At 42.5% G+C, this 144,179-nt stretch overlaps 5 protein-coding genes across 15 annotated transcripts; 3 read left to right on the forward strand and 2 right to left on the reverse strand.

The window, feature by feature from the left end:
* Nucleotides 1–3,682: 3,682 nt before the first annotated feature.
* Nucleotides 3,683–22,585, reverse strand: LOC115175865 (CDC42 small effector protein 1). 3 transcript variants are annotated; one of them, XM_029735445.1, is made up of 6 exons: nucleotides 22,386–22,585; nucleotides 12,938–13,061; nucleotides 10,210–10,511; nucleotides 5,831–5,935; nucleotides 4,219–4,290; nucleotides 3,683–3,840 (listed from the first exon to the last, which is right to left on the reverse strand). In XM_029735445.1, exons 3-5 carry the CDS (start codon nucleotides 10,381–10,383, stop codon nucleotides 4,222–4,224), a joined length of 348 nt encoding a protein of 115 aa, XP_029591305.1. In that variant the 5' UTR covers nucleotides 10,384–10,511; nucleotides 12,938–13,061; nucleotides 22,386–22,585; the 3' UTR covers nucleotides 3,683–3,840; nucleotides 4,219–4,221. The 3 variants fall into 3 exon arrangements, with proteins under 3 accessions (XP_029591305.1, XP_029591304.1, XP_029591303.1); XM_029735444.1 differs by having other exon boundaries at nucleotides 12,938–13,066; XM_029735443.1 differs by lacking the exon at nucleotides 12,938–13,061.
* Nucleotides 22,586–23,219: 634 nt separating this feature from the next.
* Nucleotides 23,220–29,129, forward strand: LOC115175866 (protein AF1q). The gene is made up of 2 exons (XM_029735446.1): nucleotides 23,220–23,374; nucleotides 28,528–29,129. The coding sequence occupies exon 2, from the start codon at nucleotides 28,534–28,536 to the stop codon at nucleotides 28,807–28,809; it is 276 nt and encodes a 91-aa protein (XP_029591306.1). The 5' UTR covers nucleotides 23,220–23,374; nucleotides 28,528–28,533; the 3' UTR covers nucleotides 28,810–29,129.
* Nucleotides 29,130–39,542: 10,413 nt separating this feature from the next.
* On the forward strand, nucleotides 39,543–52,365 carry LOC115175867 (GA-binding protein subunit beta-1). 7 transcript variants are annotated; one of them, XM_029735451.1, is made up of 8 exons: nucleotides 39,543–39,704; nucleotides 45,835–45,942; nucleotides 46,156–46,323; nucleotides 46,592–46,786; nucleotides 47,110–47,329; nucleotides 47,887–48,057; nucleotides 50,323–50,438; nucleotides 50,757–52,365. In XM_029735451.1, exons 2-8 carry the CDS (start codon nucleotides 45,835–45,837, stop codon nucleotides 51,054–51,056), a joined length of 1,278 nt encoding a protein of 425 aa, XP_029591311.1. In that variant the 5' UTR covers nucleotides 39,543–39,704; the 3' UTR covers nucleotides 51,057–52,365. The 7 variants fall into 7 exon arrangements, with proteins under 7 accessions (XP_029591311.1, XP_029591307.1, XP_029591314.1 ...); XM_029735447.1 differs by having other exon boundaries at nucleotides 39,544–39,704; nucleotides 47,884–48,057; XM_029735454.1 differs by having other exon boundaries at nucleotides 39,544–39,704; nucleotides 47,110–47,263.
* A 46,851-nt stretch (nucleotides 52,366–99,216) lies between these two features.
* On the forward strand, nucleotides 99,217–111,540 carry LOC115175870 (ras-associated and pleckstrin homology domains-containing protein 1-like). 3 transcript variants are annotated; one of them, XM_029735456.1, is made up of 12 exons: nucleotides 100,798–100,919; nucleotides 101,044–101,130; nucleotides 101,223–101,321; nucleotides 102,270–102,368; nucleotides 102,479–102,540; nucleotides 102,674–102,700; nucleotides 102,816–103,046; nucleotides 103,271–103,318; nucleotides 103,743–103,807; nucleotides 107,260–107,567; nucleotides 107,674–107,763; nucleotides 111,321–111,540. In XM_029735456.1, the coding sequence occupies exons 4-10, from the start codon at nucleotides 102,329–102,331 to the stop codon at nucleotides 107,264–107,266; spliced, it is 480 nt and encodes a 159-aa protein (XP_029591316.1). In that variant the 5' UTR covers nucleotides 100,798–100,919; nucleotides 101,044–101,130; nucleotides 101,223–101,321; nucleotides 102,270–102,328; the 3' UTR covers nucleotides 107,267–107,567; nucleotides 107,674–107,763; nucleotides 111,321–111,540. The 3 variants fall into 3 exon arrangements, 2 of the variants coding, with proteins under 2 accessions (XP_029591316.1, XP_029591317.1); XM_029735457.1 differs by lacking the exons at nucleotides 100,798–100,919; nucleotides 101,044–101,130; nucleotides 101,223–101,321 and adding an exon at nucleotides 101,933–101,981; XR_003872116.1 differs by lacking the exons at nucleotides 100,798–100,919; nucleotides 102,270–102,368; nucleotides 102,479–102,540; ... (5 more) ...; nucleotides 107,674–107,763; nucleotides 111,321–111,540 and adding exons at nucleotides 99,217–99,254; nucleotides 99,460–99,533; nucleotides 99,896–99,994; ... (1 more) ...; nucleotides 100,357–100,436; nucleotides 100,550–100,637 and having other exon boundaries at nucleotides 101,059–101,130; nucleotides 101,223–101,409.
* Nucleotides 108,045–115,990, reverse strand: LOC115175869 (tumor necrosis factor alpha-induced protein 8-like protein 2). Its single transcript, XM_029735455.1, has 3 exons — nucleotides 115,811–115,990; nucleotides 110,317–110,641; nucleotides 108,045–110,008 (listed from the first exon to the last, which is right to left on the reverse strand). Exons 2-3 carry the CDS (start codon nucleotides 110,632–110,634, stop codon nucleotides 109,766–109,768), a joined length of 561 nt encoding a protein of 186 aa, XP_029591315.1. The 5' UTR covers nucleotides 110,635–110,641; nucleotides 115,811–115,990; the 3' UTR covers nucleotides 108,045–109,765.
* Nucleotides 115,991–144,179: the final 28,189 nt, after the last annotated feature.

The following is a 144,179-nucleotide window of genomic DNA, read 5'->3' on the forward strand; positions in this document are numbered from 1 at the left end:
AGTCAAACGAATGTACATACATTTTGGATCCTTTAATCCCTAGTTTAATGCATTATAATTTTGTGATAACTTCATCCATCAATACAGCATGTTCCATTACTTGGGCTCTGAAGCAGGACCTGCAGTACAGTAAGTGCCGCAGTGGCTCAGTAGTCTGATGACTACCATCAGTCATTGTGTAAGATTCATTACAGAAGTCATTATCTGGAGGCCCGATATAAAAAACAGCCCCATGTTACATATTAACCAACAGCTCCAACTTCTCAAGCTGAAAAACATTGAAAAAGGCGCTGTTATCTTGTTCCAGGCCCGATCCTATCTGCCGGCGGCCCTTAGTATAATCAAGAAGCACAATGGGCCATAGATTTCCTTCATTCAGGCGATGGGCTTTTGCTGAGCTCTGCCAAGGACAGGCTCTGAGAGAGAGTGTGTGTGTACAGTGGTATGCATGCAGCCAAGGCCTGAGACTGTTGCCTATACCCAATGTTTTATATAGGAACAGAGTCCATTGTGAAAGAGGGAGTGTTGTTGAAGGTTTAAATATCCTCTAGAAACCCCTTGAAGAGTGACTGGCGAGAGAAGCTGAATAGCTCATGGTGATGACAGGAGAGAAATCACTGGGCAAAAAAAAAAAAAGAAAAAAGTATTGTAGGGTAAATAGAATTTTCAATTTCTTGGGTGCAAAAGAGGTTCCAATATATTGGGCCCATAGTAAAAGGGGTAATGCTGAGCAAAGGAACACATAGTGACGTATATTCGGTCTACATTTAGTCTCAGATGGTTCAGTTGGAAGTTTAGAATGCTCTCAACATTCAAAAACCTTTAACGATGATTTTTAAATCTATTTTGTCCGTCTTTATTGGACAAACTGGAAATAGTAAGTGATACTTTATGATTCCCAAACGAATTTACTTTCAAGTGAAATATAGTTCTAGTCTGTTGTGATAAATTACAAATAGCTAACTATGGCCAGCCAGTAGTTTGTTTATGCAGTCATCCTTGCCGTGTCAAGTTTACACTAGTCATTGCAAAGACAATAGCTTCAGACTTTTCCCACATGTTGTTTACACCAAAGTACTACACCTACCACATCTTCAGTTCTTCCATGCCCCCCCCCCCCCCAGTGAAGTAGGTAATGAATGTGTTATCCTGGGCTCTGCCCCATGGTTAGACTCTGGGCTGCTCACAGACTAAAAGCATTATTATAGGTTGTTGAGATTACTGTGGTCTCAGAAACAGCTGCTTGTAATAAAAACAAGATGGAGGATGAGATGTGCAGAGGCTGGATGAAACCTCTAGTAACAGTATCTTCCTGCAACTTTGCACAGTGAGATTCGCTCAGACTGAAACAGGGGAACTTCAATTTGAGTCTAGTTCCTCACAGCAAATGTAACAGAAGTTGTTATCAACAGTGATTTCTTTAGAAATGTTTGCTGTCAATCTGGGTCTGAAGACTAATTCAAACTTGAAAATGTTTGATTTCCCTAAACTCAGAAAAATATTGAAACTGTTCAACTGGGTATAATTTGTCTGTGCAGGATTCCTTAAGTGACAGACACAAAATAACTTTGTCATATACACTTGAGGACGTGCACCTTCAAAACTAAATGGCTCTTTCAAGTAAACAAACACCAGAAACACTTACATAAAATATTGTCCATTTTCAGGAGGGAAAAAAAAGGCCAGAAGCAGAGAAAACACTCAAAAGGTTTGCGAAACACTTACTCTCCTTTCACACATCTGTACACCAACGTCCTCATCGGAGGACTGTGTAACACATGACCAATTAAAAACAGAGCAAAGAGGGAGACCCAGGAAAACACTGCAACATTAACAGAGAGACTGAAAAGTGTGTTCATTGCATCCTGGAATTTCTACTGTCTGAGATTAGAAATCTTAAGCATATGAAGCAAAACGTAAACGAGGAACTTAAGAATCTGGCTCCAAAGCTGATAAAAAAAAAGGGCAGTTGAAAAACATTAAAAACAAATAATTACAATCATTTCTTTGCAAACTCACTCATACTGCAAGCGTTTGAACTGTAGTAGGCTAGCATCTGAATAGAATATGACAACAGTTGGTCCATTTAGCAGTCATGAGGCAAGGCAACTTGTGACCTGTTATTTTTCGATTTATCATATAACAAAAATCAGCCATCACTTTCTCTCTGCAGTATTATAGGCTCTGCCATTTCCTCTAACCTGAATTGTAGATTGTCATTGAAACAGAAAGCCCATAAGGTCCCCTTTCAGAATAGCTAATGAGCATGTCTCAGCTTAGAATGACAGGGGCCAATTCTAAGACTAACACTGTGCAACAGGAGACCCAAAGCCAAGTTGCCATGGTTTTTGATCAATTTGAGCTGTTGTTGAAATAACCCTGCTGAACTGACAGTCCAACTGGCTGAGAGTTTTTAGATAAAGCCAATTGAGATCGAGATTATTTACTGCATTTTACATTCAGCTTGCAAATGCTTAGAAGTGGACTACTCAACAAGACTACTACCCCCCCCCCCCCAAATAAAAAGTAGAATTTGGGATGGGTCAATTCTAAAAGCATTCAGTGTGGAATTATGCACACCACACACATTTTCTTTAAAACACCAAGAGAGTGAGTCTATGGGACACTACAGAAGGTAATGAAAAACAAATAAATGTTTTGTCACATACCGGATAGGTGCAGTGAAATGTGTTGTTTTTACAGGGTCAGCCATAGTAGTACAGCATCCCTGGAACAAATTCGAGTTAAGTGCCTTGCTCAAGGGCATATCGCTAGATTTTTTCCCCCCTTGTTGGCTCGGGTATTCAAACCAGCAACCTTTCGGTTAGTGCCACAACTCCTTAACAGCTAGGCTACCTGCCAGTGCTATCCAGTGTTCAGATTGGCTGGTGTTAAATCATGCATGGTAGTAAAAAAAGCACCTAATATATAAAGGCATAACTTTGGCAATAACACTTAAGGTAGAAGTATGTACACGAGGGGGTGTTTATGAGAAACTTGCCGTGTTTGTAAGAAAGACAGTGACTAATGGTGGAATGTGTGAGATGATGTCTAAGAACTGTCAATGTGAAACATGCAAAGTGCCAAAACATTAGCACTGTAGGCCTACAAGTGACCACTCCCACCCCTGGATGTCTACAGTAGACAAGTAGTGGGTGGAGCCAAGGTAGATGCCACATCCTGCTTGTCAATTGAGAAACTTCACTTCAAAAACCCAAAATAACAATTTGGCCACTGCACTTTAGCAATACATATGAAAAATGCGTGCTTGTCAGGAAACAGATGGGCTCAATTTCCACCATGCACTACTTATAAGGCATCATAATCGTTAAAGGCACAACACTTTTAAAGGGCAAACGCACCACTTCCGAGTCAAGAATAAAGAAGACCTGTTTGTTTGTGTTATTACAGGAGCAGTATCACACTTGTGAGACGGTCTTGTTAGAGAAATATGGAATGGTCGGACAATCCCTTGCTTGAGACCGAGACAAAAATGTGAAAATCCGTATCCGCCAGTAGCTGATACCTCCTATGTTTTATCAAAGCAACCTAAAAGCCCACAAATAATCCCATCCAGTCCCCATTGCTGAGTGAGAATCCAGGGTACTTTCCCTCTTCATGGCAGGAGTCATGTTCCATTTCAAACTGGTGATGAGGGCTGAAAGGGATTCTGGGAAATAAATTCATTGTTTTAGATTTTTTTTATTCTGCCATTTTGCAGTGGTCATTGTGGGCCTAAGTGCAATACGCAGAGTTGGTCCATGCAGGTTGGCTTGAGGCTGGGTCCGAGGAAGGGGGAAATGAGGAGCACACATGGAGTCTCTGGATTGGTCCACATGTCTGAAACCACAACAAAACCTCATGTCATTGGACAGCAGCAGTTTCTGAATAAAAAAAGTTTAACCTTGCTTAATAATATCAGATACAATTTATTTTTACAAATTTTAAATCCACAGAGTATGTAGTTAAGTGTTTAAAAAACGTTTTCCTAGAACTTAGGCTAAGTTCATTGTCAACTTTTGGGGAAGTACAAAAGATAGTGAATGGATGGCTTTCACATTGCTTAACAAACAATTCCCCCATCTAAAATAAACTAAACTTTCAGCTGGACTTTCCAAACTTTCCCCAGAATTTCTTCATTTATTTAACCCTTAAGTATAATCCAGAGTGAGTGTGTGCGCACAAGTGTGTGTACTGGAGTATATAGATGGTACTTACTGGCTATAAGAGGCTGCTTCTGCCATTGGTGCTGGGTCCTTTGGACCTCATCTGTTCTTGGACTGACCCTGACTGCAGAGGGGACAAACAGTCACACAAACATCACTCCCTGGTAGAATTATGTAAAATACAGTGGAGTATCAGCCAGCAAGAAATCGGGGATACTGACAATCTGACCTGCTTTCTGGTATTATCTGACATGTAGTCAGTCGTGTCACAAAAGTGCTATTAAAGCGTTGGTTGACAGCACCTGCATGATACTGTGACAACACTGTGGTCGTTAAGTAAGTGCCCTTCCCTCACAACGGTGTGATATGTTGATATTTCATATCCCGAATGGGAACACACTGTAGCCCCACAATTCCTAGCGGAAGTAAATAGTTGATGGATAAACTAGAGGTGTCCATGTGTAAATACAAACTAACTTTGCAACATTAGACCTTAAAACAAACCTGCAGTGGGAACACTGACGGCACAGAAGGTGAGGCCGTGTCAAGATTACACAGATGTTTCGTAATGGCGTTATGTAATCATTCTGCACAATAAGATATAGGCAGCAGGGGAAAAAAGGTACACCCAAACGCACTTTAGCCCAGCTTAAACAAAAAGGCAGCAGTGTTTGTCTACCACGCCTGTTTGCATTGCTCCAGTGCATTGACTCCAATTAAAATGGGCCTTGTATTATTATCAGGGTTTTGTCATTGTTTGCAATGGAGCCGCCGGCTTAGTGCAAACACAAAACACATACATGTCTCTCATTCGGCATTAAAAGCTCATTAATGCGTTTAAAGGTCGTCAATGTTAAGCAAACAAGACTTGGTCACTGGTGAGTTGATTTGATTTTCAGCGGGATGTCAGGAGTTCCATTTCATCCAGGCACAGGAAGTAGCTCGTTTTGGGTTCCTGTGCTAGACGATTGGGGGAATCATTTACCAGTGTCGTGGGACACAGAGGGGGCCTTTCATTTAGCAGCCAAGGCCTTCCAGCTGTGTCCCCTGTCACTGTCCCTTCTCTGTGTGCCCTCTGGAATCCCTCCCAGGGAGGGAGGAGGGACTGAGCAATAGAACCTAGGGAACATCATGGCATGAAGTGGTAGGAACACTTCCGCCTCTTGCACAGGCTGAGCCTTGTTCAAAAGTGGGCTGCAGGTGGCTGGCTGGCTGGCGATGGGCCAGTTAACTGAATGTCTATTAGCCAACGAAAGGAGGTGGGACTAGTGTAGCAGTTAATGTATCAAAGCTTCGTTAGTGTTTTTGTATTAATTTTTGTCCAAAGAAAACCTCTGGACGATACCAGTTACGTGGATTATACCATGTTGCAATGATATGTTATACGCAATATCCTCCATTTCACTCAATGATACAATTTTGCTGCAGACAAGACTTGATCCAAGTGTTGAAATAACAGTTCAGGTGCAAATTAAACTAATTTGACATGCAATTTAAGTGTAAAGCAAAGAACAAATAACAGAAGTATTCACTATGAGCAGCCCAACGGCAATTGTTAAGAGCTTGATCTGTCATGATTACTGACTGACGCATCATTCTTCTAAACAATGATTACGAAATGTGGAAATATGTTTTCATTAAAGTAGCCGAAACCTTATACATACCGGCGGCAAACCTTCTGCCATCTCCCCAGAGCCAATGTGTGTGAGGTGCATAAAGTTCGTGGGCTCTCCGATCATGCTGCGGTCAATCTTCCTCCTCCTCTTCTTCTGAAACAAATGCAAAATGCAGGAGGTCAGTGGCCAGTGACCTATAGTAATTCAAATATGGCTAGACAACTGCATTGGACAGTGGCTGTGCAACCAAAATGTGATTTTCATTCAGAAGATGCTCTGAAATTACAACATAAACATGCACTTAACCGAACAACGATCTACCATTTTTCTGTCTCCAAATAAGAAGCTTGTACTATTAGAGACACAGGAGAGGAACGCTTATTTGGTTATATATGTATACCATGAGGTGGTGGTTTTTGCTCATGGGATGAAATACTATAGAACAAACAGAAGTTTATGCTGGATAGTAAACCATGTCGAAAAAGCCTCTGAGAAAAAACATCCAGAAGTAATCATCTAGTGGGAAAATTAAAAAGCCATTTTTTTTTAAATTACAAAAATAATGTGGCTTATGTATAACAAGAATAAATTAAATAAATCTTCTTGCGATGCGTAAGCCATAAAAAAATAAAAGCTTTTTAAAATGTTCCACTATATTATTAGTTTATCGTCTCCTGATGCAGACTGGCAGATGCCATATCCATTGACCAGCAACCTTTGGCTATTTTAAGTGTTACATAAGCAACTTTGACCGATGTTTACATCAAAAGAAACAAAAACATGCTGCTGACCAAAGGTTAAACCCGGTCATACAGTATTCTATGAGCTAGCGATGTAACTAAAACAAGGTAGACCACTGTGTGCGTGGGTGACTTTTCTTCTTGACGTCATCTTGAATTCTGAGGATCTGTTGGCGCATGCATACATACCCAATGAATCAGGCATTTTACCCACCCATTCTTGTTGCTACATCGTCATTGCAGAGGAAAACCAGGTCATTCCCACAGACTCATAAAGACAGCCTTATGACCATTTTAGCAAGCATATTTTGCTACCAAATTGCGTCAGCAGAAATGTAAGATGCCAGGAATTGTAATCAATGAACATATGTGATCAAATCTAAGGCCGCATAAGGTAAATCTTTACACTTTTGACATTCTTTGTTAATAAATCAAGTAGGAACATCTGTGTATATCGACTTCTGAGTATCAATACGGCAACATTAAAAGGCATACCCAACCTAAGCAAATACCCAGCTGGTTGGCATCCACTCTGAAGTTGCAGCCATGCAGGCCATGAGTCATACCAAACTCAGAAATAATCCCTGGACTATAATGTCGCTTAATTGGGAGGAATGCCATCCCGTGGCTGACTGATGGAAGGTCTAGCTAATTGGTCAGCTGTGTGTGCTGCAAAAGAGAAAGTCGCTTAGCAACTTATTTTAGGGGACGCCTTCAGTATATGTTGTGTATAGCAACCATTTGGTGTCAGTAGCCCTTTGGCATAGGCTATGCCTAGAAAAGTGGGTAGCAATTACATGACTTAAATATAAGAAGTTAGGCATACCCCCAACATCTCATGAGAACATCAGTAAAAATAGTCTTCTTCCAAAATTAACACGCCACACAAGCCCCTACCCTTTCGAGACAGTTACATTTAAATCCTTGCCTGTGTTTATTGAAAGCGATGTCTCTGTATTGTCCTCCCCCCACAATAGAACAAACACAGGCCCTAAAAATAAAGAGGAAGGAGAGAGGGAAAATGCCCTCCCATGGGACAGAGGCCCAGACCGCATCCTCTCTCCTGAGCCGCCGGGTTTCATTGTTGGTGAGTGGGAACGGACGGACACAACCCGCCATTACGCAACTCTCTCTGCAAAACCTGGGCCAGGAAAGAGTGAGGGTCAGGAAGGGTACCGCCCTGAGGAGGTCAAGGGTCAGCGGTCGCTTCTGGAGAGCAAAAGGGAAGTTCTTCCACTTTCCGGTGACACACTGATATTTTGTGTCATCAATAGGACCTCTATTCACCCCTATAATGCTCGCTAGGATTCCATAAAATGTTTTGCTTTGAAACAACATCAAGCTACTATAAGTCCAGGCATTATACTTCCCTGGACAGATCAATACAATTGTTAAGGTCTCCACATCAGACAAGAATGTAAGATAGTAAGGACATGCTTATCTATAGAGTGCGTCCCCATATGATGCCTACATTACTGATGGACACAGAACTATGCATGGTCAATAGATACAGTGCATTCGGAAAGTATTCAGACCCCTTGACTTTTTCCACATTTTGTTACGTTACAGCCTTATACTAAAATGGATTAAATAAAAAAAACAAATCCTCATCAACCTACACACAATTCCCCATAATGACGAAGCGAAAACAGGTTTTTGAAATGTTGGCAAAAACAAAAAAAACAGAAATACCTTATTTACATAAGTATTCAGACCCTTTGCTATGAGACTCGAAATTGAGCTCAGGTGCATCCGGTTTCAATTGATCATCCTTGAGATGTTTCTACAACTTGATTGGAGTCCACCTGTTGTAAATGTAATTGATTGGACAGGATTTGGAAAGGCACACACTTGTGAGGTCCTACAGTTGACAGTGCATGTCAGAGCAAAGACCAAGCCATGAGGTCAAAGGAATTGTCTGTAGAACTCCGAGACAGGATTGTGTCGAGGCACAGATCTGGGAAAGGGTACCAAAACATGTCTGCAGCATTGAAGGTCCCCAAGAATATAGCAGCCTCCATCATTCTTAAATGGAAGAAGTTTGGAACCACCAAGAATCCTCTTAGAGCTGGCCGCCCGGCCAAACTGAGCAATCGGGGGAGAAGGGCCTTGATCAGATGGTCACTGACAGAGCTCCAGAGTTCCTCTGTGGAGAACCTTCTAGAAGGACAACCATCTCTGCAGCACTCTAACAATCAGGCCTTTATGGTAAAGTGGCCAGACAGAAGCCACTCCTCAGTAAAAGGCACAAGAGCTTGCTTGGAGTTTGCAAAAACGCACCTAAAGGACTCTCAGACCATGAGAAACAAGATTCCCTGGTCTGATGAAACCAAGACTGAACTTCTTGGCCTGAATGCAGAGCATCACATCTGGAGGAAACCTGGCACCATCTCTACGGTGAAGCATGGTGGTGGCAGAATCATGATGTGTGGATGTTTTCAAGCGGAGGGACTGGGAGACTAGTCAAGATCAAGGGAAAGAGGGTTCCTTGATGAAGAGCGCTCTGGACCGAAGGTTCACCTTCCAACAGGACAACAACCCTAAGCACACAGCCAAGACATCGCAGGAGTGGCTTCGGTCCAAGTCTATGATTGTCCTTGAGTGGCCCAGCCAGAGCCCGGACTTGAACATCTCAGGAGAGACCTGAAAATAGCTGTGCAGCGACGCTCCACATCCAACCTGAAAGAGCTTGAGAGAAACTCCCCAAACACAGGTGAAAGGGAGAGAAACTCACCAAACACAGGTGTTCGAGAAAACTCGAGACTGCAGTCGCTGCCAAAGTTGCTTCAACAAAGTACTGAGTAAAGGGTCTGAATATTTAAAATGTAAACTTAATCTTTTTTTTTAATATACATTTGCTTTTTCATTATTGGGTATTGTGTGTAGATTGAGGGGGGGGAAACTATTTAATCCATTTTAGAATAAGGCTGTAACATAAGAAAATGTGGAAAAAGTCAAGGGGTCTGAATACTTTCCAAATGCACAGGCAACATCTCTTTGTTGAACATGTGCTATGGGTCAGATGGTCAGTGAATTTTAAATGGCTGTAATTCACCCTAAGTATAGTGAGTGTGCAATAAATCAAAGATGGCACTCTTTCAAGATATCGGTCATGATGTGGATGCCACTGAACTGCAAGCTATAAAACGTCACCCGTTTAAAGACATCAGCCGGTAAGTGATTGCAGATGGAGTCTGAAAAACACCATAAATACATCAGCCTTTGCCAACAGATTTATTGGACTTGGATGCATTTAAAAAAGGGTCCCCCATAACATCTTGGCGTGAAATCTAATGGGTAAAGAGGTCTTTCGGGCAGTGGTTCACTTTAGGCTGTTCTAAGCATGCATTTAGGACTCCAAAAATATTTGTTTTCAAGTTATAGTGTGGTCAGAGTAAGCTTGCTTGGCTGCCTGGGATGCCCAAACCTTGCCTTCGGTTACTATACTTGCAAGACTTGCCAGGGACCTCCACAACCTCTGAAACATATTGTGGCATGAGAGGGTTGAATAGAAGCAGTTAGGGTCTAATATAGAGCATGCTTGTGGAGTATAGTCCATAGTCTATTACTAGTCTCTATTCTAGTCTAATACAACTATTAGATGGGGAATTTTGTGAAACCTGACATAGAGAACGTTTTATATAAAACTCTACATGAGTGAATAAGACGCAGCTGGCCCAGACTCACCGGTGGGGGTTTGGCCACCACGCAGCAGCCCATCTTGTGCCAGAACTCGCTCATTCCTGGGCTCCGCCGGTTCAGCGCCCTGCTCTCTGTCGCCGCCTTGCAGGCTGGTGAAGACAGGTAGCCCCTGTGACGCTCAATCTTGGGATAGTCCTGGTGCATCCAGATCCCTTGCATCAGATAGCCAAAGTTGGTCAATCCCCAAACCCAGCACCTGCAAATATCAGGTCCTGATTCTCTCAAGCCTCCCGGTGTCTTAATCCTTCTTCGGGTATCCAGTCAGATTAAAGTGCTTAGGGTTTAATCTGTTGAGACAGGAGTTTATTAAAATAATAGCCAATGTAATGTGAATATAGTCCTACTAGTTAATTTTATTTGGATGCAACATATCACTGAAAACCTACTAAGGTAGCGCCGTACCGGCATACTTTTTACTTGATTCTGCCCAAACCAGCGTCTTGTCTTGAACAGTGTTTTGCTTGCACCATTTTAAAATAATGCAATTCTTTGTGAGTAAGTCTTCTTCCTATTCAAAGGGATGAATTGTGCTGATGACGCATTGAGTCACATAGACCTGGACGACGGGGCAAAGATTCAAGTGTGTGGTCTGACCACAGAACACAGTGGGGGGGGGGGTTCCAGGTTCCAACCGAAGGCAACACAAACAGGTATAACATGTCTAACATATTGCGTCACAAACAAGTGACAAGCACATTAGACATGGGAAAGACATTCCAAGGGAGGAAAACATCTGCAAACAGTAAGGACCAATTGCCCTTGTAAGGACCTAAGCATCCTCCATTTGCCTCTAGGTTGTTCCTGTCTCGTCCCATGAAAAAGCCAAAACAACACACCGGAGGTCCATCTCTGAAGCCATTTAAATTCCCTCTGCAGTGTGAAAGAAAGTTCTGCCAAGACCATTACACTTCATAAAGTTGGTTTATACTACTTAGTGTCGTCGTTTATTGCTATGTTTAAGATTGTCACTGACGATCCGTTAAGCCAAATTAGAGCTGCAGCTTTTTTTTTTGAGAGTAGTGGTAACTTGGTTACCGCCTGCTCTGACGATTCTGCTTCTACAGGTTGTTTTCCACCACTGGGTTTGGACTTCAGTTTCCTTTGGGCCCGCTGCCGATCGTTTGATTACATTTTTCATAATGACATGGCTCTCTTCCAGCTCTGTTTTATCATGCCCAGAGGCTGTGTGAGACAGGGAGGAAACTGTTAAGGAATGTGTGTGGTGGAGTCTCTCGCTCTCGCTCTCTCACACACACACACACACACACACACACGCACGCCTATACTCTCTCAAACCCGACACAAAAATACTGTAGAAATAACCCCCTTCAGACATTAAAATTAGCACATTGTTCTGGAAAACATTTGGGTGGGGCAAAGTAAGATTAAAACTAAAGCACCACACACAGTCTGGGTTGCTTGATAGCACAAGCACATTGCTGGCATATGGGCACCACCGTGGTTTTAACAGGTAAGCTACTAGCCTGACACCACTTCGAGTCAACTGGCCGCTCACTGTATAGTTCACTTACTAAAAAGTCTATTTGGTTAACAGTCATCAGGGCAGGGCAGTCAGAAAGCTAGCATCCTGGTGTACAGTAAAAGCATCGGGGTTGTAGAAGATGGGTGTCAGTGGATGTGGAGAAGTTCAACCCCCATGGGATGAGGTGGAAGTCTGCACACACACTTATGATGATATAAGGTGCGTGGATGGATGGCAAGGCAGGCAGTGCCAAAAACACTGGCCCATCATTATATCACCAAGGCCCTTCAGGCTGGTACAAGTCAAACAGGACACAGGCGTCTGTAGAGTAGACACTAGTTGAGCCATCCTTGCTCTGTGGGGTTCAGACAGGCAAAGTCTGGGTCGAACCTCTCTGCGTCGACCTCTTACCGTTTTCCCCCGGTGTGAGAACACCGTACTCGGAAGGAGGGCTAGAACTGTGAACTGTCTGTAGGACAGAGCTGGGGCTCAGAATATCTCCTGTGGCACACTATTTAAAGGAGAGTAACCTCATGACCAAGCTTCCCATGATTCACAGCACGACAAGAACAGAGGAAGGGGGGTGGGGGGGACAAACTCAGTGCAGTTGAAATACTTGTCCCGTGAGGTAAGGATTAACGGAAACTCCCGCTTTGGGCTCATCTGGTCTCTGACGGCATGCTCATCATCTTGTATAAATAAAAATCGGCTCTCCAGAGATCTGGGGCCCATCTCGTTCTAATTTGAGGTTTCCCCCGAAGAGCAATGAGGAGCAGCCTAACCTCTTCAGAAGCAGTCCAGTTCTGTTGAATTACAGTACTGTACTACTGGAGACTCATCTGTTAAAGTGCTGGAGAGACCTTGATAAGATGGTGCCAATTGTAGATGTCTTCTAAGTCTGGAGCCGTTTATTTGTTCAACTACCACTGCCAACCATGTGGGAACTGGGAAGAATCCTTCTGGGTCCCCAGAAGGGATTATTTCCCCCCACCCAACTTCTTGCCTTCTTATCATTACAAATGGCCAAGGTGGTTTTTCAGACCATACAAAATGTATAAATGGTTGACAGTTTAAAATAGTTCTTAACCCTGCCAGGATCCCTTGAGACAATGCCTCTTTGTACCAAAACCATCCAGCGGCCGACCTTCTACGAACGCACGTGTGTCTTTGTATTGACAGAGTGAGAACTCAAAGTACAGTGAAAACTGAGGTTGTCTGAGAGTGTATTACCTTAGTGGATTTCAAAGTCAACTCTGTACAAAACACACGATGGAATCCTCCTGCCCTCACTCACTGGACTCCGTGTCAGTCTACATTAACATGATCCTCAGCGCAGCCGAGGCTTCCCTGTTATCTGTGCTGAACAGGCAGAAAAGACAAAACAAGAAGGATGACAAAAGAAGCACTGTGAGACTAACCTCATTAAATGACACTAAGCGTGACATGACAAACACCACAATATAGCTACAGTAGCATGTGATGCATCATGAATCCCATTTTCAAAGTTCTCACCTAACCTAGTTTCTCTCGTGAAGGGGGAAATTGATTAAATTATTGCCTTCAAGAAAATGCGTTTTCAGACAAGTCAACAACCTGACCTTTCTAAGGCAGTTAGCATAACCGCTATTCTCAGTATGGGTGTGTTCATTTCATTTCTCCATGGGTAGACTGACAGTGATGCTACTTCCTGCAAACAACACTGACGTGGCTAAAAATTCCTCAGACCTGCCAACATAATCCCCCTGTGAGATATATGTGGCTAAACACATTTCATTACAGCCCCCCTCTCCCAAATAGTCAGAATGAACAGCAGATTTATATAAACACATCAACGGCTACCCTCAGTCTGTATTCAAAAGAGATCCTGCTATAACTTGCTGGGATTTAGTTAATTGAGAAACAATACAACAGACAAGAGATACTGATGAAAAAGGATGTTGAACCCTGACTAAAGACCAGCTCACAACACACACCAAGGCTAGTAGAGTAACCTAACGATGCGATAACCAATGAATAGATCCAACTCTAATAGCGCTACATGTGAGCTGGCAAAGGTACTGTAGGGTTTCATACACTGGTTGTGACCCTCGAACCGCAACTCGTTCAACGATATCTAAAGCCTTGTTCAAACTGCAAGCCTTAATGCTCAAATCAGTTTTGGAATACTGACTGTCCAAACAGTTAAATAAAAACAGCAAGTTACAAGTGACCAAATCGGATGGGTGTGTTCAAACAGCAGTCGTTAGCTGACATGGCTATGCTAGTTATACTGAACAAAAATATTAAAAAAGGCAACATGCAACAATTTCCACGATTTTACTGAGTTACAGTTCATATGAGTAAATCAGTCAATTGAAACAGATTCATTAGGTCCTAATCTATGAATGTCACATGACTGGGCAGAGGCACAGCCATGGGTGGGCCTGGGAGAGCATAGGGCCACCCACTTGGGAGGCAGGCCCAGCCAATCAGAATGAGTTTGTCCCCACAAAAGGGCTTTATTACAGACTGAAATTTAGGAGTATTTCTTCAGCTGTCCAGGTGGCTGGTCTCAGACGATCCCGCAGGTGAAGAAGCCGGATGTGGAGGTCCTGGGCTGGCGTGGTTACATATGGTCTGCGGTGGTGAGGGCAGATGGACATACTGCCAAATTCTTGAAAATGACATTGAGGCAGCTTATGGTAGAGATTAACATTACATTCTCCAGTAACAGCTCTGGTGGACATTCCTGCAGTCAGCATGCCAATTGCACCTTCCCTCAAGACATCTGTGGCATTGTGTTGTGTGACAAAACCGCACATTTTAGAGTGTCGTTTTAATGTCCCCAGCACAAAGTGCACCTGTGTAATGATCATGCCGTTTAATCAATCAGTTACTTGATATGCCACACATGTCAGGTGGATGGATTATCTTGGCAAATGAGAAATGCTCACTAACAGGGATGTAAACAAATTTGTGCACAACTTTTAAGATAAATAATTGCTGGGATCTTTTCTTCCAGCTCATAAAACATGGGACCAACACTTTACATGTTGCGTTTATATGTGTTCAGTGTAGTAACAACAGGTGTTGTTACTACACAGAAAAAAAGATGAAGATGGGCAAAATAACACCGACACTGGACAGAGCAACTAGAAGGCCAGCATCCCGGAGTCGCCTCTTCACTGTTGACGTTGAGACTGGTGGTTTGCGGGTACTATTTAATGAAGCTGCCAGTTGAGGACTCAAGAGGCGTCTGTTTCTCAAACTAGATACTAATTTACTTGTCCTCTTGCTCAGTTGTGCACCGGGGCCTACCACTCTTTCTATTCTGGTTGGAGACAGTTTGCGCTGCTCTGTGAAGGGAGTAGTACACAGCGTTGTACAAGGTCTTCAGTTTATCGCATGGAATAGCCTTCATTTCTCAGAACCAGAATAGACAAACGAGTTTCAGAAGAAAGTTTTGTTTCTGGCCATTTTGAGCCTGTAATTGAACCCCCAAATGCTGATGCTCCAGATACTCAACTAGTCTAAAGAAGGCCACTTTTATTACTTCTTTAATCATCACAGCAGTTTTCAGCTGTGCTAACAATTGCAAAAGGGTTTTCTAATGATTAATTAGCCTTTTAAAATGATAAACTTGGATTAGCTAACCCAACATGCTATTGGAACACAAGAGTGACGGTTGCTGATAATGGGCCTCTGTACGCCTATGTAGATATTCCATGACAATTCTGCCGTTTCTAGCTAAAATAATCATTTACAACATTAACAGTCTACACTGTATTTCTGATAAATTTGATGTTATTTTAAAAATGGACAAAAGTGCTTTTCTTTCAAAAACAAGGACATTTCTAAGTGACCCCAAACTTTTGAACGGTAGTGTATGTAGCAACTCCAGATTGCCCCTTTAATGGTCACAAACAGACGACATGCTCAATAGCTACACCCCTATAAAATAAACGTTTGCAAATGAAATAGTCCTGCCAGCTACCTACCTACCAACTGGGTCAAATCTTGGATGTCGGTCAGTGGCTCACTGTCAAGAGAAGTGGAAAAGGAGGGGAGTGGTCTTTGACGGAGGAATTACAATGAGGCCTTTTCATGGGGTCTGGTTAAAACTTTCCAACTGGTTAACGGCACCTTTAAAAATTGTCCGACGTCAGTTTTCAAGCAACGGCTTAAGAACAACATGGCTCTTTCACGGAATCCAGTGCACTGCCATCCACGATTAGACGGATGGTTCAGGTGTTTATATTTGCTTTGGAACGCTGAGGTCTTTGGCACGGTTGCTTTAAAAGAAAAATATATATATTTTTTTCTAATCGAAATGCATCTGTGTAGTGATGCCTGCCTGGCACTAAATTAAAAGCAGGTAGGCCTAAATTGATATAGTAGGTGATGATAGGTCTATTCAAAATCAAGTTAGATGTTTTCAGGTCTGAAAGAGGTCTAGTGTTGATGTGTCCATTGTCCACATCACCTGTTGTGTAGTGTGCAAATATGTTTCAATTTCAAATGAATGGGGAGAGAACCATTAGTCCATACCAGGAGTTCACATAGTGTTCTGTCCACCCAGAATGAGTTACCAGTAGGCCTACTGAAATAGGTCTCCAAAGTAAGACACTCCCCTCATGAAAGGTTAAGTATGGTCAATGTACATATAATTAGAAACAAAAACAAAAAATTAAGTAAGAAGTAGGTATTGGTCTGTAGCCAAAAATGTAAGTCACATGAGCACTACATTGCCTACTTCACCCATGCTCTACCAAGGTTTTCCAGCAAACAGCTTTTACTTACAACAGTAGATATGCTGATATATTGTAATTCAAACAATGTGTAGGCAAGTTGCTTAGGATTTAAACCTTCTCAAAACAGCCTACTTCATACTCTTAGAGGAGGTGCTCCCACAATAATGTGATTTGTACTGCATACAAGATAAAGTATTGGATTCTTCCTCTACTTTTTCAAGTTTTTATTTATTTATTTGATTATATGAAAGCAAGCTTTGCTTCTATACTTACAAGACCATCTGGCTTGATTGAGTGAGTGAGCTGTTTTGTCTTGTAGTAATGTATGTGGTACGTGCCTGTTATTTGCCATTTAAATGGTCATTTATTTAAGCAATACATGTCACTGAGAAAAATATAGATTTCATAATCCCATCCATTTACGGTCAAAACGTGTGCAACATAACAAGAGGTGGTGTGTTGGACATAGAGAGGCGAATAGAACTGAGTGACTATCTGCATTCCTGATTTCTGTAACCATTAGCTAATCTGTGTAATATTGATTTAGGCTCAAAACCACTTGTTTTGCAAACCTAGTCCTGTTTTATCAATTGCTGTGCTGATCAATGGACAGTTCATTCCCTCTGTCAAATAAATATGCATCTTAATGTTGTTTGTATTTGTACTTATTTTTGAAGTAAAGATGGTGACACTTCAATAAAAACACATTTAGGACTACAATAGGCATATATCTAAAAATACATACTGCCTAATGATAGACATACATTATTTTAATATCAGGACACTAAAGTAAATTATCCTGCTGAATAGTATTAATTCGGGCTGTTTGATGAGGTTTGAATCCTAAGAAACATGCCTACACATTGTTTGAAGTACAATAGACCAACATAGTTACTGTATTAGGTTGTGGAAAATATTGGAGATCAAGAAAAAGGAGCAAGCGCTGCGTGTATATTATGTGTGCCAAACAGGTGCTGTTTAGATTACAATATTTTTTGTTACCATTTGGAACAATGTAAACACTAAATAAATTATAAGCGCACCAGAGAGTCTTATTAAAATGTTTTTTGGGGGGGAAAGCCTTTACTACAGCAAAGACTAAAAACAGTTGCATGCATTCGTGAATGCAATTGCCGACATGGAACAGTTTATATATTGTTTACGATAATTATTCAAGGGTCTGTTATTTTATTTTAAAACTAAAATGCTTGATTGCATATCAAATCACAAATGATTCGTATGCTGTATGATATGAACGAATATGAATGATGGATTGATACTGTAGCCTATATATAAGTATTGAAATATAGGCCTAAGTAAGTTACGGTATTAAGACTAAACAGGATGCGCTCTTAAGCCTACAGCTCAATGGTAGTTTTACAAGGCTGCTATACTAAGCCTACTAATGATAATGACATTACTTATTATAATGATGACCATAATAATAACAACAATACAAAAGAGATGAAGAAAAAGGAGGGTTATAATTATAAATATAATTATTTTGACAATTTGGAACAGTGTAAACACTAAATTAATTTGAAGTAATACCAGAGGCTGTTCTAACTAGAGAAATAAAAGTCTAAAGTATATTACAGCAGAGCAAATATCAAAAACAGATTTGTGAAATTGTTTATCCCACAATAATTGAACACTCAAACAGGCAACAGAAGCTGGATCTGTCTTATTTCTGTAGAGATAAATAGATAGATAGCCAGGAACATTTAACAGTTAGGCTGTTGATTATAGACCTAAATAAGCTGGGGTTTCCTCTTGCTCGCTTTTCTTAAACAATTAAGGCAACGGCTGTTTTCTCATCTCCTGCCTCCACCGCATTGTTCTCAAAATCAATATGCTAAGTAACTTCGCTATTATGCACATAGCAACATGGTCTAGGAAAAGGCGCCAATTAAACAGCGCAGTGATGTTTCATAACCGGACAGCGACCGCTATCCAACTTGGGAGAGAGCACCTTTGTTATAAAATTATATTTTTTATTAGTGTTGCGCCATTGTGTGTAATATAACCATATACAATTTCAGTAGCACGTCTTGGAGTGATGGACTGTGCCCTCCCCACAGCCTCCACAATGGATTAGTACACTCAAACAGGCGCGAATCAGACCGATGTCTTGTACACCATGAAATGTAGATATATCTTTTCTTTTTTAGTACTGCTCAGATATGACATGATGGTAGGGAGATTTGAATTTAACATTGAGCTTCAAATCAATTATAATAAAACAGAAAAATGCTAAATGTTCTCTCTTCACCCCCACTACTTATGTCGCTAATGTGACAGTGTACATTAGGGTGTCCTTCTAAAGAAGGAGCAACTTCGAACTTTAAGCATTCCTATCTGCAACAAGGACAAAGTAGAATGTACCGGAAAGAATGCAGTTAATGTCACAGTGGGATCCTCGACCTCCATGACTCAATACAGCTAGTTTGACATTTCCTGCCATCTTTGTTGAAATTATCAACCCAGTGTGTGACAGGTCATAGGTTACAGCACAGAGTTCCACACTAGCAGGGCTAAAGTACACTCCCCATATGCCAGGCTCAGCTGTGCATGTTGGCTGTTCGGATCACCTCAGACATGAACTGAAAACCCTAACAAACCAAAGACAGAATTCTCATGGCCTTGCATAAAGTTTATATACTCTTTATACTTTACTGCTACCTTATGTTACACATACTTATAGTTTCCTAGTATAGCAAAAACCGGCAGTAGAGACAACCTCCAAATCCAGTTGTTGGAATTTGGGGTGATGTAAAGTGAGGTAAACTAGAGATCTGAGAAATAGTAAACAAAACTGGATTATGCGTGGACTGATTAAGAGATTTTTACGATCATCCAGTCTAGCAATCCTCGCTATATGAGCCACGTTACAATTCCCACCAAGTGGATTAACCCTATTGGCGCGATGCGCAGGGTGTTTGTCTTTCACGGCAGCGACCCTGGTACGCTTTCCTGCCGTTCGCTACAATATTATCAAGCTGAAGAACTCAACATTGAGGCTGGAGCAGAGAGTACTGAAGGGGAGCCAAATCCAGCACTGACCAACGGGCTTTCCCATAATGGAGAAGCAATAGTCTGAGGGAGCATGAGACCATTTCCAGTCTCATCCCAAAACTATGCCCTCCTGAAAATAGACCACAATGGCTTACTTTACCCCATGCATTCAACCGACTTTGAGCCACTGTCGCCAGCCTGACTTCCTTAAGGCTTAGACCTCTAATTTGGGACTGCCCAAAAATGTTTTGTCTAGTCATGCACAGGCTATGCAATTTGTCAAGCACTCTTCTTTTCAAGGAATGAATACTCAGTGTCTAGTTTAAAATATTAATGTAAGTGAACAATACACAACAGAACATTGAATGTAAGCTGAGAGAGGGCTTGAATTACTCTAGCCCTTGATCATTACTCCGTTCCATTCCATTACACATAAGAGTCATTGGATGAAGGCGTCTTCTGTATGGGGGAGTTTAGTTAAGAGCCCTGACACTCGGTCTGAACATTACCACGCATCGTTTGTGGTACGGTTTTGGAAGCATAAAAAGGACCTTATCTTTCATATCAGCGACAAATAATAATAAACTACACTATTGGTCAAAAGTTTTAGAACACCTACTCCATCAAGGGTTCTTCTTTATTTTCACTATTTTCTACATTGTACAATAATAGTGAAGACATCAAAACTATTAAATAACATACGGAGTCATGTAGTAAGCAAAAAAGTGTTAAAATCAAAATGTATTTTAGATTTGAGATTCTTCAAATAGTCACCATTTGCCTTGATGACAGCTTTGCACACTCTTGGCATTCTCTCAACCAGCTTCACCTGGAATGCTTTTCCAACAGTCTTGAAGGAGTTCCAACATATGCTAAGCACTTGTTGGCAGCTTTTCCTTCACTCTGTGGTCCAACTCATTCCAAACCATCTTAATTTGTTTGAGGTTGCGGGATTGTGGAGGCCAGGTCATCTGATGCAGCACTCCATCGCTCTCCTTCTTGGTTAAATATCCCTTACACAGCCTGGGGGTGTGTTTTGGGTCATTGTCTTGTTGAAAAACAAATGATAGTCCCACTAAGCGCAAACCAGATGGGATGGCGTATCGACGCAGAATGCTGTGGTAGCCATGTTGGTTAAGTGTGCCTTGAATTCTAAATAACTCAGACAGTGTCACCAGCAAAGCACCCCCACATCATAACACCTCCTCCCCATACTTTACGGTGGAAAAAACATATGCAGAGATCATCTGTTCACCCACACCACATCTCACAAAGACACAGCGGTTAGAACCAAAAGTCTCCAATTTGGACTCCAGACCAAAGGACAAATTTCCACCAGTCTAATGTCCATTGCTCATGTTTCTTGGCCCAAGCAAGTCTCTTCTTCTTTAGTAGTGGTTTCTTTGCAGCAATTCGACCATGAAGGCCTGAATTACACCGTCTCCCTGGGGCAGCAGGGTAGCCTAGTGGTTAGAGCGTTGGACTAGTAACCGAAAGGTTCAAATCCCCAAGCTGACAAGGTACAAATCTGTCGTTCTGCCCCTGAACAAAGCAGTGACAGTTCCTAGGCTGTCATTGAAAATAAGAATTTGTTCTTAACTGACTTGCCTAGTTAAATAAAAGTAAAATAATAAAAACAGTTGATGTTGAGATGTGTCTGTTACTTGAACTCTGTCAAGCCTTTATTTGGCCTGCAATTTCTGAGGCTGGTAACTCTAATGAAGTTATCCTCTGCAGCAGAGGTAACTCAGGGTGGTCCTCATGAGAGCCAGTTTCATCATAGCGCTTGATGTTTTTTGCGACTGCATTTGAAGAAACAGATTGACTGACCTTCATGGACTCATTTCTCTATGCTTATTTCAGCTGTTCTTGCCATAATATGGACTTGGTCTTTTACCAAATAGGGCTATCTTCTGTATACCAACCCTACCTTGTCACAACACAACTAACTGATTGGCTCTAATACATTAAGAAGGAAGGACATTCCACAAATTAACTTATATGTCTCCACACCTGTTCATTGAAATACATGACTACCTCATGAAGCTGGTTGAGAGAATGCCAAGAGTGTGCAAAGCTGTCATCAAGGCAAAGGGTGGCTATTTGAAGAATCTCTACAATGTAGAAAATAGTAAAAAAATAAAATAAAAACCCTTGAATGAGTAGGTGTTCTAAAACTTTTGACTGGAGTGTATATATTTTGGGGGGTTAGTGTTCCCACACAGCTAAATCTCCATGTTACAGCGCGTTTTAAAGAAGACCACCTATGCTAATTAGCTATCTAGCATGCTCCTAACACCTGTGTGCGTAATGGAAGAAGGCAGCCAGAAACGTGTTGTCACTGAATAATACTGTCAGTTGCAACTGTGATAAAGGTCGTTTAAAACAGGGTACAGGAAGTGTATATTTTGAATGTGTTAAATTATTTTGAAGTGATATAAAAAGTAAAGGCTTTATGTTTCTAGAACCGTATCACAATTGAGAATCGATTCACGTTTAGAGATGGAGTATTTGGCTGTTTTGCCTACCAGAGCCAGTCTGCCTCTGAAAATAACATTATGTCCTTTGACCTTATCGAGTAACGGTAGGATCTTGGGTTAGGCGATTAAACTCCACGGTGGAGGAAGTTTCTTATGAACTTTACCAACACTTCCTTCCCCATGGAAAGCATAATTTAACCTTCAGATAGTAACGACTTGAGTTTGATAGAATCAGGTATTTTAAAACAATGAATCAATGTCGAAAATGTCAAAGTGCAGGCAGATCTAGATTCTAGGCAACATTAACAAAATTGTCTCTGGGTTTGGCCAACTACAACCTTAATCAGTTAGAGTAACAATGCCCACGTACTCACTTTCATTGACAGAATTAGTTAGGCTAGCATACATGAAGAGGAAACTCTCAATAGCGGCATACGTTTGGAGCTATCTTACCTCCGTTCTTAAATGTGCCCAAACAAATTGGATAGCCAGTAGCAAAAGTATCCGTTTGATGCCTTTTCAAATACCAACGTATAGCACCGACCGCACGTTTGCTGTTTCTCTCCGTTTTTGAGGTGTGGTTCCAAGTTGTTCAATCAGGAAATTCAGATGTTTTAAAATACTTGTTCAAAAGCTTATTTTTGCCGGTAAAGTCAAACAGCACCCCTTATGGACATAAACGCACTTTGCGTTTTGAAATTAGATGAATTACTTCGTATCATCATAAGGTCAACACTGCAACCTACAGGGCAACTGCAGGTTAGGCCTATTCTTACTATTCAATCCATTCCCATTTTCAATAAACATCCGCCGTATGTATTGGACTGAACATGGACCCAAGATGTGCCTATTTATGCTTTTCATAATATCAGATGATGATATAGCCCAACATTTATCAGTAAATTGTCCAACTTTATTAGCCTATCATTATATTACATCACATTATTATTATTACATTATCGGTATAGCCTTGATCATTATTGGTCGACTTTCGCAAAAATGACTGTATTTTGCCATAATTAAATAGCAACCCACATTGTTTTTTTATGTACAAGAATTGCAAAAATGTTTTCTGCACAATAATTAGTTAATAAACAGTAGGCCTATTTGATTTTAAGTTAATAAAACAGTAGGACTATTTGATTTGAAGTTAATAAAACAGTAGGCCTATTTGATTTGAAGTTAATAAAACAGTAGGCCTATTTGATTTGAAGTTAATAAAACAGTAAGCCTATTTGATTTTACGTCACAAAAACCCACTGCACGCGCAGTATGTCGTCACAGAGTGTGGGCGTGGCTGGTTCTGAAAAAGCGAGATTGTGCGCGAATATTTTACAGCATCGCCACAGCACTCACACGAGCGTACGGGTTTTATTATACCCCAGTGGAGCGTACCCAGCGACAAACAAAGAGGAGCCTTGTCAGCCAAGATTTCTCAAGACGTAAGATAATATTTTATTTTCATTGCCTTGTTGAAATGTAAATTGATTTGTTTTTTAATTGCATTTTCATAATTTTGCCTGCTTGTCGGTGACCTACATTAGTGATATGGTGTTGCATTTAGTGCACCTGTGCTGGATAGTGGATACAAAATTACATGTACACTAAACTAACAATACTGAATGTTTAATCAGTAGGCATAAGAAAGAAACTAAATACAATAGCCTATAACCTAATTTTGCCCATTAGGCTGGCAAGGCCGGATAGCCTGTTAAATAAAAATCATAAATGCACACAATTAAAAACGGGTAAACTCCGAATTGAGTGTCAATGGTAGATAGATTAGATAGATAGATAACGCTCTACCGTGTTTTATTTTATGCTTGGCACATTATCTAAGATATTTTTAGGACTGCATGACCCAGTTTCTGGAATAGTCTCCATCATTCGCACAGATGACATGCCGTCAAAAACGGAGGTGTCATGTGTGAATCTATATTTACATGATTAAAGAATAACTAATGTCAAAATCGCATGTAATTTCTCAAGCCCCATAGGCGTCAACCACTCCATTGAGGCATTTATGTCTACTTCATATGGTGAATTTTATCTGTAGCGTACTACTGTATCTCTTGATATGATATACATGGGTGTCGTATTGAGGACGGGTGACGCTCTTAGTCAGTATTTGACCGTTCTACATCAAATTATGACCTAATGGATAAGAACGATTTGTTTAATAGGATAAAAAAAATGTATAGAGTATCTTGATACAGGGACCTTTATCCACCAATAGACTATCATCCTTAACCGATTTAAAATAGCATAACCTACTGACAGGGTGGGGTCATTTCTGCCCTAAATGTTGATTTCATGCTACAGTACTTGCATTTTAACAATTGATTTCATGCTACAGTAATGGCATTTTCACAACAGGATCTTGTCTCAGTTGTCCATTTTCACTATGTGCATTTTACATTAAATTGCTGTATCATTTTGAGTGTTTAAATGTGTGTTTAACCACAGAAGTGTGTAGCCTTGTTATTGTATAACAACGTTAGACTTTGTGTTATCATTTGGTTTAGGAAATTCACATTTGCACCATTCACATTTTCTTTCAGATCTGTTTTGCAGTTGTAAACAGGTAGCCCATTACTGGAAATATAATATTGAGGGTGCCCCAAAGCCTAAAAATAAGATGTTTCAAAATAGCATAAATGTGCCCTTGTTTGCACTCTTACTCTTGGGGAACCTATATTTATGTGGTCACAATTAACTTAGTAATGTTCAAAGAGTATTATGCTTACAGTACCAGTCAAAAGTTTGGACACACCTACTCATTCCAGGGTTTTTCTTTATTTTTACTATTTTCTACATTGTAGATAATAGTGAAGACATCAAAACTATGAAATAACATATATGGAATCATTTTAGTAACAAATCAAAATATATTTCAGATTCTTCAAAGTAGCCACCCTTTGTCTTGATGACAGCTTTGCAAACTCTTGGCATTCTCTCAACCAGCTTCACGAGGAAGTCACCTGGAATGCATTTCAATTAACAGGTGTGCCTTGTTAAAAGTTACTTTGTGGAATTTCTTTCCTTAATGCTTTTGTGCCATTCAGTTGTGTTGTGACAAGGTAGGGGTGGTATCTAAATCTGGACCCCTACAAATCAGCTGGGCTTGACAATCTGGACCCTTTCTTTCTAAAATTATCTGCCGAAATTATTGCAACCCCTATTACTAGCCTGTTCAACCTCTCTTTCGTGTCGTCTGAGATTCCCATAGATTGGAAAGCAGCTGCTGTCATCCCCCTCTTCAAAGGAGGTGACACTCTTGACCCAAGTTGCTACAGACCTATATCCATCCTACCCTGCCTTTCTAAGGTCTTCGAAAGCCAAGTCAACAAACAGATTACCGACTATTTTGAATCCCACCGCACCCTCTCCGCTATGCAATCTGGTTTCAGAGCTGGTCATGGGTGCACCTCAGCCACGCTCAAGGTCCTAAACGACATCGTAACCGCCATCGATAAGAAACATTACTGTGCTGCCGTATTCATTGACCTGGCCAAAGCTTTTGACTCTGTTAATCACCACATCCTCATCGGCAGACTTAGTAGCCTTGGTTTCTCAAACGATTGCGTCGCCTGGTTCACCAACTACTTCTCTGACAGAGTTCAGTGTGTCAAATCGGAGGGCCTACTGTCTGGACCTCTGGCAGTCTCTATGGGGGTACCACAGGGTTCAATTCTTGGGCCAACTCTTTTCTCTGTATACATAAATGATGTCGCTCTTGCTGCTGGTGAATCTCTGATCCACCTCTACGCAGACGACACCATTCTGTATACTTCTGGCCCTTCTTTGGACACTGTGTTAACAACCCTCCAGACGAGCTTCAATGCCATTCAACTCTCCTTCCGTGGTCTCCAACTGCTCCTAAACACAAGTAAAACTAAATGCATGCTCTTCAACCGATCGCTGCCTGCACCTGCCCGCCCATCCAGCATAACTTCTCTGGACGGTTCTAACTTAGAATTTGTGGACAACTACAAATACCTAGGTGTCTGGTTAGACTGTAAACTCTCCTTCCAGACTCACATCAATCATCTCCAATCCAAAGTGAAATCTAGAATTGGCTTCCTATTTCGCAACAAAGCATCCTTCACTCATGCTGCCAAACATACCCTCGTAAAACTGACCATCCTACCAATCCTCGACTTCGGCGATGTCATTTACAAAATAGCCTCCAATACCCTACTCAACAAGCTGGATGCAGTCTATCACAGTGCCATCCGTTTTGTCACCAAAGCCCCATATACAACCCACCACTGCGACCTGTATGCTCTCGTTGGCTGGCCTTCACTTCATCATCGTCGCCAAACACATTGGCTCCAGGTCATCTACAAGACCCTGCTAGGTAAAGTCCCCCCTTATCTCCGCTCACTGGTCACCATAGCAGCACCCACCTGTAGCACGCGCTCCAGCAGGTATATCTCTCTGGTCACCCCTAAAGCCAACTCCTCCTTTGGTCGTCTCTCCTTCCAGTTCTCAGCTGCCAATGATTGGAACGAACTACAAAAATCTCTAAAACTGGAAACACTTATCTCCCTCACTAGCTTTAAGCACCAGCTGTCAGAGCAGCTCACAGATCTCTGCACCTGTACATAGCCCATCTTTAATTGAGCCCAAACTACTACCTTTTCCCCTACTGTATTTATTTATTTTATTTATTTTGCTCCTTTGCACCATATTATCCATATTATTTATATTTTAACTTTTAACTTTCTTCAAACTACAAATCTACCATTCCAGTGTTTTTTCTTGCCATACTTTATTTACTTTGCCACCATGGCATTTTTTTTGCCTTTACCTCTATTATCTCACATCATTTGCTCACATTGTATATAGTCTTATTTTTTTCTACTGCATCATTGATTGTATGTTGTTTTACTCCATGTGTAACTCTGTGTTTTTTGTATGTTGTCGAACTGCTTTGCTTTATCTTGGCCAGGTCGCAATTGTAAATGAGAACTTGTTCTCAACTTGCCTACCTGGTTAAATAAAGGTGAAATAAAATAAAATAAATAAAAGTATACAGAAGATAGCCCTATTTGGTAAAAGACCAAGTCCATATTATGGCAAGAACAGCTGAAATAAGCAAAGAGAAACGACAGTCCATCATTACGTAAAGACATGAACGTCAGTCAATCTGGAAAATTTCAAGAACTTTGAACGTTTCTTCTAGTGCAGTCGCAAAAACCATCAAGCACTGACAAAACTGGTTCTCATGAGGACCACCACAGGAATGGAAGACCCACTCTGCTGCAGAGGATAAGTTCATTAGAGTTACCAGCCTCAGAAATTGCAGGCCAAATAAATGCTTGACAGAGTTCAAGTAACAGACACTTCTCAACATCAACTGTTCAGAGATTGCATGAATCAGGCCTTCATGGTCGAATTGCTGCAAAGAAACCACTACTAAATGACACCAATAAGAAGAAGAGACTTGCTTGGGCCAAGAAAAATTAGCAATGGACATTAGACCGGTGGAAATTCGTCCTTTGGTCTGACTAGTCGAAATGTGAGATTTTTGGTTCCAACCGCCGTGTCTTTTGTGAGACGCAGAGTAGGTGACCAGATGATATCTGCATGTGTGGTTCCCACCGTGAAGCATGGATGAGGAGGTGTGATGGTGAAGGGGTGCTTTGCTGGTGACACTGTCTGTGATTTTATTTACAATTCAATGCACACCAGCATGGCTACCACAGCATTCTGCAGCAATACGCCATCCCATTTGGTTTGCGTTTGAGTTGGAATGCAGAGCGAAGGAAAAGCAGCCAACAAGTGCTCAGCATATGTAGGCTCTCCTTCAAGACTGTTGTAAAAGCATTCCAGGTGAAGCTGGTTGAGAGAATACCAAGAGTTTGCAAAGCTGTCATCAAGGCAAAGGGTGGTTACTTTGAAGGATCTCAAAATATATTTTGATTTGGTTAACACTTTTCTTTGGTTACTACATGATTCCATGTGTTATTTCATAGTTGTGATGTCTTCACTATTATTCTACAATGTAGAAAAAATAAAGAAAACCCCTTGCATGAATAGGTGTGTCCAAACTTTTCACTGATACTGTATATCACAAACATTTCAAGATTAGATCAGATTACGAGGAATGCCAAATCAGGTCATGTTCACAAATGTGCGACTCAACATTATTGCAATCTAGGCCTACAACTTTAACGTTAGTGTTCTGTGTTTTAAAACCTATCACCAGAAAGCTTATGTAACCTAGTTTGCTAACAGGTTTAAATGAGCAACAAGGATTGACCTAAATCTGTATCTCAAGAAAAAACGGCTTGATCCTGTGCCCATTTGTTCTTATGTAATGGCATAGACTTCTCTTAACCTGAACTCTGCTATGGGAGAAAGTCAGTCTAGACAAAACGTTCTCCTAACCATGGCATCTACTGTATAGGGGTCCTTTTGGAATAAAGAAAAAATATGAGTTAGCCATTTGAAATTATAGAGACATAGTACTTGAATGAAATACTGTATATGTGGGGACTAAGATTAGAGCAGTATGTATGTCTAATCTATTTTAAACTATGTTCCCAAATCACATTTTAATTTGCCCTCATTCCTCTTTTACATTCAGGTAAAAATGCTGGTGAAATCAAACAGTGAGTATGACTCCTTCCTCTACTGGAGACAGCCCATCTCAGCCCCGGACCTGTCCGAGCTGGAAGACCTGGGTGTGACCAACAGCAAGCCAACCAAGAAGAGCAAGAAGGCCACCAAGAAACAGAATGCTGCCTTAGCCAAGACAAGGAAGCAGCAAGAGGCACAGGAGGCTGAATTGTCAGAGTATACCACCTTCAACTACTGGAGAGAGCCTATCCCCAGCATCGACCTCCTCGACTTCAACCTGCTTCTGTGAGAACCATCCCCATCTCAGCCTCCTAGTCATAAGACCCTCCCTCTCCTCACACTGACCCATCTGGATAACCATGGATTTTGTTACGTTTCTGGTCCCAAGAAGAAGTACTGAATCTGTATTAGTCTGCACTGTGCATTTTTGTTTAGGATCCGACCCCTTTTTGAACGTTTTTGCCTAAAATGACATAGCCAAATCTAACTGCCTGACCTGAAGCAAGGCAATGCATATTCTTGATGCCATTTGAAAGGGAAACACTTTAAAGTTTGTGGAAATGTGAAATTAATGTAGGAGAATATAACACATTAGATCTGGTAAAAGATGGTACAAGAAAAGCTTTTTTTCCCCTTCTTTGTATTATCTTTGAAATGCAAGAGAAAGGCCATAATGCATTATTCCAGCCCAGGCACAATTTAGATTTTGTCCACTAGATGGCAGCAGTGTATGTGCAAAGTTTTAGACTGATCCAATGAACAATTACATATCTGTTCAAAATGTTGTACCAAGACTGCCAAAATGTGCCTAATTGGTGCCTAATCAAGTTTATAATTGTGCACTCTCCTCAAACAATAGCATGGTATTCTTTCACTGTAATAGCTACTGTAAATTGGACAGTGCAGTTAGATTAACATGAATTTAAGCTTTCTTCCCATATCAGATATGTCTATGTCCTGGTATTTTGTATTTTTTTGTTACTTACAACCTCATGCTAATCACATTAGCCTACTTAGCTCAACCACCCCGTGGGGGGAGGGGACACCGATCCCGTAGAGGATAACCTCCAAATAATACTGAAAGGATGAGGGGTAAATGTTTTAACTTACAGGTGACTGGCACTGTGAATTACATTCTAGTGAGTTCTGCTTAGGTTTTCTCCACATGCGGGCTACATGACTCGATCACTAATTTCAACAAACATAACTAAGTAGAAATGGCAATAAGGTGAGCCTTTTAAATGATTATAAATAGTTCAATTGCACACTGACTGCAAGGCTCCTGTCTCACAGTAAGGACTTACACATTCATAATTTGAGAGATAACTTGAGTATGCTACATCACATTTTTTAACAAATGCAAAGTGCTGTCTCATTTTTAGCCTCACCTAAAACAGGCTTGAAGGGTAGTGCCAACCCGAGCCTTGGAGAGTGTCCGCATGTTGTATTTATAAGTAGTTATTTATAAGTAGTAGAAAGTAAAGCACCTCCACACAGAACAGATATGTTAGAAGATCTTAGGGAGCCAAAAGCATGACTGTCTCTTGCGCTTTGTATTGATTGCCTTTTTGATATGTTTCAGACACTGAACTGACTGGCTCAAACCCACCCAATGAATTAATTTAGTATGCTGCTTTTAGTCTGCCCTAAGTAGGCCTCAACAGAGTGCAATGACCGAGGATAAATGTTAGAGATTCCAATGCAGAGCTGATCAACTGTTTTATTTACTTTCTGCATAGACCACTGTACCGTCTGAATGTCAAGGAAATAATGGATTGAAATGTTCAATGAAAGAAGGGAAAGGAATGTTTTTAATTGTGTCAGACTGATGTTGCACATGGTCTTGAAAGTACGGTAGTACACATTCTAATTTTGGATACTTTTAATCATAAAGCTAACTTGTGCAATGAGCAGTAAATTCCCAAATGTGACTCATTGTACTTGGTCTGACTTTTCTGAAATAAATGGAGATTAAGATATGCACAGGATATCAATCTACTTTGTTTACTGTGAGAAATCATCTCAAAGTAAAGGGCTAGAACACGCAGCATTTTTTGAGGAGATACAGTGCCTTCGGAAAGTATTCAGACCCCTAGACTTTTTCCACATTTTGTTACATTACAGCCTTATTCTAAAATTGATTAAATAAAAAATCCTCTACACACACTACCCCATAATGACAAAGTGAAAAAAGGCTTATTTACATAAGTATTCAGACACTTTGCGATGAGACTCTCAATTGAGATCAGGTGCATCCTGTTTCCATTGATCATGCTTCAGATGTTTCTACAACTTGATTGGAGCCCAACTGTGGTAAATTCAATTGATTGGACATGATTTGGAAAGGCACACACCTGTCTATGTGAGGTCCCACACTTGACACTGCATGTCAGAGGAAAAACCAAGCCATGAGGTCGAAGGAATTGTCTGTAGAGCTCCGAGACAGGATTGTGCCGAGGCAAAGAGCTGGGGAAGGGTACTAAAAAATGTCTGCCGCATTGAAGGTCCCCAAGACCACAGTGGCCTCCATTCTTAAATGGAAGAAGTATGGAATAACCAAAACTCTTCCTAGAGCTGGCCTCCTGGCCAAACTGAGCAATCGGGGGAAACGGGCCTTGGTCAGGGAGGTGACCAAGAACCTGATAGTGACTGTGATAGACTTCGTCTGTGGAGATGGGAGAACCTTCCAGAAGGACAACTATCTCTGCAGCACTCCACCAATCAGGCCTTTATGGTAGAATGGCCAGACATGCCACTCCTCAGTAAAAGGCACATGACAGCCCTCTTGGAGTTTGCCAAAAGGCATCTAAAGACTCTCAGACCATGAGAAACAAGATTCTTTGGTCTGATGAAACCAAGGTTGAACTCTTCAGCCTGAATTCCAATTGTCACCTTTGGAGGAAACCTGGCACCATCCCTAGTGTGAAGCATGGGGTCAGCATCATGCTGTGGGGATGTTTTTCTGTGGCAGGGACTGGGAGACTAGTCAGGATCGAGGGAAAGATGAATGAAGCAAAGTACAGAGATCCTTGATGAAAATATGCTCCAGAACGCTCAGGACCTCAGAATGGGGAGAAGGTTCACTTTCCAACAGGACAACGACCCTAAGCACACAGCTAAAACAATGCAGGAGTGGCTTCGGGACAAGTCTGTGAATGTCCTTGAGTGGCCCGGACTTGAACCTGATCGAACATCTCTGGAGAGACCTGAAAATATCTGTACAGCGACGCTCCCCATCCAACCTGACAGAGGTTGAGAGGATATGCAGAGAAGAATAGGATAAACTCCACAAATTCAGGTGTGCCAAGCTTGTATCGTCATACCCAAGAAGATTTGAGGCTGTAATCTCTGCCAAAGGTGCTTCAACAAAGTACTTATGTAAATGTGATATTTCCATTTTTTTTTAAATACATTTGCAAAAATGTCTAAAAACGTGTTTCTCATTATGGAGTATTGTGTGTAGATTGAGGGGAAAAACTATTTAATCCATTTTACAATAAGGCTGTAACATAACAAAATGTGGATAAAGTCAAGGGGTCTGAATACTTTCCGAATGCACTGTACGTACATAAGCATTAAACAATATTTACACCTTTTGAAATAAATTGAGAAGTTAAGGTTTCATTTCACATTACACTTACAAAAACATGTCATAGGTGAGGTTGTCTCATCAAACCGGCTTCAGTGTAAAAATGACCATGCACGTTATATGCCTAAAATTGACAGTTTGTGAACAGAAGGTCTTGTTAAATAGGTCAATCTTTTAGAGGCTTCTTGAACACTTCCAACTGCCAGAGTAGGCTATGGACTCCTGTTTTGTCCTTCAGACACCCAATAAAATATATGGTTTACTGGATAACTATTAGCTTTATCAGGATTCTCATTGGAATAATACGAAACCACTTCCTTTGGGGCATTTGGTATACAACAACGCTACAGGTTTCGTACAATAGTAGACTATGTGAATTAAAAGCTCTGCCTATGACAGTACATGGGACCATTACACTTTCATTAAAATACCTACAGTTGAAGTTGGAAGTTTACATACACCTTAGCCAAATATATTTAAACTCAGTTTTTCACAATTCCTGATATTTAATCTTAGTAAAAATTCCTTGTCTTAGGTCAGTTAGGATCACCACTTTATTTTAAGAATGTCAGGATAATAGTAGAGAGAATGATTTATTTCAGATTTTATTTCTTTCATCACATTCCCAGTGTGTCAGATGTTTACATACACTCAATTAGTATTTGGTAGCATTGCCTTTAAATTGTTTAACTTGGGTGAAATGTTTCGGGTAGCCTTCCACAATAAGTTGGGTGAATTTTGGCCCATTCCTCCTGACAGAGCTGGTGTAACTGAGTCAGGTTTGTAGGCCTCCTTGCTCGCACACACTTTTTCAGTTCTGCCCACAAATGTTCTATAGGATTGAGGTCAGGGCTTGGTGATGGCCACTCCAATACCTTGACTTTGTTGTCCTTAAGCCATTTTGCCACAACTTTGGAAATATGCTTGGGGTCATTGTCCATTTGGGAGACCCATTTGCGACCAAGCTTTAACTTCTTGACTGATGTCTTGAGATGTTGCTTCAATATATCCACATAATTTTCCATCCTCATGCCATCTATTTTGTGAAGTGTACTAGTCCCTCCTGCAAAAAAGCACCCCAACCTGATGCTGCCACCCACGTGCTTCACCGTTGGGATGGTGTTCTTCGGCTTGCAAGCCTCCCCCTTTTTCCTCCAATCATAACGACGGTCATTATGGCCAGTTCTATTTTTGTTTCATCAGACTAGAGGACATTTCTCCAAAATGTACGATCTTTGTCCCCATGTGCAGTTGCAAACCGTAGTCTGGCTTTTTTTATGGCGGTTTTGGAGCAGTGGCTTCTTCCTTGCTGAGCGGCCTTTCAGGTTATGTCGATATAGGACAAATTTTACTGTGGATATAGATTACCTTTGTACCTGTTTCCTAAAGCATCTTCGCAAGGTCCTTTGCTGTTGTTCTATAATTGATTTGTACTTTTCGCATCAAAGTACGTTCATCTCTAGGAGACAGAACGCGTCTCCTTCCTGAGCGGTATGACGGCTGCGTGGTCCCATGGTGTTTATACTTGAGTACTATTGTTTGTACAGATGAAATTGCTCCCAAGGATGAACCAGACTTGTGGAGGTCTACAAAAAATGTTTTGAGGTCTTGGCGGATTTCTTTTGGTTTTCCTATGATGTCAAGCAAAGAGGCACTGAGTTTGAAGGTAGGCCTTGAAATACATCCACAGGTACACCTCCAATTGACTCAAATTATGTAAATTAGCCTGTCAGAAGCTTCTAAAGCCATGACATACTTTTCTGGAATTTTCCAAGCTGTTTAACGGCACAGTCAACTTAGTGTATGTAAACTTCTGACCCACTGGAATTGTGATAGTGAATTATAAGTGAAATAATCTATCTGTAAACAATCGTTGGAAAAATTACTGGTGTCATGCACAAAGTAGATGTCCTAACCGACTTGCCAAAACTATAGTTTGTTAACAAGAAATTTGTGGAGTGGTTGAAAAATGAGTTTTAATGACTCCAACCTAAGTGGATGTAAACTTCTGACTTCAACTGTAGGTGCACGCACATTAGTATTCATTGTAGCCTGTTCACTTACACTGACAGATATCGGTAAAATGTTGAAACCGTTTTTATTAATTGATTTTACATAGTTCAAATCCACAGTAGTTACTGTATAACCGTAGATATAGTAATACCAGCATTTAGTTAATTGCAATGGTTTACTGCCTTTGTACAATAAGTGAATACAGTGTTTTTACTGTAGCAATTATTGCGAATGGCAACATTCCTTGTAGGTCTCGAACCCGAGTCTCCTAGCGCATAGGCAGGCAAGACCTGCTAACCACTGCTCCAATAAAGGTTAACCCTTTTGGTAGATCTTGACAGGCCTACCTAGGCAAGTGTCGGTACACCAGTTTCTAAACCTAGAGGCGCAACATCGCAAGACTTCCGGGAACGCTTGTCAAACAGACCAGGCCGAGGTTTGAGAAGTCAATGATATACATTTTTTTTTGTAAAACATGATTCATTAGTTGTTCATTTTCTCGAAATCTAAAGGCACTACCTAGATTCAAGCCAATGTCTTAAGTAGTTGAACATGTTATTACTCAAACCTCATGAAAGTGACAAACTGACACGTTTAAATATATTTTCTTAAACGTTTGAGTTGACAGCCTGCACATTCTCAGTTCGGCGCAAGACGACCATTGTGCCGTATTCAAAACGACTGGGAACTCAGAAAAATACGAGGTCAAATCATGACATCAGTGATCTTCAGGTCGTAAAGTCAGAGCTCTGTAAAGAGGTCAGAGTTCCCGAGTTGGAATTCCACGTTGGATGACAATTCAAATCGATTTTTACGTCGGAGCTCATTTTTTCCCCGAGTTGCCAGTTGTTTTGAATGCACTGAAGTCGAAAGTCAGATTTCAGAGTTTCCCAGTTCCGAGTTCCCAGTTGTTTTGAACGCGGCATTAGACCCAACGTTGTGTTTCAAGCCATGAGCTTAGCTAGCCAACGTCGCTGTGACGTCATGCCTACAAGTGTTGCCTTGTTCAGGGAGCTCGGAAATGTCCGACTTCCGAGCTTTCAAAACATCTGGAGAAAAAAATGAGCTCCGACTGGGAAAAATGGATTTGAACAGTCATACAACTCAGAACTCTTTCTAGAGCGCCGACATTCCGGCCTGAAGATCACTGACGTCATGATTTGACCTACTACTTTTCCAAGTTCCTAGTTGTTCTGAACGCGACGTGTGTCTTTGGCTGAACACAGTGTGCTACATCATAAATTATCTGGAGAAAAAAATGTATAGTATAGTGAAGTGTGGAGACACTCCCGAACAGAAAGAAGTGTAACCAAAGACAGTACAGATTGAAGACTAAAACTGCTTCTCTAGAACTACTTAAGACATTTGCTCGAATCTAGGTTGTGCCTTTTGATTTCGAGAAAATGAACAACTAAAAAGGAAGACATTTTCACTTCTCTTGATGACTTCATTAACCCCAAACCCGGCCTGGTCTGTTTCGCAAGAGGTCTCGCAATGTTGCGCCTCTGACTTTAGAAATGCTGTGGTTCAGCCAAGGGGCAGAGCCCCACCTGTTTTGGGCACATTTTTAGCAAAAAAAAATGTTTTGGGGGGGGGTGGGGGTTGCCTGTTTTAGATGTTATTTTGGATGTCACATATCAGTTGGCAAACAATGTAAAAATATATATATCTTTGACTCAATAAAGCCTCCATACAAACATGGTCTCTTTTTTGCTTTCTTGAGTAAGGCAGCTCCAAAATGCAGGTGTTTCAACCTAGCTTAGTGTTTTCTGTGGTGGTGGGGCAGCCAGCGGGAAATATGGAGTGGTTGGTAATGTTCTCCATTTGCATTGTGATTAACTAAGCGTTCTGTCACTCATGTGGACTATGTCACTGCCAAATCTAAGGTTAGAGCTAACAAAAAAATCACTCCCCTTGGGTGCTGCCATAGAGTTACATTAGAAGTGCCCATCCAAGAAGGCTCAAGGTCATTGGCCACAGATAACTTGACGTCAAATCCCGTTATATCTACAGTAGCTTTGATTGGACGGATGTCAACATCATACTTTCAAAATCTTAGATAGCAGTCCTCCTCATGAATCAAGTCAACAATCTACTGGCAAATCCTTTTTAATCTTTGTCATATGAAGAGAAATAATGAAGAGAAATTAGAGATAAAACGTATCGGTGCTCATCTGCCATTGGACATAAACATTACGCAACAACTTGGAAATTACAAATTCAACAATGAGTGGTTTGTAAGGAATTAGTGGATATCTGCTAGCATGGCAAAGCAATCACTAGCCTGCTATTCAGTGGAGTGGGAGTGTGGTCCCAATTCTCGGTTTAAGGGTCTCTTTTGCAAGCTTAAAATTATAAACATTCAACATTGGCCATGCTGTCAATCAAGCATGATTTCTGCACTGCTCAAAACAACTGTTAACTCAGAACTGGGAAATCTGACATCAGTGAGTTCAAGACAACTGGGAACTCAGGAAAAAACTAGCTCCGACTGGGTAAATACATTTTTAACGGTCATCCAACTCGGAATTGTAAGTGGGGAACTCTGGCCTTTTTAGAGCTACGACCTGAAGATCACTGACGTCATCATGATTCGACCTTGTTTTTTTCTCATAGTTCCCAGTTGTCTTGAATGCACTGTACATCCAGAGAATGCCAGACTTTGATAAAAGTTTGATGACAAAATATGCCCACAAGACTGTTGCGCCACCTTTCTGTCAAGCGAGCACAACAAGGTGAGTCCAAAAATGTCTTGTATGCTGCTGCATAAATGATGTAATATGCCAGGGAGATATGTATACTGTAGCTAAGAAAGCAATTATATGTGTATGTTGTGTAGTAAGCTGTTAGTAGCCCATGTACCTCCCCCCCAATAATTTGGTCTACTTTCCCCTCTTAATTTCGCCTACTGTTCTGACTTGGTGGTGCACATGTAGCCTATAATGGGGGGCGGCAGGTAGCCTAGTGGTTAGAGCATTGGACTAGTAACCGAAAGCCTACAAGATCGAATCCCCAAGCTGACAAGGTAAAAATCTGTCATTCTGCCCCTGAAGAAGGCACTGTTCCTAGGCTGTCATTGAAAATAAAAATTTGTTCTTAACTGACTTGCCTAGTTAAATAAAATAACCTGTTTTAGAGAAATTGAATATTGTAAGGGCTTTCATTGTCTGCTTATATGCCCCCTTTATTTATCCTACGGTTCTGACTTGGTGTACAGGAAGAACACTCAAAATTATGGATTGCCTCTTATCCGCTTGTCGTCCCCTTATTCCATAGTTAGTACATCTCAATTGTCAGTAGAAACCACATTTGTTTAAACAAGTCTGCCATATCAGCTATGTTTTTTTTAAAGGCAGTAAATGAGGCTGAATTAACTGTTTTGCTGCAAATAAGGCTCCACTGATAGCCAGGGATAGAAGCGGTAAGGTGTTGGGACTGCTGTTGCATCCCCAATTATTATTTTTTTGCCCCACCAATATTTACATTATAAAATCGCCACTGGATATATACAGTACCAGTCAAAGGTTTGGATAAATCTACTCATTTCAGGGTTTTTCTTTATTTGTACTGTTTTCTACTTTGTAGAATAATAGTAAAGACATAAAAACTATGAAATAACACATATGGAATCATGTAGTAACCAAAAAAGTGTTAAACAAATCAACATATATTTTTTATTTGAGATTCTTCAAAGTAGCCACCCTTTGCCTTGATGACAGCTTTGCACACTCTTGGCATTCTCTCAACCAGCTTCATGAGGTAGTCACCTGGAATGCATTTCAATTAACAGGTGTGCCTTCTAAAAAAGTAATTTGTGGAATTTCTTTCCTTAATGCGTTTGAGCCAATCAGTTGAGTTATGCAAGGTATGGGACTATAAATAAGATAGCCCTATTTGGTAAAAGACCAAGTCCATATTATGGCAAGAACAGCTCAATTAAGCAAAGAGAAACGACAGTCCATCATTACTATAAGACATGAAGGTCAGTCAATCCGGAAAATTTCATGACCTTTGAAAGTTTCTTTAAGTGCAGTCGCTAAAACCATCAAGAGCTATGATGAAACTGGCTCTCATGAGGACCGCCACAGGAAAGAAAGACCCAGAGTTACCTCTGCTGCAGAGGATGAGTTAATTTGAGCTAACTACACCTCAGATTGCAGCCCAAATAAATGCTTCATAGAGTTCAAGTAACAGACAAATCTCAACGTCAACTGTTCAAAGGAGAACTCCTTGTGGGAACTACTTCAAGACTGTTTGAAAAGCATTCCTCATGAAGCTGGTTGAGAGAATGCCAAGAGTGTGCAAAGCTGTCATCAAGGCAAAGGGTGCCTACTTTGAAGAATCTAAAATAACAAAATTATTTTGATTTGTTTAACACTTTTTTGGTTACTTCATGATCCCATGTGTTATTTCATAGTTTTGATGTCCTCACCATTATTCTAAAAAATAGTAAAATAAATAAAAACCCTTGAATGAGTAGGTGTCCAAACTTGTGTGTGTGTGTGTGTATATATATATATATATATATATATATATGTGTGTGTGTGTGTGTGTGTGTATATATATATATATATAAATATAAAACACAACATGTAATGTGTTGGTCCCATGTTTCATGAGCTGAAATAAAATATCCCAGAAATGTTCCATAGGCACAAAAAGCTTATTTCTCTCGAATTTTGTACATACATTTGTTTACATCACTGTTAGTGAGCGTTTCTCCTTTGCCGAGATAATCCATCTACCTGACGTGTGGCATATCAAGAAGCTGATTCAAACACCTCAGATGTTTCAAGTTGAGGGAGCATGCAATTGGCATGCTGACTGCAGAAATGTTCACCAGAGCTGTTGCCAGATAATTTAATGTTAATTTCTCTACCATAAGCCACCTCCAACCTCGTTTTTGAGAATTTGGCGGTACGACCAACAGGCCTCACAACCGCAGACCATATGTAACAACGCCAGCCCAGGACCTCCACATCCGATTTCTTCACTTGCAGGATTGTCTGAGACCAGCCACCCAGACATCTGATGAAACTGATGAGTATTTCTGTCTGTAATAAAGCCTGTTTTGTGGGGAAAAAACTCATTCTGATTATCTGTGCCTGGCTCCCCAGTGGGTGGGCCTGGACCCGTCATGTGAAATCCATAGAGGATGGTATAATTAAACTATTTTAATTGATTGATTTCCTTACATGAACTGTAAATCAGTAAAATCGTTAATTATTGCGTTTATATTTTTGGTTCATTACATATTATAGCTTGGACAAGGGGTGCAGGTCTCATCATGTGCTCTGATATAAGTTCAGTTTCGCCTTTTTACCGTAAAGAGTTAAAGCGGGCATTGAAGGAGGAAAGGCTGATCTCGCATCTGAGCTTGCTACTTTTTCCAAGTCATGCGCCCGCCCACAAGAGGGTTCAAAAGGCTTAGTTTCCACCTCCGGTGTCGAGTAGCCGCCATCTTTGTATCCGTTCAAATACAAAAATAATATTTATTTTCATTCACTAAGGTGAGGAGAAAATAATTTGGTATAGGAACTTATGTCCGCAGCCTAAGAGCATTCATTTGAAGCCTTATCGAGGTAAGAACTACACAACGTTAGCTTGCTTCCATTCGGGATTCCGCCTGCAGCTAGCTAGCTAACGTTTGCTGTTATTAAAGTTAGCCAGACATTAGCTAACTATGTGGAGCACATCTTAAATCTGGTTGGCAACGAGACAGAGTACCTCAGCAACGTGGTAGTTTCGAAGTTGGCACATTGTGCGAAAATCCATCCATCACGCGCACAAAGTTTGTAGAACTTTCCCATTTCTTAAAAGTGCATGTTCATAGTTTTTAAAGTGCCATTAACGTTGCTAACTAACGTTACTGTAGTTAATGTAGATGTAGTTATTACTTGCTAACTTTAGCTAGCTAGCTACATGGTTGGTTTTAGCTACATGGTTAGTTAGATAACAAACCTGGCGCCATCAGGCTCAGATGGTAGAAATACTCGTACATAAAGGTGATTGCGTCTCACGTCTTTGACAAACAAGCAATTATGAATACATCGAACGTTCAAATTTGAAATTGCGCGAAACCATTTGAAGCATACGAGAAAGAATGCCGTTAACCGGATGTGGAAGTAGTTTTTTTCTCTTCGTGTAAAATAGGAATTTCTCTACTGACTTCCCCCGGAAAAACAACAACTTAATATCAGTGTTTCCTGTCATGTATTTAAATGTCTTTGTTGGTGGTTGTTAAATAATGTGGGTGAAAGATTTAACGTATAATGTGACACATGGCCGCCTCTTGTTCGTTTTCACCACCGAGGCGCATAAGATGGCTACTCGTCTTCTCCATCAACGATGGCATCATCATCACGCTTTTGCAATGAAGAGAGCCTTATGTTAGTGGGCTCTCATGATTGTAGCAATAATTTGTCACCGATAACCAATCAGCAAACTACTATGTAACGACAACAACAACAAAAAATGCACATCTGCTATTCACATTTTACGAACATATTACTTTGTGCTGGGTCATCGTTGGCCCATGCATGCGACAGATCATAACGTTTTTCAAATGTAGCGTTAGCCTATTACCCGTTGGACGTTACGGATAACTACCTTCACTTATGTCAGCAATGACTGATAAAGGGTTTTGAGTGATGTTATATGTAGCATAACTGACTTCATACTTTACAACATTCATTGTGTTATGCTCAAATGGAACGTCTGATAAGCATGTATCGGGAATGGCTAGACCCATTCGCCTGTATTGCACGAGTCTATGCAGGAGTAATGTAAACAAACCTGTGTTGTCTCTGGAGTCGTTTCACACGTGCACTCCACAGAACGAAAGGGCGTCTTTCACTATTGATTTCTTACATTAAACGCCAAATTGTAACCAACAGTGCAAAAAAGGTATTAGGTGAACAATAGGTAAGTAAAGAAATAAAATAAAAAAACAGTAGCGAGGCTATATACAGGCACCGGTTAGTCGGGCTGATTGAGGTAGGATGTAGATATGGTTAAAGTGATTATGCATATATGATAAACGGAGAGTAGCCGTAGCGTTAAAAGAGGGGGTGGCGGGACACTGCAGATAGCACGGTTAGCCAATGTGCAGGGGCACTGGTTGGTCGGGCCAATTGAGGTAGTATGTACATGAATGTATAGTTAAAGTGACTATGCATATATGATAGACAGAGTAGCAGCAGTGTAAAAGAGGGGGGGACACACAATGCAAATACCCCGGGTAGCCATTTGATTACCTTTTCAGGAGTCTTATGGCTTGGGGGTAAAAACTGTTGAGAAGCCTTTTTGCCCTAGACTTGGCACTCCGGTACTGCTTGCCATGTGGTAGTAAAGAGAACAGTCTATGACTGGGGTGGTTGGGGTCTTTGACAATTTTTAGGGCCTTCCTCTGACACCGCCTGGTGTAGAGGTCCTGGATGGCAGGCAGCTTAGCCCCAGTGATTTACTGGGCCGTACGCACTACCCTCTGTAGTGCCTTGCGGTCGGAGGCCGAGCAATTGCCGTACCAGGCAATGATGCAACCAGTCAGGATGCTCTCGATGTTGCAGCTGTAGAACCTTTTGAGGATATGAGGACCCATACCAAATCTTTCTAGTTTCCTGAGGTGGAATTGGCTTTGTCGTGCCCTCTTCAGGTCTGTCTTGGTGTGTTTGGACCATTCTAGTTTGTTGGTAATGTGAACACCAAGGAACTTGAAGCTCTCAACCTGCTCCACAACAGCCCCGTCGATGAGAATGGGGGCGTGCTCGGTCCTAATTTTCCTGTAGTCCACAATCATCTTCTTAGTCTTGGTTACGTTGAGGGATAGGTTCTTATTCTGGCACCACCCGGCCAGGTCTCTGACCTCCTCCCTATAAGCTGTCTCGTCGTTGATCAGGCCTACCACTGTTGTGTCGTCTGAAAACTTAATGATGGTGTTGGAGTCGTGCCTGGCCATACAGTCGTGGGTGAACAGGGAGTACAGGAGGGGACTGAGCATGCACCCCTGAGGGGCTCCAGTGTTGAGGATCAGCGTGGCAGATGTGTTGCTACCTACCCTCACCACCTGGGGGCGGCCTGTCAGGAAGTCCAAGATCCAGTTGCAGAGGGGGGTGTTTAGTCCCAGGATCCTTAGCTTAGTGATGAGCTTTGAGGGTACTATGGTGTTGAATGCTGAGCTGTAGTCAATGAATAGCATTCTCACGTAGGTGTTCCTTTTGTCCAGGTGGGAAAGGGCAGTGTGGAGTGCAATAGAGATTGCATCATCTGTGGATCTGTTTGGGCTGTATGTAAATTGGAGTGGGTCTAGGGTTTCTGGGATAATGGTGTTGTGAGCCATTATCAACCTTTCAAAGCACTTCATGGACGTGAGTGCTACGGGTCTGTAGTCATTTAGGTAGGTTGCCTTCGTGTTCTTGGGCACAGGGACTGGTGGTCTGCTTGAAACATGTTGGTATTACACACTCAATCAGGGACATGTTGAAAATGTCAGTGAAGACACCTTCCAGTTGGTCAGCACACGCCCGGAGCACCTTTCCTGGTAATCCATCTGGCCCCGCAGCCTTGTGAATGTTGACCTGTTTAAAGGTCTTACTCACGTCGGCTACGGAGAGCATGATCACACAGTCGTCCAGAAGATCTGATGCGCTCATGCATGCCTCAGTGTTGCTTGCCTCGAAGCGAGCATAGGAGTGATTTAGCTCGTCTGGTAGGCTCGTGTCACTGGGCAGCTCGTGGCTGTGCTTCCCTTTGTAGTCTGTAATAGTTTGCAAGCCCCGCCACATAAGACGAGTGTCGGGAGCCGGTGTAATACGACTCAATCTTAGCCCTGTATTGACGCTTTGCCTGTTTGATGGTTCGTCCGAGGGCATAGCAGGTTTTCTTATAAGCTTCCGGGTTAGAGTCCCGCACCTTGAAAGCGGCAGCTCTACCCTTTAGCTCAGTGCGACTGTTGCCTGTAATCCATTCAGGGCTCAAACCGCCCAATTGATAAATTAACGCTACATGACCTAAAGTATGTGGACACCTGCTCGTTGAACATCTCATTCCAAAATCATGGGCATTAATATGGACTTGGTCCACCCTTTGCTGCTATACCAGCCTCCACTCTTCTGGGAAGACTTTCCACTAGATGTTGGAACATTGCTGCAGGAACTTGCTTCCATTCAGCCACAAGCATTAGTGAGGTCAGACACTGATGTTGGGTGATTAGGCCTGGCTCGCATTGTTCCAATTCATCCCAAAGGTGTTCGATGGGGTTGAGGTCAGGGCTCTGTGCAGGCCAGTCGAGTTCTTCCACACCGACCTCGACGAACCATTTCTGTATGGACCTCCCTTTGTGCACTGGGGCATTGTCATGCTGAAACAGGAAGGGGCCTTCCCCAAACTGTTACCACAAAGTTGGATGCACAGAATCATCTAGAATGCCATTGTATGCTATAGCATTAAGAGGGGCCTAGCCCGAACCATGAAAAACACCCCAGACCATTATTCCTCCTCCACCAAACTTTACAGTTGGCACTATGCATTGGGGCAGGTAGCGTTCTCCTGGCATCCGCCAAACCCAAATTTGTACTTCGGACTGCCAGATGGTGAAGCGTGATTAATCAATACAGAGAACACGTTCAGAGTCCAATGGCGGCGAGCTTTACACCACTCCAGGCGATACTTGGCATTGTGCATGGTGATCTTAGGCTTGTGCTCGGCCACGGAACCCCATTTCATGAAGCTCCAGACGAACAGTTCTTGTGCTGATGTTGCTTCCAGAGGTAGTTTGGAACTTGGTTTTGAGTGTTGTAACTGAGGACAGACTATTTCTACGCACTACAGCACTCTGTAAGCTTGTGTGGCCTACCACTTTGCAGCTGAGCTGTTGTTGCTCCTAGACGTTTCCACTTCACAATAACAGCACTTACAGTTAACCAGGGTAGCTCTAGCAGGGCAGGAATTTTACAAACTGACTTGTTGGAAAGATGGCATCCTATGACGGTGCCACATTGAAAGTCACTGAGCTCTTCAGTAAGGCCATTCTACTGCCAATGTTGTCTATGGAAATTGCATGGCGGTGTGCTTGAATTTATACACCTGTCAGTAGGGCTGGGCGATATGGCCAAAATCTCATATCCCCATATAGGTCATTTCATATCCCGATTATGATACATATCACGATTATAGCACATTTTCTGTAAATTCAATGAATAGTTTATATAAAATGACATGTAAAGGCCTATTTCTTATTACATTTTGAATTATACTCAACAAAAAGGTAATTACTCATATTTGATTATTTCTCCTTTTATTTAGAACCTTTGTACACATTTTTTATTAAGCATGTAACAAAATATAAAATGTATGTATCAAATCGAAAAAGGTAAATAGAAAACACTTCAACTATAGTTGCAAGCAATCAATATAGGCCTAAAATAAATGTCTTTTTTGGGGCTTGCCTGTTTTGCATGTTATTTTGGCATTAAAACAAGTCACATATCAGTTTGGGTCAGGTATTAGTACCAACTCATGAAACCCCCATTTCTCGACCGTGTAAATTGGGACCATGTCTTTGCAGATGTAAGTTGTAACGGAAGCTGTTTTGTCCTTCCATCTTCGTGATTCTTTGCCATGTGGTGTGCCGCGAGCAAAAGCCTCTTGCAACGTCTGAGTCGGGGGTTTGTTTTGAACACTCCACTACTTTTTGGGGTCTCATCCGTGGACTCTGTCCGTACTGTTTCACATGATTCTTGCGTAGGTGGTAAAAGAGGTTAGTGGTGTTTGAGCCTGTTGTCGGGACCGGCCTACGCCATATTTAGCAGAGGACGGTTTTCTGGTCCGTGTCAGACTTTTCATACCCAAACCATGTCCATGCGACCAAAGTAGCCCCTCTTAGGCACGGTCTCTGTGCTATGTGTCACGTTCACTCTCCTCCATGTTTGTTTGTGTTGCAAATTTCTACGCAAAGCGTCATCCAATTGCTAAAAAATATTGCCGAAAAGAGTGATTTGCAACACAATGAACTAGAAAACGTCCTTAATTTATCGTTACACTAAATATCGTCCAGCCCTACCTGTCAGCAACGGGTATGGCTGAAATGTCAGTATCCACTAATTTGAAGGGGTGTCCACATACTTTTGTGTGTTATAGGTAGGGGTAAAGTGACTAAGCAGCAGGATAAACAGTAACAGCAGTATGTGAGGAGTCAAAGTTGTAAGTGCCATTACTACTAGAATACTTCCATGATGACTGCTGTTGTTAAACCAAATGTGTCTAACGTAACTAATAACTTAACTTTATGTATGTAAGAGCTGAAGTATGATTTTAAAACACATCTAGCTATGTTCATTTGTAAATATCTGCTAGGACAGAGTCCTCTCATTTGATTAAGCTAGAGAACCCTAACCCATTATTTAGTTTAAAAAACAGGCATAAAAGTACATACTTTATCAAGTAGGGCCCTGTGTTTTGGTTAATCATGTCACATGACCTGGATTTAAACTTTATTTTAAGCCTTTTCCAGAAATGAGAATTGGACCAAAATTGAAATCATTTGTCTGAGGATGGTGCTGGACCATCTGACATAAAAAGAAAACGGGACAGTTTGATGAAAAAGCATCAAATAAAGGTTAAAATCCAGATCAGGGAAAATATACTACAACAGTTGCATACTTGTACAATCACATAGGGACAAATACTGCAACCTTTGTAATTGTGTTGTCTCAGATGTCGCTGGTGGATTTGGGGAAGCGGCTACTTGAGGCTGCACGGAAAGGCCAGGACGATGAAGTCAGGACACTCATGGCCAACGGGGCTCCCTTCACCACAGACTGGGTAATGAATCCTCTCTTAACTTCTCTATCTGGGCAACTTTTATTATCTGCTTCAGTTTAACTTCTTTTACCCACCCCTGGTTTTGGCTGGTTTGTGTAATCTAAATGCAAAACAAGATATGCAAGTTCATAAGTTAAAAAAAAAGTGCCAGTCCAATTCACCTATATGGTCTTTTGACTCTTTGTCCCTCTTACTCTTTGGCACTCTGAGCAGCTAGGCACATCTCCGTTGCACCTGGCCGCCCAACACGGACACTATTCCACCGCCGAGGTGCTGCTCAGAGCAGGTGTCAGCAGGGATGCCCGAACCAAAGTGGACAGGACCCCTCTGCATATGGCCGCTTCAGAGGGCCACACCGTCATTGTGGATCTATTAGTCAGGGTACACACGTCTCTAAGGTTTTAGCTGTTTGTTCTGTGTTTAGGCCTGATATCTAGGTTGGGTCTGACCTGGCACCCTATTCCTAATATAGTGCACTGCTTTTGACCAGATACCAATTTCAGATGCAGACCTAGTCTTTCTCTGACCAAAATGTCTTACATCTAAGTGCACTAGAAAACGTGGATACATGTGTGAAGAAAGCAGAAAAACGTCCAAATCTGCCAGGTGCCTTACCTTCACCTTATTTCTCCTGGGTCACTCTCTACAGAGTGGAGCAGACATTAATGCCAAAGACATGCTGAAGATGACTGCTCTCCACTGGGCCGCCCAGAACGGCCACCAAAGGGTAGCAGAGACGCTCGTCAAACATGGCGCAGATGTTCACGCTCTCAGTAAATTCGATAAGACTCCATTCGACATCGCAGGAGACATCCAGAATGCAGACCTTATGCTCCTACTACAGGTGAGAGACCTCAAGTTGCATGTGGAGTCTAATTGAAAGGTCTCCATGCAATATTATTATGGACTCTAAAAATAAAAAATGTACCTAAAGGACTTTCTCCCCAAAAAACATTATTTTGAACTTCTTTGACAGTATGCTCCTTTAGGATTACAATGCATTTACATAATTATCCAGATACAGACGTTTTTGCGTTACTTCTTATTTCAATGCACAACTGCCTCCTTTGTTTGTAGGAAGTCTCATGATTTCTATCCTAACGGTCTCCCGTCTGTGGCGATCTGGTATGTATGCTCTTATAGTGTTGACAATGTGTTTGTCTATAGGAAGGAATGCAGAACCAAGTGAACATGAACGCAGAGGCTGGCATGACGGGGAGCTCGGCCCAGCCTCAGTTTATCATCCAGGGCATCCCAGGGCTCCAGGGGGGCGTGGTCAACCTGGCGGACCTCCTCAACAACGCTGCCAAGGCCAACTCTGGTAGGCTCCAGGGGGGCGTGGTCAACCTGGCCGACCTCCTCAACAACGCTGCCAAGGCCAACTCTGGTAGCTACTGGGTTTATACACACAGACTAGGATTCATACGATTGTCAGAGGACCAGTCATTTCAAAAGGTTTTGTGGCTGAAATGTGTCCATCTTACTGCTTTTATGTTATGGAAACTGGTGTCTCCAGTTAATAGCTGCATAAGAGTTCAAGGATCCCCCTGTCTCAGAGCAATATATTCCCCAAGCTCCTTTGTTTCCTCTAATCTAGTGCCTGGCCTTTATCACTCGGATCTTATAAGCTGATAAAGTCTGCTGATGCTGTGTGGACTCACACAAACGGGTAGCTACCACCACAATATGTGGAAGTAAAAGGTCGGGCTGAAAATATACATGAATTCTCAGCGTTCAGATGTAAATACTTTCTCACAGCTTGAATTCTTTTGAGCTTTAGCATGTTACTGTATGTAATGCTTATTTAAATGACAATATTGAGTTGACTGCCACAAACTACAGTGTATATAGGCTTATGAACTATTTCCTAATACAAGAGCTGTAGTCGACAGTTAACTTTAACTTTTCCCTCCTCTCTCCCTCTGACCCCTTGTCTGACAGCAGGTGAATCTGAGGAAGCCATAGCAGCCAATTCTTTGGACCCCGGCAGCATCCAGCACATGGTGAACGAGCAAGGTCAAAGGGTTATCACCATAGTGACCGACCAACACGGTAACCTGCAGACTGGAGGGCTTGGTCAGCCATTCTTTGTCACCATGCAGCACGGACAACAGAGTAAGAGAACGTCTCCCTTTTGGTCACTTAACAGTGACCCTGTTCCATTTCAGCCTGTAGCCACTTCCCATAGCCCTTATCCATTTGGGAACAGTTTCCCAGATCCTACTCCTGGACTAAAAAGCACACTCAGTGGCTTTCTCTGGGTCTAGGAAACCTCCACTTGGTGTTCTAATGCTGTGTTCATAACCAAATGGGAAGGTGGTATTTACCACATATGACTGGAAAGAATCTGCTATCGCCCCTCCAACTGGTACTACTATTACTAATGGGAAACTCATCCATCATCCCTGAGCACCGACTTCTCCCATATGCTGACCTCTTGAGGTCACCTACTAAAGAAATTACCTCAAACAGAATTTTCGGCTGTTAAATACAACAAAACATTATTTATAAAAAGCAATCTATTAATATGGTTGACGCAGCTTGTTGGTCATTAGCCAATCTGTGTTTCTCAACGAGTTCAAAGAACGTGAATGCGTCCAACTGGTATTTATGATTTCTCAACTGGTAATTACCCCCTTCTCACTTGGTTATGAACGCAACAAAGTAGTCGGTAAGTTTAGCAATATGGTGGAATGTCCACTTAACCTACAAGAAACCTTATTGTTGTGACAATGTGGATCTTGTATTTGTAGACAACAGTTTTTAGCTTTCTGGCAGGTTGTTTTGTGCAAGTTGCTTTGTAGAACTTTGTGTTCTACTTCATTATTTAATGTACAGTGCAATCGGAAAGTATTCAGACCCCTTCCCTTTTTCCACATTTTATGTTACAGCTTTATTCTAAAATTGATGAGGAAAATGTTTGAATAAATAAATCTACACACAATACCCCATAATGACAAAGCAAGAAAAGGTTTTTAGATAAAAAAAATTAAACAAAAAGTATAAATAAATAAACATACCTTATTTACATAGGTATGCAAACCCTTTGCTATGAGACTCGAAATTGAGCTCAGGTGCATCTTGTTTCCATTGATCATCCTTGATGTTTCTACATCTTGATTGGAGTCCACCTGTGTAAATTCAATTGATTGAACATAATTTGGGAAGGCACCTGTGTATATAAGGTCCCACAGTTGGCAGTGCATGTCAGAGCAAAAACCAAGCCATGAGGTCGAAGGAATTGTCTCTACAGACCTGGGGAAGGGTACCTGAACACAGTGGCCTCCATCATTCTTAAATGGAAGCAGTTTGGAACCACCAAGACTCTTCCTAGAGCTGGCCGCCCGGCCAAACTGAGCAATCGGGGAGACGGGCCTTGGTCAGGGAAGTGACCAAGAACCTGATGGTCACTCTGACAGAGCTCCAGAGTTCCTTCCAGAAGGACAACCATCTCTGCAGGACTTCATCAATCAGGCCTTTATGATAGAGTGGTCAGACGGAAGCCTCTCCTCAGTAAAAGGCACATGACAGCCCGCTTGGAGTTTGCAAAAAGGCACCTAAAGGACTCTCAGAACATGTAAAAAATAGATTATCTGGTCTGTTGAAACCAAGATTGAACTATTTGGCCTGAATGGTGAAGCATGGTGGTGGCAGCAGCATCATGCTGTGGGGGTGTTTTTCAGCAGCAGGGACTGGGAGACTAGTCAGGATTGAGGTGAAAGATGAACGGAGCAAAGTACATAGAGAACCTTTTCCAGCGCACTCAGGACCTCAGACTGGGGCGACGGTTCCCCTTCCAACAGGATAACGACCCTAAGCACACAGCCAAGACAACGCAAGAGTGGCTTCGGAACAAGTCTCTGAATGTCCTTGAGTGGCCCGGCCAGAGCTCGGACTTGAACCCTATTTGAACATCTCTGGAGAGACCTGAAAATAGCTGTGCAACGACGCTCTCCATCCAACCTGACAGAGCTTGAGAGGATCTTCAGAGAAGAATGGGAGAAACTCCCCAAATTCAGGTGTGCCAAGCTTGTAGCGTCATACCCAAGAAGACTGCAGGCTGTAATCGCTGCCAAAGGTGCTTCAACAAAGTACTGAGTAAAGGGTCTGAATACTTGTGTCAATGTGATATTTCTTCTTCTTTTTTTTAAATACATTTGTAAAAACCTATTTTTGCTTTGTCATTATGGGGTATTGTGTGTAGATTGAGGGGAAACAATTATTGCATACATTTTAGAATAAGGCTGTAATGTAACAAAATGTGGTAAAGGTCTAGGGGTCTGAATACTTTCCGAATGCACTAGTTTAATAAGTGACCTATAGTCACTTTTGAGACTATATGATCCTCCAGGCTCTGAACTGTTGTCTGTTGATTTGCAGTGTTGGCGATGCCAGCCAATCAGGTGACAGAGGTGGTTGATGAGGAACCCCAGCCCCCGCCCTCCCGCAAGAGGAAACTGGAGGCCTCGGCCAACCACATGGAGTCTGGCGACACGGTCAGGGGCGGACCACATCTTACTTAGATATTTTTTTTCTCTTGTGCAATATAATGAACTGATATGCTTTTGCCATTTTAACTGATTTAACCAGTTTTATTTAATATTGCTCTAGAGATTCTAGAATCTGCTGTGAAAAATGTTTTTGCATAGATTATATGAAACCCTTAGATTATTTTGGTACTTTGATACTGTGCAGTTGGCACAAGTGGGGTGCAAGTGTGTGTGTGTGTGTGTGTGTGTGTGTGTGTGTGTGTGTGTGTGTGTGTGTGTGTGTGACCTGCAGTCTGACATTTCGGCCTCCTTTCCTCTATCCAGGAGCAGTTACAGAGGCAGCTGCAGGAGGCCAACCGGAAGGCCCAGGAGTACCGGCAGCAGCTGATGTGCAAGGAGCAGGAAGCAGAGCAGTACCGCATGAAGCTGGAGGCAATGTCGCACAGCCATACCAACGGCACCTCGGAGCAGGAGGAGGTGGTTGGGGGTGAGGAGGAGGAGGTGCAGGAGGAGGTGATGCTCCAGGAGGGAGACATTATCATCAAGACGGAGGAGCTGGATTCGGCCGAGGAGCAGGTGACGCTGGTGGACTCGGCGCCCTCCCACACCGAGGTCATCTCATAATGTCAGACAGACTCATGTCACTGACTGAAGGAGAAATGGACATGTGGACTCAGGCGACAGGCCAGCCTGTTGGGGTTTTCATAGCTCTTTTGTTCATTATTTTCCTGCTATGTTTTGTTTTTGTACAATATTTACTTTTTCTGCTGTTTTATTTTCCTCAATTGTGTTTATTTGTGTTTATATGTTTTACAAATAGCGAAGCGAGGAGCTGAATCTATTGATTTGAGGAGCAGGAACGGGACCTGCTCAGCCTGTGACTCAGTAAGGTTGCCTAGCTGAAGAACGTCTATGCTCCCTGGGAAAAACGGGGCCTCGGGCACTCTGTCTCGCATATCTATGGTGTCTGAGACATGTCAATGCTGTGTGGGGAAATACATTTTTCATGGTTCCAACAGCATGTCCTAAGGTGCCCAAGATGCAAATCCAAAGTTTAATAGACATGTCCATCCATAGAACCAGAGGACAGGTCTGTGGAGAGAACACTGTTTTGTTCAACTCCTTCAGTTCTCAAGTCTCCCTCTGCATCAGTCTTCCATCCAACCACCCACCACCATGGGCAATGGGAATGGTACTTAAGCATGCCCATTTCAAAATAATCCTCTTACATGAGAAATGACAGCGCATGTAGTTGGCAACAGTCATTCTCAGCATGTATTGGGCTCATCATTCACAGTGTAATAATGAATTGTTTCAACGTTGTGAATGGCAGTGTTTTGACTTTCATGGCACCACGTTAAGCTTTGTCCTCTAGTTGTCGTCGTTGCCACTTCCATAGTGCGGTAGTGATTGTAGGTTTACTGTTGCACAAGCCACAACTCTCCTCCCGCTAATGTTGATACAAAGATGAACTTCCCGTCGTTTTAATGCCCCCGTGGCATTAATCACTAGTAGCCCCAGTCCCCAGAGACGGACAGGAATAAGGGTGTCAGATTAGGTGACTGTGTCCTTCTGACAACTACTGCTTCTCATGTCCCGACACTTGTTTCTATTACTGTCACTGTTCCGTGACACACTTTTTAGTGTTCTCCCAAGCTGAATGAGAATGTGATGGACATACCTTGGACAACGTCTGGGTTAACGTTTATCACTCGGGTGAAAGGAATGTAATCTCTGCACGCTATTCAGTAAGGGCTGAATGTAAACTTGGAAATTAAGGTTATGCTTGTGGATATCAAGTTCTGATACGTCCATAGTGTATCAGATCCTTTTCCCCGGGTGTACGTTTTTCATTAGACCCACTAAAATTTAGTTTGTTTATTGAAACAACAAACTCATAAAATTTAACGATGTTGATACACTATATACAAAAGTATGTGCACACCACATCAAATGAGTGGATTTGGCTACTTCAGCCACACCTGTTGCTGACAGGATATAACATCGAGCACACAGACATGCAGTCTCCATAGACAAACATTGGCAGTAGAATGGCCTTACTGAAGAGCTCAGTGACTTTCAACGTTTCACTGTCATAGGATGCCACCTTAACAAATCAGTTCATCAAGTTTCTGCCCTGCTAGAGCTGTCCCGGTCAACTGTAAGTGCTGTTATTGTGAAGTGAAAATATCTAGGAGCAACAACAGCTTAGCCGTGAAGTGGTAGGCCACACAAGCTCACAAAATGGGACCGCCGAGTGCTGTAGCGCGTAAAAATAGCCTGTCCTCTCTTGCAGCACTCACTACTGAGTTCCAAACTACCTCTGGAAGCAGCGTCAGCACAAGAACTGTTTGTCGGGAGCTTCATGAAATGGGTTTCCATGGCCGAGCAGCCACGCACAAGCAAGCCTAAGATCACCATGCACAATGCCAAGCGTTGGCTGGAGTGGTGTAAAGCTCGCCGCCATTGGACTCTGGAGCAGTGGAAATACGTTCTCTGGTGTGATGAATCACACTTCACTATCTGGCAGTCAGGGTTTGGCGGATGCCAGGAGGACACTACCTGCCCGACTGCATAGTGTCAACTGTCAAATTTGGTGGAGGAGGAATAATAGTCTCGGATGGACTAGGCCCCTCAGTTCCAGTGAAGGGAAATCTTAACGCTACAGTGACATTCTAGATGATTCTGTGTTTCCGACTTTGTAGCAAAGGGGTAGACCAACTCCATATTAATGCCCATGATTTTGGAATGAGCTGTTCGACGGGCAGGTGTCCACATACTTTTGGTAGTGTGTGTGTGTGTGTACACATTCTTGGCATTAAAATGTTTATGTACTCTGATCCGTGGTCAGTTTTTGAGAGGAGCGTGCGTCTTGTATAATTGATTTCTCACCATGACTAACTGGGCAGACGAACTACACCACCGAATTTTTGGTTTCAGAATTGAAACCCCCTCAGATAGCCCCTTTACTTACCAGCCCCAATACCTCTCCTGCCCCTTTTGAAGTTATTGGAGGAAGAGGCCTGCTGTTTTGCTGGAATACCGTTCCTCTGCTCTCCACTCACCCATTGTAAACAAAGACCTGTCTCTTCCTTTATTCAGAAGTCAATATTCTTCATGACTAATAGTTATATTTTATAAGCTCTCCGCAAGCCTTTTTCTTATGTACATATAAAATTGTATTTTTTTAAGTGTATCCGAATGCTATGGGATGTAAAACTGCCTATATATGAAATATAAGCACATCTTTCGTTTAGCATCTCTTTGCCAGATTGTATAGTTGAACATGTTTAATATGCACCAATTTGATGAAATAATCATATTTACCATGATTTGACTGTTGTAGCTTTACCTGTCGTTTCGCTACTGCTCTCACAGTTGCGGCCACTTGACCGAGCCATGAATGACTGTGTACTTTGATTGCTTTGATTAAAAAACGATGAAAACTGTCTTAAAAATGTTAGAACCGGTATCTGCCACGTGCTTTACCGTGTGTGTTGGATAACCTCAGTCTTCTCAGATGGAGAACTCGTGGCTCAGTACAATTTCCTGTTTTATGCATTGTTCCATATGTTGACCAGCAGGTGGCACTACACTTTAACAGACTGAGGTCTGTGAAATGAAATTGAACAGGGATCATATATCTCAATCCTGTTGTTTTGCTACTAATACAGAATGTGGAACAACTGTAGAGTATCCCACAGTGATATTGAAGCTTTATTAAATACTTATTTTCTAACTCCCTTATCGCTATGACAAGTTGTCATTTATGTAAGATGGCATTTGTACTTTCTATCGCGATAACATCATTGAAAATAAAATACAAGCTCAAGCGATGTGGATCTTGGGTTCAAAGGCCCAGTCACATTTTAAAGGAAAACGCCACTCAAACTACCTTTTTGGTATTTCTATCAACAATGGACTGATGAAACAAATACCACAGATAGTTTTAGGGGGGGGTCATTTTCCTTCAACTTCCCTCATTTGATGCGTGCATGCCAAGTTCTCCAACTGTTTTGGATTTGCAATGTTACACTGCTGCTCATGGCACTGCAGTGAAGTTACCTCTTGTGAAGGCGCAAAATGTTTAATCATCTGACTTATCATAAAGCATCTCACCAAAGCATATTATAATAGAATATATCTGATCCAGAATTCTTACTAGATCTCTCTATTGGGATACAGTAAAGCAGTGTTTTTGTGATAACAGACATCACAGCAGACCCCATTTTCAAATAAACAGAACACTATTAGGGACTTTCCTCTTGACAATTTTGAGAAGATAAGGAACGTTGATCTTGCCACAAGAATGGATTTGTGTAATGAATAATGTAGGATGGTTTTGTATAATTGTTTTTGATTTTTTTATTACAAAAGAAGTGTATGGACTATTTTTAAGCATCAAATAAATGCAAACTCTTTTATGGGAACTGCTTTTGATTGTAACACCATGCGGGTTACCCTACAATAACCTGTGTAATAGATGTTTCTATTGCAGGTCATTTCTGCCTTCTGCTGTAACCCCTGTTCACATCTGTGTTAAAGGAAAATTCCACGCAAAGATGATCTTTTGGTATTTGTTTCATTAGTCCATTGTTGATATAGTCCCAAAATGTTTTGCATGTCAGCAATCAAGTTGTCAAGATATATATATTTCGAAATACAGAAATACTGTTGATGTGATGCATTTTGAATCATATGATGCATCATACCGGCTGTATTTGGAAAGTTACTTATCTTACATTTCTAAACATGCAAAACATTTTGGGACTATATAAACAATGAACTAATGAAACAAATACCAAAATTGGAGTTTACCTTTAAAAGGATGAGAAAACTATCTGCATACAGTGAAGGGAAAAAGTATTTGATCCCCTGCTGATTTTGTACGTTTGCCCACTGACAAAGAAATTATCAGTCTATAATTTTAAAGGTAGGTTTATTTGAACAGTGAGAGACAGAATAACAACAAAAAAATCCAGAAAACCGCATGTCAACAATGTTATAAATTGATTTGCATTTTAATGAGGGAAATAAGTATTTGACCCCTCTGCAAAACATGACTTAGTACTTGGTGGCAAAATCCTTGTTGGCAATCACAGAGGTCAGATGTTTCTTGTAGTTGGCCACCAGGTTTGCACTCATCTCAGGAGGGATTTTGTCCCACTCCTCTTTGCAGACCTTCTCCAAGTCATTAAGGTTTCGAGGCTGACGTTTGGCAACTCGAACCTTCAGCACCCTCCACAGATTTTCTATGGGATTAAGGTCTGGAGACTGGCTAGGCCACTCCAGGACCTTAATGTGCTTCTTGAGCCACTCCTTTGTTGCCTTGGCCGTGTGTTTTGGGTCATTGTCATACTGGAATACCCATCCACGACCCATTTTCAATGCCCTGGCTGAGGGAAGGAGGTTCTCACCCAAGATTTGATGGTACATGACCCCGTCCATCGTCCCTTTGATGCGGTGAAGTTGTCCTGTCCCCTTAGCAGAAAAACACCCCCAAAGCATAATGTTTCCACCTCCATGTTTGACGGTGGGGATGGTGTTCTTGGGGTCATAGCATTCCTCCTCCTCCAAACACGGCGAGTTGAGTTGATGCCAAAGAGATCCATTTTGGTCTCATCTGACCACAACACTTTCACCCAGTTGTCCTCTGAATCATTCAGATGTTCATTGGCAAACTTCAGACGGGCATGTATATGTGCTTTCTTGAGCAGGGGGACCTTGCGGGCGCTGCAGGATTTCAGTCCTTCACGGCGTAGTGTGTTACCAATTGTTTTATTGGTGACTATGGTCCTGGCTGCCTTTAGATCATTGACAAGATCCTCCTGTGTAGTTCTGGGCTGATTCCTCACCGTTCTCATGATCATTGCAACTCCACGAGGTGAGATCTTGCATGGAGCCCCAGGCTGAGGGAGATTGACAGTTATTTTGTGTTTCTTCCATTTGCGAATAATCGCACCAAATGTTGTCACCTTCTCACCAAGCTGCTTGGCGATGGTCTTGTAGCCCATTCCAGCCTTGTGTAGGTCTACAATCTTGTCCCTGACATCCTTGGAGAGCTCTTTGGTCTTGGCCATGGTGGAGAGTTTGGAATCTGATTGATTGATTGCTTCTGTTGGATAGGTGTCTTTTATACGGGTAACAAGCTGAGATTAGGAGCACTCCCTTTAAGAGTGTGCTCCTAATCTCAGCTCGTTACCTGTATAAAAGACACCTGGGAGCCAGAAATCTTTCTGATTGAGAGGGGGTCAAATACTTATTTCCCTCATTAAAATGCAAATCATTTTATAAAATTTTTGACATGCGGTTTTCAGAATTTTTTTGTTGTTTTTCTGTCTCTCACTGTTCAAATAAACCTACCATTAAAATTAGAGACGGATCATTTCTTTGTCAGTAGGCAAATGTACAAAATCAGCAGGGGATCAAATACTTTTTCCCCTCACTGTAATGTATGCGTACACACAGCCAGATGGTGAATAATGCCGTAACCCATGACCCTACCAATGGATGCTTTCTTCAGGACCTCCATTGAACGTTGTTGCAGAGCTCCTTTATAACTATATAGAAGTCCACGTGTTTTTTCCCCCTATCTCACCCTCACTTCAAAATCTTCTAAATTAAATTAATCCCGCGTGAAGGAGTTAGACTTATTTCCCTCCGTGGCTCTTAGGAAGAACATTTACATGAAGCCTAATGGGCTACAGCACAGAAATGGCATCATTGGATAATGAAGAGGAGTAAATAATTGTGTTCCTCTTGAGCATCGCTCATTCTCCTATTATCCGCACATTAAGTTTAAATTAATCCGAACATGTTTGGATCGCACCCAAAGAGACTACGTGAGGGATTTAATGTGACTCCATGTTGCTCCTAATAGCACCTTGAATTCCCATGATTTTGGAATGAGATGTTCGACGAGCAGAAACATCTTCTATTCTTATTATTATCTATTCTTAAAATGACACAATGTTATTTACCATTAATTTTTATTTGGCACAAAATAATCTGAAACACAACCAAAACAAACAGCAAATGCATCCAACAAGTGTGTAGAGTCACAAGCTTGATGTAGTCATTGCGTGCTAGGAATATGGGATCAAATTCTAAACTTTTGACTACTTTATTACACAAATAAGTGAATTTGTCCCAATACTTTTGGTCCCCTAAAATGGGGGGGACTATGTACAAACAGTACTGTAATTTCTAAACGGATCACCCAATATGGATGAAAATAGTATCAAATTAAAGCTGACAGTCTGCACTTTAACCTCATAGTTAAAGTGCTGGAGTACAGAGCCAAAACAAAAATGTGTCACTGTCCCAATACTTTTGGAGCTCACTGTATTTCTCTTGTTTCTCTGTGACAATGGACAATAGAGTAATCTTCATCTACATAAACATTATGCAGTGGAATACCAATGTAGTTGTGCTGTTCAGCTGTACTATGGTGGTTCCCAGAAGTTATACTTTTTTTTGTGACCACCAGACAATCAAAACTTTTTCTAGCCACAGGACAATCTATGTATAAAGTCATGTATGACTATGTGAATGAACATGTCTGTAAATAAACTTGGATCACAGTGTGTTGTGTTCTCACATCTATTTTCTTGTAGTCCATAAGTAAGAGTGTATGAGAGATGGATAGCCTACACTCGTAGAAAAAAGGGTTCCAAAAGGGTTCTTCGGCTCTCCCCATATGAGGGAACCCTGTTTGGTTCCAGGGAGAACCCTTTTTGGCTCCATGTAGAACCTTTTTGTGTTCCATGTAGAACCCTTTGTGGAAAGGGTCCTACATGGATCACAAAAGGATTCTCTTGGAACCAAAAGAGTTCTACATGGAACCAAAAAGGTTTCTTCAAAGGGTTCTCGTATGGGGACAGCCAAAGAACCCTTTTGGGTTCTAGATAGTGTACTGTGTACAAAACTGCCAATTCTGTGCAGTATTTAGGTGCAGTGTTACTTGTTGACAGAGTTGGAAAAAATCACTAGTATACAAATTATCTGAGATGTCTTCACCTTATTTTTCCCATAGACCACTGTGAAAAACTATTTGGTGCTTGCCTACGAGGCAAAGTGAAGGGAACTGTTCTCTCAAATAATATCCTTGAACTCATCATCTGATTTTTAATTATTTTTTTATTTCCCCTTTATTTAACCAGGTAGGCAAGTTGAGAACAAGTTCTCATTTACAATTGAGACCTGGCCAAGATAAAGCAAAGCAGTTTGACACATACAACAACACAGAGTTACATTTACATTTAAGTCATTTAGCAGACGCTCTTATCCAGAGCGACTTACAAATACACATGGAGTAAAACAAACATACAGTCAATAACACAGTAGAAAAATAAGTCTATATACAATGTGAGAAAATGAGGTGAGATAAGGGAGGTAAAGGCAAAAAAAGGCCATGGTGGCGAAGTACATACAATATAGCAAGTAAAACACTGGAATGGTAGATTTGCAGTGGAAGAAAGTGCAAAGTAGAAATATAAATAATGGGATGCAAAGGAGCTAAATAAATACAGTAGGGGAAGGGGTAGTTGTTTGGGCTAAATTATAGAAGGGCTATGTACAGGTGCAGTGATCTGTGAGCTGCTCTGACAGCTGGTGCTTAAAGCTAGTGACGGAGATAAGTGTTTCCAGTTTCAGAGATTTTTGTAGTTCGTTCCAGTCATTGGCAGCAGAGAACTGGAAGGAGAGGAATTGGCTTTGGGGGTGACCAGTGAGATATACCTGCTGGAGTGCGTGCTACAGGTGGGTGCTGCTATGGTGACCAGCGAGCTGAGATAAGGGGGGACTTTACCTAGCAGGGTCTTGTAGATGACCTGAAGCCAGTGGGTTTGGCGACGAGTATGAAGCGAGGGCCAGCCAACGAGAGCGTACAGGTCGCAGTGGTGGGTAGTATATGGGGCTTTGGTGCATCCAATTTATTGAGTAGGTTATTGGAGGCTATTTTGTAAATGACATCGCCAAAGTCGAGGATCGGTAGGATGGTCAGTTTTACGAGGGTATGTTTGGCAGCATGAGTGAAGGATGCTTTGTTGCGAAATAGGAAGCCAATTCTAGATTTAACTTTGGATTGGAGATGTTTGATGTGAGTCTGGAAGGAGAGTTTACAGTCTAACCAGACACCTAGGTATTTGTAGTTGTCCACATATTCTAAGTCAGAACCGTCCAGAGTAGTGATGCTGGACGGGCGGGCAGGTACAGGCAGCAATCGGTTGAAGAGCATGAATTTAGTTTTACTTGTATTTAAGAGCAGTTGGAGGCCACGGAAGGAGAGTTGAATGGCATTGAAGCTCGTCTGGAGGGTTGTTAATACAGTGTCCAAAGAAGGGCCAGAAGTATACAGAATGGTGTCGTCTGCGTAGAGGTGGATCAGAGACTCACCAGCAGCAAGAGCGACATCATTGATGTATACAGAGAAGAGAGTCGGCCCAAGAATTGAACCCTGTGGCATCCCCATAGAGACTGCCAGAGGTCCGGACAACAGGCCCTCCGATTTGACACACTGAACTCTATCAGAGAAGTAGTTGGTGAACCAGGCGAGGCAATCATTTGAGAAACCAAGACTATTGAGTCTGCTGATGAGGATGTGGTGATTGACAGAGTCAAAAGCCTTGGCCAGGTCAATGAATACGGCTGCACAGTATTGTTTCTTATCAATGGCGGTTAAGATATCGTTTAGGACCTTGAGCGTGGCTGAGGTGCACCCATGACCAGCTCTGAAACCACATTGCATAGCGGAGAAGGTACGGTGGGATTCGAAATCGTCGGTAATCTGTTTGTTGACTTGGCTTTCGAAGACCTTAGAAAGGCAGGGTAGGAAAGATATAGGTCTGTAGCAGTTTGGGTCAAGAGTGTCCCCCCTTTGAAGAGGGGGATGACCGCAGCTGCTTTCCAATTTTTGGGAATCTCAGATGACACAAAAGAGAGGTTGAACAAGCTAGTAATAGGGGTTGCAACAATTTTGGCAGATTGTCCAGATTGTCTAGCCCGGCTGATTTGTAGGGGTCCAGATTTTGCAGCTCTTTCAGAACATCAGCTGACTGGATTTGGGAGAAGGAGAAATGGGGAAGGCTTGGGCGAGTTGCTGTGGGGGGTGCAGTCCTGTTGACCGGGGTAGGGGTAGCCAGGTGGAAAGCATGGCCAGCCGTAGAAAAATGCTTATTGAAACTCAGTTATAGTGGATTTATCGGTGGTGACAGAGTTTCCTATCCTCAGTGCAGTGGGCAGCTGGGAGGAGGTGCTCTTATTCTCCATGGACTTTACAGTGTCCCAGAACTTTTTTGAGGTTGTGTTGCAGGAAGCATATTTCTGCTTGAAAAAGCTAGCCTTGGCTTTTCTAACTGCCTGTGTACATTCGTTTCTAACTTCCCTGAAAAGCTGCATGTCACGGGGGCTGTTCGATGCGCATGCAGAACGCCACAGGATGTTTTTGTGTTGGTTAAGGGCATTCAGGTCTGGAGAGAACCAAAGGCTATATCTGTTCCTGGTTCTAAATTTCTTGAATGGGGCATGCTTATTTAAGATGGTGAGGAAGGCATTTAAAAAAAATAACCAGGCATCCTCTACTGACGGGATGAGGTCAATATCCTTGCAGGATACCCGGGCCAGGCCGATTAGAAAGGCCTGCTCCCTGAAGTGTTTCAGGGAGCGTTTGACAGTGATGAGTGGAGGTCGTTTGACCGCTGACCCATTACGGATGCAGGCAATGAGGCAGTGATCACTGAGATCTTGGTTGAAAACAGCAGAGGTGTATTTAGAGGGCAAGTTGGTTAGGATGATATCTATGAGGGTGCCCGTGTTTACGGCTTTGGGGTGGTATCTGGTAGGTTCATTGATAATTTGTGTGAGATTGAGGGCATCAAGCTTAGATTGTAGGGTGGCTGGGGTGGCTGGGGTGTTAAGCATGTCCCAGTTTAGGTCACCTAGCAGCACGAGCTCTGAAGATAGATGGGGGTCAATCAGTTCACATATGGTGTCCAGAGCACAGCTGGGGGCAGAGGGTGGTCTATAGCAGGCGGCAACGATGAGAGACTTGTTTTTAGAGAGGTGGATTTTTTAAAGAAGAAGTTCAAATTGTTTGGGGACAGACCTGGATAGTAGGACAGAACTCTGCAGGCTATCTCTGCAGTAGATTGCAACATCGCCCCCTTTGGTCGTTCTATCTTGTCTGAAAATGTTGTAGTTAGGGATGGAGATTTCAGAGTGTCTGATGCCAGTCACAAAATATGTTGCATGAGATCATAACTGATTTCCCCGCCGGCACAGGGTTCTTTGTGGAGAAGGTCAAAAACCTGCGCCCGTACATCGACTACCGGGGTCTCAACGACATCAGTGAAGAACCGGTGCCCCTCATCTCCTCGGCCTTCGAGCCGTTCCAGGGGGCCACCGTGTTCTCTAAGCTGGACCTACGGAACGCCTACCCCCTGGTGCGGATACGGGAAGGGGACGAGTGGAAGACTGCATTCAACATGGCCAGCGGTCACTAAAAGTATCTGGTCATGCCATTTGGTCTTACCAATGACCCCGCTGTATTCCAGGCTCTGGTTAATGATGTTCTCCGCGACATGTTGAACCAGTTCGTCTTTATCTACCTTGATGACATCCTCGTCTTCTCCCGTTCCGCCCAAGAACACGTTCTCCACATCTGACAGGTTCTCCAACGCCTCCTGGAGAACCAGCTTTTTGTAAAAGCGAAGAAGTGCGAATTCCATCATTCCGCCATCCCCATTCTGGGTTACATCATCGCTGCAGGGAGTGTACAGATTGATCCCGGAAAGGTGAGAGCGGTGGTGGATTGTTCCCAGCCTACGTCCAGGGTGCAGCTGCAACGTTTCCTGGTATTCGGCAACTTTTATCGGCACTTTATCTGGGGTTACAGCACCCTGGCTTCCTCCCTGTCTGCACTCACCTCTCCCAAGGTTCCGCTCACGTAGTCCCCAGCTGCTGACCGGGCGTTCCGGGATCTCAAATACCGCTTCACCACAGCTCCCATCTTGGTTCATCCTGACGCGTTCCACCAGTTTGTGGTGGAGGCCGACACTTCGGATGTCGGAGTGAGGGCTATCCTGTCCCAGCGTTCTGCCCTGGACCTCAAGTTACATCCCTGCGCCTTCTTCTCCCACCACCCCAATGCCACGGAGAGGAACTAAGACGTAGGGAATCGTGAGCTTCTCACGGTGAAGATGGCGTTGGAGTGGAGGCACTGGCTGGAGGGGGCGGAACATCCGTTCATTGTGTGGACCGACCACAAGAACCTGGAATATCTCACCTGAGGTATAGGGGAGCAGGTTCGTGAGGCGCAGCGATCCCAGCCAAATCCCGGGGGGGGGCCCAGATAACCAGATGTTCATTCCTGACGCGGTCCGCTCCTCGGTCCTGGAGTTGGCCCACTCTTCCAGTCTTGCCTGCCATCTGGGCTCCCGGCGGACCCTGGCCTTTGTGCAACAAAGCTCCTTCAACCTCTGCCTGTCCCTCACCGGTTCTGGTCTCTACTTTGTCACGGGTCTCCTCTTGCCTGATTGCAACTCCGCCATCCTGACTGTAGTGGATCGGTTTTCCAAAGCCGCCCACTTCATTCCTCTCCCCAAACTACCCTCTGCCAAAGAGACGGCCCAGCTCATGGTGTACCACGTCTTCCAGATCCATGGACTGCCAGTGGACATGGTCTCCAACCGGGGTCCTCAGCTCTTGTCACAGTTCTGGAAGGCGTTCTGCACACTCATTGGGTCGTCGGCCAGCCTGTCCTCCGGGTTCCACCCCCAGTCCAACGGCCATTCGGAGCAAGCCAACCAAGACCTAGAGACGACTCTGTGCTGCCTGGTCTCCGCCAACCCCACCACCTGGAGCCAGCAACTAGTATGGGTTGAATACGCCCGCAACACCCTTCCTTGCTCTTCCACGGGTCTATTGCCCTTTGAGTGTTCCCTGGGGTATCAGCCCCCGCTCTTCCCTGAGCAGGAGGAAGAGGTCGGCATACCTTTGGCCCAGATGTTTGTCCGCTGCTGTCGTCGTACCTGGAAGAGAGCCCGGTCAGCCCTTCTCAATACCACCTCCAGGTATCGACGACAAGTGGATCGCCACCGGACCCCGACTCCCTGGTATCGTCTTGGGCAGAAGGTATGGCTGTCCACCTGGGATCTGCCCCTCCGGGTGGAATCCCGCAAACTCTTCCCCCGGTTTATCGTCCCTTTCCGCATCTCCAAGGTCATTAGCCCCTCTGCTATTCGTCTTCTGTTGCCTCGTACCCTCCGTATACATCCCACTTTTCATGTTTCCAGAATTAAACCCATGTCTCACAGCTCTTTGTCTCCTGTTTGCACCCTAACTGGATTACTTTTGTTACTTTGACACTGTCTGCATCTGGGTCTTACCTGAAATGTGATAGTATGATACAAAAGACATCAAGCACCTTCAGATGAGCGGGTTCCTGAATTTATTGATAAATCGATTTAGTCAGTTCGTATATAACTATGTATGTGATGTAATCTGTATACTTTCTGTACCAGTCCCTTCAGATTTGGGTAAAGTAAAATATCTTTGTTGATTTGAGCCAGATTTATCAGGGAGTCATACTGAGCACAATATCTCTTTTACAGATGAGCCCTGAATTACAGAAATACACACACAAATTACAAGAAGAAAGAAAACACATACAGTCATAAAAAATGAAATAAAAACAACCAGTTAAGGTCCTCAATCAGCTTTCTGAATTGCCCTAGGTCTAGAGGCACCAAAAAGTCACATTTAAGAATTTTAAAGATTGTTCCACAAATAGTTATGTCTCTGCTGTTAGGCTACCATTCTCTCAACCATGCTTCATAGTTCACAATTGTACATACTATCACGCCCGAAATGCAATTTAATTGACGTCACTGTTTAGTGTTTTTTAATCAGTTTGGTAAATATTTCCATCCCATTGTGACAGCAAACCACGACATATGGAATAACTAGTCTTATTGTTGGTTCCCTATAAAACCCTGTAATTCTAAGAAATAAGTGTCAAAATCACTGCGGTATGAAGGGCGATAATGAGTAGGGCTATGTTCAGTAGTTTTTTGACAGCGAGCCCGTTGAGATTGATCTGCAAGCGGACGCTTCTGTGTACAGCTTGTCTGATGCTTGCGAATGGTTCAGCAGTCTACTTGTATTGGAAATGTCACAGCGTTGGCGAGGATCCACAGGCCACCTTGTGGAGTGAGGCCCGTGTCACGGTTGAGGACAGTAAGTTTATAGAGTTTACAATGTCCAGACAGCAGTAGTACATATTAAGTCTGGACGGACACTTAGTTCGTCCCAAATGACACCCTATTCCCTATTTGGTACACTACTTTTGACCAGGGCTTTGGTCAAAAGTAGCCTTGTGCACTACATAGTGAATAGGGTGACATTTGGGACGTAGAATAGATATGATTCCTAGCAAGCCCAGAGGAGATTTGATACTTTGTTCAATGTAGCCCAGATGCTAACAACAAACAAATATGCGCTTTGAAACCAACCTGTTAAACTTAAAGAAAATAATCCTTGAAATTGTTTTATTCATAAAGATCATGAGCCCACCCTGGGCCAGGAAGACCCAGTCCTTGTTCAGGTAAGAATAGGCCTATCAATAGTCTGGGTACCAGTCTATTCTGCTCTTGCCAATTTAATCATGGCAATATGATATTGGCATGGCAATCCTATAAAGAGATGGCAGAGAGCTGAAACAGACTGGCACCCAGGCTATAACAACACTGCTTTGTTAGCAGGATTGGTTCAATAACAATCTATCATTCAAACTGACTTAAATCGATCCTGTCTTGTTTCTTAGTATGTGGTTGAAAAGGTTGGGCAGCGGCCCTGTCTGGCTTTAATCCCTTGGTCTGGACCCTTGTGTGTTCCTATCTCTGTGAGTCTATCCATTCTGATACTCTTTAGTGGATATTAAACGTTAACATCAAGTCACTAGTTTTCTATAAAACAACATAATGAAAATGTCTGTAAACATATTCCCTCTTCTCCAAGCCCAAACCAGTCAACTACCTCATCCGTACTGGGAGGATGCTGGTGAGAGACCTGGCAGTGTTAAACATGCAGGTAACCAATCACATTATTCACCAAATCTCACCTGATCTTATAGGGAGAATTTGTATAATTTGATGGCTTTAACCTGTTCCCTCTTTTTTCACAGACTTCAAAATTGGTGATTGAGGAGCCTACCCTTCACTTCACGCAGGAAACTAGTGCTTGTCGAGTAGTCAGCACCTGCAGAAAGCCATTCACAGGTATCCAATCACATTATTAGAAGGTATAGATCATTCAAAATAATTATTTCATTCAATGCAATTCCCCTTCCTGCAAATCAAAAATGTGTTGTATTTCAACTCCCAAGTGTCTTTGGGTTTTCCTTAGCATGTGTGACCCTAATTGAAACCTAAGAGAGACTTGTTGTACAAACAAAAGCATTCTGACAGGAATGTTTATGTGATTTTATCTTGGTTCACTAGGAACCAAGTGGGATGGAACAGGGAGGAACCTACCTGAATTTGTTGAATAAAAACATTTTTTTCTGTTGCATTTTGCTACGATTTGGTAGGGTGTGCACCCCAGACATGCCCTTCATACAGAGCACTCCTCCTCTGAGTTTAAAGGGATACTTCAGGATTTTGACAATGAGGCCTTTTATCTACTTCTCCAGAGTTAGATGAACTTGTGGATACCATTTTTATGTCTCTGTGTCCAGTATGTAATTAGTAATTTAATGAGCCAATGCTAACTAACGTCAGCCCAATGACTGGAAGTTTGTGGTATTCTAGTAGAAGTCTATGGTATTCTGCTGGTATTCTAGTAGATACCCATAGACTTTGTCATTTCGCTAACACTAGTTAGCACTGGCTTGCAAAACTCATTCTAACTTCCTTCATACTGGGCACAGAGACATAAAGATGGTATCCCCAAGTTTATCTGACTGGGGAAGTAGATCATTCCTGAAGTATTTATTTAATATATACATATGCTCAACCTGCCCAGATAGCAGACGATTCCGGGCCACCTGCAGCAACTGTTTGGCACTGATGGCTTTGCCTCGACAAACAATTTTGTATTCATTGTGGGAGGCCAAATGTGAAATATGCACTGTACATCTTCTTGCACTCAACATTTTATCCCTCACATATGTACATATAAATTCTCCTTGTTTTATTTCATTTATTTTAACTGCCTGTTTGCACATTCTCTGTACCCTTCGTCTTTTAGATTGGGTATTACTATATTTTGCACTTGCTGAATACTTTCTCTTTATTTATCTTTACTCTGCATTCACCTCCTCCATCTCGCTCTCTTTCTCTGCTCTGCCCTCCTCCAGACCACCTCATCTGCCCTGAAAGGTGCCATCCAGTTGGGCATCATCCACACATTAGGCAACCTGTGCCAGAGGCAAAAGAGAGATGTACTATTCAAGGACTTTGAAGATGTGGAGAGCATCTCTTTCCCCAGGTGTGTGTGTGTGTGTGTGTGTGTGGTTGGTTGGTTGGTTGATGGAGAGGGAGGTATAGAGGGAGTGGGAGATATTCTCAGAAGCAAACTTGTATGGGTTTCTATGTCAATATTGCATTCTGAACAAGTGTAGAATGTGGGCTTGGCCGGTATCCAGATTTTCATATGTCATACTGTCTTTCTCTCATTCCGGGATTTACGGTACTACCCGCATAAGGGGGCTCTAAAAATACAAGAAAAGCCCATTGGGCCTCTATTACCAGAATGCTAACAAAATTAGCACAAACTAATAACAAAATCACATGGACGCTGTTAGTTAAATGCTAATGAGCGAAAATGAACATAAACTAATAGCAATGACAGGCAAATCCTGCTCATAAAGTTATACAAGCATAACTAGTAGCTACCGAATGTCATTTTCACTGAGTGTGCACATTCACAAGCGGAAGTGAACAAGAGAAATTTAGCAAAGGAACAACATTTTGATGGATTCTTTTCTGGAATGTGTACATGGAGCAGATGGGAGAACAGAGAAAGAAAAAAACGCTAGTACGAAGCACAGGGAAAAAATGGCAGCTGTACAGATTACTCATCCAGAGCTTTTTGACTTCTGGCAAAAAGCCTTTCTAAGATATCTGATGGCAAACATTTAGTAGTGAATTGCGTAATTTCATCACCTCATGTGCCCTGCACAACAGAGACTCGCTGATAGATATAGAACACTATGGCCTCACCAGCTCGCTTTCTCCCATTGTGCTATTTACAAACAAACACCTGACTGGCTCAGCTGTTCTGGGGAACTACTGTAAGCTACATAATGTCAAATAATGTGACAGTTGAAATGAAGAATGCAATCTGCTTTATCTCCTAACGTATTGCTCAAGTTGACTGCAGGTATTAGCTTAAAGTAGCAACAATATTCAAAATGTATTGAAACATCAAAGAAATAGTATTGACGGTATTGAAAAATCATCCTGTGGCTTTTTCCAAACACAGTAAAACAACAGTGGATAAATTATATCAACGGAGAAATCATTGATGGGAATGTGAATGCAGGAGGTGGAATGGTCTATTTAAATACTGTGTAATTAATCACTGTTTTGGTTTCAGTACTCTCTGTGTGATGAGGAACTGATTGAGCTGTCCAACTCTGAAACCAGTGGATCTCAGTTCTGTCTCCAGCGATGATCAGTTCCTCATTAAGACTGTGCAGCATGAAGAGGCTGAGTTCTTACAATGTCATTCGAAAACATAATGTTAAATTTCACTGCTATGCGGACGACACACAGCTGTACATTTCAATGAAACATGGTGAAGCCCCAAAATTGCCCTCGCTAGAAGCCTGTGTTTCAGACATAAGGAAGTGGATGGCTGCAAACTTTCTACTTTTAAACTCGGACAAAACAGAGATGCTTGTTCTAGGTCCCAAGAAACAAAGAGATCTTCTGTTGAATCTGACAATTAATCTGGATGGTTGTACAGTCGTCTCAAATAAAACTGTGAAGGACCTCGGCGTTACTCTGGACCCTGACCTCTCTTTTGAAGAACATATCAAGACTGTTTCAAGGACAGCTTTTTTCCATCTACGTAACATTGCAAAAATCAGAAACTTTCTGTCCAAAAATGACGCAGAAAAATTAATCCATGCTTTTGTTACTTCTAGGCTGGACTACTGCAATGCTCTACTTTCCGGCTACCCGGATAAAGCACTAAACAAACTTCAGTTAGTGCTAAATACGGCTGCTAGAATCCTGACTAGAACCAAAACATTTGATCATATTACTCCAGTGCTAGCCTCCCTACACTGGCTTCCTGTTAAGGCAAGGGCTGATTTCAAGGTTTTACTGCTAACCTACAAAGCATTAAATGGGCTTGCTCCTACCTATCTTTCCGATTTGGTCCTGCCGTACATACCTACACATACGCTACGGTCACAAGACGCAGGCCTCCTAATTGTCCCTAGAATTTCTAAGCAAACGGCTGGAGGTAGGGCTTTCTCCTATAGAGCTCCATTTTTATGGAATGGTCTGCCTACCCATGTGAGAGACGCAGATTCAGTCTCAACCTTTAAGTCTTTACTGAAGACTTATCTCTTCATGATTAAGTATCTCTTTATGATTAAGTATAGTCTGGCCCAGGAGTGTGAAGGTGAACGGAAAGGCTGGAGCAACGAACCGCCCTTGCTGTCTCTGCCTTGCCGGTTCCCCTCTTTCCACTGGGATTCTCTGCCTCTAACCCTATTACAGGGGCTGAGTCACTGGATTACTGGTGTTCTTCCATGCCGTCCATGGGAGGGGTGCGTCACTTGAGTGGGTTGAGTCACTGACGTGGTCTTCCTGTCTGGGTTAGCGCCCCCCCCTTGGGTTGTGCCATGGCGGAGATCTTTGTGGGCTATACTCGGCCTTGTCTTAGGACGGTAAGTTGGTGGTTGTAGACATCCCTCTAGTGGTGTGGGGGCTGTGCTTTGGCAAATTCTGCAGCGATACGCTATCTCATCTGGTTTGCGCTTAGTGGGACTATCATTTGTTTTTCAACAGGATCATGACCCAAAACACACCTCCAGGCTGTGTAAGGGCTATTTGACCAAGGAGAGTGATGGAGTGCTGTATCAAATGACCTGGCTTCCACAATCACCCAACATCAACCCAATTGAGATGGTTTGGGATGAGTTGGACCGCAGAGTGAAAGAAAAGCAGCCAACAAGTGCTCAGCATATGTGGGAAATCCTTCAAGACTGTTGGAAAAGCATTCCAGGTGAAGCTGGTTGAGAGAATGCCAAGAGTGTGCAAAGCTGTCATCAAATATAAAATATATTTTGATTTGTTAAATACTTTTTTGGTTACTACATGATTCCATATGTGTTATTTCATGTTTTGATGTCTTCACTATTATTCTACAATGTTGAAAATATTACAAATAAAGAAAAACCCTTGAATGTATCATGTTTTAAGGTATGACCCAGGTGCAGACAGTGTTGAAGGAACAAAAGTTTATTCCTCAAACAGGAGCAGGCAAATGACAGGTCAAGGCAGGCAGTGGTCAAAACTCCAGAGAGGGAGTAAGGTACAGGACAGCAGGCGGGCTCAGGGTCAGGTCAGGCAGAGGTCGGTAATCTAGAGAAGTGGGGCAAAGGTACAGGACGACAGGCATGCTCAGGGTCAGGGCAGGCAGAACAGTCAGAACCGGAAAACAAGAAAACAGGAGCAAGGAACAGGCGGGAGCAAGGAAACAAAACGCTGGTAGGTTCTATGAACAAAACGAACTGGCAACAGACAAACAGAGAACACCAGTATAAATACACAGGGGATAATGGGGAAGATGGGCGACACCTAGAGGAGGGTGGAGACAAGCACAAAGACAGGTGAAATAGATCAGGGCCTGACAGAATGAGTAGGTGTGTCCAAACTTTTGACTGGTACTGTACATCTGGTGTAATAGAAGCAATTATTGGTACCACGATTGTCTTCGATTTTTATTTTTGTATTTTGAAAATTAAATATCTTGAAAACTTGATTGCTGACATAGAAAACCTTTTGGGACAAAATCAACAATGGACTAATGAAACAAATACCAAAATATAGTTTTGGGTGGAGTTTTCCTTTAAATAATTCTTACTGCATGCATTGTCTTGCAATACGTTGAGCAGTTCATTGATCCATCAGGGTAGTGTTTTTTGGCGATGGGAACAAAGTAATTAGCCCTGGGTGTGTCCCTGGAGACCTGAAATGCCAGGACAGTCGAGACAGGAACTGCGGTCCGATAAGGACCCATTCTCATATGAATCCAACTCCAAGAAGGTCAAGAGCAAAACTCACCAAGGGAAATCTTGAGTTTCTTAAGTAGAAGAACATGAGAATAAAAATGTAGGTGCAAGTTGTTACATTTCTGCTATTGAAAAATAGAATGAACCTTTTTCTTTACCAGGAGTGGGTGTGTAGCAGTTTTCCAGCAATGCATTATAAAATGAAATGGGATGGTTTAAGGAGAAAATTATGAAGGCTGGACACCTCAGTCCCTGTCATTTCTGTAATGTTGATGTATGTATGATGGCTATAGATCAGATTGCTTAGTGGAACAACCGAACAATTGTATGGTATGTATTCATTTGTGGATTTCAATCAAACATTTTATATTCTATGTTACGAATGATAAAATGGGTGGTTCGAGCCCTGAATGCTGATTGGCTGAAAGCCGTAGTATATCATGGGTATGACAAAACATGTATTTTTACTGCTCTAATTACGTTGGTAACCAGTTTATTATAGCAATAAGGCACCTCGGGGGTTTGTGGTATATAGCCAATATACCACGGCTAAGGGCTGTATCCACGGCTAAGGGCTGTATACTCCGCGTTGCGTCGTGCATAAGAACAGCCCATAGCCGTGGTATATTGGCCATATACCACACCCCCGAGGTGCCTTATTGCTTAATTCTAGCTAGGTGGCTAGGTGGCTAATGTTAGCTAGGCTAGGGGTTAAGTTCAGGAGTTAGGTTAAAGGGTTAAGGTTAGGGTTAAGGGAAGGGTTAGCTAAAAGGGTTAAGATTAGTTTAGGGTTAGCTCAAAGGGTTAAGGTTAGGGTTAGGGGAAGGGTTAGCTAAAAGGGTTAAGATTAGTTTAGGGTTTGGGTTAGCTCAAAAGGGTTAAGGTTAGGGTTAGGAGAAGGGTTAACTAACATGCTAAGTAGTTGCAAAGTAGCTAAAAAGTAGTAAATAGTTGAAAAGTTGCACATTGGCTAAAATGCTAAAGATGTCCATGATGAAATTTGAACTCTTCACCTTTGGGTTGCTAGACATTTGCATTATATGCCCACACTTACTTTTATTCCCCCCCCCCCTTAAGTAACCGTCTGTCTTATGTAACCATACCAAACGCATCATGTCATACTAATTTGAGTGTCCTGGATTTACATTATGGTACATCTATCTATGAGACCAGGCTGAGTGGAAGTAAACATGTCATCAACATCGGTCCAATTATGGAAAGGAGCACTACAGTATATGAGGTGCTCGGTTTGTAAAGCCATCCCTCCCATATACAAGTGATATTTTTGCACCCTAAACAATGACATTACCCAACATTTTAGTTGCAGGTTAACTAGTGTACTCAAGTATAGTACAGGCTATTTTGGGGCATTGATGAAATGCATTATATTTCACCCCCAAATCTTCCTGTGTTGTCAAAGGCCCAGCAACAGACAGATAAGCTCACTGATTCAGAAAGGAGGGATGAGGTTATGACAGGTAAACTTCTCCTCAAACAGGAAAAACAGACTTGAAAAGAGAGTCGGAGAAAGTTTGACTCAAGTCTGTCAGGTATCACCAACCAAATGACATGGGCTTTGGTGCCTTTCCCAGTCATATGACCAGACTCAGAGGAAAGCTACGTAGACACAAGATGGATGAGTCTTTTGATCAGCTTTTAAACCAAGTCAAACTATGAAGCTGGGATTCAAACACATGCAGAATAAAGAAAATAAAAATGCAGATTGCCAACCTTGCACTGCACTTGACTTGTATAATGTTTTTGCTAAACATAGGAGGTGGAATCTCATGTGGTTTTATTATGCACGATTCAATGACAATGAGAACATTTTCGTTCAAACATTTTAGAAAATGTATTCAATACAATGCTTACTATACAGAAACATTTTTGAACAGTGTCCAGGAAACATTCTCGTCTAATGTTTCACAATGACAAAGGGGAATCCAGACCAAAAAAGAGCTTGAAACCTATCGTGTTAGTATTGCGACATACATGTAGACTGGTTCTCAGTGGCTGAGCAGATGTAGCTGAGAGATTATCATTGAGACAAATGAAGGCTTTCAATACCTAGATTCAGGGTTCACACTGGCAGGCGGTTCAGTAATTTGGAAAAACTGTGATGTGAGAAAAAATTACGGGAGAGAAAAATGGCAGAAGAAATTCTAGAGCTCATAGTCTTGTATGTTGTGCTAAAGCGATTGCTGTCAGAATTAGCCTTAAGGCCAGTCTGGCTCGAGGACAGGTCACTTGGGGGAAGGCTTTTAAGGTTGAAATGTCCAGGGAAGGTTTGTTTGAATTAGCCTGGCTGTCGTTATCTCAATGGCTTAATGAATTGGAAATTATAATGTTTTCAGACTCCCTAAGCTATTGCATAGAGTAGGATTTTGAATGGGCTGACTTTAATGAAACAAAGATATCGCAATGATTGACTTGTTTACCAGCAAAAGGTTGTATTACACAAATTAAAAACATTTTTTAAAAGAGCTTCATGTGTTGTCTGTCAGTTAGATACTTTCATATCCCGCATGTCAGTGCAACCAAGTATGTTTCAACCAATCAGGTTGTTGAAAGTAAGATACTGAATCAATGTCACAATCCCACATAACTGCCCCCAACAACAAAAAATTCAACACTACTCTTGCTCAACTAAACATTTTATCTGTATCATCTAAACATTTGAAGTCACTCTAACAAAACGACTCTGAGGTAAATTGATCTAATATTTCGCATTTTAGAAACAGTTATAAATATAATCGAATTAAGTTAGATCTATAAACTTTATATATACACACCACCGGTCAAAGGTTTTAGAACACCTACTCATTCAAGGGTTTTTCTTTATTTTTACTATTTTCTACATTGTAGAATAATAGCGAAGACATCAAAACCATAAAATAACACATATGGAATCATGTAGTAAGCAAAAAAGTGTTAAACAAATCAAAATATATTTTACTCTTGGCATTCTCTCAACCAGCTTCACCTGGAATGCTTTTCCAACAGTCTTAACACACATATGCTGAGCACTTGTTGGCTGCTTTTCCTTCACTCTGCGGTCTGACTCATCCCAAACCATCTCAATTAGGTTGTGGTTGGGGGTTTGTGGAGGCCAGGTCATCTGATGCAGCACTCCATCACTCTCCTTCTTGGTCAAATAGCCCTTACACAGCCTGGAGGTGTGTTGGGTCATTGTCCTGTTGGAAAATAAATGATAGTCCCACTAAGCCCAAACCAGATGGGATGGCGTATCGCTGCAGAACGCTATGGTAGCCATGCTGGTTAAGTGTGCCTTGAATTCTAAATAAATCACAGACAGTGTCACCAGCAAAGCACCCCCACACTATCACACCTCCTCCTACGGTGGGAACAACACATGTGGAGATCATCCGTTCACCCACACCGCGTCTCACAAAGACATGGTGGTTGGAACATAAAATCTCCAATTTGGACTCCAAAGGACACATTTCCACCGGTCTAATGCTCATTGCTCGTGTTTCTTGGCCCAAGCAAGTCTCTTCTTCTATTGGTGTACTTTAGCAGTGGGGTATTTGCAGCAATTTGACCATGAAGTCCTGATTCACACAGTCTCCTCTGAACAGTTGATGTTGAGATGTGTCTGTTACTTGAACTCTGTGAAGCATTTATTTGGGCTGCAATTTCAGAGGCTGGTCACTCTAATGAACTTATCCTCTGCAGCAGAGGTAACTCTGGGTCTTCCATTCCTGTGGCGGTCCTCCTGAGAGCCAGTTTCATCATAGCGCTTGTTGGTTTTTGCGACTGCACTTGAAGAAACTTCTTCTTCAAGTTCTTGAAATTTTCCGTATTGACTGACCTTCATGTCTTAAAGTAACGATGGACTGTCGTTTCTCTTTGCTTATTTGAGCTGTTCTTGCCATAATATGGACTTGGTCTTTTACCAAATAGAGCTGTCATCTGTATACCACCCCTACCTTGTCACAACACAACTGATTGGCTCAAACGCATTAATAAGCAAAGAAATTCCACAAATGACCTTTTAAGAAGGCACACCTGTTAATTGAAATGCATTCCAGGTGACTACCTCATGAAGCTGGTTGAGAGAATGCCAAGAGTGTGCAAAGCCGTCATCAAGGCAAAGGGTGGTTATTTTGATTTGTTGAACACTTTTTTGGTTACTACATGATTCCATATGTGTTATTTTATAGTTTTGATGTCTTCACTATTATTCTACAATGTAGAAAATAGTAAAAATAAAGAAAAACCCTTGAATGAGTAGGTGTTCTGAAACTTTCAACCGGTAGTGAATATATGCCATTAGGGGAGCCTAAAGACAAATAATCCATTTGTTTAGAGATAAAAATTGTGATCCGTTTTTAATAAAGCAGTAAAAGTTAAGGTGAGTGTGTTGGGGGCAACTGCCCCCCTCCCTTACAATGGAGCAATGTTTTTTTGTGTCCGCAATTGGACACTGTTCTTAGAGGCGATAGTTACCCCACGTTGCCCTACTTGTTACTGGAAAATTATTCAGAGCAAACAAAAAATCAACATATCTGAAATGGAGAAAACCAGCTAACGTAAATATGTTTACAGGTATGCTAACAGTTTTCCCATGAATTTACTCTCATCCTATTTTTTCGTCATGGTCTTTTCTTTTCTCCCTTCCTCGGTCCGTATGCCTGATAAATAGTAGAGGTTGCAAGTGGGAGACGGTGTTACCACTAGGTCCTATTTTGGGTCTGGTTTCCATGGGAACCGCTGGATTGGTAGAACAGAAGGCAGGTTGTGGTGATATGGGAAGTAGGGGGTGGGAGGGGGCAAAGTGGACTTGTCAATCAAAGAGCTCCGGCAAACACTATATATCTGTCGCGTGGCCTCACTTTCATGATTAGACAACACTGTCACCATTTTAGATATTCTCTTCAGCAAAACCTTACTACTTAAATACTCTGCATATATACAACAATATTCGCCTCTAAACTCTGAATTGAATTGTAGGGTTTTAATTGTTATCGTTCAAATTAGGCGAGGACATAGGCATGGTCTGTGTCCTGTCCTACATAGTGTGCTTATAAAAGGTTGAACTTGAATAAACTTGAAAACCAAAAACACGCTCATCATAGGACACCACAAACTAACTTTGAACCTGAAATCCATCCCCGTCTTGATTGAATCTTCTGATTCTAAGCTGGATGCCTTTTACACATTCATTGTGCATAAAGGGCGCTTTCGGTCCTGACTAAACTGATGGATACTTTTACCGCACCGGAAAGGTTTGGGGAAACATCAGATTGCGCCTCCCCACGATCCTCCTCCATTAAGTAATTACATGAGTGTTTCGTTAACTGTGGGCTCATTACCCTCACATTACATTGGTAGGCGTGCAACATTGTTTCAAAGTGATTGCGGACTGTTCCCTCACTATGAAGCACCTTTTAGTGTAATTGCATTGTGGGGCTCACTAGAGTGTTCTTCACCCACCTGAAGAGAGAGGAAGCAAGGACAAGGTGAATAAATACAGAGGGTGCACTACAGGAACGTCCTACAGAACTTATAATATGCCTTGGGATCAGTAGTTTCTAAAATTAAATTGTAGTCAGAGTATGGAAGGACTATGCAGTTTCTTTCAAAATGTTGAAGTGAGTGAATTCCAGTGGTGCCCAAAGAATATTATACGAATACTGTCACCTAACTAATCTTTTTAATGTTTCTTATTAGTGTGCATGTCTATGAATCGAACATAATCAAAAAGTAAGCATTAAATAGCATAAGGTTTAATAATAATAAAACAGGTACATAATATTCAAGTTGTTGAGATCCTTTGCCTCAAGGAATTCATTATGTTTCTGTGCACGAAAATCAATAATGCTGAAAACCTAAAAACCTCCACTCTAATGGAAAAGGATTTTTATTTTGATAGAAATACATATATTACATATTGATAAAAGAATGTGTCACCTATCTGAAGACCTAAAGGCCTAAGCCCTGAAGTACAGTTTGGACTCATATGGCACAGTGAGGTTCAGCTGGTAGAGTTGCTCCAGCTAGCCCAGGGCACCAAAACCTTCCAAATTCCACGGTGACTGAATTTGTTCAGCGCTGAATCGGTCCACAGCCAATTCTCTATGCGGCAGATATGAAAAGCTGTGTGTCTGTCAAGAAAAAGAAGTGCCACTGACTGAAAACAAATTGGCACTATCACTACCCCCCAGATAAGGCTGGCACTGCAGACAGTGTGGTGACAGATTTTGCATGGTGGCTTGCGGTGACGCCCTGTGATTTTGCCGTGCGCTGAGGCAGATCACCACAGGGTTTTTCTTTGCTTGGCCGCACCAACCGTCTGTTGGGGCTTAATTAACATGGCCGTCAACACTCCCAAGATGCAGCTGACCAGCGCCAAACCCAAGAGGTTAGACTCCTCCATGTATGCAGAAACGTAATTATATAGGTCCTGTAATGGAAATGACCTGTTTGTAGAATTGTTTGTATTTTGATAGTATTTGGAGATGTATTTAATTATATAATGATCTATAGATGAGCAGCCCATTGTAGTGGCCCAATACTACAACATATTTCATTTCCTGATAGTGATCTATGAACATTTAATTAAATAGGCAAAGTAGAATTTTGTGATAAACAATTGTACTACTACTGCTTGATTCATAGATCGATAATTCAGACAACTTTTCCGCAGTCCAAAAGGTCAGCATTGTTTGTTCTGCCATGTGACAGAGACTTTATTCCATTTATTCACTCAGATTTAGCTAGCTTGCGTGCTTTGCTGAACTCCGGGTTTGGCATCAAAAGGCAATATGAGAGTATGTGCAGAAGTGAGCAACAGAGAGCGACAAAATAAATCTTACTCAATTCAAGAAGAAGCTTTATTTATTTACCAAACAAGAAAAAAAAAACACTTGTAAAAGAGATCACAGATTAAACAGTAGGCTGGACCATTGTACGTAAACAGCAGGTTTATCCTACTAGAATAACTCTCAATAACAACAAAATATACTGTAAAGATACTTTCTTTTCTAGTCATGTCAAGTAATTCAACAAGTTGTAATTTGAACTCTGTACATAAAGTCTAAAATGGAATATAGGCTTGTTTCTAATGTAATTTGACCACCATCCCGAATCTGTATCAAAGCATTTGCATTGAGACGGTGTATGTAGTAACAGAGTTACAGTGGAATAAACTTCTAATGTAAACACAATATTCTCACTTAAGTCATGTTTTTGAAGTTACCCATGTTCAACTGAATGCCAAAACAAAGCAAGATTTTATGCACTGCCCTGTTTGTGATCAATGTGAATTGTTGTCACCAATGCAGTAAGCTGATGAGCGAGTACAACAATAAGGACTTGTAAATAGACATATGCAAAAAACAAAAAATGCCACAACCTTTTGGAAAATACAGTCAACTGAGTTGCATCTCTCCTCTTGACATTCCAATGAAACTGATATGTGGTCAATATGTCAGATCATAGTATCGCTGTCTAATAAAACATGTGTGGATATTTATGTCAAATGACTTATGATCTAATTCAATAATAAAACCACCCCTTAGTTAACATTTACATTTTAGTCATTTAGCAAACGCTGTTATCCAGAGACATGCCTAATGGCCAGTCTAGAGCAGGAATGCGTAACTGGTCCTTTTGCACGCCTGCGGATGAATTTCCCCCCAAAAAACAAAAACATTCTGCTCAGGGCCCCCAAAAGTCTAGGGCTGTCTCTGACTGCATGTGCGATTATGGATGTGGGTATGCAGACCCGTGAGCCCCTGCGGCCCCTCATAATGACTTCAGATTTATGGTGGCTCCCACCCACATCAAAGTTGCCCATCCCTGGACTAGAACATCAAAGGAGGAGCAAACATGTTCTAAGGTTTGGGATATGCAAAGAAATGCCCAATTTAATCACATACAGTAACACACATTTCCAATTTCCCAAACAACACGGATCATCTGAGTCTCTTTGCAGGTAGAGCAGCAGCTCATCATAACAGGAAACATTCATCAGAGAATATACATGCAGAACTCCCTCAAAGGGCAACTATCTTAAAGGGTAATATATGTCTTATGACTCTATAGGCTCCTAGGCTGTTCCACCACCAGTTTGTCAAATGTAAACAAGCTTTATATGTAAGGCAGAGAGCTAACAAAGAGGAGGAGACAGACTAAGAGCATTAAATAGATTAGAAACAGAGAAAGTCTGCATTCGGTGAACATCTGTGCCAGTATACAGCACCAATAATGCCACCTGGTTACTTGACTCTCTTAGTCGATTGAGATAGTTTCTGAACTGGGGACCTATGAGTTACGCAAATTTATTTCAAGTTAGGATTCAGAACTTTCAGGAGCCTTGTGCTACATATGTAGGATCTTAATTTTAGTCAGTTTGCTACAGCAGGAAAATCATCCTCCAGCAACAGGACATTGTGAATTATTATGTGGATTATAATTAATGGACATTTTCGTAAGGGTTGATAAAACACATTTTTAGGGCAAATCAAGTTAGAAATGTCTAAATGGAAACAAACTTTAGAAGCCTTTTAAAACCTTAAATACATTAAATGGTTGCATTTCCTGCTGTGCATGTACATTCTCAGCTACAAAAGACTGATCAAATTAAGATCCTACATCTGTATAGTAGTAATAGCCATGTTTCAGTGAATTGTTGCCCCACTGGGCACAGACGTCGGTTCAACGTCTAGTTTTGATTTATATTTGGTGGAGTTGTCATCTAATGTGAATTCAACGTGAAATCAACAACAACAAAAATCACCGTCATTGGATTTAGGCTAAAATTCCCTTACATTGATTACTTTTTGCAAATTCAACCAGTTTTCCACACTGATTCAACGTCATCACATTGAATTATTTTGTTGAAATGACGTAGAAATAATTTTCTTCAGGCTTGTCACTGCACTGTCAGTGCCAGTCAGAGTAATGAGACTCATCGTCAGTGGCTAAACTGAAATGCACTCCCAGAAAAAGGAAAACTGCAGGCTAATTTGAGAGATAACGACACACACTCCCACCCCTCGTCACAGAGAGGAAAGTGCTGCACTCATTCCCCTGACGTGGCCAGAATAAACCCACGTTTGTCTGAAGGCTCCTGGGGTGTGATATTGGACAAAGTGTGATGGTCATTGTAGGTCTTTGCATGTTTCTGAGGATGTATGAGCGTAGAGTGCATGAGTGTTGTGAGTCTGTGTGGGTGTCTTTGTGTAGGAGAATAGTTTGTGTAGTGTGTTTGTACAGGGGGCCTGTATGACTGTGTGTGTGTGTGTGTGTGTGTGTGTGTGTGTGTGTGTGTGTGCGTGTGTGTGTGTGTTACTGACTGACTAAAAGTACAGTAACCTAAAACCTAGGCCATTGAGTACAGCTTTAAAGATCTCTCTCTTTACCAAAACCAACATTTTAGAACACAAATCAGAAAGGGCTGTGTACAAAAAGGTGGTCTTCTTAGTATGCCAGGTCGGGTTTAGGAGGTGATGTGATCAAGCTGTGCTCAGTCACTGGAATAGTTATATCACTTGCTGCAGGAGAGGACAGGCTCCCCCTGTTCCTTCAAGAGAAAAACAGCTTTTCTATTTCAGTTACTGTAGCCTGTCCCTTGGGCAAAACACCAGCTTCCCTCGTAGCACCAGTGAAGGACCCCTCTGGCATTGCAGTATTTCGGAAATGTTTAAGGGCTCAGGAAACACTGTGATCCCCTTATGGCCGAGGTGAAGAACCTCCCACTGCCATTGTTCCTGCCTCATAGTAGGACTCCTCAGGCAATTCTGTAGTCAGTCTATATCTCAAGATAACACTCAGGAATCAGAAGATGTGTTTCAATGTGCTGAATCCGGACACGTGGAAACTCTCTTAGATAGTTATCTTTGATGTTTCTTTGGCAATGCAGCAGCTCTGGTCACCAGCACCTCAGGCAATGCAGTACAGCAGCCTTTGATAAGGAAGGACCCCTCAGGCAATACGGTAATCAAAGGTGTCCTTCTCCATGTAGTCAGTCCAGGTAGAGGAGGGCATGCTGCGGTAAGGGTCGAGCAAGATACGGAAGCAGCGTATGATCAGGAGGCCCAAAACGAGGAAAAGGATGAGGACAAAGATGAAGGCTGCCTTCGCCTCCAATGTCAAAAAAGAGGATGAGGACAGGTCTGATTCAGAGGCAGTCAGGGTACTGCTCAGGAAATCCTCATCCATCTTGGGTGAAGTTGGGTCACTGATAAACTCTCCCTCCTTCTTCACCCTCACCACCCGTCACACAAGCACTGAGGAGGTCAACTCAGTGTGGTAGGTAGAGGGATAGTGACGCTGCTGGCGGCTGTGGAAAACCAAAGGAGTTATTGTTTTGTAGTGTGTAAGTGGAAAAAATACATTCTCTTTTTTCTATGTTTTCTGTTTTGGTCTTATGAAATTCTATATGCAGGGCTCCCTTGTGAAAGAGACCCTGGTCTCAATGGTGACTCCCTTCTTAAATAAAGGTACAAATTAAAAACATTTGTTTTTTTAAACCTTTTCAAAATCTGTTGAAATGATTTCATGATCGACTTTAATGTTTCCAAAAAGAGTTTCAGGTAACCAACTGCACATTTGTTGTCGTTCTTTAAAAGCACTATTCTTACCAACTTCAGGAGTTAACCTACAACTGACAAGAAAATATAAGAAATTCAACAGTTTTTCCTCCTCTCCTTCCTCCCTGCTAGGGCTATTCCTCCCGAACTGCGCCATGAGACGCTCGATTTTATTGATTGAAAAAAATAAAATCCCCTTGCCTCCCTCTTTCAGAATAACCTAGCCCTGTTGTGTGAGAGGGCACGTACAGTGGCATGGGGTTAGCACTTAGACCTCGTTAGTCTACTGTGAAGACCGAAGAAAAGAGGCTGCCATCCTCTCAGCTCGAGGGCTGGACCAAGTCAATTCACTGCGTGTGTCTCTGAGCATGGTGTGAATGGTGAAGGGTGCAGTGTTACGATGCAGTGTGGGTTTTGTGATCGTAATAGGGAGAAAAACAAGTAGGAAAGTGTGAGTGACAACAGAGCTGTTCTTGTGAACGTGATTACATAATCACAGGGGTGTTGAGCTGTGCCTGATATATGTAAGTATATTGGTATGGATGGAGATCCCAAAAATATATGTATTACATATGTAATTTGATCACCCTGTTGCAGGATAAATGTCTTGCAATGCAGGACATTTTTTAATTGTAGTGTATATGTGAGGTTGAAAAAGGCTTCTGAAGTTAGTAATTGCAACTTAGATATTTCAGACTTGATTATCCCTTATGAAAAAGTATCAACCCCTACAACAATATCCATGAATTATAATCCAAATAATAATGCACATTTCTTGTTGATGCAGGATTATTTTTCTGCTGTAGCAAACTGCCTCAAATTAACATCCTACATCTGTATATTCAATTGCAGAGAATTTTATTTCTGGACATTTACCCTCAAAGCTTGGGAGAAATGTTAACTTGTCAGCAATAAATCTTATTTGTGGGGATATATCCATATATATATCCCAGAATATGGCCAGTACTATTTTATTGCAGAAACTTGAAATTACAGCTAGCTTTTAAGCAAAAATTATAATTTGGACAAATATTACTATTAATCCTCCACCTGTAACCGTTGAATCAAGAGATTATTAAGCAGCACGCCTGACATAAAAGTGTTTAATCATCAAAATGCCAAAGAGATCTAGCTTCTTACGTAATAGTAGGCAACAGAAGTCTGACCTTTTGTATGTTTCATAATGTTCCACTGTCTGGGAGCAACAGGATCATGAGCAGGTGGTATTGCATAGGCAGGTGGGTGTATAAATCGTGCTATGATTACTGGCTTTTCTCCTAGTCCCCAGTGTGCCCCATGCTCCCCAGTGTGTGGCTGCTTTGTCATGCAGACGTTACTGGCGATAAAGCTGGGGCCCCAGTGCCAGCGGTCTGGGGTGCTCCACTGAGGCCAGTGAGTTTCTGATCCATGGTCACGCTCCGTGGCGTCATGGTGATGGGGAAATGGGAGTTGAAGGGGGTCGCCAGGGAGCCGTAGACGTAAGCAGGCGCCACAGGGCACCTGGGCGTGTTCCAAAACGGCCAACAGCCCTGTGCAGATTTATGTTTACGTCTGGCTCTCTCTCTGTTTGTCTTGTCTCTGTTTTGTCTGTTTGTAAGTCTGTTTGTCTTTTTCTATCACAGTTAATGTTTTTCTCTCTTTGTATTTTAGATTTCTCTTTGTTTCTGTTTAGCTTTCTCTGTTCACGCTTACATTTGTCTGTTTCTATTAATCAGTCTGTTTGTGTGACTCCCTGTGAAACTGTCCCTACGTCTATCTGTCCGTCAGTCAGTCTGTTTGTTTCCCCCTCTACTGTCTGTCTCTTTCCATTTCAACTACTTTGTTTCCCCCACAGTTGATCAGACCCCACGTTCCCCATCCTCGTCAGTCTTCGTCGCTATCTATTCATCTGGTAACCTCTTACCCCAATGCAATATACCCTTCTGTGTTCCCAGCCTATTTATTCATAACTCTACTCCTCTGTCACTTTGTCACCCAATGCAGCGCCTCTCGCCTCTGTCTGCCTTTCAGAGGCCACTTATGGGCTCCTTGTCAGGTAATCCATCAAAGTTCTTTCTCCAAATGATATTTTGTCAATGCTGCCTCAAACACCCATGGTGTCACAGAGTGACAGCCTCAATATTTGAACCCTTTGCTCCTTAACACTGTTAAATGTAACTAAATGTAATTGATAATGTAATCTGTTATCCTCAAATAGTAATTATTTATCATGACAGGGCCATATACAATAACAAGTAATGCTGCATACTCCAAGAAAGGTTAAAATCTCACCTTTCTGGTAAAAATTGCTGAGGTGTAGTCACTTTTGAAGACACAAGCTCAAGTACACTGTACAAATATTGGTATTGCTGGCTTCCTGGTTAAGCGAGCAGTGTGTCAAGAAGCAGCGCGGCTTGGCAGGGTCGTGTTTCGGAGGACGCATGGCTCTTCACCTTCGCCTCTCCCGAGTCCTTACGGGAGTTGCAGCAATTGGACAAGACTGTAACTACCAATTGGATATCACGAAATTGGGGAGAAAAAGGTGGAAAAAGTACCCAAAAATGTTTTGGTCAGAACCGGTACCAGAACCACGCAGGTCCCTTAAACAGGGGACTTACATCTAAGAGGTTGATATGTGTGAGGTTCTTCATCTACACTCTTAGAAAAAAGGGTTCCAAAAGGGTTCTTTGGCTGTCCCCAAAAGATAACCAATTTTTGGTTCCATGTAAAACCCTTCTACCTGCAACCAAAAAGGGTTCTTTAAAGGGTTCTCCTATGGGGACAGCTGAAGAACCCTTTAAGGTTCTAGATAGCACCTGTACATTCCCATATATCTGTTTTGCAGGCCAGTAGCCTCCACAAAGATCACAACACAATGCCCATGGGATCTTTATCAACTACGCAAATACTTCATCTCAAAGCTACTTTTAGATATGAAAGATATATATTACTGTAAAATATGAACACTACCAAACCAACCACACCATATGTTACTAATGCCATTCAACTTCATACCTGTGTGGCTGAGACTGTCATGTTTGCAATCTTGTCAATATACAGACAGCCACCATTTTCTACTCCGCAATGTTCTAAAATCTACTTCTACTCCGTAATGATGCTAAAATGGCGCCGGAGCAGAAGGATGACGTTTTATGTGCCCCCAACCGATTGTGTTTTTTTGTTAGTTTATCTGCGTTGTTTGTAACTTCTTTTTTTACTATTTTTGTACATAATGTTGCCGCTACCGTCTCTTATGTCCGGAAATAACTTCTACACATCAGGACTGCGATTACTCACCACGGACTAGCAGAATCCTTTTTCTTCTTTCACAATTCTGACGAGCCCGAGGTGGAGGATATACGGCTCCCTCTGGAACAGGCCCTGACCCCAGTGATCTGCGTGAAGAGGAGGCGGAGAAAGAGAGGCCGGAGGTCGGGCTGCCTTCTGAGGAGTAGGAGGCGATCGAATAATCCCACACTCCCCTCAATTCTGCTCGCAAACATGCAAACTTTGGACAATAAAATGGACGAGTTATTGGGAAGATTAAACTACCAACGGGACATTAAAAACTGTAACATCTTATGCTTCACGGAGTCGTGTCTGAACGACGACAATATCAACATACAGCTGGCTGGTTATATGATGTACCGGCAGGATAGAACAGCGTTGTCTGGTAAGACAAGGGGCGGCGGTCTATGTATTTTTGTAAACAACAGCTTGTGAAAGATATCTAAGGAAGTCTTGAGCCATTGCTCGCCTGAGGTAGAGTTTCTCATGATAAGCTGCAGACCGCATTACCTACCGAGAGAGTTCTCATCTATATTCTTTGTAGCTGTTTACATACCACCACAGTCAGAGGCTGGCACCAAGATAGCATTGAATAAGCTGTATTTCGCCACAAGCAAACAAGAAAAAAACTCAGCAAGAGGCGGCGCTCCTAGTAACCGGGGACTTTAATGCAGGGAAACTTAAATCAGTTTTACCTCATTTCTATCAACATGTTAAATTTGCAACCAGAAGGAAAGAACTCTGGACCACTTATACTCCACTCACAGAGATGCATACAAAGCTCTCGCTCAGCCTTCATTTGGCAAATCTGATCATAATTCTATCCTCCTGATTCCTGCTTACAATCAAAAATTAAAGCAGGAAGCACCAGTGACTAGATCAATAAAAAAGTGGTCAGATGAAGCAAATGCTAAGCTACAGGACTGTTTTGCTAGCACAGACTGGAATATGTTCCGGGAATCCTCCAATGGCATTGAGAAGTACACCACATCTGTCATTGGCTTCCTCAATAAGTGCATCGATGACGTCGTCCACACAGTGACCTACGTACATACCCCAACCAGAAACCATGGATTACAGGCAGCATCCGCACGCGGCAACTTTCAAGGAGCAGGACTCTAACCCGGAAGCTTATAAGAAATCCTGCTATGTCCTCCGATGAAACATCAAACAGGCAAAGCGTCAATACAGGACTAAAATCGAGTCGTACTACACCAGCTCCGACGCTCGTCGGATGTGGCAGGGCCTGCAAACCATTACAGACTACAAAGGGAAGCACAGCCAAGAGCTGCACAGTGAAACGAAACTACTGGACGAGCTAAACTACTTCTATGCTCGTTTCGAGGCAAATAACACTGAAACATGCATGAGAGCACCAGCTGTACCGGATGACTGTGTGATCACGCTTTCCACAGCCGATGTGAGTAAGACCTTTAGACAGGTCAACATTCACAAGGCTTTCAGGGCCAGACGGATTACCAGGACATGTACTGCGAGCATGCGCTGACCAACTTGCAAGTGTCTTCACTGACATTTTCAACCTCTCCCTGTCCGAGTCTGTAATACCAACATGTTTTAAGCAGACCACCATAGAGCTTGTGCCCAAGAACACTAAGGTAACCTGCCTAAATGACTACCGACCCGTAGCACTCACATCTGTAGCCATGAAGTGCTTTGAATGGCTGGTCATGGCTCACATCAACACCATCATCCCAGAAACCCTAGACCCACTCCAATTTGCATACTGCCCCAACAGTCTCTATTGCACTCCACACTGCCCTTTCCCACCTGGACAGAAGGGACACTATGTGAGAATGGTATTCATTGACTACAGCTCAGCGTTCAACACTATAGTGCCCGCAAAGCATATCAATAAGCTAAGGACCCTGGGACTAAACACCTCCCTCTTCATCTGGATCCTTGACTTCCTGACGGGCCACCCCCAGGTGGTAAGGGTAGGTAACAACACATCCGCCACGCTGATCCGCAACACAGGGGCCTCTCAGGGGTGCGCGCTCAGCCCCCTCCTGTACTCCCTGTTCACTCATAACTGCACGGCCAGGCACGACTCCAACACCATCATTAAATTTGCCGATGACACAACAGTGGTAGGCCTGATCACCGACAACAACGAGACAGCCTATAGGGAGGAGGTCAGAGACCTGGCCGTGTGGTGCCAGGACAACAACCTCTGCCTCAACGTGATCAAGACTAAGGAGATGTCTGTGGACTACAGGAAAAAGAAGACCGAGCACGCCCACATTCTCATCGACGGGGCTGCAGTGGAGCAGGTTGAGAGCTTCAAGTTCCTTGGTATCCACATCACCAACAAACTAACTTGGTCCAAGCACACCATAACAGTCGTGAAGCGGGCATGGCAAAACCCCCTCAGGAGACTGAAAAGATTTGGCATGGGTCCACAGATCCTCGAAAGGTTCTACAGCTGCACCAACGAGAGCATCCTGACTGGTTGCATCACTGCCTGGTATGGCAACTGCTCGGCCTCCGACCGCTAGGCACTACAAAGGGTATTGCGAACGGCCCAGTGCATCACTGGGGCCAAGCTTCCGGCCATCCAGGACCTCTATACCAGGCAGTGTCAGAGGAAGGCCATGAAAATTGTCAAAGACTCCATCCACCCTAGTCATAGACTGTTCTCTCTGCTACCACACGGCAAGCGGTACCGGACCGCCAAGTCTAGGTCCAAGAGGTTTCTAATCACCCCCAAGCCATAAGACTCCTGAATATCTAGTCAAATGGCTACCCAGAATATTCATATCGCCCCCCCCCCCTCTCCACACCACTGCCACTCTCTGTTGTCATCTGTGCATAGTCACTTTAATTAACTCTACCTACATGTACATTAGAGGTTGACCGATTATGATTTTTCAACGCCGATACCAATTATTGGAGGACCAAAAAAGCCGATACCGATTAATCGGACGATTATTATTATGATTTTTTATATATATATATATATATGGATTGGATTTATGAAAATATGTAGACAAACGTTACCTAGTGAGATTTACACGGGTATCAAAACGTCGAGGCGGTTTAAGCACAAAACACAGACCTTATTTGAAGTAGATCAAGACATTCTCTATGGAAGACATGAACGGTAAAATAACGAAGGAAACCCTTTCAAGTTCAGCCGCAAGTTATTACAGGAATTATGACGCGTCGACTATTTCTCTCTAAACCATATACCTTTGACTATTACGAGCCTGCTGCTGCCTACCACCGCTCAGTCAGACTGCTCTATCAAATATCAAATCATAGACTTAACTATAATATAATAAACCTTAGGTCATTAATATGGTCAAATCCGGAAACTATCATCTCGAAAACATTATTCTTTCAGTGACATACGGCAACCGTTCCGTATTTTATCTAACGGGTGGCATCCATAAGTCTAAATATTCCTGTTACATCGCACAACCTACAATGTTATTTCATAGTTCCGTAAAATTCTGGCAAATTATTTCGCAACGAGCCAGATTCTGTATACCCTGATCCTGCGTGCAACGAACGCAAGAGAATTGACACAATTTCACCTGGTTAATATTGCCTGCTAACCTGGATTTCTTTTAGCTAAATATGCAGGTTTAAAAATATATACTTCTGTGTATTGATTTTAAGAAAGGCATTGATGTTTATGGTTAGGTAGAGTCGTGCAACGATTGTGCTTTTTTTCGCAAATGCGCTTTTGTTAAATCATCCCCGTTTGGTGAAGTCTGCTGTCCTTGTTAGGAAGAAATAGTCTTCACAGTTCGCAACAAGCCAGGCGGCCCAAACTGCTGCATATACCCTGACTCTGTTTGCAAGAGAAGTGACACATTTTCCCTAGTTAAAAGAAATTCATGTTAGCAGGCAATATTAACTAAATATGCAGGTTTAAAAATATATACTTGTGTATTGATTTTAAGAAAGACATTGATGTTTATGGTTAGGTACACATCGGAGCAAAGACAGTCCTTTTTCGCGAATGCACACCACATCGATTATATGCAAAGCAGGACAGGCTAGATAAACTAGTAATATCATCAACCACGTGTAGTTAACTAGTGTTTATGATTGATTGATTGTTTTTTTATAAGATAAGTTTAATGCTAGCTAGCAACTTACCTTCGCAACGTAAAGCAGGTGGTTAGAGCGTTGGGCTAGTTAACGTAAGGTTGCATCCCCAAGCTGACAAGGTAAAAATCTGTCGTTCTGCCCCTGAACAAGGCAGTTAACCCACCGTTCCTAGGCCGTCATTGAAAATAAGAATGTGTTCTTTTACTGACTTGCCTAGTTAAATAAAAGGTTACTTTTTTTTTAAAATAAAACAGTTAAAAAATAATAATACAATTTTTACATTAAAAAAAAAAAAAGTTATATAAAAAAAAAATTACTTTTTTTTAAAAATTCGGCAAATCGGTGGCCAAAAATACCGATTACCGATTGATATGAAAACTTGAAATCGGCCCTAATTAGTCGCCCATTCCGATTATTCGGTCGATCTCTAATGTACATACTGCCTCAACTAACCGGTGCCCCGCACATTGACTCTGTACTGGCACCCCCCTGTTTATATTGTTATTTTTTACTGCTCCTCTTTAATTACTTGTTACTTTCATCTCTTATTATTATCCATATTGTTTGAAACTGAACTTTCGGTTAGGGGCTTGTAAGTAAGCATTTCACTGTAAGGTGACTGTAACCTTACATTCACTGTAAGGTGACTGTAACCTGTTGTATTCGGCGCATGTGACTAATACTATTTGATTTGATTTGATTAATATCCCAATTATTGTGCAATAAATTGTCATTTTTGCCATGAATTCACACTAACAGGTGGCAATCTGACAATCTTGATACTTAATTCTGACTTGTAAGACTACAGGTTTTCGTCTATTGGATAGAAAATTGACTTTGCCTTTCCAATCAGAAAATCCACTGCATTATTCAGTGGATCAAGCACGGCTCTTTCATCTCAACATGAGCAGTCTGAGAGGACATTCATCTAGTTCCACAACAGAGAGCATAGACGATGAGAATACTGACCAATCATTTACTTCACATTCTTGGCATCCCACCCAAACATCCATCTGGGAGTATGGTATAATACATTAACATGGCTGGAATTTGATTACTGTTATCTCTTCCACTGCCAGGGAGACAGAGAGAGGGGGAGAATACATATCTATCCGCAGATAGTCAGTATTTACGTGTGAAAAAAGAGAGAACGCAGGTTTCTATAATGCATAGAGGTGTGTGTATATGTGTGAGTGGGATAGGTGTGATTAATTAATATTGTACACTTCAGCATTTCTGGATGATTCAAGAATACACATTGCTGATTCTAGGTCAACTATACTTTTTCATAATATGACATCAATACTTTTTTTAAATGTAAAAATGTATCAGCATTTGAGTTGCTCATACGAGATAGGGCTGCTCTTTACAAACGCTGAAATAAATGCCTCTGGTTTGTTTTTTCTACAAATTCGACAGCAGTTCATGGCTCATGGTCGATATGCACCACACACCATATGAAATGTGAGTCAAATGTGAAACAAGAATGCATAGGAAATGTCCACTACTTGAGACTAATATAAATCTCATGATTTTGCAGTCTTCCTGTGACAATTACAGACAAAAGGGAATGAAAAACTGAATAATTCAGTGGTTAGGATAGGAATTATGGGTAACACAATGCTATGGAGAGCACCGCGAATTTAAAAATATTCAGACTATCAATGACTTCTGGTAAGTGTAGACTGGGGTCACCTTAACAGACCTGCTACATTTTTGCTGGGCGTGAGCCGCAAGTGAAACTACACTTCCATTGCGGTCAATGAAAACCTGCTACACTGGCCGTGTGAGTGAAGCAAAGCTGCATGCTGCGAGTTTAAAATTATGCTCTGGTTCTATTTCCAAGAAAACAATGTGTGCGGGCTCACATCCGAGAACACTGGATCACGTGGCTCGCACCTCTTCCTCTGGGATTTATACGCGTCCAATGTATCATGTAAAACCTACAATGCTTTCCCTCTTCATCCAGTGTATCAATTCTGTAAGTCTGTACACTGAGCATTTAGAAGAGAATTTCAACAACAAAAATATATCCTAAATGGTTATTTTTAACAGGAATACAGAGAATACTGACATTATTAGGCTAAATCCGCACTGTAAAGTTGGTTTGATGAACCACATAGTTGTTGGGACCCCCAGGCGAGGGTTGAGCCAACGACCCTTATTCCACTACATTTCATTTTGTACAACAGTAGTAAGGTTTGAGTACAGAATTGGCTTCATTAAGATTGATTCACATCTCTTTCCTTTCAAACCCTATGCTTAAAACACTCGTGTTACTCGTGGTACATAATGGTCAACTACTGTATGACTGCTTCCGGTTGACCCTCTCAGCCGCACTCGAGCCCTTTGGGGGATATGGTAACGTCGCGCTGCCATGCATCACTGTTGCTATTAGCCTTGCATAGTCGTTATCGATCTCCCATTGTGTTCTTTGTCTGTGGCGGTAATGGCAGCTGTCACTTAGGATGACTCATGCGGCGCCAGCACGGTGAGCCAGCATGGTGAGCTCTGTAGCCGGTAACGGCCCAAACATTAATGTAATCGGCGACTGACGGCGCTCACAGCTCCCTGAAGAACTGAATGAGGGCCTGAACACTGCTGATGCCACAGACTGTCTTACACAGGTAACCGTGGGTTGCAGGCATAGCTGAGGGAAGTATGGGTGCTGAGGGTGCTGCAGCATTCCCTGAAATATATATTTTTTAAAGATTTAAAAAAATATATACACTACCGTTCAAAAGTTTGGAGTCACTTAGAAATGTCCCTGTTTTTGAAAGAAAAGCAATTTTTTGTCCATTAAAATAACATCAAATTGATCAGAAATAGAGTGTAGACACTGTTAATGTTGTAAATGACTATTGTAGCTGGAAACGGCAGGTTTTTTATGGAATATCTACGTACATAGGCGTACAGAGGTCCATTATCGGCAACCATCACTCCTGTGTTCCAATGGCACGTTGTGTTAGCAAATCCAAGTTTATCATTTTAAAAGGCTAATTGATCATTAGAAAACCCTTTTGCAATTATGTTAGTACAGCTGAAAACTGTTGTTCTGATTAAAGAAGCAATACAACTGGCCTTCTTTAGACTAGTTGAGTATCTGGAGCATCAGCATTTGGGGGTTCAATTACAGGCTCAAAATGGCCAGAATCAAAGAACTTTCTTCTGAAACTCGTCAGTCTATTCTTGTTCTGAGAAATGATGGCTATTCCATGCGAGAAAATGCCAAGAAACTGAAGATCTCGTACAACGCTGTGTACTACTCCCTTCACAGAATAGCGCAAAACGCCTCTAATCAGAATAGAAAGAGGAGTGGGAGGCCCCGGTGAACAACTGAGCAAAAGGACAAGTACATTAGAGTGTCTAGTTTGAGAAACAGACGCCTCACAAGTCCTCAACTGGCAGCTGTAATAAATAGTACCAGCAAAACACCAGTTTCAACATCAACAGTGAAGAGGCAACTTCGGGATGCTGGCCTTCTAGTTCCTCTGTCCAGTGTCTGTGTTCTTTTGCCCATCTTAATCTTTTCTTTTTATTGGCCAGTCTGAGATATGGCTTTTTCTTTGCAACTCTGCCTAGAAGGCCAGCATCCTGGAGTCGCCTCTTCACTGTTGACGTTGAGACTGGTGTTTTGCGGGTATTATTTAATGAAACTGGCAGGATTCAATCGTTGGAATTGCAAGAGTTGTTGCCCTGTCCCTTTCTCTGCCATTGCCATTCTAATGGAATCTAGAAAGAACAAAACCCTGTCCTCAAACATTTACATCAAAAGGTGCAAAGTTATGGGCAAAGACACAAAACATCCACATCAAATGAAATATTTTTCTTGATCAAATGTTTTATTTCACCTTTTTTTTACTAGGCAAGTCAGTTAAGAGCAAATTCTTATTTACAATTACGGCCTACCCTGGCCAAACCCAGAAGACACAGGGCCAATTGTGCACCGCCCTTCGGGACTCTCAATCACGGCCGGATGTGATACAGCCTGGATTCAAACCAGGGACTGTAGTGACACCTCTTGCACTGAGATGCAGTGCCTTAGACCGCTGCGCCACTCAGAAAACAACCACTTTTTGTGTTGTATTAATTTTGCATCCTAATTTTGCATCCTTACAAACAATTACTGTATTGTACATAGGTTGGTCATTTATAGGTTTGTACCTGTAGACTTTCCATCACCATGAAGAAAAACAATGGCCAATACAGTAATTGAGTACATTCAGGCATCAGGTGGTTTGTGATGATGTGATGATATGGCTCATTTGGTAGAGCAGGGCGCTTGCAATGCTAGGGTTGTGGCTTCGATTCCCACGGGGGACCAATATGAAAATGTATGCACTCACTAGCATAAGATCATTTTAGTTTTCACATAGAAATAAGTTGCATTTGCAAAGTATTTCAAGAAACTGGGAAACATATATCGAGCATGTGTTTTTATATTCCACACTGGGCCTTTACTAGTCCTGTATTAGTGGACCGATATAGACAGCTTCAGCTCTGGCAATTATTTAATTCTGAATTCCCCCCAAACTACTTCCCATGACTATGGCTACAGGGTAGGGGAAAAAAGTAGTCGTAGCCTACGCTACAAGTGCTTCAGCCTCAAGCATTAAGATTAATGGAGTTAGCCTGGAAGGGGAACAACCTAATTTCTCTTCACGTGACAATGTTTTCAGGCCCTGAGTATGACCAGCTTTTGCCACAGTTGTGATGCATCTAACAAGCTAAAGGTGTTATCTAGCTCAGGTCACGCAAGTCGTTACTCAGAGAATAACATGCTCTGAGGCTGATATGTGAGGACATCATAAAATGTTAAGAAATCATTCAGAAGTGTAACGGGAGGAATGCGGTTTGACACTTAAATACTCGGCCCTATCTCCGGCACTTTGTCCTCCCCAAACTCTGTTCTCACACTTATAGGCATCTGATGACAAATGATTCATACAGTATATCACTCATTGGATAATTGTATATGTGTGATACTAAAGTGTATTCAAACGCAATGTAAAGAACAGACTAATAGTATTGTTGTGTATCTTGAGCAATACAACAAAATACAGTAAGTTGAGGCACTGTACAGTACTTTTGTATTGAAATAAAATATTTGAAGTAAAAAAATATCACTGCCATTCCCTGAGGAAGTGTCACGGCCAACTATATATATATGGTCGATTCCAAAGAAAATGTAACCTCTATCCAAGTTTTCTAACAGTCTTTCAAAACGCCTGTACCTGTATTTGAACATTTTTGTCAGACGTAGATAAGACTTAATCCGTTTGGGAATAAATCTGAATTTCCTGCATGATTGGAGTGCAATCCAACTCTCATTCCATCACATCCCTCAGTAAAATTATATTTTGTCCTTTCTAAAACTGCCTCTCTCTCTCACCCCCCCCCCCCCCCCACACACACACACATGTTTAGTTACTATGATTTCCTGATTAAACATATTTTAAACAAAATGCCCCCCTATATCTGGAGGACAGAAGAAATGGTAAGAAATCCTTTTGAAGTAGAACAGGAGGAATGAGGTTTAACACTTAAATACTCCGGATACTAGTACATTGTGGCAAAACTCAAATGGCAACGTATTTACACTGATACATTCTTATACTTACAGCTATGCATACACACACTTTCATACTCACATCCATACACGAACCCCACCTTCAATAGGTCTGATCACATACAAGGCCCCTGGTTTGGCCTCATCTCCCTCACACTGGAGGCAATCGAGGAGGCTACTTCCTTACATCAAACTAGGCGTCGGTGCAGAGCTGATGTGCTCTGGCATTTCCATCACAGAGCGTACTCTCCAATTCTTACCCTCTCACTGTTAATTCTCGTCCTCTGTCTACCTTGCGCCTTATTTCTCTATTTTTTATCTGTTTATGTAGCCTATCTTCCTTGGTCATGCATGTCTGTGATAGAGACAGAGATAATAAGACTTTATGGCAGACAACCGAGTTCTTAGAATCAAAACAGCACTGTAGAACATAGCGTGTATAATAAGTATAGTGTTAATTGCAGTGTAGCCTAGATTGCCTCTGGCTATGTCAGAGGGAATGTTTCTGTACTTGTATCAGTACATTTTAAGCTAATAACATAGACCTAACAATTATTGTAAATGTGTGTTTACCTTGTGTTATAATAACCTATGTATAATATAAACGGTAGGACTGACTGAAAAGCTGACTTCATTCATTATAGGCTCCTGGTTGTAGTTAATTACATGTGAAAGCCCACAACAGCATTGCTGTTAGATAGCTTCATTTATTTAGTTAGCTATACTAAATTAATAATAGCCTAAAACTTGTCATGTATGGCTAGCTTTATTCAAAATAGCAGAACATACCTGCCAGGCTACAAGTCAGCTCTCCCGCGCTGCCTCTCTATACGCGAAAATCGTCATGCGGACTTGTGCCCTCGTGGAGATTCAGTGCGGTGAATAAATAATACTGAGGTATTAATTTGGGATACTTCACTAGACTAAAAGCAGCGTTTACTCGTTCATTCGTGTCGGTCAACCACTGAAAACATAAACGTGTCAAACTTTTGTCTGCCTCTTATCCATTTGGTGGAATTTCAACCACGCTCCGTCTCCGCTTCCCACCTCTCCTCCCAGTTCCCACCCCTCCTCGTGCACTTCTCCAATCCCGCCTCTCAGTCACACAGCAAGAGGATAATGGTGGTGTCTCGTTCCCTTAGCAACCAGTTGCTATAGTAATATTCCTCGGTAATTCAAAGTGTTGATGATGATGATGATGATGATGAAGAGTCCAGATGTATGACCACGACAGTTAGATTAGGCTAGTTATTCAATCAAACACATGTATTTTACAATTCGACCCTTAACCTAGGAAGAAACGTGTATCTCATAAACGTATGTGTGCTGTTGCAGGTAGCCTACTCCAAAAAACAGAGGATTCGCGAAATCCACTTTTTGCATAGTTGTAGGAGCTCCTCAGCATTTTAGCTGCTGCACATCTCGCATTTCCCAACAACTTTACAGTAACTAGACGTTTCTATGCGAAACGGCTGCGGCGCTTTTAGGAGTAGCCTTTAATTACAGCACTTCCCGTAGCGCGACCAAAAGAAAGATCTACACACATGCAAGAGGCATTTCTCACTCAATACCGAAAGTGGATTTAATCTTTTTCTGAATATTCTCTGTTTTTTGGAGTTCCACCTGCAACTGCACACAGGTGTTCATACGAGACATGTTTCCATCGAATCGAGAACAAGGAAAGTATCGCCAAGGACAAGGTTAGTACAACAATATCCTGACTACGGTAAACAGCAGCCTATTCAAGATCTCAGATGAGCTTAAGCTCTGCCACTGAGGTTCGTATTTACATGGCTATCTAGCAGTAATGTTAGAGGCTACTGGCTTTGATTCAGTTAGTATCCTGGGAGAAGAGGCACTGTGTAGTACTGTTGGCCACTATTGCCTTTGTGTTCAATGAAATAGGCTACCAGAGAGAGAATCAGTCAGACAATGTGGCTCCCTGACTTGAGTTGTGGATATTTGAGTTAAATGATGTATACTAGGCCTAATTCCCATCAATTTGTATTTCCCCAAGATACCCTTGCTTGTGGAGATAATGCTAAAAACGGAATGCTTTCATTTGTATTTATTTTATTTTTATTTCACCTGTATTTAACCAGGTAAGCTAGTTGAGAACAAGTTCTCATTTACAACTGCGACCTGGCCAAGATAAAGCAAAGCAGTGCGACAGAAACAACAACACAGAGTTACACATGGAATAAACAAGCGTACAGTCAATAACACAATAGAAAAAAAAGAAAGTCTATATACAGTGTGTGCAAATGGCATGAGGAGGTAAGGCAATAAATAGGCCATAGTAGCAAAGTAATTACAATTTAGCAGATTAACACTGGAGTGATAGATGAGCAGATGATGATGAGCAGATGATGGTGTGTAAGTAGTGATACTGGTGTGCAAAAGAGCAGCAAAGTAAATAAAAACAATATGGGGATGAGGTAGGTAGATTGGGTGGGCTATTTACAGATGGACTATGTATAGCTGCAGCCATCGGTTAGCTGGTCAGATAGCTGATGTTTAAAGTTAGAGAGGGAAATGTAAGTCTACAGCTTCAGCGATTTTTGCAATTCGTTCCAGTCACTGGCAGCAGAGAACTGGAAGGAAAGGCGGCCAAAGGAGGTGTTGACTTTGGGGATGACCAGTGAGATATACCTGCTGGAGTGCGTGCTACATGTGGGTGCTGCTGTGGTGACCAGTGAGCTGAGATAAGGCGGAGCTTTACCTAGCATAGACTTATAGATGACCTGGAGCCAGGATGAATCAGCTGTGATAGCCTATTCTTCTAATTTATTTTTATTTTATTTTTTATTTCACCTTTATTTAACCAGGATGAAGTTATAGTAGGCCTAAGTAGCCTATTGTAAACTGTACCACATCTGACAATTAGAGTAACATGCCATTTTATCATTGGGGACATCAAACTTTGTGCTATAGAGTATAGACTGTTGGGTTTAACAACATTTCCAAAACTCCATACATGATAGAAATGATCATAGGCTTTTGTTTTGAAATGTGTATTAATTTTATCACCAGCACTTTTGGAACCATAGCACCACTGCAGCTATATAATCCAACCACCTTGATTCCCTTTGGTCAGAGTGATGACTGTCAATTCATGCTGGAAGTTTCTAACTTTCACAGACTAACCAACCATTTCTAACTTTCACAGACTGACCAAACTTTTTGACAAAAGTTTTTAGAGTAAGATTGTTGGTCATGAAGATGTCACTTTCATAAAATATTGTAGCAAATAGAGGGGCGGGAAAGTAAACTCGGGTCATTGGCGTGAAAGGCAAGCACCCTACGCGTCGCGCCAACTTGGTGAGAATTGTAGTATGAATCACTAGTTCATATTAATAAGTATCACTGCCCTGCTTCGACCAATTTGATCACCAATATGCAGCCTACAGTTTTTTAGAGAGACAATATATTTGCGGGAGTCCTTCCTAATTAAAACAATAACCCTAACCAGCCGTAACATACGTATTCGATTTCTATTGTCTGCCATTTGCTGTCTTTTAGCCTCTGATTACTTTTCTCTCCTAATGAAGATTTGTGTTGGTCTACTCGTTTTCCTCAACAGCTACCCTCTTTGAATTTATTATTGTTGCCGGCTGTACAGCCATATCTTGTGTTCCCAGGGTTTCTATTTTAGGATTAGGATTATGTCATGCAACGTGGGCTGCTAGGCCTATATTATAAATATGACACAATCAGCATTTCACTTTGGATATGAATTATCCAAATGATCAATCAGTTAACCACCATGGCGGAAGTGCGAAGAGATGATGAACTTGTTCTCAACTGGCCTACCTGGTTAAATAAAGGTGAAATAAAAAATAAATAAATGAGAAGAGTAGGCTATCTCAGCTGATTTATGCAGGGGATTTAAAATACGATTTTAAAAAATATTCTGTAGGCGGTGCTTTTTAGTAACTATTTTAATTATGTTTTAGTCCAATGCATGGTGGTTGAACGAATTGACACCTTGAACGTGAAAGTGAGAATGGCTCAGTGAGTGGGATCGGCCTAGAACATCACGGAGCTGATGAACGTTCCCTTTTTCAGAACCATGGAGAGAGAGCACAGTGTGCATTGTGGCGCAGTCCCTTCTACTCCTACTCAGAGCCATAGATACAGTATTTTGTTCATAGTTCACGTTTTTATGAACTCCCAAATCATGCCCAGAATTCAATTTAATTGATGTCACTGTTGAGTTTTGTTTTAATCAGTTTGGTTAATATGTTCATCCCATTGCCCATTGTGACATAGCCAACCATGACGTATGTAAGCATTTGACGTGTTAATGGTTCCCTATAAACCCTGTAATTCTAAGAAATAAGGGTCAGATGGTTTTGCGGTATGAAGGGCAATAATGAGTAGGCCTATGTTCAGTAGTTTTTTGACAGCGACCCCGCTGAGATTGCTCCGCGAGAAGCCGCTTCTGTGTGCAGCTGGCCTGGTGCTTACGATCGGTTCTGCAGTCTACTTTTATAGTAAATACGGAGTCGGTGAGGATGCACCGGCCACTGTGGAGAGCGTGGACCGTATTGTCACGGTTGAGGAGGGTTAGTTTACTTAATTGACAATGTCTAAATAGGAATAGATAAATATTTAGTCCACACTGAAACTATATTTAGGTTTCGTCGCAAATGGCACCCTATACCTTATTTTGACCAGGACTCATAGTTCTATGGTCAACAGGCGCTTGTTCAAAGTAGTGCACTAAATAGGGAAGAGGGTGTAATTTTGGATGCAGAATGATGATGACTAGCAAAGGCCAGAGGATATTTGATATGTTTACAGTGTAGCCTTAAATGCTATGGTATTCCACTATTAACAACAACAAACAAACATGCTCGTTTGAAACCAAACCTTTGCTTTAGGTTTAATTGAACATGTTGGTATATTATGCAGACACATAAATACATTTGATGTCATACAATATAAAACACAAGTAAAATATATGATCAGCCTAACTACATGGACAAATGTCTGGTGTCTTGTAGCTGGTAGTTCTTAAACTTAGAGATCCTCTATTGTTTATTCATAAAGATAATGAGCCCACCCAGGACCAGGAGGACCCAGTCCTTGTTCAGGTAAGAATGGACTTATCAATAGCCTGGGTGACAGTCTTTCTGCTCTCTTGCATCACAATCCCATAAGGAATGGGCAGAGAGCTGAAACAGACTGGCACCCAGGCTATAACAACACTGCTTCATTAGCAGGATTGGTTCAATAACAATCTGTCATTCAAACTGTCATTTTACTGACTCGTAAATTGATCCTGATTTTTTCCCTTAGTATGTGGATGAGGAGGTTGGGCACCGGCCCTGTCTGGCTTTAATCCCTTGGTCTGGACCTCTGTGGGTTCCCAGGTCTGTAAATCCATCGATACTGATACTCTCTGGTCTTCTCTCTGGTCTTAAAACAGATATTCATATGCAGGTACCTCGGATGTTTCCTTACCCTTTGAACACAGACATGTAGTTCAACTGCCAATTGTCTTAGAATCTATCATGCAGTGGCCTCGTCGTGCGATCCTCCCTATAGCAGTCTGTCAGTCCTATAGGCTACCTGTCTATCATTCAAACTGACTCCTCATTTAATCCTGCCTTGGCTTTAATCCCTTGGTCTGGACCTCTGTGGGTTCTATCTAATTGGCAGGATTACCTTCAGTATCCACTATGGCAGTGGGATACTTTGATGCCCTTAAAACTGTTCCCTCATTTTCTTACAGATTTGCACAATTGAGCAGCACCTTTTCATCTCTCGTGCTGGCACGATGGTATGGGATGAACTGTCCTCTCAGCTTGAAGAGGTAGACATTCACCTGCAGGTACTTCAGACATGTTCTTAACATTTATAACTCAGACCTGTGTATTTCAACTAATTTCATTGCAGCGGCCTCCTCTTGCAATCTTCCCTATGCCAATATTTTACTCCTAAACAGTACCAGTCTATCATTCAAACTGACTCTTAAATTGATCCTGTCTTGTTCATTATCATGTGAATGAGGAGGTTCAGCAGCAGCCCTGTCTGGCTTTAATCTCTTGGTCTGGACCTCCGTGGGTTTCAAACGTTGTAAGTCCATCCATTCTGATACTCTCTGGTCTTTAGGGGGACTTAAACATAAACATAACATTTTCTAAAATAATCGTATGGAAATGCATTTCTGTAAACATATTCCCTTTTTCTTAGCCTGTCAAACTGCAGCCAATTTATAACCTTCCCACGCTGGGAGGATGCTGGTGAGAGAGCTGGCAGTGCTAAACACACAGGTAACCATTCAGATGATTAACTAATACTAATCTGATCTAATAGGGATGATTACCTTCAGTGTCCACTAGTAGAATACTTTGATGTCTTTAAAGCCGTTCCCTCATTTTCTCAGATTTTCACAGTGGAGCAGCCCGTTTATTATCTGTTTCACTCCTGCTAGGAGGATGGTATGGGAGGAACTGTCCGCTCAAAATGAACAGGTAGTCATTCATATGCAGGTACCTCAGATGTTTCCTTACCCTTTGAACACAGGCATGTGTAGTTCAACTGCCGATTGTCTTAGAATCTATCATGCAGTGGCCTCCTCATGCAATCCTCCCTATACCAGTCTGTCAGTCCTATACTGTAGGCTACCTGTCTATCATTCAAACGGACTCTTAATTTGATCGTGTCTTGTTCCTTGGTATGTGGATGAGGATTTTGGGCAGTGGACCTGTCTGGCTTTAATCCCTTGGTCTGGACCCTTGTGTGTTCCTATCTCCGTGAGTCTATCCATTCTGATACTCTTTAGTCTTTAGAGGATATTAAACATTAACATCAAGTCACTAGTTTTCTATACAACAACATAATGAAAATGTCTGTGAACATATTCCCTTGCCTTCATAGCCTGCCTCCTCCAAGGCCAAACCAGTCTACTACCTCACCCTTGCTGGGAGAATGCTAGTAACAGAACTTGCAGTGTTAAACACACAGGTAACCAAACACATTATTAACCAAAGCTCATCTGTTATAGGGAGAATTTACTTAGATTGATGGCTGTACCTTTTTCCCTTTTCTTTCCACAGACTTCCAAATTGGTTATGGAGGAGCCTACCCTTCACCTTACTGAAGCTGGGAGGCTAGTGCTTGACGAATTGTCAGCACCTTCAGATTGCCATTCACAGGTAGCTGTTAGCAGTTGATGTTACTCTTCAGTAACACAGACCCCAAAGCAAATAAAGGGGAGGAAAACAGGTTTATTCTTATTCAAAGAGGACGAATGATGTGGGGAGGTAGATGGTAGATGTTCATGCTCCCCTGTCCTCAGTGATTCTCCCCAGTGATTCTCTTCAGTGATTCTCTCCACAGAACAAAGAAACAGGATGTAATTTATAACCCCCCACCCTAGCCTGAGGCTGACCAATTAGAAGTCCTTGCAGTACAACTGGACCAATGGCCAAATAACAAGTATCCTGCTCCAGATTCAGACCAATGAAAACATAGCACACATAGCTATGAGTTCAGGACTGACATTCCTAATATATTCTAACATATTCTAAACAGATGTTGAACTGAAAAACAACTATTTCCATTGATCGTTAATTCTAGTCCTCTCATCCTCTGCGTTGTGTATTTATCTTCAACATATTTTTACATAGCCAATCACATTATTAGACCGTCATAGATGATTAGTAATAGTACACATTAACATGTCCTCTATCGCCACAATTTTGTGTCTAATTAATCACAGAGCAATCTCTAAAATTAGGTGATGTATTTGTTTTGCAGCCAAATAGTGAAGACTCCTTTTCCTTACGAGAAGTTGCAGCTGGTTGGTAACTGGGGTTGGTTTAATTTTCATTACTGGAAGATCCATTATGGACGAGTGCTGGTACTTCAGACATATTCTTAACATTTCTAAACACATCTGTATTTGAACTCCCAATTGTCTCTGGGTTTTCTTTTGTATGTCTGGCCCTAATTGAAACCTAGGGGGAAACTTGTCGTACAAACACCATGTGGGCTCTATATCACTGCCAGGGATTATACTGAAATCGGCTGCCAAATGATATGAACATCTACAGCTAACATATAGAGAGGTCTGGAGTCTGAAGGCAATTTTGTCTTTATAGCAAAATGAAGAGGACATGCATCACCTGTGCATTGTGAGGGGAGTGGAGAAACAGCTGTGATGGAGCAGAGTCATCCAGGAAAACGTCCTGGACCCATGGGTGAGAGATTCTCAACTGATCTTTCCTCTCAAATGCACCTGATTTGTGTCAAATGATGCACAAACTGTAGGTCTACTTATATTTCCTGCTTGAAATGTAATGTTTCCCAGTGTCTCTTTTAAAGGGTCTCGTCCAGGTGGTCTTCAACAACAAGGAGGTGACTGGTATTGAGGTGCAGTCAAGCATTTCTCACTTTCATTTCACAAAAGTGGCAAATGTCCATTTACCTATTTGAATAAATACATGTTGACAGAAAATGAAATGATACATTCTAATCTCTTGCCTCATTTTTATTTCCTTGGTAGAAGGATCCATGGCCTTGTCAAGAGCAGGTCAGAGTTCACCTATTATGAGGACGCCCAGGTTTATTTCAGAGTTTGGTTGAGGGGCTCTCAATATGGTGGTTTTCAGTGTTGGGCTTGCAGTGTCACATGTTGTGTTAAACAGCAGGTGGATATCTCCACCACGGTGGAGCGGTTCCAGGAGAGGGGGGATGAGATGACGGCATATCAACTCTCCACCTCTGACATCATCACCACCCCTCATGAGCCTTCCTTCCCCAATGATTCTCTGCCACCCCCTCCGCCTCCCCTTTTCCCTTCTTATTCCCCTCCCAGTCCGCCTCCACCTTACCACTCCACCCAGGACCAGGACCAGGCCCCTGACAGCACTCCTCAGGTAAAAGTCTTTCTACAGTCAATAACCCTTTTTTTCATTTGTACTTGTGTGTACAGGTGTCATTATTTTGGTATCGACAGGTTTGTATTGTCTGTCAAGGGTCAAGTTGTTAGGTCAAGATGAAAGTATTGTCATGATGTCGCTGAATGTTTTGTCTGCTTCAGTTGATGTTGCAGGTGAAATGCCGTTTAGTAGAGTTGAAGTTAATGTGATGTCTGTTTTAGGAGTTTGAGGGGGAGTTTGTGGAGGAGCAAAATAATGTTGCAGTGGCGGTGAGTTCACTTTCATGTGTTCATTTATAGTAAAAACATTTGTTTTGAAATAATCAGCCCAATATCGTAGTTATACAGATGTAGTATCGTAATTTGAGCCAGTTTGCTACAGCAGGAAAAAAATCCTGCAGCAACAGAATACATTTTTCGTTAGGGCAAATCGTGTCTGACATTTCAAAGTGGAAATTACAAACTTGAAAAGCCTTTTTAAAACTCCAATATACTACAAGTTTGCATTTCCTTCCATGCAGAACAATTCTCAGCAACAAAAGAGTGATCAAATTAGATCATACATTGGTATGGTCTTTCTGAATCCTGCAGTTATAACATAGGCTAACATAAAAGTATTTCTTAATTTCATGGCACTGATGTATGTTTTAACTTCTTAGGTTGAACATTTATTTTTAAAAATTTCTATTTACAGGGGTTACTTTGCAAACCAAGGGTAAACCAACTTCTCTCTGAGGCTAGCCGGTATCCGACGTGGAGGTGAGAAAGTGTGAATTTAGCACCTTTTGTATTTCACTTGATGAACATTTCTGGATTATTTGTAAATGTACTGACTTGTTTTCACAGACTCTGACATCCGCAGACAGTACCTCCCTCAATTACCTCACACACGCTGGGAGGATGGTGTTGAGCGGACTGTCCGAGCTCAACCAGCAGCTAACCAATTTCATAATTCTAGTTCATCAGACCAGATATATAGTTCCCACTGGGCACAGGTGTCATTTCAATGTCTGGTTTTGATTTACATTTGGTTGAGTTGTCAACTAATGTGAATTCAATGTGAAATCCCACCCAAAAATTTACGTAAATTGGATTTAGGTTAAAAGTTGGGTGAAAATGTCACGTCCTGACCAGTATAAGGGGTTATTGGTTATTGTAGTTTGGTCAGGACGTGGCAGGGGGTATTTGTTTTATGTGGTTCGGGGTTTATTGGGATATGTATTTATGTAAGAGGGGTGTTTGTTTTATGTGTTCCCGGGTGTTTGGGTAATGTTCTTGTTTTGTATTTCTATGGTTTTCTATGTTGTGTATTTCTTTGTTGGCCTGGTATGGCTCTCAATCAGGAACAGCTGTACATCGTTGTTTCTGATTGGGAGTCATACTTAGGTAGCCCTTTTTTTCACCTGTGGTTTGTGGGAAGTTGTTGTTGCATAGCTGTGTGTGTAGCCTGCAATACTGATCGTTCGATTGTTTTCTTGTTTTGTTTCGTTAAGTGTTCTAAATAAAGTTAAGATGACCACTCAACCCGCTGCGCCTTGGTCCATTACGTACGACGGCCGTTACAGAACTTCCCACCACCAACGGACCAAGCAGCGGGCCCAGGAGGAGGAAGGATCCTGGGCCAGGGAGAGAAGGGAGTGGAGGACATCTTGGACATGGGAGGAGGTAATGGCAGGGGACAAGACCCTGCCATGGAGACAGGTGGAGACAGCGAGGGAGGAACGGCGAAAGTGGAGCGAAGACCGGGACTGTTATATTGGTACACGATTGGCATTTAAGCCTGTGAGGCAACCCCAATATTTTTTTTGGGGGGGGGCACACTGGTAGTTTGGTTGGGCCAGGGTTAAGCCCCAAGCCAACTCCCCTTGCTTACCGGAGGCAGCATGTTACTGGTCAGGCCCCGTGCTATGGGGTGATGCGCACGGCGTCGAGGCCGAGCATTCACAGGCCGGTGTGCGCGGTTGCCAGCGCCCCGCATTTGCCAGGGGGAAGCGGGCATCCAGCCAGTAAGGGTGGTGCCAGTACTGTGCTCGAGACCGCCAGTGCGCCTTCACGGCCCAGTGTATCCTGTTCCCGCTCCTAGCACCAGCCCTGAGTTGCGTGTATCCAGTCTGGCATATCCAAAACCAGCCCCACGCACCAGGCTTCCTGTGCGTCAGCCCAGTCCAACTCGTCCTGTTCCTGCTCCTCGCACTAGCCTTGGGGTGCGTGTATCCAGTCTGGCATCTCCAGTACCAGCCCCACGCACCAGGCCTCCAGTGCATCAGCCCAGTCCAGCTCGTCCTACTCCTGCTCCTTGCACTAGCCCTGAGGTGCGTGTATCCAGTCTGGCAACTCCAGTACCAGCCCCACGCACCAGGCCTCCAGTGCGTCAGCCCAGTCCAACTCGTCCTGTTCCTGCTCCTCGCACTAGCCTTGGGGTGCGTATCTCCAGTCTGTTACCTCCACTACCAGCCCCACGCATCAGGCTTTCAGTGCGCAGTCCCCGTCCAGAGCTTCCGACGACAGTACCCCGTCCAGAGCTTCCGACGACAGTACCCCGTCCAGAGCTTCCGACGACAGTACCCCGTCCAGAGCTTCCGACGACAGTACCCCGTCCAGAGCTTCCGGCGACAGTACCCCGTCCAGAGCTTCCGACGACAGTACCCCGTCCAGAGCTTCCGGCAATAGTGCCCCGTCCAGAGTGTCCGGAAACAGTGCCTCGTCCAGAGTGTCCGGCGACAGTGCCCCGTCCAGAATGTCCGGCGACAGTTTCCCGTCTAGAGATGGCCCACAGTCCGGAACCGAGAGAGACGGCCCACAGTCCGGAACCGAGTGAGTCGCCCTACAGTCCGTAACCGTCGCAGCCAGAGTCGCCCTACAGTCCGTAACCGTCGCAGCCAGAGTCGCCCTACAGTCCGTAACCGTCGCAGCCAGAGTCGCCCTACAGTCCGTAACCGTCGCAGCCAGAGTCGCCCTACAGTCCGTAACCGTCGCAGCCAGAGTCGCCCTACAGTCCGTAACCGTCGCAGCCAGAGTCGCCCTACAGTCCGTAACCGTCGCAGCCAGAGTCGCCCTACGGTCCGTAACCGTCGCAGCCAGAGTCGCCCTACGGTCCGTAACCGTCGCAGCCAGAGTCGCCCTACGGTCCGGAACCGTCGCAGCCAGAATCGCCCTACGGTCCGGAACCGTCGCAGCCAGAGTCGCCCTACAGTCCGGAGCTCCCAGAGTCGCCCTTCTGCCCGAGGTATACAGCGAAGCGCTTCAGCCCGAGGTCTACAGCGACGCGCTTCAGCCCGAGGTATTCAGCGGGGGTGGACAGGTTAGGTGGGGGACTAAGGCCAGAGCCTGAGCCACCTCCACAGTAGGAGGATTGGGAGGTGGGGGGGGTGTAGCACGGGAACCGTCGGTGACGGCAGCCACCCTCCCTTCCCTCCCTTTAGTTTGGGGGGTTTATTTTTGTGTTTATTTTTTGTGAGGTGCATCCAGGGTCTGCACCTTTGGGAGGGGGGGGGGGGGGGGTACTGTCACGTCCTGACCAGTATAAGGGGTTATTGGTTATTGTAGTTTGGTCAGGACGTGGCAGGGGGTATTTTTTTATGTGGTTCGGGGTTTATTGGGATATGTATTTATGTAAGAGGGGTGTATGTTTTATGTGTTTGGGTAATGTTCTTGTTTTGTATTTCTATGGTTTTCTATGTTGTTAATTTCTTTGTTGGCCTGGTATGGCTCTCAATCAGGAAAAGCTGTACATCGTTGTTTCTGATTGGGAGTCATACTTAGGTAGCCCTTTTTTCACCTGTGGTTTGTGAGAAGTTGTTGTTGCATAGCTGTGTGTGTAGCCTGCAATACTGTTCGTTCGATCGTTTTCTTGTTTCGTTAAGTGTTCTAAATAAAGTTAAGATGAGCACTCAACCCGCTGCGCCTTGGTCTATTACGTACGACGGCCGTTACAGAAAAGACAAAATTCCCTTACGTTGATGACTTCTTTCAAATCCAATCAGTTTTCCACATTGATTGAACATCATCACATTTACATTTTTTATTGATGTGACATGGAAACAACGTTGATTCAACCTGTTTTTGCACGGTGGGTCACCTTTAGGCAGTGATTCCTAGGGTTTAGTTGAAAAGTTTCAACGTCATACAATCAGAGGTCCTCTGAATTACAAACCTGAATCTTTGAGTTTATGATAAAATTGTAAGGAATTTTATGATTGTTTTGTTTTCAGGATGTGAGGCTGTTTCAGCAGGCGTACGACCTCTTGGGGAACTTCATTAATGAGCCAGCAAACGGAGCGACCTGAGCAGGAGATGGTTCTTGTAGGAGTATGTCTAAGTGCAAGCTTGATCGGTAGCTGCAGGCACAGTCTTCTCATCTAACATCTACTCAATGGGACTTTCTAAAATGCTTGTCAATGAAGATTATGTAATTATCCTATTTGTTTGACTTCAGATCCACCGTATCAACTTCGCAGGTGTTTTTTATGAATTCGTTCTACTAATCCTTCTAGAAGGAAAAACATATCTTCCTACTTCTGTAAGTGGCCCTAAGAATGGAACATCCTGTTGTTTATCTATGCTATACACACTGTTGTCATATCAGATCTGTAGACACTCACTCATGTCCTCTGTTCATTCTCCAGAGGCCTGGTAGCTTCCTTTATCTGCTCCTGGAAGTCACAATGAGGATTTACCCTCCTGTAGCAGCCTGGAACTTCTACCTCCTCATTAAGGTACATTTCTCTCTCTCTGTGTCTCTCTGTGTCTCTCTGTGTCTCTCTGTGTCTCTCTGTGTCTCTCTGTGTCTCTCTGTGTCTCTCTGTGTCTCTCTGTGTCTCTCTGTGTCTCTCTGTGTCTCTCCTCTGTGTCTCTCTGTGTCTCTCTGTGTCTCTCTGTGCCTAACAAACAATATGTACTTTTTAAAAGCACTTTTAACATAGGCCAGGCCCTGTTGATACCTCATATCCCAGCAATAATGCCTTACATTTTTCAACACAACATTGGCACAACTTACCCCAAGGCAAATATTTTTATTTTATTAGCCCAAACAGCTACTTTCAAGCCAGATTTAGGACCTCATATTGAAGCCTATAGAGACCCCAACTGATGTATAAAACAATCTTAAATGATTTACTTCGGTTTAGATACAAGCATCATAAAACCTCTAACATGATAGCTCAACTTACCCTTTTGGCTCAAATTGTCCCACTCTCCCCTATGCACATTTTGGATACATATGGAGTTCATTGGTCATCTGTGTTTTGATACAAGCCTCTGATCTGATTCAAACAACAGGGATGAAATGATGATCATGTCTAATGGATGTTGGAAGAATAATTCTGTCCTAACTGGTACAAGATGAGTTAGATTCCCACCTCACAAGAAGCAGATTCTTTTAAGGCTTTTATTGTAGCTTTCAATAATATTAATACAGTTGCCTATGTGATAGTACAGATTGTATATTCATCAGATTTGAAAGAAGCAACTTGAATTATGGTAAATTACAAGTGCCAGTAAGTAATCCAACTCCAGGTGCAATATTCACTATAGCCCACTAGAGGACAGCATGGCTTCATATACCTGTCATTTTTCACAGTTTTGGCTAAGAATAGGATAACCTGTTGCATTAATGGCATGTACTGAAACTGGAATGACACGTTAATCAATGTTTGCATATCTAGTCTCACAATGCAGGCAGGTGATGCATGCTTACCTCATTTCCTGAGGCCATTTTCCGGGGAAAGCCTGAGGGTGCTGTCTTTCTGACGGTTCCTGTTTCCTTCTTTGTCAAACATTTTGTAGTCTGAAGTTTAACAAAACAGATAACTCACAATAAGCCTTCAAGCCTGATAGATACACACTATTTTGGCCCATAAGTCCTTTAATTGCAGATATTCCCTTTCGAATTGTGTACATCTAAGACAGTTATAGAAAACAGATAGCTTGCAAAGGGGTAGGGAACATCGTTAGGGTTCACTTGCTGTGTGTGCAGTTCTGTTTCTCCTGTGGAAAGTGTTATGGTTCATGGTTAAATATTGCTTCATTCTTCTCCCATTGCACAACATCCACTAAGTGCTACTGCTGAAATACTACAAACTTGTGTACGCAACATGTTATAAACAAACGTTTGCACTGCTAGCCCCCCAACCCCATCGTGTAATCTTAACACACTCGTAAAATAGCTAATAAAAGAGCAAATATCTTAAAACAGGAGGACTAATCAATTGAAATTAGACCACAGATGCATTCTTATCGTGCTGAAAGCAGGGAGTCCTGACAAAGAAGTCGTAAAAAGAAATAAAAAACTATTTGGAGGATTTCACAGGTGATTTTAGCAAAAATGTTGGCTTTTTTTCTTTCATGTGTCATATTTGAATGAACTTTACTTCGCTCCAACAGCATTCGACTGAAATGCATTTAGGCAGAGGTAGAGGTAATTTCCTGAGATGGTGAAATGTGACTACGCATATCAATCACATTCATATTGTGATAATGATGAATACACAATATATCGCCCAGCCCTAATGCAGATGGCTTATGTTGTAAAGCAAGGGCGATGATTCCATGTCCTCATAAAGATCCCAACATAAATCAATATCCACATCATCAACTCACACTGAGTCAATGTCCCCATTAAGCTTCCAAAATGATATTTTCATGGGCAAACTGAATTCAGAATTCTTTAATAGGCTTGCCACAGTTTCTCATTTTCCCAGCGTTGTTCGTAATTCCCACTCAAAGCTTGCCTTCCTCAACCAGTTTGTTCAGGCCATTGCAGATCTTGGTGAGATTAGGCCAGAGAGGGCCGCCGGGGGTGTAGAGGTTGGTCAGTAGGTCTGGGTCAGAGTAGTGGTTGAAGACATGCCGAATGCGTCCAAAGGATTTGAGTGTTAGGTGTTTCTCCACGAGCTTCAGCAAGATGTCCCTACAATCTGTCAAAAGCTCCGTCATGACAGCCTTATCAAATGTGAACTCCACCTGGGCCAGAGGGATGGCAAATAAAATATTAGTGACAGCACAGTAGTAATTACAACACAGTTCTTAGAACAGCTGTAATCACCATTTAAGGTGCTAGTTTATGGTATTTGCTATAGGATAGAGACTATTGTAAGTGGGGCATTGTTGTTTCCTATTAAAGTCCCCTTGGGATTTTGTCCAGATAGTTTGACATTTTAGTAGGTATAATCAATGACTGTAGGGAGATGTCAGTTCTATCACGCATGCTTTAGGTTGGGCCTTCATGCAGAGTTCAACTAAGGCTTTGAAGAGTTCTGATGTAAAGTTACCTCCTGGAAGCTGATTGCCGTCATGACCCCCTGGTGCAGCTTCTTCTTGAAGTCCTGAGCCAAGCTGAGCTCCTCTTTACTGAAGCGGTTGTGCCGAAAAAGAACCCCCACCTTTACCACCACCTTTACCAGGTCCTTGACCACCTTCTGGGCCTCTGTGCGGTTTCCAGAGTGTTCCTTGGAGATGCGGTAGAGCTCGTCCAGGATTTCGCTGCTGGTGTCGTCAATTAACATCTGCACCATGGATTTGCTGGCCATGTGGCTGAGGATTTTCTTCTGGGCCTTCATGGCCATGTGCTTAGAGCTGAAGGACTCCATTTTGACTCTGGGAAGGAATTAGAGATTTGATGAGACAGAATAAATGGGTTAAGTGAAATATCTGATTGTCTGGTCCCAGCCATGTTAGTTTACTGATGTACGCTGGTTTTCTCTGTCAAATTACCGTTATACTTTTACTGCGGTGGGCTAAATCAGGGTCACACAGAGTGATTCTTGGTAGTCTTAAACAAATCTACTTTAAAACAAAAGTATACACTTCACACTCATGGTTATGGTCTTTAAAAAAGACAGCTGTACCATGTCAGATATACAGTTGAAATGTATTACATTTTGAGTTAATGGCCCAATATTACACCCTATATATACTGAACAAAAATATAAACTCAACATGTAAAGGCACAAAAAGCATATTTCACTCAAAAATGTGTTTACATCCCTGCTAGTGAGCATTTCTCATTTGCCAAGCTGTCCATCCACCTGACAGGTATGGCATAGCAAGAAGCTGATTAAACAGCATGATCATTACACAGGTGCACTTTGTGCTGGGGACAATAAAATGCCACTCTAAAATGTGCAGTTTTGTCACACAACACAATGCCACAGATGTCTCAAGTTTTGAGGGACTGTGCAATTGGCATGCTGACTGCAGGAATGTCCACCAGAGCTGTAGCCAGAGAATTGAATGTTCATTTCTCTTCCTTAAGCTGCCTCCAATGTCGTTTTAGAGAATTTGGCAGTACATCCAACCGGCCTCACAACCGCAAACCACATGTAACCACGCCAGCCCAGGACCCCCACATCCAGCTACTTCACCTGCGGGACCAGCCACTAGGACATCTGAGGAAACTGTGGAGCATTTCTGTCTGTAATAAATATCTTTTGTGGGGAAATTGGCTGGCCCTGGCTCCTCAGTGGGTGGGTCTGGCTCCCAAGTGGTTGCTCCCCTGCCCAGTCATGTGAAATACATAGATTAGGGCCTAATGAATTTATTTCAAGTGACTGATTTCCTTATATGAACTGTAACTCAGCAAAACCTTTGAAATTGTTGCATGTTGAGTTTTATTATTTTGTTCAGTATAGTATTATGTCGACTTAAACAAAGGAGCAGTTCCAGGATAAAATAAACTAAGCGCAAATGTCCATAATTTGGGCATATGACCTTGTTCCTGATGACATATTCTCTCTATGATCTTCTGAATAGCTCATCATGTAGCATTGCACAGTACATTAAGTACTGTAATTGTAGGACTGTGTATGACCTGTTATTGCAGGGGTTAACATCGCTTCACTCAAGGTCCAGTGGCACAACTGGATAAAAGTGCAAACAATTATCTAATTGCTCCTGGAAACGGGTGTCTCCTCAATAAGTAAATGTGATGTAATCTGTTTGATCTTCTATTCCTTGGGGGATGTTTTCAATGGAACACTCCATGACTCTGCATGGTTGCTCGGATACCAACAGGAAGTATGATAAGCATGTCACATCACCCAGCCTTTGGAGCTAAATGGTTCTGATACCCTGAAGGGTAAAAACCTTTGTACAGTAGAGGAAGTCTAAGATAGTTTACCAGTTTACCTAAAATGCACTGACTCTGTCATAGGTGTGTTTGACATAGTCTATGGTGAAAGGGTAATTAACCAATTGCATGGATTATGAAGACCCACTTTGCAACCAGTCAGCTCCATGTTACTTCAATAATCTGTGTGAGAATGAGAGGGAATTCAGACTGTGTATTATCACCAAATCATACGTGGGTTATATAAACCATAGCTAGGACTTTCATGTTGACCACATACGTTACAAACCTTGAACAAAGATAAAACCAGACACTTGAGTTAATGAAGTATGTCAGATAGGTGGGGATATCACACTGTGAACTCACATGCATATCCCTTCAAGTTTGCATAGCTAATGGTTACGCTTCTGGGTTTGCACATAGTGTACATTTTCCACACCCATCAGCATCTGCCTCTTTTGCCTGGTAAAGGTTACAGATACTGACTGTATCAACTTATTTCTGCCCTCTTCTGATTTGAATAGACCCTGATAAAATAAGCAATGTGGACCTCAGGTGTGACTCTATTATCATTAACATGTTGATCACTTACAGTGCCCACCGTAATTATTGGGACAGTGACCCATTTTGTTGTCGTTTTGGCTCTCTACTCCAGCGGTTTGGATTTGAAATGATACAATGCCTATGAGGGTATTTTCATCTTTATCGGGTGAACCGTTTAGAAATTACTGCATTTTCTTTACATACTGCCCCCATTTTAGGCAACGAAAAGTATTGGGACAAATTCAGTTATATGTGTATTAAAGTAGTCAAAAGTTTAGTATTTGGTCCCATATTCCTAGCACGCAATGACTACATCAAGTTTATGAATCTACAAACTTGTTGGATGTATTTGCAGTTTGTTTTGGTTGTGTTTCAGATTATTTTGTACCCAATAGAAATGAATGGTAAATAATGTATTGTGTAATTTTGGAGTCACTTATATAATATGTTTTTTAAACACTTCTACATTAATGTGTACGCTACCATGATTACGGATAATCCTGAATGAATCGTGAATAATGATGAAGGAGAAAGTTACTGAAGAACAAATGTCATACCTCCCCAAAAATGCTATCCTCCCATTATTGTAATGGTGAGAGGTTAGCATGTCTTGGGGGTATGATACAGTATTTGCTCATCTGTAACTTTCTCACTCATCATTATTCACGATTCATTCAGGATCATGGGAGCATCCATATTAATGTAGAAGTGTTAAAAATCATATTATATTCATAAAAAAATGACACAATACAATATTTACCATTACATTTTCTATTGGGCACAAATTAATCTGAAACACAACCAAAACAAACAGCAAAAGTTTGATTTAAACATTGCATGCTAGGAATATGGGACCAAATACTACATTTCTGACTACTTTAATACACATATAAGTAAATTTGTCCCAATTCTTTTGGTCACTTAAAATGGGGGGGGACTATGGACAGAAAGCGCTGTAATTTCTAAACGGTTCACTCGATATGGATGGAAAAACCCTCAAATAATAAAGCTGACAGTCTGCACTTTAACATCATAGTCATTGTATCATTTCAAATCCAAAGTGCTGGAGTACAGCATCAAAACAACAAAAAATGTGTCACTGTCCCAATAATGACAGAGGGTTCAAACTTGGAACAGTTAAAATGTTTAACTGCATTTGCACACCTTTCTCATGTGTGATTCCCTGAAACAGCCTACATGAAAGCTAACTTACGTCACAAGTCTGGCTGTTTTGTTTCAAAATGTGATACACCTTTTTACGGAAGTGTCTGACTTCCTGTGTGAAACAGTCATAAGACGGAGACATTGAAATGAAATAGAAGAAGTTGGCTACCAGTGCCCTGTATACTGTAACTGTCTTTCCCAAGCCTCAAAATGGCTTGGCCTCAAACACATTCAGATGACACACTCCTTCAAACAGTGAAGGTCGAATTTCCTGGTGGGTCAATGTAAGCTAAAGCTAACAGAGCTAATAGTTAGCTGTCTGAGAAACTAACACATAGGCTGCCAATTTCAATTTGCAACATGATCTTCTGTGTTGGTGTCCTGGAGAAACTTGTTTCCAAGTGTTTCAAGGTAAAATCAAATCTTACACAAAATATATTGGGCAATCAAATGTGAAGTAATGTCAAAAACAACAACCAGTTAATTATTCATGACCTGTGCTCGACTTGGACATGGGAGATATTTGGTTGCCTTGATTGGCTGATGCCTAATGATTTTCAACAACAAGTCATTGGTTTAGGCATAGGGTTAGCCAGAAGCACATGGGTAGACCATACTTCAGATCTCAAGAAGGCAGTAGCATGCTAACTTGTTCATTTGCTACACATACTGTATCTATTGCCTTGAATGGGATCATAGCTGAGATCATGCCTATGGACACCCAGTTGCATTGTCAATGTTTGGATAACCTCAAATTGAATGTGTTTAACTCAGCTTTTACACAATGACTCAGCCCCTAAGTTTAGTTGTAGGTCACAGCTGAACAAACTATCTATTTTCTTTTTTTTCTTCTTCATCCTTTTGCACCAAATTTATTCACGGACAGTTCCACAAAGTACATATTTTCAACTCATCCCCTTGAACTTGTATCTCTTGTTCATATTCAGACCTACAAAGGCTGATTAACTCTGATATCTGCCACAATCCCCCACCCCTTTACACAGGATGTTTTGATACAGATGTATGATCTTAATTTGATCACCCTGTTGCATAACTTCCCTGCAATTCAGGATATTTCAAACGTGTAGTGTATTTGAGGTTTGAAATTCCACTTTGAAATTTCAGACTTGATTTCCCCCGTTCAAGTATCAACCCCTACAAAATTGTCCATTAATTACAATCCACATAATAATTCACATTTCCTGTTGCTGCAAGAAGATTTTCCTGCTCTAGCAAACTGGCTCAAATGAAGATCCGACATCTGTAAGAGACCCAAGGAGCTTGAGGAGATTGGTGCATACTATAATGATCTGTTTCCTTTCAAGATATTGGGTAACTTTAAAGTGGAGCAATCAAATGTAATATACTAGAATAAGCATAACAAACCCATGAACGAGCGCACACGTACAAACTCACAAACGTATACACACGCACACAACACACACACACACACACACACACACACAGTTGCCCACAGAGTTCTTTTAAAGCTACTAGAAAGCTATTATCACTCTTTTTCCTACAAGGTTTTGTCTTTGTCTTGATTTTAAGTGGCTCTGATAATCACAGATGTGGTCATTGTCGCTAATCCAATGGGTCTAAAAATATGACCTTCTCATATTTTCCATGCATTCTCCACTTCTAGCAATGTAGCCAAGCACCCACTCTTTAAAAAGAGGTTTGACATTATGGTTAATGTCTTACATAAAACTGAGGCTATGGAGTTTAAATAATGCTGTTTTGGGGCATAAATGTCTGAGCTCATTTGAAGGCACACGGCTGCACTGTACACCGACTCACAGACAAACATATACTTATACACAAACACACAAGTATGCACAACAACACATACACTCACTGCGTGCTAGCAGATACCCGTAGACTTCCAGTGATTGCGCTAACGCTAGTTAGCATTGGCTCACAAAACCGCCTCTAACTTCACTAGCCACACATCATCTTCCACTGAAATTATAATGCTATGAAATGCTTACCTGAGTGCCTATGGACCCTTGGCTCCAGATAGACTCAGTGCTCCTGAGTCAGATGATAAGTCTCCTAGAGGAGGATTCACATAAAGGGGTTGGATGATCACAGTGCCCTCTCGCTGTACCGACCACCTTGTCTCTGCCTACCTCAGATGCATTTCCTTAAATAACACATTTTTATTGTCACGCCCCAGAGTGGTGTGGTGTTTTCTCTCTCTCTCTGTGTGTGTGTGTGTATGTGCGCTCACCAGAACACACAATTTAAGACAATTTGCATTGTAAAACTATTCAGTAACCATCTCATTGTTAAAGGGAGCGGTATTTCACTAGACATAGCTATTATTTGGCTAAATGAACAGGTTATAATTAAGCTACAGTATCTCCACACATTGAAGCAGATCATGATGAGGTAACATCATTATGTTGTGTCAGTTAACCCTTGGAGTCAAGCAGCTCTAGTTGGTCTAGTTCTATCTCTGTTATTTGCTTTCACTTCTACAACACTCATATCAGTGCGGATGAATGAAGAGAGGTGAGGAGAGGAAGCAATGTAACACTATTCAGACACACCCCTACAGCACATTAGGACAGTTTTTTTTCTTTTTTTCTGAGCTGATGCCTTTTTCACAGGGGGGGGGGGGGGGGCAGGCCCAAAACCGTGAGCTAGAGTATCAGCATGCTATTACTTCAACAAAGGCCCTAAACCACTAGATTCAATTGAACATAAACAGTAATCCTCCAAGATCAAGTATTTTTTTTGGCAAGCAAAAGTTTGGAAAACATTCAGAATACTCCCTCCAAAAAAAGTAAAGCTTTTGTCAAAAGTTGGTACATTTGCAGAAAGGTTGATTATATATGCATAAAGTATGTTCCATATGCATGCAATGACACCGTGTGCCTTGACAACAGACAGGAAGTGCAATGCAAGCATTTTCCATCTTCATTCACTATATTTATTTTATTTAACCAGGCAAGTCAGTTAAGAACAAATTCTTATTTACAATGACAGCCTACCCCAGCCAAACCTTAATCCAGACCACACTGGGCCAATTGTGCTCCACCCTGTGGGAGTCCCAATCACGGCCGGTAGTGAAACAGCCAGGAATCGAACCAGGATCTGTAGTAACACCTCTAGCACTTAGACCGCTGCACCACTTGGGAGACCTACCAGCTAATTAGGTCAAACTGAAGTAGAAATACTGTTTTGGTGACTCCTGGGGCTTTTCTCAGGCTTTTTCCCAAACATTGTGAGATTGCTCAGCTCATTGGTGCATTACTTTGATGTTGTATTGAGTTAACATTTGTCATAATTTTTCACGGTCCCGTGTGGCTCAGTTGGTAGAGGATGGTGTTTGCAATGCCAGGGTTGTGGGTTTGATTCCCATGGGGGACCAGTATGGGAATAAAAATGTATGAAATGTATGCATTCACTACTGTAAGTTGCTCTGGATAAGAGTGTCATGCGAAATAACTAAAATGTAATGTAAATGTACATCATTAAATGACTACATCATACAAAGTGGGGTGACTTCCTGCTTTCAGCCATCAACAACAACAGAATTCTACAGAATTCAAAATCTTCCAAAACTTCTGCTATTGTCCCTTCCAAATCTGTGCCTTCTCTTGAGGCATGCCCATATTGGGGAGTAGTAACAGTGGCAGTGATGGAAGATTTGAATTGTGTTGTTAATTTCTGTAAGCAGGAAGTCTCCCCACCGTGTATGAAGATGTCCTATTGTTGAGTCTACATTTAATTTCACTCTCCCTTGTGCAGTTACACATCATTATTATAGTATGCGTCAACCAGTAGATGGCAGTGACCTTGGTCTGAGCACTGACATTCACTTCTCCCTGTAATTTCCCTCCGGTATTCAGGATGATTGAATTGAGCCTACCCAATAAGCTGTGTCATCAGAAAACAACCAGCTGTTTCAAAATGTGTTAGGTATTGATTGACATATTTTGCTTACCTCAGATTCAAGTATTAAGTTGATTTGACTTTAGAGCACTGTGGTCCCAACAGTATGTGCTTCAGTGTCTATACTGTCTATACAAAGTCCACTAGGGGCCACTGTTGCTCTTTAGAATCCCCCACAGACTTTTATGCAACTGAAAGCAGGGGTGTAGTGTACCTCTACTGCTGATGCTAGATCTGTTTGTTCCACCAATACTGTAACATTTGGCAAAGAGTTCAAAGTCTCAAAAACTGACCCCAAACCAGAGTTCTGGGCACTTGCTCATCTGCAAGAATACTCAGCTTGGTCATTTTTGGTGAATAACTGTTCGAGGAGATTCTATCACAGTGTGGTACAGGCATTGGTAAAGGTGTAGAGCAGAGGTTAGGGAACAGGACTTGAGCCAGGACGTCAGCCTGTCCTGAGGGGGTAGCTGGCGCCAAGAGAGAGAACTATTAGGCTGCACATCTTGAGCCTCCATAGTCTGTAGTCATTCCACCCCAGTCCATGCTACAGTATAAATAAAGGCATCCTATGAATATGCGGGTGTCTGCTAAGCAGCAATGTAACCAAGGCGAAGAGGGGATTAAACAACGCTCAATTCACAGAAACTTCATGGCTCCGTTTTGCACTTCTCCATTGTTTGAACTCCCCCATACTCACAGGAGGATTGACATCACACATCTTTGTAGCTTCAAATTCATACACTGTTTTCATGTTGGATTTGCCTTTTTTTTTGCCAGCAAATCTGTTTGAAGTGACTATGAAATTAAGTGACTCAAATATTACTTGGGCAACATTGTTGGACATGGTTTGATGTGAATAAAACAATTATGCTATACATTTTTGAATCACACATACGCTAAATGACCAAAACTATGTGGACACCTACTTGTTGAACATCTCATTCCAAAATCACGGGGCATTAATATGGAGTTGGTTCCCCCTTTGCTGCTATAACAACCTCCATTCTTCTGGGAAGGCTTTCCACTATATGTTGGAATATCGCTGCGGGGACTTGCTTCCATTCAGCCACAAGAGCATTAGTGGGGTCGGGCACTGATGTTGATGATTAGGCCTGGCTCGCAGTTGGTGTTCCAATTCATCCCAAAGGTGTTCGATGGGGTTGAGGTCAGGGCTCTGTGCAGGCCTGTCAAGTTCTTTCACACTGATCTCGACAAACCATTTCTGTATGGATCTCGCTTTGTGCTGAAAAAGGAAGGGCCTTCCCCAAACTGATGCCACAAAGTTGGAAGCACAGAATTGTCTAGAATGTCATTGTATGCTGTCGAGTTAAGATTTCCCTTTACTGGAACTAAGGGGCCTATCCCACACCATGCAAAACAGCCCCAGACCATTATTCCTCCTCCTCCAAACTTTACAGTTGGCACTATGCATTGGAGCAGGTTGTGTTCTCCTGGCATCCGCCAAACCCAGATTCGTCTGTCAGAGTGTCAGATGGTGAAACGTGATTCATCACTCCAGAGAACGCGTTTCTACTGCTCCAGAGTCCAATGGCGGCGAGCTTTACACCACTCCAGCCGACCCATTGCGCATGGTGATCCTAGGCTTCTGTGCAGCTGCTCGGCCATGGAAACCCATTTCATTAAGCTCACAACGAACAGTTCTTGTGCTGGCGTTGCTTCTATAGGCAGTTTGGAAATCGGTAGTGAGTATTGCATCTGAGGACAGACGATTTTTGCCCGCTACACGCTTCAGCACTCGGTGGTCCTGTTCTGTGAGCTTATGTGGCCTACCACTTCGTGGCTGAGCCGTTATTGCTCCTAGATGTTTCTACTTCATAATAACATCACTTACAGTTGACCAGGGAAGCTCTAGCAGGGGAGAAATTTGATGAACTGACTTGCTGTAAAGGTGACGGTGCCACGTTGAAAGTCACTGAAAGTCTGATGCCAATGTTTGTCTATTGAGATTGCATGGCTGTGTACTCGATTTTATATACCTGTCATCAACGGGTGTGGCTGAAATAGCCAAATCAAACAATTTGAAGGGGTGTCCACATACTTCCGTATATTGTATGATTCCCAGTTTTCAAGAGTTACCAACGTCCTTCATGTCTTTGTATGCATTTTTTCATGTTCTGCACTTGAACCAGTTGGATGTGGGTACAGTATATTTCCTTGTTCCCAGGTCTATGTGATGACAGATCTCAGATTGACAGATGATCTGGAGTGGATCCTCTATCAGGGTGGTGTAGTGTCCTCTTAGCAGCCCTGTCTCTTTGCCCAGCTGTGCCAAGCAAGCCACAGAGGAGGGCATGTGAGCTAATCTGTTAGCTTTGGGCAGGTTACTTTTTTAGCCCCTTTGCACTGTCAGCTGCCTGTGTTCATCCTCTGTGTTAGAATGTACTGTAGCGTCTGTCACCACCCTCACTCTCTAGCTCGACTGCCAGGGAATCTGATAGAGGATGGAGTGTCAAGATAATGGTCAAGGTGGATTGTAGAGCTTGATACAGAAACACAGAAACCCTAACACCTGGAAATCCCCCCCCCCTCTCTTCCTCTAACTCTCTCAAACTCTCTCTTTCTTCACACTCACCAATCATTTGTCTCCCAGACACATTTCTCTCCTAGAGTGAGTGACAGCTGGTCTATGTGTGTGTGGGCGAGTAGATGTGGTCACAGCAGACATTCCACATGCAGCACTTCTGTTTCAGGAATCAGGACCAGCAGCTAACCTGAGAGGCTGCCAGGGCAGAGGGGAAAAGGGGAAACGGGGAGATGGAGGACAGTTTTTTTGCAGGGGGAACTACAGCTGATACCTTGGCATAAGGGCACAGTACTGAACCCAGCCAACAACGGGGGTTGTTGAGGATTGTGTGTATAAGAGGAGCAGTGGGAATAGAGGCCAAATGATGGAGAAGATATGATTGTCTGTGTGCGTGGATGCGTGCGTGCACGTTGGTGTGTGTGTTTGTGTGCACACCGATGTTTTAGAGAGGGCATATTTGTGTGCATGTGCGTTAATCTCTGTATGGCAGATGAATCCCCCTATGATCAGTAATGTATGCACTTTATGCTCCCCAAAGAATCTCAGTTATACTGACACTCCTCTCAGCATCCCCTTCTTTATGGAAACTCTGAACAACACTTCCTGCCAGCCCCAACAGTCCTGAGTGACTGGAGGAACACTGGCGATGCAGTGTTTCTATTTTAATTAGGTCTGCTCTGTCAAACTACTGCTGTTGGCCTGAGTAAATAAACACGGTATCTGAAACAGTCTAGCCCCACTGGGCACAGACATCAATTCAACGTCTATTCCACAGTGGTTCAATGTAATTTCATTGAAATGACCTGGAAACAACGTTGATTCAACCGTTGTGGGTCCCACATTACTGAATGTTTCCTTAACATTCTCAATTTGTTTTTGGCCTAACACATTTTTCAGCAACACATTAAAAACAACATATTCAAAAGTAACACATGAAAACAGCTAACACTTTGGTAATGATTAATTTAGGACACATAAGAGGAAACATTCCTTTTTAAATTCCCATTCGATGTGACGTACTATCCTATACACTTGTCAGTTTGGTTCAAAATATGTTTGTAAATGTTGCAGCAATGTTCTCTAAAAGACTGATCAAAGTGGCAAGAAAGCTACAGTATTCACAACCATGTCCAGACATCATTTTGCAACCCATTGCAAACATTCTGCTAATGTTCAAAGACCTACATCTTCATCACCCTGGAGGAATATGGAGCAAATAAAATACCCATTCATCCTAGACTTGACAGGTTCTCCATGAGGTAGCTCTGACAAGCAAGGCGTTGCTGACATGCTCCTCTGCCTGCCTTGCCTACACACACAGAAAGGGATTTTCTATAAAGTGTAGAGAAGCTCACTAGCCTGTGTGTAAATGCCATCCCCATCCTGGTGAATGCCATTTCACACCACAAAGGCTACAGCCTGAGCTTGAGGGAAAGGGGGAGACAGATGAGGTGTGTGTGCCTGTGTCCCTGTGTCTCTGTGTGCGTGTGTGTATGTGTGTGTGTGTGTGTGCTGGTAACTCTTCGCTTAAAACAGCTGTTCAGGCTAACTGGTCTATTTCCCACTCCTCCTTCCCAATTCGATATGGCTTGCCAATCCATCCAGGCCCACAGATAGCAAAGTCCTTTTCATTTTAGAAAGACTGTCGGCAAGACTACTTTAACTTCAGCAACCAGTGCTGCACTCAATATAAAATAACACTTACCCTGACTCTCCTCCGCTGCCTCTCATGCAAACACACCTGCAGGTGACTGGAAAGAGGCCAGCACTCCTCCTGTGAGCGTAGAGAATACGATTTAACTAAACAAACAATGCCAGAATACAACAGCCTTTATGGAAGAGCTTTAACGCTAAGTCTGTGGGGGATGAGAGCGACAAATGAAGACTCGAGTACTACTGTATCTCTGAGCTCTTTAGCCCAACATTTTTCCTAATTACCATATCTTTATCTAAAAAACAACAATAAAGGAATTATTAATGATCTTAATTAATTGGAAATAAGATGGAGGGGTGGGATGGAATGCTGTAATGCTGCATTCACAAGGAGAGAGCCAACTGTCCTTCCCACAAGCGAGCCCATTATTTTAGGAGAGAACATGACATTCAACATATTAACCCTCATGGACTTATGGTTTATGACTGAGTCATACTGAAGCGGACTCATTCGTAAGGCCTGAAGGCTACGACTCATTCATGCAATAAATCGATTGAGTAAGTTCTTTCCAAAATAATGTCAACAAATAGCCAAGACAAGCGATAGCATTCTGCATTGTCTATGAACGGTTTGAACAAGCTGATCAGTCAGAATGAATCCGATATTAAATGTGTGAGTTGAAACAGATGACACCATTTAAAGCTTGCAGTTTGTTTGTCGTAGCTGGGCTGCATACTGAAAAAGGGTATGGAGCTGATTGACACAACTGAACATTGACGGTTCCAGCTCCACATAACCGGTGTGACTGCAGTGAGACTCTGACAGTTTCAGGTGTTTGGCTTCACATCTCCAAGTGTCCTTTCTTTTCTCCCTCACACTTCCTCTCTTTGTGAAACAGATTAGGTTTTTCAGGGCCGTGGAAATGTCCCGTCAGCCACTGCCTCACCAAAGGAGCTTGTGTTCATGCGAGGCGAGAGGGAATTGGCTCTATCACCACGGTAGCTCTCGCCTCCTTCTCCTCCTCCCCCGTCAATCCTATTTTTCCCATCCCTTCAAACATGACAGCGGTGCTAGCCACAGACTCATTTTGGGCTTTGAACATCCCAGACGATGTGCTCCTTCTTAATTGATCACTGAGATGTTTGTTTGGGAACCGAAGAGGGAGCGTGTAGAGGGAGCCTAAAAGAAGGCTTTGATTTCACTTCCATGCAGCGTGTCACGAATCTGACACCAGATTACTCACAGTGTGTCGTCTGTTTGATAAGGAGTGTAATCATTCCGCCTCAAGATCCCCACCAACACAGTGAGAACGGGTGTCAACAGGAAGAAGTCTGGAGGGAGGAATCAGTTAGGCAGAGGGAAGCAAAGATGCTATTTACACTCCCTCAGTGTTTACATATGAAAGGAAGCTTTAAAAGACTTTGCTGGCAAACTTTGATGCCTCGTGGGAAGATGATAGCAATGATAGGTCCCTGGAGAGAGAGAGTGAGGCAGGAGATGTGTTCATTAAGATAAATGACTAAGCTTTTGAGTGACAGTGACTTTGAATGCTCAAGGGAAAATCGAAAGCGCTAAAGAACTTGAGGAAAGACACAGTTGAGGAACTTCAGCTATGACGAGGAAAAATGCACCCAAGGCCACATGTTGCTTTGCGGTGTTATGGTAAGCACATTCTAAGATGGCAAAGATTGAACAGTTTCCCTCAGAGAACTCTGATGCTGTCACAGAAACATTCTGACAAGTGATAGTCCATGAAACCTGACAGCAAAAAAATCTACATTTAATTGTTCTAATCACTCTAGGAAGTTCCCTGAAATAAGTATACTAACTGTCTCCAGATGGAACTTTCTCAAAATAATCTGAGAACTTGAGGAATAGACCAAGGATTTTGTCAAATCTGAAGGTTTTGTTTTTGTCAGCGTTTTTACAGACATCATGATTCCAGTGAACATTCTCTTAGCATTTTGTCTCGGAACCTTGATTTGAACCTTTCATAGCTGATAGCCTACATGAAAATACAGGGTTCTCCATTACAACAAACATTAAAAAAAGTACTCTTATTCGTCTGCTTCCTCCCTTCTTGTTTTGAGCAACTTGGCACGCCCCCAATCTCCTTATGTTTCTTTTGATGATATGTTTTTTTTTTTTTGCCCTTCGGCGTGTCAGGCCCCTATCAAATTCTCATGTCACTTCCTCCCATTCTTTACCTAGCATCCTCTGTCCTGTTTAGTTTCCTGCTCTGTGTCTCCTCAAGCCTGGCCTCATCACCAGACGTGTGAACTTCTGGACATTTGCAAACAGCACCTTTGCTACCATCCAACCCCCTGCAATTTGTGATCATTCTTTCAGAGGTATTACGTGGCACTGAATAAAATTCCAAGTTCCTTCCTCCTTCAATGAGGCCAGGATGTCAGGGTTCATGGACTATCACTTGTCAAAATGTTTCTGTGACAGCATCAGAGTTCTCTGAGGGAAACTGTTCAATCTTTGCCATCTTAGAATGTGCTTACCATAACACCGCAAAGCAGCGTAGGATATACCATAACAGTAATTGAGAAGCCTTATTGCAACAAAGCAGGTTTTATTTTAAATAGAAAGCCATAGCTGTTCCAACAATTTATTGATGGAATTACAGAGATTGTATCTGGAGTATTCTATTCCGCAGCAGTAAAGCAGCACACTGCTGCAGCTGCCGAAAGGGAAAGACCTCTTTCCTCCAGACAAGGAAGGAAGGAAGGAAATGTCCCACAAAAACAATCCTGGATGCAGGTGGAAGAAAAAAGGGCATTGTTTCCACAGCGACGGCTGACATGGTCAGTAATGCCTGGTGCGCGGATAAGGATAGAGGAGAAAACCTACTGGCTGCATGCAGCACCATATTCTCTGTTATCATCACTCACCCCATGTCTCCTGTGTCCGTGGTAGAGCTGAACCAGTCACAGACCAGTGCTCCTGGGCTCATCGCCACCGCAGAGAAAAGACACCTGATCACCAACACTGATACACACAGTAAGGAAAGCAGGACGGTGCTGTGAGCACAGTGCTATGACACAAACTGAGAGCGAGAACACATATTTGAAATGTTACAACATTCCCCTGAATATCTACCAATTCCTGTCCATGTCCCCTCACATTGTTGTATTGTGTATTGCTGTACCTTGCCAGATGAGTCTTGTGACACCCGAAAGTGGAAAAAATATAGACTGATGAAACACCATTTGCCACAACCGTTCATATTTTTTAGCTCATGTTTTTCTTCATTTTGAAGCACTCTTCTGTTTTCCACCACCCACCTTTCATATTACATCCCTCTTCTGGCTCACTCACTTCATACTACAGGAAACGGTCCACTACTGATTACTTACCTCAGCCTTTCCATCGTTATCTTGTCTCTCTCCTTATTTCCCTCTCGGCATTAGTGTGATTGGATCTACTACAGCGGTTAATAGGCCTAATGCTATTCAAAATGGTCTGTTTTTTCCAGAACATCGATTTGTAAATGCATTTTGCTCTAATAAAAAACAACCGCCTATCTCCAGGAGCCAGACAGCCTATTTAGTTGGTGTGGAGCAGAAACAGTTTAGACCTAGTCAGAGAATCTAGGTGCAAAAAATATGTGGTATTTTCAGTGCTGTAGGTGATGATAAAAACCGTATCCTGAGGATATTTACAAAATATACAAATAATGAAAAATCACGGAAAAAACAGTTGACAAAAATACTTAACTTGTTTCAAATAATAAATTGGCCAATAGCAAAGTTTCCTCATCTCACCCATGAGATAGTTGAGGTAGTGTGTGCTTGCATGTGCTTGCACTCTTGCACACATGCACACACACACACTTTGTTTGCTTACTTATCAAAGCAAAATGCTTTTAAGTTTGTCACATTAATATTCCTATTTTTATTTCTTAATTTAATTTCCATACATAAAACAAAATTTGAATATATACAGTGCCTTCGGAAAGTATTCACACCCCTTGACTTTTTCCACATTTTGTTACGTTACAGCCTTATTCTAAAATGGAGTATATAAGGAAAAAATCTCAGCAATCTACACACAATAGCCCATAACGACAAAGCAAGTTCTCATTTGCAACTGCGACCTGGCCAAGATAAAGCATAGCAATTCGACACATACAACAACACAGAGTTACACATGGAATAAACAAAACATACAGTCAATAATACAGTAGGAAAAAAATAAAATAAAAAAAAGTCTATATACAGTGAGTGCAAATGAGGTAAGATAAGGGCGTTAAGGCAATAAATAGGCCATGGTGGCGAAGTAATTACAATATAGCAATTAAACACTGGAATTGTAGATGTGCAGAAGATGAATGTGCAAGTAGAGATACTGGGGTGCAAAGGAGCAAGATAAATAAATAAATACAGTACGGGGATGAGGGAGATAGATGGGCTGTTTACAGATGGGCTATGTACAGGTGCAGTGATCTAGACATATGAATATAGACATCTGTAGTGCAGCCCCCCAAAAAATTTCAGCATCTCCGCTTTGGCTAAAAAGGTAGTTGTATAATTAAGAACAGTATTTTGTAGGATTCAATAGTTGGAATTGTAATTCCTGAAAAGAATCCAGAAAGAACAAAACCCTGTCCTCGAACACTTACATCAAAAGGTGCAAAGTTATGGGCAATGACACAAAACATCCACATTAAATTAAATATTTTTCTTGATTAAATGACATGTAAAACAACCACTTTGTCTGTAGTATTGATTTACCATCCTTACAAACCGCTTAATGTAAATGTATATTACTGTATTGTACATAGGCTGGTCATTTATAGGTTTGTACCAGTAGACTTTCCATCACCATGAAGAAAAACAATAAACAATGCTGAATACCTCCAGGAGGTCCTGGTATTCTGTGGGAAGGCCTGAGAAATCAGAGGCTTTACCAGAGCCCGCAGGAGGACGTCCCGGGGCAGGCTGCGCCGCCTTAAGGTAATGTGAGGGGCAGAACCGGCTCCAGCCCAGGATAGAACCACAGTGGTCCAGTCAATAACGGGGTTGTGCCTCTAGATCCATGAGAATCCCAAAACAACAAGAACCTTGAGAGATTCAATAAGAAGCTGTATGGACTCACTGTGAGTGCCTGATACATGCAGGTTAATGGGCACCGTACTATCAGTGACCCTGCCTATGGTGCGTCCGTCCAGTGCTCTGGCGTCCATGGGAACGGAGAGGAGTTGTGTGGAGATTCCCAGCTCCGACACCAGAGTAGCGTCCATAAAACTCACATCAGCTCCAGACTCAATGAGCACTCGAAGAGATTTAGACCGGTCACCCCACAGCAGGATAACATGGAAGAGAATATGAGTAATGGGAGTTAGAAAACTCCCAGTATGGCTCACCATAGTACTCTTACCTAGCTGATGAGTCTGGTCTTTTTTGGACAGGCGGATTTGTAATGCCCTGTAGCATCACAATACAGGCAACTGTTGGAGTTAAGCCTCTGTAGTTGTTCCTGAGGTGACAACCTAGTTCTGCCCCGTTACGTAGGCACAGGAGAAAACAAGTCGCTCGTTCCCGAGGGGACTCGGGTGCCTTCGGATGCTCTCGGAAATGCAGGCGTCGGGGACTTCCGGGGTTCTTTGGCGGCGAGCAAGCAGCCGTGGACGAATGAATGGGGCCGAAAACAGACCTCCTCTCCCTCCCGCTCTCTGGTAGACGTCCATCGATCCTTATTGTTAAGGCTATGAGGGAGTCGAGTCCTCGTGTTTTTCAATGGTGGCTCCCTGCAGGGAGACAGCGTTGCAGAGCCAGTAAGAGTTTGCTGGGTTAGTCATTGCCAGTTTGTACTATAACAACACAGGGCAAGACCCAGATGCAGACACAGGAGGCAGATGGTTCGAGTCTCTGATATTTATTAGAATAGAAGGGGCAGGCAATAGGCAGGTCAAGGACAGGCAGAAGATCATTAAGAAAGGTACAGGGGGGCAGGCAGGCTCGAGGTCAGGGCAGGCTGAATGGTCAGGCAGGCGGGCTCAGTGTCAGGGCAGGCAGAACAGGTTGGAACCGGGAGGGCTATAAAACAGAGACTAGGAAAACCAGGAGCACGGAAAAACACACTGGTAGGCTTGACAAGACGAACTGGCAACAGACAAACAGAGAACACAGGTATAAATACACTGGGGATAATGGGGAAGATGGGCGACACCTGGAGGGGGGTGGAGACAAGCACAAAGACAGGTGAAACAGATCAGGGTGGAGTGGAGACAAGAACAAAGACAGGTGAAACAGATCAGATATAGACGTCTTCAACGCAAGGATTTATTTTCTTCTGCATTGTCGCCACCTCCGAACTACTCCCCGTGGCTATGCTGTGACAGTAATTACATTATGTGCACTAGCTGAAATTTAGACACCTTTATGAAGATGGCGCTGTACTGTATGGCTGCTTTCTTGCGTGCTCCGACCTAATTTAGTTTTTTTGTGATTCTTTTGTCATTTATCTTTATTTTTTTTGCATGAAATGTATCCGCTATCACTTCCTATGATGGACAAAAACTTTTGAACATTAGATCGGCAGTTACTAACCTTAATTCTGGCTTTAACTTCGACTTCATCTCATCTGCCCTGTATCTCCAATCAAAGCCTCTGGTTACCCAAGATGAAACGCTGGCTAAAGTGAGGCAGGAAAGCGGGCGTCCTGGTGAAACTAAGACAAAGAGAAAAATGGCCACCACTTCCCTTCATAATAAAATGGATGACCACTGATCGCGGATTTGCCCTCAATGGGACTCTCAAAACTGTAATAACCTCTGTTTTTCTGAAACATGATTAGGAAAGCTTACAGCTGTGGTGTTTAAGTTGAGGTTATGAGGTCATGAGGTCACCGGTGCCTATAGTGTCCATTGCTCTCAGGACATGAGTGACAGGTGTGGAACATATCAATGTATTGTTCGGAGAGAATACATTATGATTGGGAACAATCCAAAACAATGTATAATATAATGCATAATGTATGTTAAAGGAGCATGTAGTCTCTGAGCTCATGTGGTGAGCGCATATTAGAAACCATTCATGTGCAGCAGAAATCCACCTCTAACCCAATATTTCATTGCTTCTCATTTTCCTCACCAGAGAAATCTTAACATAGACCCTTAGAAACAAAGGTGCTATCTAGAAACAAAAAAGGGTTCTTCGGCTGTCCCCGTAGGAGAACCCTTTGAAGAACCCCTTTTGGTTCCAGGTAGGACCCTTTAACATGGAACCTAAAAGAGTTCTACATGGAACCAGAATGGGTTCAACTGGAAACCAAAAGGGGTTATTCTATGGGGATAGCCCTAGAATCCTTTTGAAACCCTTTTTTCTAAAAGTGTAGTGATTTGAAAAAAAATATGTGTTGATTGTTCTGGGCCGACGGATAGTCTCAAAGCACCAGCCTACTGATACCACCTGAGATCAGTTAGTAACCACCCCATGTTGCGGTTTCCTTTCATCACAGAGATGGCAAACGTGACCCTAGCTGGTGTTTCCGTTTGGCCGATAATGAAGAAGCCTCAACAGATAGAACCAAAGAAAACATAGCGGCACATAAGTTGAAACGCAGTACAGGATGTACCCGAGTGTAGTAAGATCTCCTTTATTGCTGTCCATCATCAAGTAGAATCTCTCTGGTCTCATCGCTTGCGAAGATGCCTATATTCTGTCTGTTAGAAGCATGACATCCTACATTTAATGTCGTCCCTCATTTTCCTTGCCCCCCCCACCCACAACTTTACCCTGACTAAAACTTTTTCTGCGTATTTCAGGGAGGAGTCTTGCACACTAGAGACTGAGCATCTTTATTAGTTTTGCCAGTTCCCCCTTCAAAATATTGAGAGAACTTTCTTAAGGCGGTTCACCACAAAAGGCATCATTAATATTTAATCTGAAAATGGCTGGAAGAGGGGAGGGGGTTAAAAGAGAACAGTGGGTGTCATTTTCATTCTATCTGGCCTTTGAAAGATAAGAGGAAGTAGACGCCTCTGTACTGGGTCCCGTTTCATGTTTCAGACCCACTTTTACCAATTCCTTTAAAAGGGGTAGAGGGGGACTCTGCTTCAGCCAGTGAGACTATTCATTTTGAGGGGTGTAATTTTAAGCAAGCCTTTTCAAAGGATTTGTTGTCAATACAGAGGTGCTCTTGGGATCATTTTGGATTAATGGCCATGGCCCATATTTAAATATGAATTTTCTGCATTGCTGTAGGTCATGAGGAAAGGGTCATTTGGTTGACTTGAGATTTCAACACCCAGAGGTCATTGACATCACTAGGTGCGCAAACAGTGGGCCATTGAAAGTTGTAGTGAATGCATTGGTTGTTTGCTTGTTTTACGTAAGTCAGTACCTTACTGTTGGGCAGATATAAATCATCACTGCTGCTTATTTTGCAAAGACACATTTGGCAATAACAATAATGTTTTATTATTAATATTGTGAATAATGCTTCACTTATCTCCAGACGGGACCTCTGCCAGAGGGGTATGAGGAGGGGTGCACATGTATAACAAAATGCTACCTTACACACAATATTTAACGTTGTTTTGGATTGGATTCCTCTGTATAGAAAGACAATCCAAGCTATTACCTTGGCGATTTGTGTGGAATAACCTGTTTGTGTTTTACTGTACCACTTAGCTTTTAAAAACGGAGATACTGTATAGGCTTTTCCTGAAGGTGACTCTTTTAAGAAGACATGTCCATTCCAATATGGTGTATGCAGATATTTTGGAACAAGTTCATCTGAGTGGTTTGATTAGTAAATAAAAATGGTAACTTGAGCTGATGTTGGTCTTTTTTTTTATACCAGTTTACAGTACTACACAAGACCTATGAACGGAGTTTGAGTGTTTCATTCTTTTGTGGGATTTGAACTGAATATCATGTCTGCAGTCAAGAATAGAATCCCTCTGTATTACGCTGTGTTCCGAATGAAGAGTGAGGCACAGCACTTTATAGGTACATTGGTGACAAAGGAACAGAGGCAATGGCAGCCGCCTCTTCCGTGCTTGGAGTGTGCGGGAACAGACGTAGAACTATGAAATATTCGCTCAAAGTCAGTTGTACTCATGAAACCTTTAGCAGAAGTGTCTCCGCCTCCTTCTTTCATGACGTGCAAATTCTTAAAAAACTCTTCCCCGTTCTCTCTCTCTCCTATTCACTGTATGCCCCCTCCTGTACTCCCTGTTCACTCATGACTGCGTGGCAACACATGCCTCCAACTCAATCATCAAGTTTGCAGATGACACAACCATAGTAGACCTGATTACCAACAATGATGGTAATCAGCCTACAGGGAGGTGGTGAGGGCCCTGGCGGAGTGGTGCCAGGAAAATAATCCTTCCCTCAACGTCAACAACACAAAGGAGCTGATCGTGTACTTCAGGAAAAAGCAGAGGGAGCCCGCCCCTATCCACATTGACGGGACCGCAGTGGAGAAGGTGGAAAGCTTCAAGTTGCTCGGCGTACACATCACTGACGATTTGAAATGGTCCCTCACAAAATTTTACAGATGCACAATTGAGAGCACCTTGCCGAGCTGTATCACCACCTGGTGCGGCAACTGCACCGCCCGCAACTGCAGGGCTCTCCAGAGAGTGGTGCGGTCTGCCCAACGCATCACCGGAGGAACAGTGCCTGCCCTCCAGGACACTTACAGCACCCGATGTCACAGGAAGGCCAGAAAAAGGACATCAACCACCCGAGCCACGACCTGTTCACCCCGCTATCATCCAGAAGGCGAGGTCAGTACAGGTGCATCAAAGCTGGGACCGAGAGACAGAAAAACAGCTTCTATCTCAAGGCCATCAGACTGTTAAATAGCCATCACTAGCCGGCTACCACCCGGTTACTCAACCCTACACCTTAGAGGCTGCTGCCCTATATACATAGACATGGAATCACTGGCCAATTTAATAATGGAACACTAGTCACTTTAATAATGTTTACATACTGCTTTACTCATTTGATATGTATATACTGTATTCTATTTGACTGTATTTTAATCAATGTCACTCCGATATTGCCCGCAATAACATCTGCTAAATGTGTGTATGTGACCAATAAAATGTGATTTGATTATACCTCCCTGCCTCCTTACATTTTTGCAGAACATAATTTTCTTCTCCTACCACTCAGTTTTTCATTAGATTGAGCACTAGGCCCTGTTGGAATACTGTTGAAATGCATCCTTCCTTCCTCACTTAGTAATCATTGAACTGACATGACATAATTGGGGATGGAAGGGAGAAAGGAAAGATGCATTTTAAGAGTACTCGAACAGGACCACATCTATGCCTTTTTCTCTTCTACAGAGAGGTCAAAGGTGAAGCTATACTTCATGGGCCTGATTCAGACATAGGAAATGTACACGTTTCTTACACACGCCTTTCCTGCACACTTCTCACCCATCCACACAATACCCCACAATGAGGGGGGGGGTTCTAATTTATAGAAAATTAAACACAGAAATATCTCATTTACATAAATATTCACACCCCTTTGCTATGACACTCCAAATTGAGCTCAGGTGCATCCAGTTTCCTTTGATCATCCTTGAGGTGTAACTACAACTTGATTGGATTCCACCTGTGGCCAATTCAATTGTTTAGAAAGAAACACACCTGTCTATATAAGTCCCACTGTTGACATCGCATGTGAGAGCAGAAACTATGCCATGAAGTCTAAGGAACTGGCCGTAGATGTCAGAGATAGAATTGTGATGAAGCATATATCTGTGGAAGGCTATAAAACAATACCTGGAGTGTTGAAAGTTTCCAAGAGCACAGTGGTCTCCATCATTGGAAAATAGAAAAGACACGTGAAAGACTCAGAGCATAAAGCAAAATATTCTGTGGTCTGGTGAGATAAAAATATAACTCTTTGGCATGAATGCAAAGCGCTACGTCTGGAGAAAACCAGGCACAGCTCATCACCCTTGTTACACCATCCCTGGACATGTAGGTGGTAGCATCATGCTATGGGGATGCTTTTCAGCGGCAGGGACTGGGAGACTGGTAAGGATAGAGGGAACAATGAATGGAACCAAATACAGGCAAATCCTTGATGAGAACCTGCTTCAGAGTACAGGACAATGACCCCAAGCATATTTTTATTTATTTCACCTTTATTTAACCAGGTAGGCAAGTTGAGAACAAGTTCTCATTTACAATTGCGACCTGGCCAAGATAAAGCAAAGCAGTTCGACAACATACAAAAACACAGAGTTACACATGGAGTAAAACAACATACAATCAATGATGCAGTAGAAAAAAATAAGACTATATACAATGTAAGCAAATGATGTGAGATAAGGGAGGTAAAGGCAAAAAAGGCCATGGTGGCAAAGTAAATAAAGTATAGCAAGTAAAACACTGGAATGGTAGATTTGTAGTTTGAAGAAAGTTCAAAGTTAAAATATAAATAATATGGTGCAAAGGAGCAAAATAAATAAACAAATAAATACAGTAGGGGAAGAGGTAGTAGTTTGGGCTAAATTATAGATGGGCTATGTACAGGTGCAGTGATCTGGGAGCTGCTCTGATAGCTGGTGCTTAAAGCTAGTGAGGGAGATAAGTGTTTCCAGTTTCAGAGATTTTTGTAGTTCGTTCCAGTCATTGGCAGCAGAGAACTGGAAGGAGAGACGACCAAAGGAGGAGTTGGCTTTAGGGGTGACCAGAGAGATATACCTGCTGGAGAGGATGCTACAGGTGGGTGCTGCTATGGTGACCTGTGAGCGGAGATAAGGGGGGACTTTACCTAGCAGGGTCTTGTAGATGACCTGGAGCCAATGTGTTTGGCGACGATTATGAAGTGAAGGCCAGCCAACGAGAGCGTACAGGTCGCAGTGGTGGGTAGTATATGGGGCTTTGGTGACAAAACGGATGACACTGTGATAGACTGCATCCAGCTTGTTGAGTAGGGTATTGGAGGCTATTTTGTAAATGACATCGCCGAAGTCGAGGATTGGTAGGATGGTCAGTTTTACGAGGGTATGTTTGGCAGCATGAGTGAAGGATGCTTTGTTGCGAAATAGGAAGCCAATTCTAGATTTAACTTTGGATTGGAGATGATTGATGTGAGTCTGGAAGGAGAGTTTACAGTCTAACCAGACACCTAGGTATTTGTAGTTGTCCACAAATTCTAAGTCAGAACCGTCCAGAGAAGTGATGCTGGACAGGCGGGCAGGTGCAGGCAGCGATCGGTTGAAGAGCATGCATTTAGTTTTACTTGTGTTTAGGAGCAGTTGGAGACCACGGAAGGAGAGTTGAATGGCATTGAAGCTCGTCTGGAGGGTTGTTAACACAGTGTCCAAAGAAGGGCCAGAAGTATACAGAATGGTGTCGTCTGCGTAGAGGTGGATCAGAGATTCACCACCAGCAGATTCACCATATAGCCAAATCAACACTGGAATTGCTTCAGAACAAGAATGTGAAATTCCTTGAGTGTCCCAGCCAGAGATCAGATTTGAATCTCATTGAATCCCTCCGCCACACCTTCATTTATTTGATCAAATCAAATCAAATTGTATTTGTCACACGTGCCGAATACAACCTTACAGTGAAATGCTTACTTACAAGCCCTTAACCAACATTGCAGTTCAAGAAATAGAGTTAAGAAAATACTTACTAAATAAACCTAAGTACTTAAATAAAATAAATAAAATATCCACCCTGAACGAATAGCGGGTGAATAGCATGCTATTGTGATGCTTAAATCCAAGGTCAGAATACACAGACAGAAAAGTGCATAAAAAGGGAATTACATTTCATACGCTGCTTAATCTCAGGTCAGAATTCTCCTCATGTGAAGCCTTTGTTAATGCAGTCAGTCCAAAGCAGTGTGATGCCTCACCTAGCATACTGTTCCCCAGAATGCAGTATATGTTCACAATACCTGACATTGAGCTCCCTGCAGGTGGCAGCTTGGGCGGTGTGGTATAGCACTTCCCAGCACTTTCTCCATAAAACAAGTACTGTACTTATCAATGTCCAAAAACAGCCTAAATGAAAGATTTGTTGTCAGGCTGGCAGTGTTGTTGTGGGGTTGACCGCTACTAGATGTCACACAATTGTTAGCTGTTTCTTGATGCTATGATGACAGTGAATGATGGTGTACTATTGCCACACTTTGCAGTTGGAAACCAAACTGGAGATATTTAGGACTACAGTCCTGATTATCCTGCTTACTATCCAGTAACTGCTTGAATTTCAGACATTTTGCCTAAGGGGTTCTTGTCTTGAGCAGAGTATGCTCATTTCCTTTTGTTACCTTCAAGCAGAATATGGTCTTGCACCTTGACAACAAGAAAATAAAAACCTGGTTGCCTCTGCCAGGAGGCTGATACTTGGCCGCAAGTGGATCTTCCAGCAAGACAATAATCCCAAAATCAACATTTTGAAATGGCCATCTGGGTCTCTGGATGTGTGGTTTGAATTGAAGAGGGCAGTCCACAAGCGCAGACGAAGGATATCAAGGATCTGGAAAGATTCTGTATGGAGGAATGGTCTAAGATCCCTCCCAAGTGTTCTCCAATCTCATAAAACATTTAGAAAAAGGCTCAATGCCTTTATCCTCACTAGGTGAGGTATTGAAAGGTATTGAAAACAGGGGTGCCAATAATTTGGATCTTTTAAAAATAATTTTGTTTTACTCGTTAAACAAAATCTCTTTCTCTGAGCAATTGTATAAGTATAAAATCATTTCATCTCCCAATTTTTGCATACAATATAGCTCAGTATTTTTGTTATTTATTTTTTGCTCATCTTTATCAAGGGTGACAATCATTTTGGACCTGATTGAACACACCTTTGAAGTGTGTACTTAGGCAGATGGAATTTTCCAGAAGGATCCTTCGAGGCCTGTTACCGTTAACATATTCCTTATTTTCCTGACCCCCGTGGAGTTGGTAGTGTTGGTGTCATTAACATATTGATTTAATGAACCCCGGTGAGCTTGGGGGATTGGAGTGGATCTGTGAGCGTGCTCAGAAGCCGTCTTGGTTTTCTCATTAGCTCAATGGAGTTGACCTTGGCCATCTTCATCTGTTTCTTTCTCTCTACTTTCCCTGAAGCACCTAGTAGGGACCAAGGAGAGGACAAGGGATAATTAGCACCTGCTATTCAGACAGTCATGGTTTTGGACAGAAAGTAGAATCAAAAACAACAAACTGCTCACCGTGTCACTTTTTGTGAGATAGTTATCAGCTTTCTGCCGAGTTTCAAGAGTACTGAACTTCTCCTCAAACTCCCTCTTCAAATGAGCAGATGTGCTAGTGAGGCAAACCTGATTGTTCCAATCAGTTCCTATTGGAGAAACTTTCTCACATTAAGTAATGAGGACAGTCTATAATCTAATCTTATATTACATTTATTATTTCCAGGCAGACAACCCAATAGTGAAACACATACTCAGAGATGAATGAAACCTCAATCCATTTAACCTCAAAGTCCTGTGTGAAAGGCTTGGTGTCTCTGGGGCCATGTGATCAAATTTAGCCTGAGTCCATTTCACAAAGTAATGCATTTGGCCTGAAAGTAGAGGGGGGAAAGCTCTTGAGCAGAGACCTTGGCAAAGGACAGGGCCTCTATAATAGGTGTTAGGGCAACATGCCAGCTTCACACTCATGCTCACTTCTGCAGTGCCAGCATACCTACCAGGGGGTCGGTAGTTCAACCTGTCAGTTTTTATTGAAGGGTTGCGATTTTGGGAAAGGTGCTCGGAGTGAAAAGCTATCAAACTGGAGACTACCACCAATGGTGCACAATGCCAAGGTCTCATCTAGACAAACAGCAATCTGCATTTATTCCAACATGTAGTCCAGACGAGCATCGGCGCAACTAATCAAAAATGAGCCCATATGTCTCCTCGACAATGACCAATGTATCTGAAAAAGCTTCAGCGTAGGAAGAAACTAACTTGAACAAAGAGCCCCAAAATATTATTTAATCCCAATCTGGAAATGATTTTAAGAGACAGCCTTGTCTTTCAAATGCCCACATGCCACTCAGTACAAGATGTGCACAGCTGTCAGTGACAGTGCAGTGGGGTTTAGAGATGACATCAGTAATGACCTCCGTTGTGTGTCTGGGTTGGCAGCTGGAGCAAACAGCACAATTAAGACCAACCACAGGAGAGGCTGGCCCCGCCGTCTCTCAGTAAGGAGGCCCTGTACTGGTTCTGGCCTGACAGAGCCTTTGTTTCCTGGCAACAGTTCCCAGGAAGTGATTCAATAGGTTGTGAACCAGCGGTTAGGGATATGGACTTGTGACAACTTAGTGATCGGATGGATGTTGCGGGCCTAATCCCAGGTGTAGAACTGCTATTGTGCCCTTGAGAAGGCACTTAACCTGATTTGCTTCAGCGAGTGTTCAAATGGAGAATATGTAAGTAACTTTGGGTTAAACAAAACATTGTTTGTTAAGTAGAAGTAAGAATCATTTAGCCTAATTAATTTAACATTTTCACATCTTTAGAATGCACTACTGAATTGCCTTAACGTGTTGGTGAAGATGTAAGTTAAACCTCTAAAAGTCTAAGCTGACATATGGAATTATTTTAAGATGGTCATACCATGAATCATTTTGCTATTTGATTTTAAATTGTAGGACCCCGTAAAGTATATAAAAAAATGAAAATCATTTTTTTGATTAAATATTGAATTTGGCCTTTCCTACTATAGCCCATAGAAATGCATTGAATAACTCATTCATAAATAGCAAAAAAGACAGTAAAAAAAGAAATCATAAGGAACAAGGTTTTTGTAACGCCCTGGCCATAGAGAGGGGTTTTTGTTCTTTATTTTGGTTAGGCCAGGGTGTTACATTGGGTGGGCGTTCTATGTTCCTTTTTCTATGTTTTTGTATTTCTTTGTTTTGGGCCGTGAGTGTGGCTCCCAATCAGGCACAGCTGAAGCTCGTTGCTGCTGATTGGGAGTCACACATAAGGAGCATGTTTTTTCCTTTGGGTTTGTGGGTAATTGTTTCTGTCAGTGTTTTGTACCAGACAGGACTGTTTGCTGTCGGTTTGCTCAGTTTCTTGTTTTGTATAGTGTTCACGTTGTTTACATTAAATTCTAATAATGAACACTAACTCCGCTGCACCTTGGTCCACTTCTTCAGACGACAGCCGTTACAGAATTACCCACCACCAAGGGACCAAGCAGCGGAAGAGGGAGGTCCGGTCAATGGAGGAGACGCCGGCCAGCAGACGGGGTCGCTGGCGTCGGTCGAGGAAGCCCGGAAGACACCCCCAAGAAAATTTTTGGGGGGGGCTAATGGGGTGGTCCGGAAGGGCAGAGGAGGAGCCCAGACCACTGCTCTCGTGGGGGATAACGGCAGAGGAAGAGAGGAAGATGATGAGGCAGTTGATTGAGGACCTGCAGATGGATGATCTGGAGGAGCCTTGGTATGCGGAGTTGCGCGCTGTGTCGCCAGTGCGTCCGCACAGCCCGGTGCGTCCGGTGGACATGCCCAGCACATGCCGTGCTAGGAAGGGCATCCAGCCAGGACGAGTGGCAAAACCGGCTCCACGCTTCAGTTCACCAGTGCGTGTTCACAGTCCTGTCTGGCCCGTCCCTGCTCCCCGCACCAAGTCCACAGTGCATGTTCCCAGTCCTGTCCGGTCCGTCCCTGCTCCCCGCACCAGGCCCAAGGTGCGTGTCCACAGTCCTGCCAGTCAACAGTCGTCAGAGCTGCCCGCCAGTCAACAGTCGTCAGAGCTGCCCGCCAGTCAACAGTCGTCAGAGCTGCCCGCCAGTCAACAGTCGTCAGAGCTGCCCGCCAGTCAACAGTCGTCAGAGCTGCCCGCCAGTCAACAGTCGTCAGAGCTGCCCGCCAGTAAACAGTCGTCAGAGCTGCCCGCCAGTAAACAGTCGTCAGAGCTGCCCGCCAGTAAACAGTCGTCAGAGCTGCCCGCCAGTCAACAGTCGTCAGAGCTGCCCGCCAGTCAACAGTCGTCAGAGCTGCCCGCCAGTCAACAGTCGCCAGAGAGGTCAGACTGCGCTGAACTGCCGGAGTGGCCAGACTGCGCTGAACTGCCGGAGTGGCCAGACTGCGCTGAACTGCCGGAGTGGCCAGACTGCGCTGAACTGCCGGAGTGGCCAGACTGCGCTGAACTGCCGGAGTGGCCAGACTGCGCTGAACTGCCGGAGTGGCCAGACTGCGCTGAACTGCCGGAGTGGCCAGACTGCGCTGAACTGCCGGAGTGGCCAGACTGCCCTGACCTGCCCGAGTGGCCAGACTGCCCTGACCTGCCCGAGTGGCCAGACTGCCCTGACCTGCCCGAGTGGCCAGACTGCCCTGACCTGCCCGAGTGGCCAGACTGCCCTGAACTGCCGGAGTGGCCAGGGACGCCCGCCAGCCCGGTGAGTCCGGTGCCTACGCCTAGGGACAGGCCTCTGTCATGTTTCCCCAGCCTGGTGAATCCTGGGTCAGTGCCGTCAGAGCAGCCAGGGTCGCCCGCCAGCCAGGCGCAACCATCGCCGCCCGCCAGCCGGGCGCAAACATCGCCGCCCGCCAGCCGGGCGCAACCATCGCCACCCGCCAGCCGGGCGCAACCATCGCCGCCCGCCAGCCGGGCGCAACCATCGCCGGCCGCCAGCCGGGCGCAGTCAGTGTCGCCCACCAGACCTTCGGCGCGGCCAGGTGCGCCACCGAAGAGGGCGACGTCAAGGGTGGAGCAGAGGCCACGTCCCGCACCTGAGCCGCCGCCGTAAGAGGGCCCACCCGGACCCTCCCCTTCAGAGTCAGGTTTTGCGGCCGGAGTCCGCACCTTTGGGGGGGGGTACTGTAACGCCCTGGCCATAGAGAGGGGTTTTTGTTCTTTATTTTGGTTAGGCCAGGGTGTTACATTGGGTGGGCGTTCTATGTTCCTTTTTCTATGTTTTTGTATTTCTTTGTTTTGGGCCGTGAGTGTGGCTCCCAATCAGGCACAGCTGAAGCTCGTTGCTGCTGATTGGGAGTCACACATAAGGAGCATGTTTTTTCCTTTGGGTTTGTGGGTAATTGTTTCTGTCAGTGTTTTGTACCAGACAGGACTGTTTGCTGTCGGTTTGCTCATTTTCTTGTTTTGTATAGTGTTCACGTTGTTTACATTAAATTCTAATAATGAACACTAACTCCGCTGCACCTTGGTCCACTTCTTCAGACGACAGCCGTTACAGTTTTGAAGAATCTGCCCTATATCTAGAAGATATAAGAAAGCTCAGGATATATTTAATCCCTTATTTTTGTTGGCACAAATCTACCTCCATACTTCCATTCGTTTGTATGGGTTACTGTCAGATGAGTCCCGTGACACTTGAGAGGGTCATAGAGCAAAACGGAGAACACCATCGTGTTTGTGAGAGTCTCCCCTTTCCATAGAGTGGTCAAAATAGTTTGACGCTACAGACGTTTTCATGAGAAGACTGATTTTCGGGATGGCTCATGGTCTGACAAACACCACAGATGTGGAAGGCCGACATAGGCGGTTGCAGTGGATTGAGACCCAGCCCATGCAAGAACTCTAGCTTAAATTCACGGATTTTGATGGGGATTTTTTCATTATTTTACTTAGAATGACACACGGGTTTGTCAATAGACTCTTAAGGATTATTAAAATGTAGGATCAATGACCATCATCTACTCTTATGAAGCCGGTGTGTGTCTGTACTGGTACTGAAGACACGGCCCTGAAATAGATTCCTGAGGACATGCAGATTCTCCTGGGGTATTTCACGATGGTTCCACTGTTTCTCTTCCTCCCTCGCCACTACGGGATTGATGCATATGTCAGAGAGAACTGTCCTCACAGCTCTCATGTAGAGTCTTTGTTGATTCTATCTAACACAAGGTTTGTGAAAAATCTTCCAAATGATCAATTAGTGTTAATTGATATGGCTGGCGTGTGATAAGCTTTTTCGGTTTTTGAAGTGAACCTGCCAGCCTCCAGACACTGATGTCTGTGTGTGTGTGTCTCTGTTGAGACGTCTTTATCTGTCAGGAGGCACAGTGTCCGGGTCTGCCAGCCTTTTTACTTTGACAGTTGTGTAGACTTTGATTAATGATGTGCTCATTTCCTGGTCCCCCCCCCACCCGACATGTTTGTCAGACCATGAGCCATTCCCACCAGAAACACTTGGTTTCACATTCACTGTGGCAGAGTCAATAGATGAGACAGAAGCGTGTGTCTCCATTTGGAACTGCCTCTGTTCGATTGCATGTTTATTTTCCCCCATTATGTTTCGCCATTAGGCTCGAGTATTTGATATCGATCTGATTGCGAACAAAAGGCTGCATGTGTTTTACAGTAATTGGGATTATGAAGGGACATACATCCAGAGCTTTCCAGGAAATATATGCGGCACAGTTTCAAAAATCTATTTTGTTATTGATCATATCAATAACCTACTCCTGAGCCTAGGGAATACGCCAATGCACAATGCCAGCATCAACTATCCATAGTTCAATCTCCAATTTATAAATCCAACACCTTCTGGGTCTAAGTGGTTTTATATATTAAGCTACGTTCCCTTGAGGACCAGCTCCTCTCTGTAGGAAATTTCAGTGGCACTCTTCATTTTCACAGCAGCATAGATAATTAGCAGTCTGGCCTGAGATATGATTTGCTATCAGCGGGTTTGTTAAGGGAGTGAGTGACAGGAGTTTAGGATACTAGTGGTTCCTGTTTCAACAGCAACACTGAGTAATTTTGATGGTTGAGAAGTAATCTCAGGCATTTCTTGTCATTCTGTGCTGTAAATGCCTGCATTTACTAGGGCTCTGCAGGGGTGATAATTAGTGGGGCCTTACAAAAGTGTGTTGACAACGGTGGCCGACTGGAGCAAAAAAACAAGACTGTCACACATATGCTCCATTTTCTGGAAGTAAAGTGTACAATTATTACACTCTCCCAGTCTCTGCAACATCAATGTTCATTTGCATTGCCATCATGCCAAGGTGAATTGTGTTCCTCTAACTGGTTTATTTTTAGTGATAATTCAGATGGGCCAAAGATTCACTCTCAGAAACAGTCTGAAAAGTGAAAGATACCCCATAAGGTTCATTCGGTTTCTGCATTAGATATTATTATTATTGGGGGTGGCTAAGTTTACACTGCAACTGTCTTCCTAGGACCTGAAGTACTTTCACATCCAGTAATACTCTTCTGGGTCAGTGGTATTGATTGTGCCTCTGGATTACCTTGTATTATTGTACAAAAGGCTAGGGAGTCAATGATGGAGCTCACTCTGTTATAATATACACTTAACACTGGCATAGTAATGAAATAACAGCCGACATCAGTTTATGACTTTACGTTTTCATGACTCAAACCGTCATTATCGTAAATCAGATGAAATGTTCACCTGTTTTGCGTGCAGCATTGACGTACAAATCTCCCATCCACTGATTTGATAGTCTATTCCCAGGTCTCCTGTGGCAAGGATGTTTGCGGCTTCATCTCTAGGTCTTATTCCAATTTTCAATGTAGGACCTATTAGCCATTTGGTCTAAGGTTGAACCATCATTTTGCACAATATATGCTGTACACTCAACTCTCTTGTAATAATCTCATAATTGTACATTTCCCATTGTGTCATGTCCTGCCTTCTTCTTTTTGTGATCCCCTGTGGTGTCCTTCCTCCTGTTTTACTTTCTTATTTTTCTGGTCCTTCTTTCCTACCAACACCTGCAGTATATCACCTATCATATCCAATCATTTATGAATACACTAGATGACTAACAGGCGGTGATGTTTTAAAGCCACCGTGCCACCATCTTGGCACTCCATTGTATACTATATTTTGGAAGCTATAGAAATGCATTTATCAATGTCTACATTTGTTTTTGCCACATTTATTATATTACAGAAACCTTAATGCATACTTTTAAATTATATTATATGAGTTAAACAAAGAAATTAAAGAATATGAAAAACATATCCATTAAAATGTAATTATTTACCAGAGCCAAAATACTTGAATACATTTCATTTTGTCCTTGAAACATTTAATTGAAATACTGTAGAATTCCATTCATTCCTATGAAGGACTGCTTAGTCTGGGTAGTGCCAATATGGCCTCTCATTGGCCAAAACACAGCATCAGCAATCCAGTGTTTATATACGTCATTGGTCATATCGCAATAGGATATTCACATACCGTTTTATACTGGACGTTTTGTTTTTTAAATGATGACAGTTGTAACGGCTGTTGCAAGGAGAGGACCAAGGTGCAGCGTGGTACGTGTTCATGATGGTATTTATTTTATCTGAACACTGAATCAAAAACAAAGTGGAACAAAACGCACAGCTCTGTCAGGTGAAAAACACAAGACAGAAAACTACTACCCACAAACACCCTGTGGGAAAAGGCTACCTAAGTATGGCTCCCAATCAGAGACAACGATAGACAGCCGACCCTGATTGAGAGCCATACCCGGCCAAAACAAAGAAATACACAAAACATAGAAAACGGAACATAGAATGCCCACCCTAGTCACACCCTGGCCTAACCAAAATAGAGAACAAAAACCTCTCTATGGCCAGGGCGTGACAACAGTGAGCTTTAAATGGGCCATCATTTCCACATTCACATTCTATATTCCCCTCAAGTCCAGCATAATACTACAGTATTCTCCAGTATGATATCTCTTCTAATAATCATCAGTAGTTACATTAATGACAGTTTATAGCTGGAAACCAATCACACAATCAAGAGCTGACATCGTTGTGCTTGAGGGCTCCAGATTAAGTGTGAGTCATTGAGTGATGGAGCTGTGTCTGACGGGCCAGCAGCACACTGGATTCAAGGAATATTCCCTGCAGTTTTCCTTTCATTCTTATGTCGCAATCGGGCTTTGTCATTTTAGTACTATTTGGTTTTTATGTGTAGATGTCTGTGTAAAAGATGTGTTTGTTGTGTGTGTGTGTGTGTGTGTGTGTGTGTGTGTGTGTGTGTGTGTGTGTGTTTGTGTGTGTGTGTGTGTGATGCTAATGAAGACGTTTGACAGGGGGTGGCTTTGCGTGGAGTGGAAGCCTGCCCTCGTGTGCAATGTGGTGCTGAGATAAACCTCTCTAGGCTTTGCCACCCTCGCCAGATGGCCATGCTCTGCCAATCTGTCTGCCATCACCCACCAACTGCCTGGCAGTGCTGAGATGGTCGTAGACCCAGGTGATCACCAGCAGAGAGTGGCTCCACAGGAGCTATGCCATCATTGGCTGATGCCAGTTTCCCACTGCGGGACTGATCCAGAGCTTGGCACAATGGT

Source organism: Salmo trutta, chromosome 36 (assembly GCF_901001165.1).
Source record: "Salmo trutta chromosome 36, fSalTru1.1, whole genome shotgun sequence".
Lineage (NCBI taxonomy): Eukaryota > Metazoa > Chordata > Actinopteri > Salmoniformes > Salmonidae > Salmo > Salmo trutta.

Bases quoted from the DNA above. Each gene is read 5' to 3' on its own strand.
- LOC115175865 (XM_029735443.1), bottom strand. From the start codon at position 10,383: ATGCAAGGGATCTGGATGCACCAGGACTATCCCAAGATTGAGCGTCAC. The intron at 5,936-10,209 runs GTGAGTCTGGGC...CATTTGTTTCAG, and splicing joins TGGTGGCCAAACCCCCACCG to AAGAAGAGGAGGAGGAAGAT. The intron at 4,291-5,830 runs GTATGTATAAGG...TCCCCTCTGCAG, and splicing joins TGGCAGAAGGTTTGCCGCCG to TCAGGGTCAGTCCAAGAACA.
- LOC115175866 (XM_029735446.1), top strand. From the start codon at position 28,534: ATGCTGGTGAAATCAAACAGTGAGTATGACTCCTTCCTCTACTGGAGA.
- LOC115175867 (XM_029735447.1), top strand. From the start codon at position 45,835: ATGTCGCTGGTGGATTTGGGGAAGCGGCTACTTGAGGCTGCACGGAAA. The intron at 48,058-50,322 runs GTAAGAGAACGT...GTTGATTTGCAG, and splicing joins CATGCAGCACGGACAACAGA to TGTTGGCGATGCCAGCCAAT. The intron at 50,439-50,756 runs GTCAGGGGCGGA...TCCTCTATCCAG, and splicing joins ACATGGAGTCTGGCGACACG to GAGCAGTTACAGAGGCAGCT.
- LOC115175870 (XM_029735456.1), top strand. From the start codon at position 102,329: ATGGAGCAGAGTCATCCAGGAAAACGTCCTGGACCCATGG. The intron at 103,047-103,270 runs GTAAAAGTCTTT...TGTCTGTTTTAG, and splicing joins CCCCTGACAGCACTCCTCAG to GAGTTTGAGGGGGAGTTTGT. The intron at 103,319-103,742 runs GTGAGTTCACTT...TTCTATTTACAG, and splicing joins AAAATAATGTTGCAGTGGCG to GGGTTACTTTGCAAACCAAG.
- LOC115175869 (XM_029735455.1), bottom strand. From the start codon at position 110,634: ATGGAGTCCTTCAGCTCTAAGCACATGGCCATGAAGGCCCAGAAGAAA. The intron at 110,009-110,316 runs GTAACTTTACAT...CCTCTGGCCCAG, and splicing joins CGGCAATCAGCTTCCAGGAG to GTGGAGTTCACATTTGATAA.